Source organism: Scardinius erythrophthalmus (assembly GCF_964197995.2).
Source record: "Scardinius erythrophthalmus genome assembly, chromosome: 1".
In the NCBI taxonomy this organism is placed as follows: domain Eukaryota; kingdom Metazoa; phylum Chordata; class Actinopteri; order Cypriniformes; family Leuciscidae; genus Scardinius; species Scardinius erythrophthalmus.
In genome coordinates, this window is record NC_138221.1 from 55,494,647 (window position 1) to 55,638,825 (window position 144,179).

Here is a 144,179-nt window from a genome sequence, read left to right on the forward strand (position 1 = left end):
GAGCAATAGCCTGTTTTATGTAGTTAAAGGGGTGGTTGATTGCTATTTCACTTTTTTCATTTTAAATACTGTGTAATGTTGCTGTTGGTGCATGAACAGTATCTGCAAAGTTGCTGCGCTTAAAGTTCAACATAAGCGGAGATATTGTCTTTTAAAAATCAGGAAGTTTAATGCCTACAAAAACGTCTCGAATGGGACTACAACGAGATACTTCCCGGGTTTTATACGTAACTAACCCATACATTTACATCCACCCTCCCTCCGGAACATCTTCTGCTGTCGAAGAGGAGGAGTTATAGTGGAGAGCTGTAGCTGTCAGGTCTTCTGTGTTCAGGCTTCCTACAGACGCTGTAGTTCGTCAACAATGGTTAAAATTTAAGTTTGGTTATGTTCCTGACAATTACAATCGTAGTTTAGCTCTCTGTGCTGCACATTTTATGGAAGACAGCTTCCAGAATCTACACGAGTTCAATGCCGGATTCAACAAGAAACTATTACTACAACATGAAGCAGTTACAGCTTTAAAACCAGAGGCCACAACCTGCAAGTAAGGTTTAATCATTTTAAATGTATTTGCCTGTATAATTTAAGACGTAATGTTTTAGTTTTATCAAGGATGTAAAAAAATGCCAGCGCTGGCTTTAGTATATGACAAACGCGTACAAACATTTTGGACCCGAATTTGTAATATGTACAAATTTTGTAAACGTATTTTCCATGTATACTTTATGACGTAATTTTTTGATTTGATCAAGAACGCAAACCAATGCCAAAGCTGTTTGTTTATAGTAGCTAGTTAGTTCGATGCTATTTTGTGTGTATAAGACAAACGTGTACAAACTTCAAAAAATTATCGCAACAGCAAACTTCAGCTGTTATCACATGTACACCTAAAGAAAACGACAAACTGAGTAAACTAAGCTTTGTGAATAGTTAAACGGTTGTTCATTCTATCAATAAAACAATATCTTTAAAAAACGGTATTACTCAGTCATGTATTCAGTTATATTAAATGTTTAATCAGGGGGAAAGCGTATCTTAAAAGCTAACAAACAGCAGTAGCATTTTCAAGTAACAGCGTATGGAAATTCTTTGAGAGAATAATAATAAAATAAAATAAATTACCATTCAGAAACGTTTAGTGAGAGCCGTGTTTGCGGAGGTTCTGCTTGACTCTCTTCATCACCGCTCTCTGGGTCTGATTCTGGCTCAAACTGATGAGGCAATATTGACACCATTACATTTGACCGGAGCACATGCAACTGTCGCCCGTAAAGGTAATGGGCGTGAAGATTCCGGACGCAGTTTAGCCAATTACAACACACCGGCCGAACTAACCAATCTGAGCTCATTGCCTCTTTCTGAGGGAGTGGTTTCATAGACTCAGGAAGTCAACCGGTCGTTCAAATGACAGAGGAGGAAGCGGCTTACAATAAAGGTGAAATTTATGAAAAATAAGGCGTTTTTTAACAAACGAAACACGAAGACATGTTATATTGCAGCCCATAAACACAATCAAGCAAAGAAAAAAGGCAGTAAACCACCCCTTTAAAAGAGTTGCTGCTATGCAAGCCAAAAAAGAGAAAGGAATTAAAGGATGTAGTTCAGCAAAGTGGAAATAACCCTGATAAATGCAACATTCTCCTCAAAAAAAAGATGCAAAAACACAAAGAAGCATGGTGGAGTAATGCTCTTGCTGTGGACGAATTAGAGAGAGCTGAGATGGAAAGAAAAACTCAAAAAGAAAATTATGCTGATGAAATTGCAACTTTACAAAAGAAAAAAGCTCCAGTTAAAAAGAGTAGTTATATCTACAAACTGGATCCTTGTAGAAGGAGTGTTGAAAGTAGGAAGTAGATTGAATAAATCTGATCTGACGGAAGAGGCCAAACATCCAGTTATTTTGTCTAAAGACTTACACATTACCAATTTGATTCTCCACCATAGGAACTTGGCCATAGTCCAAAATCTAACTCAGCAATTAGAAAGGTCATATCACAGTGCTCAAAATGTAAATGTTTGCATGCCAAACCTGTAATACAGAAAATGGCAGATGGATGTGGAGGATCGTGTCATAGCAGACAAACTGCCTTTTACTAATGTGGGGGTTAATTTTTTTAGACCCTTGGAAATCAAACGAGGCCGCAGTCTAGTAAAAAGATATGGGGTTATTTTTACTTGTCTGACAGTTAAAGCAATACATACTGAAGTGGCTCATTCGTTAGACACAGATTCTTGTATAAACGCCTAACGTCGCTTTATTTGTAGGAGAGGACAAGTTGCTATTATGTGTTCAGACCAAGGAACCAACTTTATCAGTGCTGACAAGCAATTGTGAGAAGCAATAAAAGCCTTAAATCAAAACAAAATACAAGATGCCATGAGCCAGAGGGGCATCCAGTGGATTTTTAACCCACCTGCAGCATCCCACCATGGAGGTGTGTGCATGGGAAAGGCAAATTCGTACTGTAAGGAAAGTACTGGTGTCGGTGTTAAAGTAGCAAAACTTGGATGATGAAGGTCTTCAAATAATTTTATGTTAAGTTGAAGCCATTGTTAATGCCAGTTCAATGCTGATCAAAAAGACATCAGATGATCCCAATGATCTTGATGCGTTGTCACCTAATCACTTATTGTTGTTAAAAACAAAGGCAATACTGACACCACCTGGCATATTCCAACGCATTCTCATTCTCATCCTTGGGCGTCATAAACGCTTTTGACATTTCGTCGACATCGAACGCATATGGCACCCTTTAAGGCCAATTTATACTTCTGCGTCGGGTGCGCGTAGAAGGTACGGCTTAGCATAAACATTGACATGTACCATACGTCGTACCCTTCGCCGTACCCTGACGCGCACCTCCTCAAAAATGTAACTACGCGTCGCGGCGACGCGGACCGCAAGATCTGTGATTGGTCGGCTGGATAGCATCGCGTTTCCTCCTACGCATTTCCGGAATGATCTTCTGCACTCTGCACCGCCCGCCCGCCATTTTTAAATTCCGAAGATCAGTGAAGAGCCATGGAAATAGACCAAGTGACCGAGAGATTGCTTAAAGAAGTGCGGAAATACAGCCATCTGTATGACTCCTTCAGTCCGCCATTGCTCGTAGAAACCTAAACTCAAAACAGCCGCGAGGAATGTAAACACAGTGGAACATTAAAACCCACCCGCGCCAACTAGCGTTTCGGCGGTGTAACTGCAGAGCAACACAGACATTCGCAGAAGTATAAATGCTCACGACGGCGTCGCCTACGTGCGTAGCCTACGACGTACACTACGGCGTACACTCGACGCAGAAGTATAAATTGGCCTTTAGTGTCAATATGACACGCACAGAGCTTTGTTCGGTTATGGGTAGGTTTAGGTCTAGTGTAGGGTTAGGGTTAGACCGCTAGGAGGCGCCTTCTGGCCCATTTCTATCTCCGTCTCATATTGACGCTAAAGGGTGCCACGTGCGTTCGATGTCGACGAAATGTCAAAAGCGTCAATATATGACGCCCTAGGATGAGAACGGGCTGCATATTCAGACATGATCATCAATACGCACGCAGACGTTGGAACCAAGTGCAGTATCTTGAAGATTTATTGACTGCCGAATACTTGCCTCAATTACAAGAACGTCAAAAATGGTCTAAGACCCACAGAAACTTACAGATAGGAGATGTGGTTCTCGTAGTGGATCATTGTGCACCAAGAAACTCGTGTGATGGGCAGGATCACTAAGACTATGCCAGACTCGAACGTAACAGTAAGATGTGTGATGGTACTCTAGAATGACCTATAACTAAGCTTTGTTTGTTAGGAACGATTGTTTAAACTGGTAACAAAATAAAAACGAAATAATTATTTTCAGTGTTTATGGCTCCACCTAAATGACTGATAATTGATATAGTGCCCCCCCCCCCCCTATACAATTAGGGGCCGGAATGTTAGAGCCATAATATACATTGTGCAAATTTGATAATTTTGAAGTGTTGTTAGATTATTACTTATACTTGTATTTTTTATAAAGACTAAGAATGTTTATTCTATGATTATTTGTTACACTGTTCTTTTGAACTTTCTAAAAATACTTATTATTATTAATGTCTAATTATAAAAGTATTAACATTGATGATAAGAAATGTGTCTTGAGCATCAAATCATCATATTAGTGTCACGGGTGGTTGCATGAAGGCAGATGAAGACGAAGATTATAGTTCCAAGAAAAAGTTTATAAATAATATAAATAATAATAAAATGACATATATAAATATAAATAATAATAAATAATAAAACAAAAGTTTATTAAATAATCTATAAATAGGCAAACAAGACACACGTAAAGTACCAGACAGAGAATAAACGTATATATACACCTCAGCTGTGCAGGAGGGTTGATGGTCATGCGCCCCTCTGTTATAAAGATTGCTACAGACCTGCAAGAACATTCAAGTCATTTCATGAAAGAAGCACAATCTGCAATCATAACATTTTATCACACACAATAAACACAGATTTTGAAAGCCCATTACATTCCTGCATTTTTCTCTTGGATTCCTGTGACAGAACGACAAACAACAAGACGGATACAGAAGCACATTTATTGCTCTTGCCCAGGAGGGACTTTATTTGTTGACTTATTCTTAGTGTTGGCACAGCACTCCTTTCTGGACGATGCCACACTAAATATTTATTTACTGGATGGGAGTGAGCTATTATAACCAACTGAGCTGCCAGAATTAAATAACCTGCCCGGAACATTTCTACCCATTGTTGTCGTCGCCCACACTGCTGAGTTCCAGTTCCCAGCCTGCCATCAGCAACGCCACCTACGGACTTCAAGCCAGAGCTCCCCACAGACCCAGAGCTAAAGCCTACTTAGTCTGACCTGGTCCCTGAGCCAGCACCAATGTCCGTCCCAGAAGGCGTGTTAGTGGAGTACGAAGGCATGGAGAGAAGTACCGCCCACACTCCCGCCGCTGAAGGTGAACTGCATCAGGCATCTGTTAATTATTTTGAGGATTTGGAAGAGGATTTTCCCTGAAATCTCCCATCCCCGCTTGACCCGCCCAGCCTCATTCTCCCATCTCCTCTACCAAAGACAGCCAGTTCTCTGGCCCCGCCTCCGCTGTTTCCCTTCAGTTCCTCGGCTCCTCTTCTCTTTGCTCCACTCTGCTCCGTGGATCTGCCTCGGGATTTCCGATCTCCAGCTCCGTCTTGGCAAGCGGATCCCCTGGCTCCGCCTCGGGCCACCGATCCTGTCACTCCACCTTGGCCTGTCGACCAGTCGGCTCCACCTTGGCTCCTCCCTCCCTCAGCTCCACCTGGGACCGTCATCCTTACGGCTCTCAACAGGGCTCTCTTGTCCCACTGGCTCTGCTTTGGTCAGTTGTCGCTTTGCCTGCACCATGGACCTCCAGGCCATCAGCTGCACATCATCCCTCCACCCCTTCGACTCCGTCTGGCTCCGCCTTCCCTCCGGCTCCACCTTGGTCCTCGGTCCCATCGGTTGCACCTCAGTCCTTCAGCAGCCTGACTCCACCTCGGCCCACATAGGCCTCCAGGACCTATGGTGTTGTCCAGTTTTGTCGTCTCCATCACTGATGGAGCCAGGCATCGCTTTTAATCTTTGACTCCACCCTGGCTTCTCCCACCATCGGTTCTGCCTTGACCCTTTGTCCTGGCTGTGGTCCAAGTCTTTCTCCTCCCTCCATAATCTCTCCCTGGCTCCTTCCTCCGTCATCTCTGCCATGGGGTTTCCACCTGCTGGCTCCTCCCAGTTTCCTTCTGTCTCAGACTACTTGTCTGGACTTTCTTTATAGTTGTTGGTTTGGCCCTTATGGGAGGGGGATGTAATGAGTCATGTTCAGGTCTTTTAGTTCATTTGTGTTTTAGTTTTGTTTTCCAAAACATTTAATGCAATGCAATACAATGATGATAGAGAGACGGACAAATAAACATGATCATATTTAATATTTTAATCACAATTAAAAACACAAGTTTTTAATATATTTTATAATGTAATAATTTCACAATTAATCTCCAAATTAATGTAGAAGCAACATAAAGACACTATATTTTAAATACTTGTTTACTGGCAAATGTTTATGAATGAAGGCCAGTATCACTGATACTAATACATGCAGCTACTCATGTCTCGATGATGTCTCCCTAATTTACAACATTAATTATAGCCATTCAACATTACAGTGTATTGAAAGCTATACATTTTTAAACCTTTATTAGGCTTCAAAAATATAACAACTTTTAATTTAAATGAAATTAAAACAATCCTCACATAGGCCTAAACCCATAATAAATATCATATTTAGGCTAGTGCCCTGTGAAATATACAGAAATTGAATAAAGTTATCAAACAGTCTGTACTGCATACATTATAAATTAAATATTTAGTCAAGAGCAGTGAGTAATTTTCACTGTTACCTTTGTTCTTCGATCGACATTACTGACAGATTGAATTAGGCTAGTGGCTGCTGACAGAGACACGGATCTCACGCGCGTCTTATTCTCTCACAACTCTTTACGTTCATTTAAGACTTTATTTGACTCATTTAAGACTACTATTATGAGGATACTCGACAGAACTGACATTTTGGCATAAATGTGTGTGTTACTGTTCGTTCAAGCGCGAAAGAGAATCGATTCTGGTGAGCTGTCTGAGCGCACACCTGGCGCGCCGTGTGTGTATGTGTGTGTGTGTGTGTGTAGGACATTCACAGACAGCGCGTTCTCTTTTGTCTTGCCGCTCTTTAAAAGCGTGTGCGTGAATAAGAGCGTGATCATATAGTGTAACACTAGCCAAAGGATGGCAGAAAAAACGTCTCGGTTACGGATGTAACCCTCGTTCCCTGAGTGGGAACGGAGACGTTACGTCGGATGACGACGATTGGGGTTTCGCTTAGAAGCCTATCACCTTCGAGTATATAAAACGAGCCAATGGCAATGAAATGCCATGGGTCTGCGGAATTTGCATAGCGTATCTCCGCCCACCGCAGGGGGTATATAAGGAAGTACGCTGCAATATGCAGATATGTCTTCGCTGAGGAGCCAAGACTGAACTCAGGCGTTTTTCAGCGGTACAGCGGAAGTGGCAGGAAGACGTAACGTCTCCGTTCCCACTCAGGGAACGAGGGTTACATCCGTAACCGAGACGTTCCCTTTCGTGGTCACTCCGAGTTACGTCGGATGACGACGATTGGGGTTCCAGTCTAATCACGCCACCTCGGCTGTCTTCCAGTGCCCTGCGTAAGTCTGAGCTCCCTGTTGTGAGACTAGCACGAACGAAGGAGTCCTACTTAACACAGGGATACCAAGGTACACTGGGAAGCATATCTCCAGAGAGAAATATGCAATCATGCCCAGCCATTGATGGGGGGGACTTAGAATACACATATGGCCAGAGGCTGCATATGGAAGATCACTGAGGTGTCCAGCCGCAGGTGGAATTTTAAACCCCAGGGGTGGCAAGGTGGCTTGCCAAGGGAAAGACACACGCTCACAAGGAGACTTACAGCGGATACACATGTGGGGGTCGCCCAGAGGGGGGACCATGCACATGGTGGCACCTAGTCAAGCGCAAAAGCTGAGTATGGAATTTTGGCATAACTCAGGCGTTGACATAAGCAGTGCTGGAGGAACTCAGAGCTTATCAGACTCACCTGAGGAAAATATCGCACGTATCCCGTCCGTGGAGGGGAATGGCGAGCAAGCGAAGACACCTGAGCAGAATCTAGCACCGGCTGGTTGAAGCGAGTACATGAGAAGAAACTGGCTCTACTCGGAGATTATAAAATCTCGCGAATGTGTTGGGTGTCGCCCAGCCTGCAGCTCTACAAATGTCTGTTAGCGAGGCGCCATGCGCTAGAGCCCAAGAGGAAGCCACACTACGTGTGGAGTGGGCTTTCACACCAAGGGGGCACGGACGACCTTGCTGCTGGTATGCCAACGCAATGGTATCCACTATCCAGTGTGATAACCTTTGCTTTGAGAGAGCCTTTCCCTTCAGCTTCCCACCATGACAGACAAAGAGCTGGTCTGAGGTCCTGAAACACCGCGTTCTGTCTACATAAGCACGAAAGGCGCGTACTGGACAGAGCAGTGCCAAGGCTGGGTCTGCCTCCTCCAAGGGCAGCGCTTGCAGGTTCACTACCTGGTCTCGAAAGGGTGTGGTAGGAACCTTGGGCACATATCCAAGCCGGGGTCTCAGGATCACGTGAGAGTCAGCCGGCCCGAATTCCAGGCACGCTTCGTCAACCGAAAATGCCTGCAGGTCCCCTACCCTCTTGCTGGAGGCCAATGCAACCAGGAGCGCTGTCTACATAGACAGGAACTTAAGCTCCACTGATTGCAAAGGCTCAAATGGAGCACTCTGCAGGGCAGTTAGAACCACTGAGAGGTCCCAAGAGGGTACGAGGGGCGGACGAGGAGGATTTAGTCTCCTGGCTCCCCTCAGGAACCTGACGATCAGGTCGTGCTTTCCCAGAGACTTACCATCGACTGCTTCGTGATGGGCGGCAATGGCGGCCACATACACTTTCAGGGTGGAGGGAGACAGCCTTCGCTCCAACCCTTCTTGCAGGAAGGAAAGCACGACACTGATGGGGCATCTCGTGGGTTCTTGATGTTTAGAAGAACACCAGTTGACGAAGAGGTTCCACTTCAACGCATAGGCATGTCTCGTGGACGATGCTCTAGCGGAAGTGAAGGTAGCCACCACCGCAGGTGGTAGGGTACTCAAACCTGCCTCGTCCCGTCCAGGAGCCACACGTGAAGGTTCCAAAGATCGGGACGAGGGTGCCATAAGGTGCCCCGTCCCTGAGAAAGGAGGTCCTTCCTCAGAGGAATTGGCCAGGGAGGTGCTGTCGCGAGGAGTACTAGTTCGGAGAACCAGGTCCGGTTGGGCCAATACGGGGCAACCAAAGTGACCTGCTCCTCGTCCTCCCTGATCTTGCGCAAGGTCTGCGCAAGGAGGCTCACTGGGGGAAACGCATATTTGCGTAGGCCCCGCGGCCAGCTGTGCGCCAGTGCATCCGTGCCGAGCGTGCCCTCGGTCAGGGAATAAAACAGGTCGCAGTGGGACGAGTCGTGGGAGGCAAACAGGTCTACCTGTGCGTCGCCGAACTGATCCCAAATCAGCTGAACCGTCCGGGGATGGAGTCGCCATTCTCCAGCGAGAGGCCGAACTCGAGACAGCTCGTCGGCCGCCTGGTTCAGGTGTCCCGGGATATAAATGGCTCGAAGCGACCTCAGATGCTTCTGACTCCATATGAGGAGGTGGCGAGCGAGTTGCGACATACGGCGGGAGCGTAGACCACCTTGATGGTTGATGTACGCTACTGTTGCGGTATTGTCTGATCGGACTAGTACGTGCTGACCCCTGAGCAACGCCCGGAAGCGGTGCAGGGCGAGACGTACAGCCAGCAACTCGAGGCAATAGACATGCCAAAGGCGCTGGGGTCCTGTCCAGGAGCCCGCGGCAGCATGACCATTGCACATGGCGCCCCAGCCCGTGTTGGAGGCATCTGTTGATACAACAACATGCCGGGAAACTCGTTCTAAGGGCACTCCGGCCCGTAGAAAATTGAGGTTCGCCCACGGGGTGAAGGTCTGACGGCAGGCTGGAGTCACTGGGACTTGGAGCGTGCCGTGTTGCCATGCCCACCTCGGGACTCGATCGCGAAGCCAAAGCTGAAGCGGTCTCATATGAAGCAATCCCAGCGTCGTTACTGCGGCTGCGGATGCCATATGCCCCAGGAGCCTCTGAAAAAGTTTCAGTGGAACCGCACTCTTGCCCTCAAACTGACGAAGACAAGTCAGCAGTGACTGCGCGCGCTCGCTCGTAAGCTGCGCGCACATGGCGACCGAGTCGATCTCCATACCGAGAAAAGAGATCCTCTGCACGGGGCAGAGTTTGCTCTTCTCCCAGTTGACCCGAAGGCCCAGACGAGCTAGGTGCCGGAGCACTAAGTCCCTGTGTTCGCAAACCTGGTCTCGAGAGTGAGCTAGGATTAGCCAGTCGTCGAGATAGTTCAGGATGCGAACCCCGTGTTCCCGGAGGGGAACAAGGGCTGCCTCGACGACCTTCGTAAAGACGCGAGGAGACAGGGCTAGCCCGAAAGGGAGAACCGCGTACTGGTATGCCTGCCCCTCGAAAGCAAACCGTAGAAACGGTCTGTGTCGCGGTAAAATGGAGACATGGAAGTAGGCGTCCTTCAGGTCGATCGCTGCAAACCAATCCTGCGGCCGTACACACTGGAGGATGTGTTTGGCCGTTAACATCTTGAACGGCAGCCTGTGAAGGGAGCGGTTCAAGACGCGCAGGTCGAGGATTGGCCGTAACCCACCGGACTTCTTGGGTACAATGAAGTAGGGGCTGTAGAAGCCGGACTTCATCTCGGCTGGAGGGACAATCTCGATCGCACCCTTCGCCAGTAGGGTGGCGACCTCCGCTCTCATGACAGGGGCATTGCCCCCGACCATAGTGAAGCGGACTCCCCTGAAGCGGGGAGGAGATATCGCGAACTGAATCGCGTAGCCGAATCTAATGGTTCTCGCGACCCAGCGGGACAGTCTGGGAAGCTCTAGCCAGGCCTCCAGAAAGTGCACCAGCGGGGTCATACGAACCACAGACGTACCGTCGGTGGGGCAGCGAGGCGGAATGACCGGCACCGGCGAGGGTGGCATAGCGGCCCTGTGCGGGGGCACGGTCATAAACCGCATCCTGCCAGAGGAGGCCAGGGGAGGGCGCGCGTCCCACGGGGGCGTGCTCTGGCAGGGGTCTGGCGACAGAGGGGGGATGAGAGGAGCGTGGCCCGTGGGCGGCGCGTGCTGTCATCCACTGCCTCTTAAAGCTCAGAGAAAGAGCATCAGTTCTTTAGAACAAGATTCTCCCCCAGCCCTCCACTGGGGGAAGGAGTGGTCCTGCTCCCAACTCCCCGAAGAACTGAGCCCTAACTCCAAGCTGCCCATCTCAGGAGTGCTGCTTAGCCAGGTGTTAGCCGGCTAAGGGGCAGAGACAGGCAGTGCCAGCCTCCAGCGACCTCCTCGTGCTCGGACCGGTGAAGGCTCGAGGGAAGGAGCCGCATGGAGGTGGCGTCGGCGGGAAGCGGACTAAGCAGACCACACCAACGGATGACCGTCAGTGCATAGCCTCAGTCCGCTTCTGGAGTGATCGAAGACTGTTGGGCGCAGTCCTCAACCACACCGCCGACCAGGCTGCCCGCCTCAAGGGTGCTGCTTAGACTGACGTGGCAGTCTAAGGGGCGGAGACGGGCAGCGCCACCCTCCTGCGACTTCCTCCTACTCAGAGCTGGTGAAGGCCCGAGGGGAGCAGCCGCATGGAGGGGGCCTTGGCGGGAAGAAGACTAAGGAGACCGCACGGATGGATGACCATCGGTACAGAACCTGAGTCTGCTTCAGGTGGCCGAAGCCACCCGCCAAAGAGCTCAGCCTGGGACATGGGGGAGCTGAGAAAATTAATTCTCAGACCCTACCACATCAACCTGACTAAGCCCATGTCTGGACCACATAGTGGACATCACCTGACCCAGGATCACGCAGGTACCAATGTCGCCCGAGAGCGAGGTCAGTAGTGTGCGTGGCGGAACAACCAGGCCGGGCATGGGAGGCATAGCGTCCCAGCATAGGGGCGTGGTTAAAATTTTCCGCGTTCTGCCAGGGTTGGCCAGGGAAGGACTAGCGTTCCACTGCGGCCGGTTCGACAGAACTCCCGGGACAGCACTGCATCGAAGGCTTAGGCGACACACAGTACTGCATGACCGTGCCACGATAGTGACGGGGAACATACAGACCATGATCACCATGCGATCGAAAGCAGCGAAGGCGGAGGACACCCGCGAGCCGCGAAAGTCACGTGGAGTCTCGCGCAGCGCAGGCGTCCTGATGCACGTCCGGGAGAAGCTTACAGCGCTCGGGGGGAGGGCGGGGCCACTCCAGCCGATGCTTTCAGCTGCCCGGGAAAGCATGGCTGACAGCTCTGGATCGGTCCCGGCAACGATGGCACTCCCGTGGGAGGCAACGCAGTCGAAACTTCATTTCCAGAGGAATCAAGCCCACCTTGTGATGCTGTGAGTGCATGGTCTGCGATGTGGAGGGGGGTGTGGCCCGAGGAATTGACTCGTCGGTTGTTGTGCCACACCAAACCCTCAGATCACCCTGGCCACCAGCCAAAGTATCTCTTCTCGAGGAAGAGATAAATTGGGGTGTGGCAGAGGGGACTCTACTCACATGGAGATCATTGAGTCTTGATCTATAAACATCGCGATGGTCATGTTCCCTTCTTTTTCTTTTTTTTTTTTTTTAGTTTATTTTTTTTGCAATGAAAACATGACTCATCAACGAGCGCTGCCAAGCGTGATTAAGCCCAACACGCAAAACAGCGCTCGCGACCGTTAGGCAGATGACCGCACAGTGCGCACACACATCCAGAAAATACACGGGCGAACCGTCTTGAAAAAGACGTGCCGCGTGCAGCTCTTTTAGAGAGTGGAAAAGCTCAGCAGAGTGCTGAAGCGCCCAGGGAGAAACACACTCACTGTCGGCAGATTACTGCACAAATCAGCAGCAGGAAATGCGATCTCGCTGGAAAGCGCCGTCACACAAACACACTGAAGAGCCGCTCGTCTCGAAGAGATTTGAGATGACACTCAAAAGGCTTGTGGAGTGAAGTACTGAACTTGGCTCCGAAGCGAAAACATATCTGCATATTGCAGCGTACTTCCTTATATACCCCCTGCGGTGGGCGGAGATACGCTATGCAAATTCCGCAGACCCATGGCATTTCATTGCCATTGGCTCGTTTTATATACTCGAAGGTGATAGGCTTCTAAGCGAAACCCCAATCGTCGTCATCCGACGTAACTCGGAGTGACCACGAAAGGGAACGGATACTGCGTTAATTGCGTTAAATATTTTATCGCGTTAAACTGGACAAAAATTAATCGCATGCGCAACGCGTTAATTGACAGCACTGGTTTTTAAATGTAATAATTAGGTTTCTTAGTTTCCAAGTGTACTTTTCTTATCAGTGTAGCCTACTAGCCTACTTTAGAGTTTTATGTTCTACATTAGGTTTTATGTTTTATCTTTTGTTGTTTAATGAATGTTTCAGTCTCGTTTGTTACATGATGGTGTTGGTGTTGTGCAGCTTCTATATATTTACCTCAGCTAGTGTAAAAGTTGTGATGAACTTTGATTCATCATGTGGTTTTCTCTTTACCTCCTGTTGTCAAATAGATTTTAGTGGCATTGTGGCCTTTGCTAATTCAGCAGAAAAGGGATGTTGGATTTACAGGTTTAATTATTATTATTTTTTGGTAAATTACAGTTTTAAATTGTAAAATTTACAGGTTGTTTTGTAAATATGTTTACATTTTTACTGTATTTTTTAACAGAATTATTCTGGCAACCACAGCTACCAGTTTATTCTGTAAAAACCTAATAATCTATTGCCATGACTCTTGTCTGCGAATGCCGCTAGACTGTTTTCAGCTTGAGCGCTTCCCTTCCTCTGAGGAATCGATTAGTGCTTTTTATGTCAAGTCACACTCAATCATAAGACAATGTGATGTGAACCTTCAGGATCAGTTTTGGGTCAACATGGTTACACAAGCTTGGAGGTCTTGATCTTGAAATCTGTCAAATACAACAATAATTTTGTGGCCATATTTAATGCATCATTATTGCTGTCTTAGGTCTGTTTTATGGAATAAGAACATTTGGGATTCGGCAAAGCCTGGGCAGGTTTGATTGAAGAAAGACTGAACGTTGTTTTTCAACAAAACATTTTAACATCAAATCACTTGCCTGACAACAATGATAAGTGTTACTTTTCAGCTCAAATCAAAGAATAAAAACTGCATTTTTCAGCCAGGATCATTCAGACAAGGATAACAAGAAATGGGAACCTTAAGCAAATTCTGAAGCAAAGTCCAAGGTGTGGAAATTATAGAACAACCATCTCTGGATTTATAGATTTAATGAGACACCTAATAAGTCTCAAAGTGATACTAAACATTCTCTACGGTCATAATCTGATTCTGTTTGCATTCTGCCCTTGACCAAAGCACTGAGCTCCAGGAGGCTTCTCCTTGAATTACGTGCGTTTTTTTCTTCCAAAAATCGAAAGAAAACCCCCCCAGCTCAAATAGAAGGAGAATTAATAAGATAGATATAATATATATTTTATGTAATGGATCACTGTTTACACCACACAGTTTGTCCTGGCCTCTTTACAACTCCTGTCAATCACCCACAATCTTTTTCAAGAATATTCCAGTCAGCAGAAGAACTGTAAAGATCCTGTAGAATGATAATTCATATATATATATATATATATATATATATATATATATATATATATATATATATATATATATATATATATATATATATATGTATATTTTGACACCTAAATCACACTTGACTTAAAATATATGAATGTCATATATTAGATCAATATCAAAATCCAATTAGATTTTTAAATATCATTTGCATATATAATTACAATACAGTTTATTCAGTTGGGTAGAGAAATACAGTTTATTCTAAAGAAGTATAGCACACTTTTCAAGCTAAACTTTTCACAAAAGATATAAGTAGGAAAAGAAAAAAAGAAAATCCTACTGGCCCCAAACTTTTGAAAGATAGTTTATGAATACAAAAACTGACATTAAGATTAGTTGGTGAAAAGTTAGCTCAATTGTTTGCAGATACCATGTGGTTTAATATTTTGTAATCTTATGAAATAAAATGCAATGAAATTCAGATATTTTAAGTAGCCTACGACTAAACTTCATCCGAATGCATGTCTGAATAAGTATGTACCAAGGGAGAAAGACAGTAATTGAAACAGTTCTCTGACCTGTCATGAATGAACTCAATTAGGCTACCTGGAACAGGAAGAGCTGGGAATATTTCCCACAACATTTTACAACAGCTTCATGTTCTCATATGGGAATTCAGTTCTTAACATGAAGTGGATGCCCTCATCACTCTTCCTTTGTTTCTATTCAGCATTGTTGCTGTGATAAGTGTTCCCTCTTCAAAGAAACTTGATGCAGAGTAAAAAAACTTTTCTGCTCAAGGGCTTTAACTCCTCCAACAGGAGGATTATAATAATCTCTTATTGAAGAATTTATTCTTTCTTCTTTCAAGCTGTGGATGTCCTCGTACTATTTTCCACACACTTCAGTGGTTTGATAAAACCTAGATTAAAAATGAATCCCGTTCAAACTTACATTGGATCACGCAGGTACAACGATGAAAATGAAAGGTCCCATAATGACAGTTTAAATTGCTTTGATTTGAAAACGACAGTCACAACAGGGTCTCTACTTCTACCTTTAGCACAAAAATGAATGTGGAATTTTGTCTACGGAATACATAATATTGAACAACCCTGTAATGAAAGGAAATCAAGTCAGCTGTCTATCCATCAATGTTTCCATACAACAACGTTCATGGTGACAACGTGTTTAAAAAGCTTAAAAAAGGACCAAAAACTTCAGAAGACTTGGATAGGCTGTTAAGGATTACTTTTATGGTCACTATAAACGTCATTGTATGGAGGAGATCTCTGAAAGAAAAAAGAAAAAGAACAAGCATGATTTAAATAGGGGTTGTTGCTGTCTGAGAACCTTAACTGGTCCGGGTTTATATGGCCATATCTCACCCAAAATCAGACCAGCCTTTATGGTCCGTAATCGGGCCGAATGTGGCTAAATGTGCAGTGTCTCAGCACAAATCGGGCCAAATCCGCACATCCAAAGTCTAGCCAAATCGGGCAACCATTACTGGGCCAGAGCTGGCTAACTTTTGGTGAGCCGCTGCCAGAACACGGCCAAGTGAGCCGACACTCAGCCGCAATTGGCCCGATCGCGATGGCTAACTGGGCTCAAGGCCTGGGCAGCCACGATATGCAGCCTAGGATGCAGTCTTCTGTTTGAGAAGCACCCTTAATGATGGCTAAACGAAGCATCAAGGCTTTCTTCTCAACTGTATACCAAAAGGGTTATTCGAAGCTTTTCAAAACGATGTACAGTGTGCCAATCTAGTGGTCATACAAATGCATCGGATGTACCAAACTGCTGCTTCGTTACACCTGCCGGTTCAGTTTTGGTTATGCAATCTTTTAATTTCTTGAATGAAGATAACAGACATCGTCAAAAGTGATTATTTTTATTGTACTTTATTACTAATAGCCTACATCGTTAATGAAACATAAATTAACAAATTAAATCTGCGATCTGTTTATTTTACTGCCTATAACTATATTTCATATACAAAGTTAATTTGGGCTTCCATGAAAAATTATGATGTATAAAACAAACATGTGGCCAATTGAAGCAAGGAAAATCACTCTGGGATTTGCTCCTTATGAACCAGATATAGGCAGTCATGCGGTTTTCAGCTGAACGAAGCGTCGGACGTTACAAATCGCTTGCTTTAGGCAAGAACAAATCATTCCCCCACACTGTTACGGAACACAAACTCGGACATATTACTCAGCAAAATTACTTTTTCTGTCTAACTAGCTTATGTAACCAGACAGACTGTTTGTAGCATAATAATGTATTTAAAACAAAAACAAACGTAATATCACTCACTTTAATGGTTTTACTGTACAGTTGTGCAGTTTTAGGGGATTCATGACAGGCTATATTTTTTTTTTGCCTCAATTTATATAGGCTACATTTAAATAAAATAGCAATTAGATCTACTGTACATTTCTGAATTTCATTCATGGTGATAATATGAAGAATGTGCCATGATTTAGTGGAAGATAGCTGCCATCTAATGGAAAACAAACACTTTTAAAATTAAATTTTCAACTACAGCTACTAGATGGCAGCAGAGGATTACTCAGTATCTCATGTAGGCTACCGTTCCCATTTTTTTTTCATTTAGATTTGTATATTCACCTTATTCCGCCCCGCCCACTTTTACTTCTGTCCAGTACTTCCGTTGTAAACCAACTTCCGGTTTAGCGGACCCTCATTCAATTTCGAGGAGAACTGCAGAGAAGTCTCACTGATAAAATGTCACATAAGATAAGCTAATTTGTGCCAAATGTGTACGTGTGTACCAACAGCACAGCAATGCACTGTTTCTCGGGGTAATTTTTAAACGACTTTTAGGTGTTTATATGACCCGTCTGCCTGTCTGATCGCAGCCCGGCCGATGTGTAGTGTTTAGCCTACATTAGCCACAAACATCTAATGTTGTAATGGTCTCACTACAGGACACATACACATGCTATACCTTGTTTGAAAGCTATGGTCCTCTAGAATTCAGTCGCTGGATTTATTTTACAGCCATTACTTGTGTTAGAGATCAAACCATAAGAAATTGCAGCTAGCAGTTAGCTAAGCTAACGTTACCCTCTTGTTCATCTAGTTGAGGATCTTTCTTTCTACACCAGTTCGTGGCTATTTTTTTCTCATCTGTTGGCTATAGGCCTAGAGCTGGTAAGTCCCGCCCCTTCCGTAAAACCCCGCTGGACCTCAAAGTTGAAAAACCGTCAATGCAAGTGAATGGGAGAAAATAATTATTTTCTGGTCCCGTTTGAATTGTGCCATGAATGTGAACATATGTTGTCTGTGAATTTTTTATATAACTTTTAATGTTACAAGTTTGACAGTATATGGTATGATTCTTCGGCTAGCAGTTGTGGAAAAGACATAACGAGAAAGACTACATGTCGCCTATGTGACGTCACCCCATAAAGTTGACTTACCCGTGGTTTTCGCCAACCTCAACGATTTTGTCCTCTGCCTGAAAGAAGGCGGTGAAGTGCACCAAAGACACAGCCATGTTTAGCGGGATCCGTGAGCTAGTGTCCGTGTGCTAGTGGTGGTGACGTTTCAAACGCGTTGAAAGCAGCGAGGAGTTGTAGTCCACAAAGTGCTCTCACACAAAGTCTAACCGTATCAAACTTCTACCCGCTAAATTGTAGCATCTTTACACGAAAAATTAGATAAAAAATTCACAGACAACATATGTTCACATTCATGGCAAAATTCAAACGGGACCAGAAAATAATTATTTTCTCCCATTCACTTGCATTGACGGTTTTTCAACCTAGAGGTCCAGGGGGGTTAGCGGAAGGGGCGGGACTTACCAGCTATATACACTGCAAATGTATCTGGTGGTAAGCAAACAAACTGTGGTGTAATAATGTTTCAAACTTTACATGTAGTAGTGTTTGTGCACATCTTCATAACTAAGTAATAGCTATTAGAAAGACACAGCTATTAAATAATTTGATTGTGGCATTGTTTCAAAAGCTTCAAGTGAAATGTACTTTAGTACGTTGAAGCAGTTGTTAATAACCATATGCCAACGCATTTGGCTATAATATTATAGTCTATCTACTTATATCAAGACAGATAACAGATTGGACCAGGGCAAACAAAGCGCTAAGTAGCTAAACCAGGAAGTGAGATTACGCGGATGGCGCCACCCAGTGCTACTTCCGGAATAAGGTGAATAGAGAGCCTAAGTCCCTCCCCTCCGCTTCCGGCTCATGGGACCTTATTTTGGAAAAAATATGTATGGTAGACAATGGCGAGAGACAACTTATATTTTTATTCCGTCTGAACTGTGCCCTGAATTACACATTATGTTTGTCAATTTAAAAGGGAATTATGAAAGTCAAGAAAGTCAGTTTGCCATAAAACAGAAGAGTAACATTTAGTTTTATGTGAAAATTGCTCAATGAACTACATCTCTCGTCTCGCACTATGTACGTCGAAGCGAAACAACGAGCAAGATCCGTTGCTCGTATGTGTGCATTCTGGCTCAAAACTTTCAGGCATGACGGCGTAACGTTACGATTCTAACGTAAGACTATATAAAAAATGACAGACGTTAGCTTCAGTAAAGTTAGAATCATTCATTGAGAGAAAAGGTATGACGTCACGTGCGCCTTTTGGGTTTGTAGTCTTTGTAATTACGTATTTTCACAGTGTTATACCTCAACAGTTTTACATCAAACTGCGACTTTCTTGACTTTAAAATCTTTTAACTTGACAAACATCATATGTGTAATTCAGGGCACAATTCAAACGAGATTTGTTGTCTCTCGCCATTGACTACCATACAATATTTTTCCGAAATAAGGTCTCATGGTGGTCCACCGAGGGGAGGGACTTAGGCGCTCTTTACTCATTATCATAACAATTATTTCACATTTTAGCATTTCTTTGTATTAAAGTATATTTTTTTGCAATTATGTCAACATTTAAGTCAAACCTGAACATGGTGTTGAAAGGGTGGTTCACCCAGGGCGCCAAATGAGCTAGAACCGCCACTGCCCGGAAACAGTGAGATATGATGACAGGTTGCTTATTTTGCAGCACAGAGCAGAATGATTGGTAACAGGTAAGTGAATAGAGCAATGAGAGATATAGATGACTTGATATGGATGATAATGGAAATCTGTCCTACAGGTGCAGCCTGAGATCATGGATGAGTGAAGCAGGATGGCAGATGGAGACACACCTCGCTGGATTGGAAACTAGGAGAGGAATGATGTTGGGAAATGATCGTTGGAGAATGAATAGGAGTCAGATAGAGATTATGGAGAATGTAGTGCAGATACAGTGACTAGTGACAGAGCTGTTGACCGCGACACATACAGTGCTGACATGTATTATTATTTTTTGACAGAAGCTTCGGAATCGAATGTAACATCACTACATTTTTTCATTTTATTTTAAATGGAATATTTAAGCATATAGGCCTACTTATGGCTAGCAACCACCACTAATCATGAGGCCAGGTTATTGAGAATGTACATGCCGAGTTGTGGCGTGCCATGCCTCAATGTGTTGCATTGTTCAGTAAGAAGTTAAAAATTACAATTTTAAAACAGGTCAGGCCAGAACAATAAATATTATAACTTCAAAATTGAAACATGCAGTCATGTTTAAAACACAACAGTCTAGCAGTTTTGATGGGTCTCCACTCCATAGGCATAATCTCTTCATTACACTAGAGTTTTTTTTTAATGATAACGACATTCGGTTGCTTCCAGTTTTGGGGAGGCTGGAGAAGCTGATGAGCTGCTGGGATACTTCGAATATGATTCCAACTCTGCTGATCCAGTGGTTTTATGATGCTCTGTTCACAATCCTTTCATGATGTGATGCATTATTAATGCATCAAATCTAAATGCATGGAGTCATAAACAACAGCATGAAATCAATGGTTTGGGAACGGTACTAACTGTGCTTGAAAACAAAGATCCTAACCAAAAACGTACCAAATAGACATGATTTCATAATGCATTTTCTCTTAGCCTATATAAAGGATTAGAGCAATGCAGTGAAGATGTATTTTTGTAGGCAAACCCATAAGTTAGCATCAAACTGGTTCCCTTTACAGAAACCCCAAGTGATTTTTCCATTGGCTTTAATTATTCTTTTTCATCACGATAATCTTCACAAAGGAACACAACTTTAATTCCGAAGCCTAAATACAATCGGCAGAAGTAAAAAGCTAAACGAAGGCTATGAACGAACTAGCTACAGCACGTTCGCAAGACTTCAACATCACCACCATTAAGCTTCCAACAACAGCAAGTCTTTATTGGGAGGGGGAATTAAATGGGACATATTTGAATAAAACGGTCCAATAGCTGGGTGTTAATCCTGTGGCAGGGCTAAATGACTCATACTGAGGAGGAGGAAACGTCTGAATCAATATCTCAGAATCCTTCAAATTAATTCAGCTAAGTCATGCAGTTCGATGTCTGCAGGACATGGTGGATAATCAAAGCCAACTAAGACTGTCTTGTTAAATTTCTCTGCTTTCAATTCTGAGACACAGAGTTCTTGTCTTACTGTAATTAAAAAAGAAAAAAGTCAGTCTGGTCAAGATTTTCCTGCTATCAGGAGAAAAGAAAGCTGAAATGTTCATGATTTGCACATTGTGATGATGTATGTGTAAAATAAACTTCAACAGGTGAACTTCTGTTATATATATACAGACACACACACACACACACACACACACACACCTGTATATTTAATGGTATTTACAATTTTCAAAATGTTTTCAAATGATCTTCACATTTAGATTAAAATGTAACCCTTTAATTAAAAAAGACAGCATGACTTTGTGGTAATATGCATAAATGTTGTCAAGACAAACTTGGATGTTATAGAGGAGAAAACAGCAATGTCTAAAGCACAATAATACTGCTCATGCACACTAACAACTACGTTGGCCACAATGGTTTATTAATATCTGCCATTTCACAGCATACATTGGTATTGACATTTAGACTGTATTGCGTCATCGCATGAACGGTTAAGAATGGCAATCTTAGAGGCAGTGAAAGGTTTACTGATCGAGCTGCAAATGCATCTGTTTCTAAAAACGTATTAAAAACATCTTTAGAAAACTTGTGACAGCGTTTTAATTTACTAGTGTGATATGTTCAAAGGAAGAAGGACGAAAAAGTCAGGGGTGGCGAGTAATCCAAGCTTTTTATTACTCAAAGAAAAAATGAACAAAATAAATACTGTCAGGCTCTCTGCCTCCACAGTCACATACACAGCAAAATAACAGTCTCTGTGAGTAACCAGTCTCTCCCTCTCCCTGCCCCAGGTCTGTGGGGCGCTATATCTTTTCTCTACGCCAATCACTGGAATTAGAGACAGGTGGTAGTTATCATTCACTTGACCTTTTTATTACCGCTCATCTCCGCACTCGTTCCCCCGCTACAGACCTAGCTTTACCATGCCCACCACACAACATATCCCCCACCTCCCGACTCAGGCTGGGGAGCCATCCGGCCTGCAGCCCCCCCCACATTTCTAGAGAGGAAGTCGGCTACAGCCATCTGCACCCCTAGCCTGTGGACAACCTTGAATTTAAAAGGCTGTAAAGCTAAATACCAACGGGTGATCCACGCGTTGGTATCCTTCATATGGTGGAGCCACTGGAGGGGTGGAGAGTACAGAGAGTAACTCCCATCCCATGAGGTAATAACGGAGGGTGAGGATGGCCCACCAAATGGCAAAACACTCTTTTTCAATGGTGCTGTACCTGGTCTCTCTGTTTGAGAGCTTACGACTCAGATACAGAACCGGCCGCTCCTACCCTCCGACCACCTGGGACAGGACTGCACCCCCCGTCCGACACGTCGGTCTGCAACAAAAAAGGCAGATCAAAGCTAGTAGAGTTTAAGAGCAGCCCGCCGCACAGGGCAGCCGAATTAGCTCTGAATAATTAGGAATAAACCTTCTATAATATCCCGCCAGCCCCAGGAACTGTCTCACTACCAATTTGGGGACGCACCTGCCCATATCCCAAGTGAAAGCCCAGTTACTGTACCTCCACACACCCAATTGCACACTTTTACGGGTTTGCCGTGAATCCAGCCACCCTCAGCGATCTCAGGACAGTGTGCAGATGTTCCAGATGCCTCTGCCAATCAGTATATAATGTCGTTGAGAATACGTGTTAGTATGTGGCCGGAGGATTTTGTCCATGAGACGCTGAAAGGTGGCGGGAATCCCAAACAACCCAAACGGAAGAGGAATAAATTGGTGTAATCCAAACGACATTGCATTCACCTTCCTGTAATCGACACAGAAACAGACAGAGCCGTCTGTTTTAGGTACTAAGACTTTAGGGCTCGTCCAGTCTCTATGTGAATCTTCTATTACGCCCCAGCATGGCCTTCAGTTCACCCTGTACCACTTTTTTCTTGTGTTCAGGTAAACAATAGTAGACTGTGTGCGCCACCTCCCCGGGATCGTTTTGATATGGTGCTGTATAAGATCTGTGCGTCCAGGCAGGGGTGAAAACACATCTGCAAAACCTCCCGCACTCGTTTGTTTACCCACTGCAGACCTAGCTTTACCACGCCCCCCCTTGCCACAACTAGCCTAAAGATAAACTAGGTGCAATGTGTTAGCACAAAGTGTATAATGGCTTGCTTTATCTTGTTAACAAGCATCTCAGCATATATTTAATTACACATAATACATCCGATTAAAAAGTGTGGTACAAAAACTTAAAAACTCGCCCAGGAGCACAGGAGAAAATGCTCTTTCAGAATAAATGTCCTCCTCAGTAACAATTACACTCAACAACATTTATCATAATACATTGCTTTTTAAGTAGCCTGTTACATAAGCACGGCTCTTCAGGTTTAGTGCACATTAACAATAACATGGGGAGTCTAATTTCAGGTGAACAGTTCACATACAGCATTATCATATTCAGATTGGTTAGTGATATGAGGGCACAAACTCACTCCAGAGGTCTGGAAAGTGCATTGGGATTATTATTTCATTAATTATTTAAAGTGTAAGTGGTGTAACAGAGTTAAGTAATATTACATGTCTTGCTTACCAATTAGACCCAATTAAGTTGCGGTCATATTTGTTCAGCAAATTTTGAGGCGTCCATGTGAGCTCAGCCATTTGTAACTTGAATGTGCAAGTGTGGTAATTGAATGTGTTTTGAGTGTCTTGAAGTCTGCGCCATTGCTAGGTGATTTCTCACTGAGAAAAAAGTCATAAGTCCAACTGGTTAGAAAAGTCAACAAGCCATGCAATTTGAGGTATCATTCGTTTGCATAACAAAAAAAGACTATGCATGAGAAAAACAATCCAAAACCATTATGTTCCGATTATATTTCCAAATGTAAGAATATGACATGCATCAGTATTATCAAAACTTCTCAGACAACTGCTTCCTCTAATTATTTTATATTTTTATTCGTGTTAAATATTGTTCTAGATCCTGCCTTTTTTATGCCTTAATTTATCTCCACTTACAGATCTTCATTCATACAATATGAATATTTCTTTTAAAATGAAATTCAGCACCTTGATCCTTTTTGCAATTAGTGCTCAATCTCCAGCACGACATGCACATGTCTGATTGAGCTTGCATAGTCCATTCCTGTCAGAAAACAAGTGAATCCAGCAGAGCAAGGTACACAATGAAACATTTAGTGTCATTTGGAAACTGTGTAGGAGTGAGATAAGTAAATGTTTAGGCTGTTTGTGGATTTATTTTATCTGTGGTGAGGGGTGTGCATGTATATTCATGAGAAAAAAACTAAATCAATACACAGCCATTCTGTTCCTGCGAATATCACTCTCCTGAGATCATTACAAAAAGGCACTTGCAGAAATAAACATGAAAGTTCCATTTAAAGCATAAAGCAGACTTCAATTCTGACATTTAAGCAGGTCCTACTGTATCTGTACTGCTAATCAGGTAATTATTCCAGCAACTAGCGTGTGATGCTACATATCTGAAGGTATAAATGGAGATTTAAGAACAGGCTTTGAGATATGCAAGTTCAATATTGCTCATACCGACAATAGACTGATACAGAAAGACAGATTTGAGAGGGGAAACAAGCTCTGTTTCAAAACCTAGTGAGCTTAGCCAAGTTAACCTTACTCCCTAGACCCAACATAGCTATCTTCTAAGGCAGCATCCTTATTGTATTAGAAACAATTTGGATGCTCTACATTGGCTGAAACTGTCATACAAATGGGAGACTCAACTCGCAATTGATTTCAATACATGTGACGTGAGAGGAACATACTGCCCCATTTCCAATCAAGCTGTAACTAAGTGGCGCAACTGTGAATTACCTTGAATTTGGCAAAAACAAGGTGCACACAATGCTTACTAGGTTTAGGAAAAGAGCAATAGTACAGCAATAGTGTGTAGTTTTTAAACGTTGCCAGATGCATAAAACATATATACAAACACCATTTCCCATAGTGAAGGAGACACCAGTCAGAAGCAGGACTCGGGCACAGGTCTCTGTCTGCCAAGTGAAGTGCTGCTGTATCTGATTCTCTGGAGTGTTGCATAGGAGGATTTATCAACCGTAAGTCCTTTATGGGGGGCCGGCACCAACATACTATTTCTTTGGAGAGACGACGTCCTTTTCAAAGTCATATCTAGCCTGTTCTGAATACTGGATGAGCTGTAGGCGCGTTTTATATTAGCTGTGCTTGAACAAACCTGGTTTTCTCTGCTACTAGCCATTTTATTGGCACTCTTGTGAGAAGTAGTGGATTTCCTCGCCTCGACTCCCTTCCCATTTAGAGTGCCGTTGGATAGAGAGAGTTTGGTCAAGCTCTTACTGGAAAGCGTTTTTCCGTGACCCATCTCCTTGCTGATGGTGGGAAGGACGCCATCTTTACTCCTGCTTTCCCCAGTGGCCGTTTGCGTCTGGCTGGTGTGAATCCTGTTAGCGGCAGCCGCCTGGTTCCGGAGCCGTTTTAACGTAGAGTCTCTGGAATGAGATGCACTGTTGCTAGTGCCATTGGGGAGTGCAGTAGGGGAACCTTGAAGCGACTTGCTTCCTTGAGTCCTTTCGTGCTCCTGCCTGGTTGATGTTGAGCTGCTTTTGGCCCATGAACCATCGCAACTGATACCATTAAGGTCTGATGCTGGTCTGCTCTGGCCTTCGGGTAGCCTGGGCGAATCCGGACCTTGATAGCTACTTCGCTCCACACCGTTGAGACTACTGCTACAGCTGGGGGAACTCAGGGAATCGTCCTCGCGAAGCTGGGCTTTGACCTGTGAAGGACTAGCCACGATGCTGACTATGGGCTCCTTGGTACATCGAGGCCGCCGGCCAGACTCAAGGTACTCCACCAGCTCATCGTTTGCCGATTGTGGAGCTACGCTGGAGGGCTTTCTGCGTTCCTTGGAAGCAAATGACCAGCGCAGTGGAAGAACTTTGCTTGGGCCAGTCTTGGATTTTGAGTGGTAGCGCATACTCATGCTGTGACCCCGGACGCTCCGTACAAATGGTGTCGGCTCAACTACACCTAAAAGCAAAAAAATGAGGGCTAGTAAAAAAACAGTTTGAGGAGAAAAGTGATATGCAGAATCTTTTTTTGTGTGTGTTTGTGTTTATTTTACTGTAATTTTTGATCAAACAAAGTCTCAGCTTACAAATTAATTTTCCTGCATATTTCAAATTGTATTTGCGAAATTTGCTAATGTTGTTTTGATGTATCGTAAAATCATAAATGTACATTTATTTATTTAGCAGATGCTTTTATATAAAGCGACTTACAAATGAGAACAATAGAAGCAGTTAAACCAGGGTTTCTCAAATTCGGTCCTGGAGGGCCACTGTCCTGCACAGTTTAGCTCTAACAGTTTAGCTCTAGCTGTGAGTTTCTAGTGATCCTGAAGACATTGATTAGCTTGCTCAGGTGTGTTTGATCAGGGTTGGAGCTAAACTGTGCAGGACAGTGGCCCTCCAGGACCGAGTTTGAGAAACCCTGAGTTAATAAGACAACAATATGCAAGTGCTATGACCCTTCCCAGTTTAATAAATACTGTTAAAGGGGTCTTATTATTCTCTTTTACGAAGTCTTGATTTTGTTTTTAGGGTGTACTAAAATATGTTTTCATTCTTGATTGTTCAAAAGACTGTAAAAAAAACAACAACAACAAAAAAAAAAAACATATTTTACATTATTACAGCACCTCTCTCCCCAGTCTGGCTCGAACACGCCAATTTTGATGAAGCCCATCCTTCTGAAATACGAAATGTGCTGTGATTGGTTAGCTGGCCCAGTGTGTTGTGATTGGCAGCGCTTAGCGCGTGTTTGGGGAATGTCCCGCCCCTTCATAGTTCTTCTCTAGTGTAAATATTGAGGATGGTGTCAATTTCAAATCAATTTGAACCCGATTCAGACCCTGACAATGTTAACGAACAAGAGGATCGTGCAGAACGGATTTCACAGGACGTTTCAGAGTGGTTTGTTTTTTGTAATTTTCTTATACATTATATATACAATTTTATCCACCATTTAATTGTGATATTTGTCAGAAAACTAAGGTAATACAAACAGTAATCGATCACAAAACCATGGTTAATTTTCCTAAGGAGCGGTGCACAGTCTTACAAAAGGAAGAGCTTACTAAAGTAACAGAAAACAAGCTGTTGTTCTACATAAAATGTGCAGCGCACAGATAAACGTTGGGGTTATAATGTTCATGAACAGTGTTTAAAATAAGTTAGGTCAAACAAATGAGTTTTGGAAATGTTGTGGAAAAAAACAGTGTCTCTTCAACAAAGCGACATCACTGTCTTCTCTAATGCATAATAAATGCTTTTTCATTGTTAGTTCATGTTAACTAAGGTAGTTAACTAACAAGTGGAACCTTATTGTAACGCGTTATTAATTTTCCTTAACCTGTTAAGTGATTATTTAATGTATATTTGAATAAATCTCCTAAAGTCCGAAAATGGTCAAAACAACTTATGACAGTCACCATTTAATTGAAATGAAACTATCTGTATTGTATAAAGCGCTATATAAATAAACGGGACTTGTATTGATTTGATTACATCTAAAATTATAATAATTATTATCAGAAAGCCAGAGACTTTCCTTTAAAAACGACTCAAAAACAATGGAGCAGGTCACTGTACATATGACTTCATTAAATTGTAAAAGAAATACCACTAATTGTTTTAAAAGGAGTAGTAGACATAAATCAAGAGTTTACTGACCATTATCTTCATTTAGAGGCTCATGGATGACAGGAACGTGTGGTGTTTGGGGCTCAGGAGCTGAAGATGAATTGGACAGCTTGCTAGTTGAATTGGAAATTCGGTTGTCTGCATTCAATCGGATGAGCCAGTGATCTGATATAGAGACGCTGGAGGAACCTGTGGGTCAAAAGTAGCCTAGTCAACATTAGGGACTTTAAGCAACAGCTGCTGATGGAATGGCAACGGCAGCCGGAAATAAACGCTTAACTGCCGTAGCTAAAGAACGCAAGAATCACTAAGCAACAGTAAAGAGTACGGTGTAGGGGATAATTTAATCATTTGACAAAATACAAATAAAGAAAGTGATTTTAAAAAGAAGGAGAGGGTTGTTTTGGGCATTTAATGATATACATTAACAATTACAATGCCACATAAGCTAAAACATAATATTAACTTTCTTAATCTTTCACGTAGTAACGACTACGGCAAATCAGCTGTTCTCACGTAGTAGACGGTTACAGTAGAACGTTGCGAAGTAGCAGTTAAAGTTGCGCATGCGCAATAGAACGTCAGAATGCCGTTGCCGTTCCACCAGAGGCTGTTGCTTAAAGTCCCTATTACCCATTTTATGCAAGTCAGAATGCTGTTTGTTTTCTGATAATAAACTGAAATGCACATTAAGCTGAATCCTAGCATTGTGGAATTGAGTAAACAGAATTATGGTCAAGCATTTTCGTTTAAGGTTCCTGAAAATAGCAGGAACCCTGTTCTCATTTTGCTCTAGCCTTTGTATGTGTGAGTCTCATTTCTATTAAACACCCATGAAGATGAGATGGAATGGGTCCAAACAAGTATTATGCTATGCATACAAATGATTGTGAGATGCAGGTGGACTGCTGGTGCAATAACCTTTCAAAAATGAGTAACAGAACATGGGAAACATGCAGCATATAACAAATGTCTCAGACGGGATGACAGAATCAATGCATGTTTTTATGTGGGAAGGATGGTATTTAGCCTAATGTTTTTGAAAGAAGTCATGCATACCAAGGCAGCATCTATTTAATCAAATACATTCATTCATTTATTTAATCAAATATTTTCAACCTCTTATGCTTACCAAGGCTGCATGTATTTAATCAATATAGTAAAAACAGTAATATTGTGACATTTTCAGCATCATTACTTCACTCATCAGTGTCACATGATCCTTCAGAAATCATTCTAATATGATGATTTGATGCTCAAGAAACATTTATTATTATCATCAATGTTGAAAACAGTTGTGCTGCTTAATTCTTTTTTTTTTCTTTGCTGTCCAGAAAGTTCAAAAGAACAGCAATTATTTGAAAATAGTTTTCACATTCTTGGGTGAACGATCCCTTTAAGTCAGCTATGGAAAGTAGGAACAACGTGTTCTCTGGATCAGACATGCAGAGAAAAAGAGCTCTCATATTTATGTGCAGGTTAAGCTGCAAAGTTTCATATTATAAGGATTGACAAATCACAAAGAAAGGAGAACTATTTGATGAAGTACATCACAAGCCTCAAATACGTATTTGAGAGTTTATAAAGTTTATGCATAAATGTGGCACGTTAGTGTGGAGATGAATCATATAACTTTGATCTGAGCACAACAGCCAACACTGAAGGTGATCACTTTAACTCCACAAACGTGAACCTGACAGATCAGTTTATTTATTTTGAAGTGTAGCTTGAAGCGCTTCACAACAGTTTAACTCAGTCGAGCTCAGACTCCACAGAACTTGTTTCTACTGTGAATCAATGGGAGCTACTGATAACAGATCCATTTTAATTACTACCACGATGGAGTAGCCTAAGGCCTCTGCATCACATTTCATGACTAATTACAGCACCTAATGTAAGATTCATTATTGAAGAGCAGCTCACTGAAACATTGTTCTTATCCCATCCTCTTGAAATATAAAAAATTTACGTTTAAATGTGCCTTGCAGCACTATGGAAAATATGTTAACATACCTTAAAGGTACACTATGCACCTTTTTTTTCTTCAAAATGTACAATATTGATATAATGAGTGAGTACAGCATGAATCCATCTTTTTGTCTTATCCTGAATCACTATGCTACGCCTATAATAATATTCAGACTATTTTAGACCAGGCGTACAATGTTCTTCTGCAAGACGCATGCAGTTTTGATTATTAACCTCTGGTGACCTTCACGTGGCGGTCAAAAATGACTTTTTTTACTTCAATTTTAGTTCGATAATGTATTTTCATTTAATATTTGTATTTTTACAGGATTTGATGGTACTAAATTAAATTTACGTAGTTGTTATTATCCATTTATTCAACTTTTGAGCATAGACCTGAAAATGAAATTTCCAGCTGTCATAAATCTTGAATGCTTTGAAACAGAATTGGTCTTTTAAAGAAGACACTTGCCAGATTTTTCCTGAAGTGAAGAATTTTGTTAATTATGAAAAATGCACAAAAATACCATTTTCAACTTTTATATGAAATATATATTTTCCAAAACACATTTTACTCTAAAAATCAAAGCCATAAATCTGAACGGAGTTGAGCTTGATACATCAAACAATTAGCTTTCAGTAACATTTTGTTTGAGGCGCAGTACAAAAACTTTTAGTTTCCAATTTATTTCCAATGCAGTAATTTTTCACTGTGAGGAGTACATGTGTGACTATTTTTTTCAGGACCATTTCACCCCGAATTACGTCCGGTTTTTTTTTTGTGTGTTAAAAAAAAAAAAAAAAAAACTAAAACCTTTACCAAGTTTCGTACTATTCCAATAAAGAAAAAAAACCTAAAATTTTCTGTAAAAAATGAACTAAGAGCACCAGAGTGTTAACACTACAATTTTAGCACTCATTTAGAAAACATTGCCATAAAATGTGGAATGTGTACAGTGTTCAGACACATTTTAAAAGTAAAGATTTTGTTAGAGTAATGGCTAAATATCTCAATTACCTGTGAAATTCAGACTTCATACTATAACTATACTACATTAGTCTTTTAATATGGATTTAAATTCAAACCCATTTTAATTGCATTTACTTACTGATAAGCACTTGATTCATGCAACCAAAGCTGATGTTCTTAACTTACACTACTGTTCAAAAAATTGTGCTCAGTAAGGTTTTTTTTTAAAAGAAAGAAATTAATACTTTTATTCAGCAAGGATGCATTAATTTTTACAGTAAAGATTTATATTGCTACAAATGATTTCTATCTCAAATAAATACTGTTCTTTTGAACTTTCCATTCAAAGAATCAAAAATACATTGATAATAATAAGAATGTGCAGCAAATCAGTGTATTAGAATGATTTCTGAAGAATCATGTGACACTGAAGACTGAAGCAATGATGCTGAAAATTCAGCTTTGCCATCACCGGACTAAATGACATCTTAAAAATATATCACAATAAAAAATAAAAAAAAACAGCTATTTTAAATTATAATAATATTTCACAATATAATAATTTTTAACGTCTTTTCTTTCATAAACATTTTTAAAAATCTCACCGATCCCAAACTTGAGAACTCTCCTTGAGAGTGGTCTGTGATTGTAATAAACATAGCTACAAAGAAAGCACGCAAAATGCTTTCAAATCTGAATCTAAATCTAATGATATGCAAGAATGCCATTTAACCACAGAATCCACCAGCACTACAGGCAGATTTAAAAAAAGCTTAGACAGACGTTACTGCATTCATCTCATATCAGTTTGCTTTCACACTGTGTTTTTTACCTCTTATTTGCATAAAGTTGCATGAACACTGCTCGACTTTTGATGTGCGAGCCTTCACCCCCCATAGAGAATAAAATGAAAACGCCCGCTCAGCTTGCTTCAGTGGAGATATGCGGTTGTCATAATACATTTTTAGGTTATATAACTTTGATACTTTTACATGTCATTTCATTGTGTAGATTTGATTTGTTGAAGAATCATACAGCATAACTTTAGAGGACTGGAGAGGAAAGGAAAACAGTTGCAGAGACATTTGGGCAGATAAAGAAAGTGACAAAATTTTGTCAGTGTATGTGTGTGAACATGTACGAGACAAGCAACTCGTCTGTTCCCAGTGAGGCTAATCAGCAGCTCGTCCTTCCGGCAAGTGTTTTGTTCCTATTCCTTCACCAAGGTTATTGTTGTGGCAGCACAGGGATCAAGTACACTCTGGAGTGGTTATTGAATTCATTTGTGTCATTTCTGTGTTTATATTTGGATTCTGAAGATGTGGTTCTCAAGATGTTGAGAGAGAAAGATGTTGAGAACTGTGTAGAAAAGCCTTTGTAGTCAGAAAGAGGATGGTTGTGCCTTTTTTCTCATCATTGTAATGCAAAACATTGCCGGATATACTCTATGGCTCAACGGTTTTGAACAGTTTTGTGTTTTGTTTATTTTGATAAATGAAAGTGTTTAATCTTTTTGTCATGGAATGTATTTTTGTTGTGTTTATTGGATTGTTGTTTTTGTGGCATTTCGTGTTGCATTACCATGAAAAGAGAATAAATAAATAAATGAAATGAAATTAAATGAAATCTTGCCGATTCCCGCCTCCTATCTTCCCTCTTCCACATACATTGCTACACAAACTCAATAATAATCATACATTTCTTAGTGTAAAGTTACATTTCATGAAGAGATAGCACATCGGACAGGCTGAAATGAAATGCTTAACAAAACTACACTACTACTTTTAAAGAATATTCTTGTACTCTCTTGATAATGCACTCTTTAGTATGTTTTCTGTTTGTTTGCCCTTGGTATGAGGATGTACAGCAATGCAGGTACGAGTGTTCACCTTGTAGCGAGCAGTTAGCTGACCAGGATGGAATGGCATCACGTCTCTGATAGAACAGGATATAAGCACCACGAGTGCACACTTCTCCCTCAGGCACCGGCTCAACAGTGCTGTCATCGTAGGCGTACCACTGACCGTCCACTGAGTTCCTGCAGTATGCTGTTCAAAACAGAGATTCATTATATTCAGAATGCAGTTTACTTCATGCTCAAGTATAGCCTTGCACGGGGGCCAGAATTACTTGGACCGTGGTATTGTTTTAATTTTAAACATTTACATACACATGCATACAAGTACTTACACTGCAAAACATTAATAAAATGTACAAATTTATACATACGTATATAAATCTAACAAAATGAAGTACATGCACACTACTGTTCAAAAGTTTGGGTTCTCTTACGCTCACCAAGGCTTGATCAAAAATACAGTAAAAACAGTAATACTGTTAAATATTATTGCATTTAATACATTTTAAAATTACATTTATTCATGTGATGCAAAGCTTAATTTTCAGCATCATTACTCTAGTTTTCAGTGTCAAATGATCCTTTAAAAAACATTCTAACATGCTGATTGTTGGAAACGGTGACAGATTCATTCAGGATCCTTTAATGAATAGAAAGTTCAAAAGAACAGCATTTATTTGAAATATACTTTTTATGCAACAAAGTAAAAGTCTTTACTGACACTTTTGATCAATTTAATGCATCCTTGCTAAATAAAAGTATTCATTTCTTTCAAAGATAATCATTCTAACCCCAAACTTTTGAACACTAGTGTGCATTTAATCTAGATTTAAAATTATACAAAGTGACTTACAAATGAGGAATATCACAAGTAATTAATAACAAGCCAATGATATTCACAGTATCACAATGCAGGGTTATAAGAGTAAACTAGTTCGAAAAACAACTTAGTATGCTTCTGAAATGCTTTAAAGTTTATGATATTCTAAAACAAGAATAAAAACGGTTTACAAAAAACAGAATTACAAACAGAATTACAAAAAAAAAAAAAATTTCCCCCATCTCGATTAATCTCGATCCATTATTAAGAAAGGGGGTTTGCAGTGTAAATTAATTACCACAAAATTCTCAGATAAAATATTTAGTATTTTGGCTTGTACGTTGAAGTATCCAAATGATTTCAGCTTCAGCAAAGTTTCTTCTCTGACAGCTACTATACTTGGCAATTTCTGCCAGTTCTATCTAGCAGCTCGTGCAGAAATGAGGCTGGAATATTTTTCCCATTCCTCCTGGGTGAACATCAGGAGCCATCTTGTGTCGCCTTTTTCCATGGTCTTTTAACTATGTGCTTTAGTTGCAGTCAGATGGACGGAAGTGACCCGACCCATCACCTTGCATAATCTGAATCAAGCACCCTGCCCTAAATTGCTGGTGCTGAGATTTGTTTGGGGTCAATATCTCAATGAAATGTGAATCCTCTCCCCAGGACCCTGGATCTAGAAGATGTGGCGAATTTTCAAGTGTTCTTCCCTAATAATGATTCCATAAATCCGACTGTGATCTCACAATGTGCAACACTGCTAAACAACCCCACCATTTTGGACACATGTGATCTGTGGACGTGCTTAAAGGGATAGTTCGCCCAAAAATGATATTTAACCCATGATTTACTCACCCTCAAGCCGTTCGAGATGCATATGTCAATCTTTTTTCAGACGAACACATTTTCAGTTATTTTAGAAAATGTCTTAGATCTTTTAGTGGTTATAATGTGAAGCAATGGGGTCCACCTGCTTCAAGTCCGAAAATGTGCATGCATCCTTCACAAAAGTAATCCATCCGGCTCCAGGGGGATAAACAAAGGCCTTCTGAGGGTAATCCGTGCGGTTTTGTTGTAAAATTATACATATTTAAAACTTTATAAACGAAAATAACTGGCTTCCGGTAGCGGTCGACGCGCGTTCACGGAGATGGATGCTGGCGTATGACGTAGGACGTAGCGTAGGAAGCGTCGTGACGTAGAACGAACGTAGAGTTTTGTTTTGCTCTGCTCTCTGGCTGCGCTGTCACGTTCGTTCTACGTCATGACGCTTCCTGCGCTACGTTCTACGTCATACCTACCGGAAGCCAGTTATTTTCGTTTATAAAGTTTTAAATATGTCATTGTGTCAGTTCCACCTTGCATACAGGTAAGAAAGCTGTTGTCATAGTTTTTAATTTTTACCACAATGATGTTTAAAGAGTAGATGAAGTACGATACAATTTTCAGTGATAAACCTACCCTTACAATAACTTTTCTGTTAACTCAGTCTATCCGACTGTCTGTGGGTGGGGATACAAAAAGTGCAGAAGTATAATCTGTAGTTTTCACGAAAGCCCTGAAGCTGTCAAAACATTTGCTGACAAAATAAATCGGAATTTCTTAGTCCAGGTAACACGGAGAACGAGTAGATTAATTTACATATACTACCGACATTGTAACAAAGCAAAGCGAAGTTGAAAATCAGTTACAATAAAATAAAAGTTACAGTTTAAGTACAAATTTTGTCTCATCAGGTTTTACTAAAAGGCACATTTTAAATCATTGTTGACATATTTCTCTTTTGCTCACACACCTGTGTAGTGGCCTCCATGCATGCCTCCATGATGGTTACACACAGCGTACAGGTCGTATAGGAAGTCGAGTGAGTGTCGGCTGGCTTCAGGCCTGTGATGGGCCTGTTGTTTCCAGCCATGCGGTGGACGGACACAGTTGCTCCTCTTGACCACATGGCGGCCCATAGCAAGGCCCATGAGGGGGAAGTGGACCAGCGTAGAGAGCTTGTTACGCCGCTCTCCCACCTGTCGGAAGCGTTTGAGGTGAAGGATGAGGATGTCTGGGAGGGTCCACAAGCTCATCTGCACTGTGCCCTGCTGCAGCTGCTTACAGTGAGGGCACTTCCATGCATCGTCAGGGGCCAGCTAAGTAACATGGATGAAAAATGATATTAGGTACATCTCAAGGAAAGATTATTTGAGTGCTTTTTTGGACTAAATTAATGGTCCTGACAGATTGAAATGATGGTGACTATTTTAGAACTTTCTAAAACTTATTTTATGAAATTAATTTCAATTTAAATTTTTAAAAAAAAATAAAGTATATAAATGCTAATATGATCCAATTCTCATTTGCATTTACACTACCATTGTAAGTTTGGTGTCGGTAAGATATTTTATGATACAAGACGTTTTATAATATTTAAGAAAATAATAATTCTCTTCTGCTCACCAAGGCTGAATTTATTTGCACAAAAAAACAGTAATATTGTGAAATATTATTACAATTTAAAATGTTTTATTTTTAATATATTTAAAAATTTTCAGCATCATTACTCCAGTCTTCAGTGTCACAATCCCTCAGAAATCAGTCTAATCTGATGAATTGATGCTCAAGAAAATTTTTTTTGCTAAGTTTTGCTAAGAATCTGCTCCTGAAAAAAGGATCAGTACCAACTATTCGTGTTCCTGCTGCACCTCCAGAAGAAGTGAGTGTAACGTTTCATTAACCTTTATATTAATCTTTGCAAATCGCTTGCACGCTTCACGATGAATGCGGCTAAGGTTTACACTCAGGGTACATTACGGCATGGTTTCTATGTACAACGTTCTCAATATAATTCATAATGCCAAGTTTATAATAAACAACGCGTTATGGTTATTGTGTTATTACAAACTGTGTACGCAGTATGCACAGAACAGAGGGGCGGGGTGAGCAAAGCTCATTATCATTTAAAGACACATGCACTTAAACGGCGTGCTGAAAACAGAGCTGTTTTTGACCAGGTAAAATGACTGTTTTCTTACAATACTAATGAGAATTTTTAATTAAAGTGTATTACAAACTTTTCATTTAGACCCTAAAGAATCATAATAACTTGTACAAAAATGGCATTATATGACCCCTTTAAATAGCAATAAAAATAGCAATAAAAACCTTGCTGACCCCAAACTTTTAAACAGTAGGCTAATGTACATATATTCAAACTTGCATTTTTAATGTCAATGACAAATGAGTGCAAATTAAATTTGACCACTTTTATGGTGCTTGACAGCCAGTGGTCACTATGTTTTCAAGATATGGAAAAGAGCAAGACAGTGCCTCCATTTGTGTTCCACAGAAGAAAGTTATGCTGGTTCAGTCCTCTAGAACCACATGAATGTAATTCTTACGTGTTGATTATATTCTATTGTACTATAAATAGCACAATACTTTTGCCATTGTTATACTTTTCCTGTTTTTGTTCTCTTTCAAAAAGAAAGAAACACCTGCTGCACAAGAGCAAATGTTACTGTTATAGTTGCTCAGAATCAAAGAATAACATCCCAATCATGTGTTTCAGAAAATGTCCAGGTCTCAGCTGTTATGCATTTTTATCTGAAATAATGAAAGTTACTTGAAGAGAGAGAACGGTGCTTGTATTTCCAGAATAAAAAAAATACAAAATAATAAAAATCATCCAATCATAATTTTACAAACATTTCAAAATTACAAATTACAAACGGCTAAAACTTATCTGTCTGGCCAAGCGGCATTTTGACATTTTGTACAACAGCAATTTGCTTCACTTTTTTAATTGGTGGAAAAAAAAATATACCAACTAACTGGCTAAATTTAGTCTTAAATTTAAACTTTGTTGTGATTTTCCATTGCATTCTGCTGCTAATATTCAGTATAATGTGTGTTTTTGTGTTGTTTACTTGTTCTTCTTTGGTGTACAGCTCAAAGCACTCATCCAGGGTGCAGCTGTGCTGCTGAACGTGGTGTTGTTGTTGAGCACGGACGCTTTCCGAGTCCTTCACCACCTCCTCCTGGATATTACCAAACAGACTGCAAACAAACGATGTGCAGATACAATTCTCTGTATTTTCGCACGTACTCAGAAGGAAATAAAGGATTACATTACCAGTCTTTGATTCTGTGCTCCCACTCAACAATGAGCTTCACATGTGGAGGTCCACCTGAGCCGCACAGCTTTAGAGCTCTGAGGAGATCAAAAACAAGCCAAAGGGATTGCAGACATACACAGTTTTTTTTTTTATGTTATAAAAGAACTCTGTATCATGAGTTCATTCTCACTTCAATCTTACTCTATTTTTGCTTGCTTTTTGATTTCTGGTATCCAAATAAAAGTTACAAAGCCACTGCATATAGGCATAACCATGTTTGAATAATATTTGACCTCATATACTAACCACGCAGCATCAGAGCATGATGAAAATGCGAGCTAGATAAATAGTGATCTGCTTTAATAATACTGTTTCATAATCAAACACTAAAGATAATCTAACAAAGAAAAGTAAATGTGACTTATTATTATTATTATTATTGCTATACGATTATACAAAGATGTTCTGAGTTATTGCTATAGGGTGTTGCTATCTGAATCTTTCCCATTCATTTTTTTCTTAGGGATTTTAAATTAGTCTTTGTAAATGAGTTGTAAGCCATGAACCAAACTAACCAGCAAAAAACTATTAGAAAATCGATAAAAAAACAAAAACAAAAAAAACAAAGGTGCAAGACTAAATACTTTAATGAGGGAAAGAACTATAATAACAAGAAGCATTGAGAATAACATTAAAAAAGATGGAGAAATATAAAACTATTGATTGCTGATTGAAAAGCAAAAGGGTATACACAAAGTGTCTAGGGTGCGTTTACATGCCTGTTCTTAACTGATGGTCATGTAAATGCTTTAACCCGTTTTCCTTTATTGTAGTAAGGTCATAAACAGCTTAAGTATAAACCAACCGAAACAACAAAAATTTTCCCTCTTCCCCATTTTTGCACAGCATGTGAACACATTAACTTGCATTCTGTTGGCTTATTGAAATGCAGATGTGTGATATGGAACATGTTCTTAGTGTGGATTTAAGCACATCCAGATAGAGAAAGAGTTTTGTGGTAGGGCAGGAGGAAATATATTTCAAACTCTGTCTCTTTCTCGACCCAAGAAATTGTAAGGGTGCTTTCACGCTTGGTTAGATTGCTTGGTCAGAGCCAGACCTACTGCTTCTCTCTCCTCCTTCCCCTCCTGGTCTCTGTTCACATTGTATAATTTGAATCGCTAGTTAACAACTATGAAAGAGAAGGTGCCAAAATGAATAGGCCCTGTCCCAAATGGCACCCTAAACACTCACGGTCTTCCTCTGAGTCCGGACTTTCGTGACATAACGCAGGTTTGACTGACGGGAAGAAGTCTGCTACGGGAAGAAGTCTGCTGTCACCAGTGCAGGCTCAGCAAAAGTGTACATCAAGGGGTGCATATCGACCGCAAAAAAATTACTAAATGGGACACCCTACGGTCTCATGGGGTTAACGGACACATGCATGATGTGTAAAAAAAGTTTATATGAAGTGTGCCATTTTGGACAGGGCCACAGATATGTTCCAATGCAACATGACAGTCGCATTGGAACATATCTGATTTATATCTGATTTATTTCCACATATGAATGAGGCCTGAAACCGATCTCGAAATATCCGAATGCATGCGTTTTTTTCCTGTTTACACGGTCATAGAACACATCTGATCTGTGTCACATATGAGCAAAAAATCTGAATTGGGTCACATTTCACTGACAGTGTGAACAAGGCCTTAAGTGCTCACTTTTCAGCACTTTTCATGTGCTGTTTTATCATCAAAATGTTTTATCATGTTTATCATCAAACAATGATAAAAGTGAGGAGTTAAGAGTCTGAGTTAAGGGGGGGGGGGGCATTGGGTAAGTTGTGTCAAAAGGGAGGCCCCCTGTCTTAGACTTTGAAAACCCCTGTTCTAAAGAACCCTAGAGTCTGTTTCTGCTGAAGGCGCGAAGAAGAAGAAAAGTGAGTGAGAACATACAAACACGCATACATACTTTTGCATTCATAGCAGCAGCGAACCATCCCAGAGTTTACATCAACCGTACCTCGGATCACCCTTTTTATGCCGACTCGGGTTCAGTTTGCAGGTTTGCACACAAGTTTGGAAAACAGTGTTTGCATCATCCATACGATCCGAACTCTGACATCAATCAAACTTATGTGGGTTCGCACCAAAAGTACTAGTGTGAAAGCACACTTAAAAGGTATTCTTATCTCGTACAGAAGCGGTACAGTCAAAATGCTGCTCATTTATTTAACATCACATCTCACATGACAATCCCACAGAATAAAAAACTGTGGCTGTCACCCCTGTTTTAAAGAAACCCGACCTGACATGGCTAATTATAGATCAATTTCACATCTCGCATGTCTCTCAGAGCTGCTTGAGAAAGTGGTGGCTGCTCAACTTCACAACTATTTGTCATCACAAAACCTTTATGAATACTTCCAATCAGGTTTTCTCCACAGAACTGAGACAGCACTCCTCAGGATTGTAAATGATCTTCTTATGGCCATCGACTGAGACTCCATCTGCACTTTAATTTTCCTCTGCATTTGACACCATTTCTCACAGAATTCTCACTTCATGACTCTCTGCTCTTGGTATTTCTGGAACTGCCGTGGTTCATATCCTACATGTCTGACCGTTAGTATTACATTTCTAACCGTCAGGCTAAAGGCTGGGCCACACTAAAAAATCTTATAAGATTTTCAAAATGTGAGAGACCACAAAAATGTTGATAAGAAATCATTGGGTTAACCATTTTGCTCCGCGTGGAGTGCCGCAAAGTGGCCTGGAAAGCACACCACACTAACCGATTCCATTCACAAACAACCAGAGTCCCGTCTGTGAACAAGGGAAATCTCGTAAAATCTCTTCTTCTTCTTCTAGGGTTGATTGGCGGCTGGCAAACAACATATTGGTGCATTACCGCCACCAACTTATATGGACTGTGGACCAGAATGTCTACTATTTACATTGTAAAAATAACAATAAACTATATCCTCTCACTTAAATTAGTTTCTCTAAGATATTGAAACAATAAATCATAACACATATCTTTTGACTCTATTCACAAAAGGTCTATTAAATCTCTCGCAAAATATCTCGCATCAAATGTGACTTTAGAGTAAACAAACATGGCAAGAAGAAATGGCACTTATAGTGTATGGAATGCTTTTTACAGAAAATTTAAGGGGGAATAAAAAGAAAATAGGTAGTGGAGACGGTGTGAACATGGACTTTACATGTTACAGCGCAAGCTGGAGGTGAGTCTTCCGTCAGCTCGCTGTCTGATTGGGTATCGTTTCATTTCATGAGATAATCTCCAGAGCGTGCACGTGTTTGTCCTCAGGGGTTCCCCCCACACATCTGATGTTCTTCCAAGCAGATTCAGTCAATCTTAACACACCTCACAACACAGGAAAATATGATTAGATGATCTGTAGAAGCATCAAGATAATCAGGATTTTAAACTGGGACCTGCCCGTAGTCTTAGGTCCTCTGAATCTGGCCTATTGCTGGTCCCGCACCACAAACTAGCATCGTTTGGGGCAGGGGTTTCTGCATCGCTGCCCCCATACTCTGCAATTCTATTCCCCAACATATTCGCAACCTCACATCATTATAAGAGTTCAAAGCCCACCTTAAAACATATCATTTGACCTTACGTTTCTCTGATCCCTAGTCTAATGATCTGGTTCATGTTATGTATGTTATGTTTCTCAGTTATATTTATCTACATTCAGTGTACTACATTCAGTTCTTACTATGTGGAGCATCGTATCAAATGAATAAAAGTATAAATCCTTTAGTTTAAACATGCTCAAGTGAATAGTCTTTATATCGTTCTGTTACGTTTGTTTTATGTTTGTTCTGAGAATAGTCACAACATTATTTTTCTCCCTGGAATTCCTCCATAATCTTGTAATATTCAAAAAAAACAAAAAACAAAAAAAAAACAGAGGCAATAAGTACTACATTAAGCCAATTCTAAGATAGCATTATATATTTGTCACGTGTAATAAAGTCTGACCATCAATATTAGAGCGCCACCCTCTGGTTGAATAACGCAACCTCTGCAAAAAGTGTGTATGCATGTGTTTATCATTTAGAATATAAATCTTACAAAATGGGTATCATAAACAAGAGCCAAGACCCAGAAACTGCTCTACCTATATTTACGGTCAGGAACCGTTACTGATCATCAAGAGAATTTCAGCAGGAATATGTATAAGACGACGTTAAGATGATTATGAGATTAGTGTCATCTTTAAAAACATAGCTGACAGTATTTTATGGTTTCGAGGGCTGATGTCATAATTTAACCCAGTGTGATTTAACAAACTCCTTAAGGTCTGTATATACGTTATGAGTGTGAAAAAATATTAGCAGCAGCTCAGAGGTTTTCTTTGATGTTTAGGATATATATATATTTTTTTTTTATAAACTCAATATGACTATATCTGTAAATACTGTACAGTACTATGCATTATGAAATGGTGCTAACAATAAATAATGAATAAAGCTGAACTGAATGTTTGTTTAATTTGATATATTAAGCGTGATCAAAAATTAAATGCTTATGTCAGAACCTGGAAAACTGTTTCAATACGTCCTCTGAACTGAATTGCTGTCATTGGCAACTCAGAAAGATGAAATTCGCTTACATTCTTTTCTGATCCATGTATTTGAGCACACACGCAATATTACCTGTCCACTGCAGGGTGATAAAGCGGCCGTCCGTCTTGAGGATTTAAGTAGCTATAAGATGCAGATCCTCCAACAACACGAATCTTGAACAGCACCCTGAAATTCTAATGAAAAAGATTTGGAGACAATATCGATTTCTGCCATTGTCATGAAGGTGCAACTACACTAATGCTTCAATATGGGCATTGTGATATTGTAAAATATATACAGTTGTATATATATATATATATATATATATATATATATATATATATATATATATATATATATATATATACACGTACAGTATATATCGCCATTACTCCAGTCTTCAATTTCACATGATTCTTCAGAAATCAATCTAATATGATGTTTGCTGCTCAAGAAGCATTTCTTATTATATCAATGTTGAAAACAGTTGTGCTGCTTAAAGGGTTAGTTCACACAAAAATGACAATTATCCTATAATTTACTCACCCTCAAGCCATCCTAGGTGTATATGATTTTCTTCTTTCAGCCAAACACAGTTGGAGTTATATTAAAAAATGTCCTGGCTCTTCCAAGCTTTATAATGGGAGTGAATGGTGCCTGAATGGTAAGGCTCCAAAGAGCTCATCCATCCATCATAAAAGTAATCCACACGACTCCAGAGGTTAATAAAGGCCTTCTGAAGTGTTTTGTAAGAAAAATATCCATATTTATAACTTTATAAACTGTAATCACTATCTTCCGGTAACAACCGTCCACACATTCACAAGAGAGTTGAGTTCTGGCATATGATGGCATATTCCCTCCCATTATAAAGTTTGGAAGAGCCAGGATATTTTTTAATATAACTCAGATTGTTTGTCTGAAAGAAGATAGTCATTGGATAGTAATTGGGATAATTTTCGTTTTTGAGTGAACTAACCTTTTAATATTTTTGTGAAAACCATGATACATTCTTTTCTATTTAAAATAGAATAGAAAGTCAAGAAGAACAGCATTTCAGGTCAGCTATTGTCATCCTTTATGAATAAAATAATTAATTTATTTCCCCAAAAAAAACATTTGCACTGCAGTTTGTGTATAAATCTGTACGCAGATCCCCTGTAGTACCTTCACTGACCCCCAGGGGTCCGTAGACACCTATTAAAAGGCCCTGGATGTGGACTGACACTGTTTTATTCTGGCTGGTGTGTCTGAAAGCACCCAGCAGGGGGCACCAAACAACTGCTGAAGAGCAATAGGGACGATCACAAGAAAGTGACAGGAAGATGTTTTAGAGCAGGGGTGCCCAACCCTGCTCCTGCCATCGACTGTCCTGCACAGTTCATCTTCAACCCTAATCAAACACACCTGCCTTTAATTTTCAAGTGATCCTGAAGACCTTAATTGGTTGCTTCAGGTGTGTTTGATTAGGGTTGGAGATGAACTGTGCAGGATAGTCGACCAGTAGGAGCGGGATTGGGCACCCCTGTTTTAGAGGAAGTGATGGAATCTTGTGAGAGACTTTACTCCGTCATCAGCCTCCAACTAACTAATTCTCTGAAACCTAAAGATCTTGAATTGTGATTGTCTTTTTTGGGACTGGCTGTTTAAAGTTTGCACATATTTTGTATTTTCTTGCATCCATAATTTATCTAGAGTTTAAACTCTTATACTCCATTAGTTAAATTAGTATACTGAATGAAAACCTCGATGAAGTATGGTAGTCATAAAGTTCTTCTCACATGTGCCTGTGATCCGTTGATCATTAGATAGTAGAGTTTACTGAGGATGCTCTGCTGTAGCTGGTCCCACGACACTGATCTGTCCTCTCTCATCAGAAATGGAGGGCCAAATCTGCAGATAAACAGACATGAGATTAATGTGTTTATACTGTTAGTGAGTTTAAACTCAAATAGATGCAATTACTTTGTAAAAGTTAGCTAAGTAACACATTCATCATCTCTAAAAAGTATGAATGTTTTAGCTAATACACTCATGTTGCTTGTTTAAGATACAATGGTAAAATACCTGCGTATGGTGCAGGGAGAACGGGGCTAGTTGTCACACATTTTTACTTCAGTGAATCTTTAGGTTTCACACAGGTTTATTTTTTACAGTCAATTTCTATACACATACAGTACATTTTTGCAACAAAAAGCTATTGAACATTTCCATTACTGCCTACGAAAAAATATACAGTTCATTGATTACGGTGACTTAAAATGAAAATTAATTTATGGTTTTAGTATAATAATCCTGTAATGAGATAACTTCATCAATTAATATTAACAAGCTAAAGTTCAGCTAAATGTTTCATTGACATCCCACATTAAAATGTTTAAATTACGTTAAATAATGCAACGTTAGCATCATGAAGTACCCAGATACATGTTATTATTATAGGCAAGGCCTAAACTGTACCAATTAATTATATAGAACAATGTAACATGGGTCTTGTACCATCTCTCTATCCACCAAGGGGTCCATATTTAAAATATTAAATATGTACTACTGCAAATGTCTTATAAATCTCACTTAATTTCAGGTAGTGACTATGTAAACATTGTCACATTTTCAGGAGCAAGTTTGTCAGATAAATTACAGTTTAATTTTGGACACTATGTTCCAGTGTCCTTGAAATCCACCCCACCCTTTTTAGTTTTAGTTTTAGCAGCAGGAGGCTAGTGATTAAATTTCCAGCCAGATTTCTGCCACAGGACCTGTACAGCATAAATAAAGGAGACAAAACAAACACAAGAGAGCTGAGGGAAAGAGAGTTTTCAGAATGTGATAAACACGTAATTGTGTTGGGTTTCGCCTCAGCCAAAAACAACTGCGGAGTTTTCCCTGACAGGAGGCAGAGAGAGAGAACTGAGATCTGAACAAACATGCTTTGATGCTCGTAACATAACAGTTCGCCCCGGGCAACGACATGGTGAGATTTGGGTCTGTCTGTACATCAAGCCAACTAAATATCCATCCATTGCTTGATGCTGCAGACACTAAATAAATATCCTAAAACAGCATTTTACCTCAGTAATGTGGTGATGACAATTTTGGGGAGGTCAAATTCACCCTTGAGAGCATCTTGACATATTGCAATGATCTATTTGCTATTATCACATTAATGGCATCTATTATTAAATTACTGCATTACCTATTGGCAAGATTTTAATAGCCTAAATCAATGACTCAATTGCTATTTTGCTCTTGTTGAACATTATTTATTTGGCCAATGTGAAGTCAGCTGGAAAGGAAAGAGGGGAGAAAGTTATTGCATATTAAACAAAGATAACAAAGAAATAATCATGCACAATAAGGAAATGTATTTGCGTCAATTTAATAGGGTACATTTTTAATTTCACTTTGACTTCAAAGCAAAAACTTGCTGAAATCACTATAAGCCTACAACCTGCAACTAGCCACACACTAAATAAGTGTGGACACAAATGAGAAACTCGTTGCTGACTTTTTGAACTTTTCCACTATGTTTGATGTTGCACACTCTGAACATCAAAAGAACGTTCTCCTGCAATATACCTGCTTCTGTGATGAACAGCAACGTCCTTTTGGGTAGAAAACTCAATAGGGAACCTAATGCAAACTCTAATCTAACTCGCAAGTGCCCAAATGTCAATGCCATTAATTAGAAATAGTTTATCTTAATAATCTTAATGCTTCACATTGTTTTTTAGTATTATTTAAATTTATTTGAGTATTTTAGTTTAGTTTTTTTTAGGTTTTTCCATCTAATATTTATATTTCATATTATTTCAGCTTTATTGCTGAAATTTGTAAGCTGGAGAAACTGGAAGAACTGGTTGAGGAACGACCACCCCTATATGTCACATTCACCGCCTTCTTCCTCGTCTGTGTCTGCACTACACTTCCAAGAACCCTCCGTCATCATCACCTTCACCTGCACATCGTCATCATCATCCTCATCACCTGTGTTCACTCATCATCATCTCCCTCACCTGTTGTCTTGTCATTATCTTCTGTGTATTTAAGTTTCCCTGTTCACTTGGCTGGTGTTGGTTATTGTTTGTGCACTAGCACACTGTTTTGAGTTTGTTTGGATTTTCCCTATGGAAATAAATATTGAGTATTTTGTATCTTCGTTTGACCTTCGTCTTCTTCTTCAACCCACTGACGTTACACTATGAGAGAACTTCACTCTTGTGAAGTTAGCATCACCATTTGAGAAGCAAAGTCTCACCTCAGAATACATCTCTTCCCCTACTCCCTGTCTCTCAAGCTGAGATCACCAAAATTCACCCAAGAATCTATAATGTGAATAATTATCAATCATACAGTATTACACTTGTGTGGTATCGTTTGAAATGTCTCAGTGTGACTGGTACAAAGGTCTCATTCCCAAATAAGTAAAACAAAAGGTAATAAGGTTTTTAAGAGTTTAGAGATAACTGGCACACAAAAGAAGGTGGTCTCTAGGCAAATAGTCTCCTACTCCCAAAAGGTGTCAACTCTGAATGTAAATTCCCATTGTTAGCAGATGTTTCCATGTGAAAGAAGTTACAGTCTATTTAATAAAATGCAACTAGAGGATCAGCGCAATTCTGTACCTCAGATCAGCCCGTGAATGCTGAGAGCCTCCGGGACTCTCAGCATCATGTATTTCCTAATGTCGGGTTCGCATCTCTCCTCTTTATTCCAGAGCATTTGATGTTTTGTATTGATTATTTTTGAATCATGTAATTGGCATGATACATTTACCTGACATTATAAATTGTAAACATTTGATTTTATTCTAACGGACTCATTATTTGCAGTAAAGAGATAAAAGGAATAGTCAAACATTCGCTCAAATTTAATGATACACATATCATTAAAACCTTTTCATTTATGGAGTCAGATGAAATAACGAGAAAATACATATGATAAAATGTATTTGATTTAATCAAAAATACGTTGCCATGCGGAAAGACAGTAACACGCATAGACCTTCCCCGCTGGTCGGATGCCTACATTGGGCTTACACTATTAATGAAAACAATAGATAATACAGTTTTAGTTATGGTTAACACAAAAACACTGTTCACAAAGTGAAATAATGGGTTATTTAGGAAACCTCAGCAGATACCCCTTATGGCATCTGCCTGTTATGGAAGTTTCTACATTTAAACATTCCCGGTTAATGAACCTTTCCAGACTCTAACTTTACAGCGATAGGAATTATCACTTGTATCAGAATCTGGAGGGGGAAAAAAATCAATCAAAATATCACTGCTGGACATCTACTCATCAGTAAGAGACAACTATCTGTTCTAAGCTATCTCTCTATCACTTCCATTAAAGTGTGGGAGAAACTCACATCACAAAAGGCCATGGAACAAAATTTGATTTCTGGAGGCATTCACACCTAAGAGAGTACTGATCTCTGAGCGACTGTCTCTGTCAAAAGTGTGTCTGAAGGGTCTCTCTGATGTGACACATGTCAAAAAATCTTTGAGAAGCTTTTAGAGCAAAAGAGAAAGGGTGAGGTAAAGTTGTCACAATTGATATTTATCCAAGCCAGCTTTATGTGGCATAAAGTGGCCATATTTTACACTTGTAGCACTTGTAGTTTTTGTCCTCTGAAGTTCACTTAATGTGCTAGTTCAGACTTTTTCCACCCTATGTGACCCATGGAATTAAACATATCTTTAAGATTCATTTTTGTAAATGAACTTTGATATGATTGGCTAACCTCTAAATACCAGCATAGTGTTAATATAGTCAACAAAATTACTGGAGAAAATGTTTGTTAATGAATTTTTATCAACATTAAAAATGTGCGTGAGCGTGAAAAATAATTTGTTTATTACAGTTGTAAACTATTTTAATATAACTTAATATACACTACTATTCAAAAGTTTGAGGTCAGTAAGTTTTTTTTTTTTGTAGAAATGAAAACGTATTCAGTATTCAGCGAGGATGCATTAAATTGATCAAGAGTGACATTAAAGGATTTGACATTGTTACAAAAGATTTCTATTTGAATAAATCCTGTTATTTGGAACAGCCTATTCAAAGAATATTGAAAAAACATCAATGTTTACACAAAAATATTTAGCAGTTTTCAGTTTTAATTAACTGTTTTCAACATTGAAAATAATAATAAATGTTTTTTTGAGCAGCAAATTAGCACATCAGAATGATTTCTAAAGGATCATGTGACACTGGGGTAATGATGCTGAAAAAACCCAGGAATAAATACATTTGAAAAATTTGAAAAAAAACAGATATTTTAAATTGTAATACTATTTTATAAGAGTGAGCATAAGAGACTTCTTTCAAAAACATTTAAAACTTTTGAACGGTATAGTTTATGTTAAGAATATAAAACATACTGTTGACGAAAATATGACAAGAAAAAAATAAATTACACCACAAGATACAGAACTGTCAGTAACCCATGTTTCTGAGGAAGAAAATTATAGAAATCATGTGACAGTTAAATAATCTGGTCATAGTTAACAATGCTGCAGCCATGCAACTTAAAATGTTATTTCCATTGACTATAATTAGATGGCATTTTAGTCAGAGTAAATTGACAAAAATGAATGAATATGTCAAAATATTGACTATATTTAAAGGATTTTTTCTTCAAAAGACAAAAAATATGTCTAAAGAAATATGTAAGCTTTAACAAGTTTACACAGGGTGGGCCGAACTGATGAATACTGAACGTTATAACTGTAAAGACTTTTGTATGTGGTTCAAACCTACATCCGTTTGGTTACAAGTCCAGATCTGCAATTAAAAAAAGTTGGGATTTTGTGGGTTACCTCACTGCCTGCTGTCCTGCTCCGGCTGCATTACACACCAACAGCAAGATCTTCACCATCCCATCGGCCTGGTTCAGGAACTCCGAGGACAGCGCTCCGGACGCAGCCAGTCTGTGACCCGCCAGCCCAGACGAGGTGTACAGAGAGGACGGAAGACTGTGGTGGAACCCTGCGATGAGAGGGGGAGCCAAGGAGAGGTAGAGGTCACCTCCTAACACTGATCTGCGGGCAGATTTACTGTCTGCGGCTCCATCTAGCCGAATAATGTCAAACTTTATTGTGCTACAAAACAAGGTGACACGCACAGATAGAGAGGAAGAGAGTGACAGATGGAGACATGCAAATAGAGCACAGCAGACAGCAGACTGAACACAGTGGGGTGTATGACTTGACCCACACACATACACATACACACTAAATATACATCAAGCTTTCAGACGTTTTCTTCCTAATAAAGTACGACCGGGCAGCGGCCATTAAGACACATGAAATTAAGTACCCAGAACAAACTAATAAAAAAGACAGAGACTAGTATATTAGATATTTTCCAGAAGTCACCCAGTTAAATTGATCAAGGACAAAACAGACACATAGTTCAAAGGTGACATTGTTAAAAGCAGAAGTGTGTTATTTCTGCGCCTTGAACATCACAGAACAGAACTGGAACTTTAAAATGGTTTTTAAGACGCCCCTCATTGGACAAACAGATAGTTCCACATCAAACTCATGCTATTGGTAAAGTCAATATTATTGTGTCAGGCTGGCCTGGTTGTGCAAAAAGAGTCATGGTACTTTTCAGGAGAAATAACTTCTCTCAGCACATTAAATCGAGACGGTCTAACTTTGTTAATTTAGCACTTTAACACTTTACAGCTTTAATAATTAAAATTAAATCTAGCAAACAGAACACAGAATCAGTATCAGTATCGGGATACACTATACACTGCAATTCAAATGTTTAGGGTCTGATTTTTTTTTAAAGAAATTAACAGATTTGTGCAGCAACGATGCATTAACTTGATCAAAAGTGACAGTAAAGGCATTTATAATTTTACAAAATATTTCTATTTCAAATAAATGCTGTTCTTTTGAACTTTATATTCATCAACTTTATTCATCAAAAATTATCTCACGATTTCCACAAAAATATGAAGCAGTTTTGTGTGTTTTCAACTTAATTGTTTTTGTCAACTGTTTTCAGCATTGATAATAATCAGAAATATTTTCTACTAAAATACTTTCTGACCAAGACCCTTTCAACAATTCACTTTGATTTGCATTTATGCTGGCCTATGACTCAGCTTTGCGATTTATGGGAAATCAACTTGACAATGTCGATCAGCAAGACCATTACACTTTATGAACACATTACACTTTACAACAGGAAGGTCACATGTGCCATCATGGACAGATGGAGGCCTGGCTGGCTTTTTAATCAAGAAGGGAGGTTTCTATGGCTAAACATCAGGATGACTGTATTACCCAGCATCCTGTCTCAAGGTCTTTTCATATCAGGTTTTCAAAATGAAGAATGGGAAGGTCTTGGAATGACCTGGGCTGACTTTAAGTGGGTGCAATTGCTCTTCTTTCTTCTCATTCTACAAACCTTACTGAGTGCGTTTGAGGTTATCACTCAAGGGTAACACTGTGAGATTGTTAATTAAACACCTCTGCTCTCCACAGATCACACACCAAACCACCTGAACCCAACAGATTAATTACCTAAAGAGAACCTAATGAGACAGAACCTGGTTTCACAAATGCATTTATATTTGATATGCCCTGTTGAAGTTTTGATTTATATACTGTAAGGAGTGTGTTTTCAAAGCTGTAGTGCTGCCTGTATTGTAGACTTCAGGGTTGTTGTGCTTCATTCAGAATTAAAGGGGTATTTCAAATAAAACATGGCTGCCTATACAGTAGAAAGGTGTTTACATCGGTGCTAACTCACTACAGAAAGCAGAAAAAATGGCTGTTGTCTTCCCTTTTGCCAAATAGGTAGGACAACTTCAACACCCATAATGCACTGGACATGTTGCTGTCCAAGGCCACTCCCACCAGTCTACTATAGATACGCTTACCAGAGTCAAATACTTCCTTGCTTTAGTAGGAAATACTTCTTAGCAAACTTTTAGTCATAAAGTCGACTTGTATTGTTCCCAGGAGCAAGAATTCAAAGAGTAAATGTTTAGCGGGAGTGACTTACTTTTGGATTCTAGTGAAAGAAGCAGCGCATTGTAGGTAGTGATGGGAGAAACTAAGCTTTTCAAAGCTTCAAATCATTTGCACCAATTGCTTTGCAAAATGATTCACTGTTTCGAGCGTTCGAAACGACACGTGCTGGTGACCCCCTGCTGGTCAGAACAGTGTAACTGCAACAAAAACTCAGGCCAAACATGCATTAAAACAGCTTTTACAAACCCATTGCAAATGCTTTATTTAAGGCGAGACACGGCAGGCAAAAACATACATTTATTAATCAGTGGTCAGTTTTGAGATTTTGGGTTAGTTTACTCCAATATGTGTTCTTTCAAGCTGCTATAAAGAAAACGTTAAAAATATACATTAAGATTTTTATTTTATTACCTTTTGTTTACATGCGACAGTAAGTTTCTCCCGAACTTAACAGGAAGTTTGCATTCAAACGCGACACGCCGAGGTCCGTCTGTTTACTGAAGTCTGTCATGACCGGTATCATTGTGAAGCTCTGAGTCTCCTGCACAACGCTATGTAACCCAAATATGGGCATTTCCTTTCTATCAGTAACCAATCGTGAATGTCCAAAGGGGGATTTAAAGTTACGATTTCTCATTTAGAGCTATTTAAATCTTTAACTGCCGTTTTCTCAAAATGATTTTTTTGCGTTTTTTTTTTTCATTCTCCAGTAGGCCTATGTAGCACCTATGTACACCAAACTTTTTAGTTATACACTTAGCAGTATTCTGAAGATATTTTGAGAGGGATTTGTTAATAAATCATTCCTGGCCTGATTTATGTGACATTTTAATAAAAAAAAATATGGCAAAAATCTATTTTTTAAGGCTATGGACAGTATATTTTGATTTCCTAGGTAATGAAAGCATATATCCTGAAATCCCTCTGAGTTTTTATTTTCATCTTGTGTGTAAACAAAATGAAAAAAAGAATTTTACACCTGGCTTTATCATATGTTCAAATCTATCTACCGAAATTATATGCAAAATCGTGCATATTTAATTAGATAATGCCTAATTTGCATAATTAAACATACAAATTTCTAAAACTTGTAATACATTTTTTTTATATACTTGTGTAAGTAATCAACTGAGGAAGTTTCATGGTGATATCTATTATTTTAAAATTGTACCCTATTCACCTGTAGTGTCTCGCCTTAAATGAACATTTATCAAATGCAACTAATAATCTAATAAGATTAAATATCAAGTGTCTGTATAATATGGGTTTAGTATGTGTTCTTTTATACATTTTCAGGACTTGTTTTGTTTGTTCAATGGATGGCTCAGCCAATAAGAGACTATGAACTACTATTATTACTTTTAATTATACACCTCATTAAACATCTACAAATGTATTAAACTGACCAGAGATCAGGTAAAGATCATGGGCACTTGGTTTCATTGTGAATCTACATGATTCGTTGGCCCCCCAGCGGTGAACCATTGAAATTTTTAAACATTTCAAAACAGTTATGATTTAACAAAGCCTTGTTTATTGAAGTCACGTGACTTTGGCAGTTTTATATTTGCTCCGAACCACTGATTCGAAACAGAAGACTCATAAATGTTTTTAAGCTTCAGATTTTATTTAACTAATTTATTAATTTCCCAATACTGGACCAAAAACTAAATCACAGCGGAACTTATACAGCAATTTAATCCAATTTAAATCTAAATATCAATATACACGTATAATTTCAGTCAGAAAACAACTCTTATATTTAGATGTGGTTGATATATATAATATCCTAATAATCTTCAAAAAAAGCATCCTAAAAGGTAATATTTACCTGAGATTCGTGCAGATCCACCCCTGATGTAAAGAGGCGGGGCTTGGAAGGCATAGATGATGTCACTCTCTGCGATGCTGGTCAAGTCATCGTCATCAAAGAACGAGCGCTTGAAACCTGTTGTGTAGATCTCTGTCAATATTACCTAGTACAACAGAGAATTAAAAATTGAAAACTGAATAAAATTACTCAATTGTTGCAGGATATTATCATTAGATAAAGATACAACTAAATATTCAGAATTGAAGCACATTGTTTAATTTGATTATTTAAATAAATCACATTTATTAATACCCAATAAGTTAATAATAACACATTTAATGAGTAAAACAATAAAATAATCATCTTATAAAGCATAGTTGTAACAAAATCACAAACAAGTACCATTGTATTCTTAGTACTGGTATTGGAGTACCATGCAAATACCATAATACTGTATGTATATAATCATCAGTTTCAGTATCATGGTATATAGTATTACCATCTGACAACCACTGTAGCAGTGGGGAAGGGAAGGTGGTTTGGTCAGGTGATATATTGTTTGCAGGCATGAGGTCTGTCTGCGTGATGCTGTGTGTGCACCTGTCACCTGATCAGGAGAGATCTTGCCCTCATCCGCCACCATCCTGCGCAGGCACGCCAAAGAGCCGAAGAGAGGCACAGCGAGACCCACTCTCAGATACCGCTGCCCTTTACTGCTGAACACCAAAGTCACACACACTGGTCTGCAGAGAGACAAGAAAACACATCCTCTATGATCAAAAAGCAGCTTTCAAATTTTACTGATACCAATGAAGGGCATGTCAAATCTCAAATAACCTCTTTCAAAGGCTACAAAAGCTAGCAGGTGGGTGTGGCTTCAGCAGGCTGGTGTGGCTAAAGGATTCATCTGATTGGCCACTCGGTTAGGCACTGCTGGTAAATGTTAACTACACAGATATCCTGGCAATCAAAAGTAGCTGTGTATACCTTTTAAAGGTTTGGGGTCTGTACGATTTTTGAAGGTTTTTGTAATAAGAAATAATACTGTTTTCTAACTGTTTTCTATTGTAACATATTTTAAAATGTAAATTATTCAGCATCATTACTCCAGTCTTCAGTGTCATTTTACAACAGTGTCACTTCAGAAATCATTCTAATATGATTTGATGCTCAAGAAACATTTCTGATATTTTTTTATGGAAACCATGACATTTTTTCAGGAGTCTTTGACTGAAGTTCAAACAAACAGCATTTATTTGAAATAGAAATATTTTATAACAATATAAATATCTTTACTGTCACTTTTGATAATTTTAATGCATCCTTGCTGAATAAAAGTATGAATTTCTTTTTAAAATTATTAGTGACCCCAAACTCTTGAACTGTATAGCTCCAGCTGAAGTAACATCATCTACTACGCCATTATTTATACTGTGATCTGGTTTTCATCTACTCTTCAGAAACAGTGTGAAACTTTAGTGAGAGAGCTACACAACCCTAACCCTGCTGAGATTTGACCTACAGCCTGAAAACGCCTTCAACAGACATAAACTACTGTGAATACGTGTGGCGTTAGATGCTGAATGAATTGCCGGAAGGAGTAAGGCAATCGGCCATGTAGAAAGTGCCACACCTCAAACAGTTACCCAAATTTTTTAACTGTAAAAATGTTTACATTTTTTTAAAATTTAATCGCAAGCCTGGTTTTTATGAACATGTATATATAGAAATATCTGATGAGACATCATACTGTATGTGGGACAATAGTTTTGCCTTTGTGATATAAAAGTAACAGCAGTTTCTCCAAAAAAAAACAACAACAGGCTATCCATCAGGCTATCTGGCTATCCATCTGTTGCTGCTGGTTTGAGTGCTTTATTGTTTTTACTTACTCTTGTCTGTGTTAGTCATTCATCTGTTATTTTGCTTGGTGATTTTAATATACATGAAAACACTGCACAATGCAAAGAATTGATGTCTGTGCTGGACTGTTTAAACTTAACTCAGCATGTAACTTTTGCTTCTCACTCCAGGGGTCATATACTGGATCTGGATGTACATCTGGCTTATATAATATTCTTGTTAGTGGCTCTAATTTTGCTTTCTCAGATCACAAACTCATAAACTTCAATATCTATGTCACCACTGAAAATGCTCACCTATCGTAAAATCAATTCTGTGAATCCATCTTCTTTCTCTGTTTCAATAAGAGCTTCAACCTTGTCAGAATGTTTACTAGGCATGCTCCTGTTAAAACTAGACTGGTTCCATCTACTCGTGCCTCACCCTGGATCACTCCTGAACTACGAACGATAAAACTGAGGGTCGCCGCTTAGAAAGACTACACAGGAAAACTGGACTCATTGTGCACTTTATGGCTTTTAAAGAACATTTGCTCAACTACCGTACAGCCCTCAACGATGCAAGATCCTCATATTTCTCCTCTACTATTGTGTTGTAGAGTCTACTACAAACTCACTTATGCACCACAACATGTTAATTTGGGCTCTGGGGTGCTTGTGAATAGCTTTTCCCAATTCTTTTCAGACAAATTGAAGTCAATCACTGAATCCATCACCAAAGACACCCCTCATACAAGTGACTCAAATGTTCATTTTATGTAATCTGATTCAGCTCACTCAACAAACACTCTCTCTGCTTTTACTCTGACTATTCCTGTTGCCATAAGTGATATAATTGTGAAGTATAATTCCACATCCTGCCAGCTTGATCCTACACCTACTGTTTTGCTTAAGTGTGGCTTCGCAATTGCGATCATTTTTAGATGTAAAAGTGATACTCCACTTTTTTTGGAAATAGGCTCATTTTACAACTCCCCCAGAGTTAAACAGTTGAGTTTTACCGTTTTCGAATCCATTCAGCCGATCTCCGGGTCTGGGAGTCCCACTTTTAGCATAGCTTAGCATAATGAATTGAACCGGACAAGACCATTAGCATCTCTCTCAAAAAAATTAACAAAGAGTTTTGATATTTTTCCTATTTAAAACTTGACTCTTCTGTAGTTACATCGTGTACTAAGACCGACGGAAAATGAAAAGTTGCGATATTCTAGGCTGATATGGCTAGGAAAATACTCTCATTCCTGCGTAATGATCAAGAAACTTTACTGCCGTACCATGGGTGAAGCAGGCGTAATGATATGACGCAGCGCCTGATAATAGTCCCCAGCTCAGTAGCCTATTATCAGGCGGCATGCGCTGCGTCATATCATTACGCCTGCTGCACTCATGGTACGGCAGCAAAGTTTCTTGATTATTACGCAGGAATGAGAGTATAGTTCCTAGCCATATCAGCCTAGAAAATCGCAATTTTTCATTTTCCGTCGGTCTTAGTACACGATGTAACTACAGAAGAGTCAAGTTTTAAATAGGAAAAATATCGAAACTCTTTGTTCATTTTTTTGAGAGAGATGCTAATGGTCCTGTCCGGTTCAATTCATTATGCTAAGCTATGCTAAAAGTGGGACCCCCAGACCCGGAGATCGGCTGAATGGATTCGAAAACGGTAAAACTCAACTGTTTAACTCTGGGGGAGATGTAAAATGTGAAAAAAAATTCCAAAAAAAGTGGAGTATCCCTTTAATGGTCTTTTTGAACCTTTTTAGTCAGGATTTCGCCCATCTCATAGCACTGAAACTGCTCTTCTTCGGGTGGTTAACGACATTCTTTAGTCCATGGATTCAGGGTTAATAAACATCTTGATGCTTCTCGATCTAAGCGCTGCATTTGACACAGTCTGCCATGAAATACTGATCTCTCAGCTTTCTAAAATCGGCATCACTGGTTAAGCTCTTTCCTGGCTCATTTCCTACATCAGCGACAGAAAGTACTATATCACCATACAAGGGAATAGATCTGCCACTGCTCTGCTTACACAGGGTGATCCTCAAGGTTCAGTTCTTGGCCCACTATTGTTTATCATCTATATATATATATCCACTTGGTGACATCCCACGCAGGCATGGACTTCAATTTCATTGCTATGCTGATGACATTCAAATTTATCTTACCACCAGCTCCGATAGGCCATCCCTGCCGGACTCACTCACTGCATGTATCCGGGACATCAAGCATTGGATGTCCCTGAATTTCCTCAAATTAAAATAATAAAAAATGAGATATTGGTGATTGGCTTTGCTGCCTCAGTCAAAAGGATGGACCTGTCCTTTGATATTGATGGAGTTCATGTTAAGCCTTCGTCATCTATTCCTAACCTTGGTGTCTTAATCGACTCAACTCTATCTTTTGGCTCTCATATTTCTTCTCTTGTTAAAAACTTTTTTCCATCTTCGTAATATTGCACGTCTTCGATCTTTTCTCACTCTAGCTGATGCTGAAACCTTAATTCATGCATTAATCACATCACGTCTGGATTATTGCAATGCTCTATTTCTTTGTCTGCCCAAAAAACTTATTGTAAGTGTCACATGCCTGTCCTGTCTTGTGTAGCACATGTGGTGTTTGTGTTCCTGTCACTGTTTGACCCCACCCTCCTTGTTATCTCATTATTGGTTTCATTTGCCCCACCTGTTGTTCCTTATTACCTGCCTGATTTGTCCCTTTTATAAGTTCCTTTGTGTTTGCAGTCTGTGTCGGATCGTTGTCTTGTACACGTCTCCTGTTCTCCCGTGACCCCTTTTGGTATGTTCGTTTTTGAAGATGTTTTGTATTTAGTTATGTTTTCCCCCTCGTGGGTTTTGTTTTGTGTTTAGTGTTTCTTTTGTAAATAAATTCTTTTTCCCTTTGCATTTGAGTCCTCCCTTTGTTTTCTGTAATTCACGTGACAGAACGATCCGACCATGTCAAGGACTCAGCAAAGGGTCTCTTCCCCAGCCACCGAGCGGGAGAGGAGGCAAAGTTTTGAGGGGACCCGGTTGGTCATATTTCGCGGGACCCGTGGAGGCCGCAGTAGAGGAGGTGGGCGAGAGGAATTTCAAGACCACTCTCCACTCTGGCCCCTCCTCGACCCAGTTCCGGTGGTCCCAGTTCCGGTGGTTCCGAAACGGAGGAGGAGAGGAAAGAACCCCTCCATGGCTATGTCGGTGGTCTCTGTTCCGGTGGTCTCTGTTCCAGCGATCCCTGTTCCGGTGGTCCCTGTTCTGGTGGTCCCGAGTCTGGTGGTCCCGAGTCTAGTGGCCCAACCCGAGACTGTTCACGTTCCGTCTGCCCAGTCAGAGACTGTTCAGGTCACATCTGCCCAGCCAGAGATGGCTCAAGCCACGTCTGCCCAGTCGGAGACAGATCGGGAGATGCCCATTCTCATGGCCGGGGGGGCACTGATCGGCTATTTAGAGCGTTTAGCTCGGATCCTGGAGACGCCCTTCAAACCTTCAGTGTCTGTTCCTGAGCCGGAGCCAGTGTCTGTTCCTGAGCCGGAGCCAGTGTCTGTTCCTGAGCCGGAGCCAGTGTCTGTTCCTGAGCCGGAGCCAGTGTCTGTTCCTGAGCCGGAGCCAGTGTCTGTTCCTGAGCCGGAGCCAGTGTCTGTTCCTGAGCCGGAGCCAGTGTCTGTTCCTGAGCCGGAGCCAGTGTCTGTTCCTGAGCCGGAGCCAGTGTCTGTTCCTGAGCCGGAGCCAGTGTCCGTGTCTGTTCCAGTTCCAGTTCCTGAGCCGGAGCCAGTGTCTGTGTCTGTTCCAGTTCCTGAGCCAGTGTCTGTTCCTGAGTCTGTGCCTGTGCTTGTGTCTGTTTCTGTGTCTGTTTCTGAGCCGGTGGTGTCTGTTCCTGAACCGGAGGCGTCTGTTCCTGAGCCCTCAGTGACCGCATCACTGGCCATTATGACCACAGCGATGTGGTGTGTGTGGGCTACGCACACACTTGGACCGGTGGTGTCTGTTCCTGGGCCGGTGGTGTCTGTTCCTGGGCCGGTGGTGTCTGTTCCTGAACCGGTGGTGCCAGTTCCCGAGCCGGTGGTGCCAGTTCCAGTGCCCGAGCCGGTGGTGCGAGTCCCAGTACCCGAGCCGGTGGTGCCAGTTCCAGTTCCAGTGCCAGTTCCGGTGGTGCCAGTTCCAGTGCCCGAGCCGGTGGTGCGAGTTCCAGTACCCGAGCCGGTGGTGCGAGTCCCAGTACCCGAGCCGGTGGTGCCAGTTCCAGTGCCCGAGCCGGTGGTGCCAGTTCCAGTGCCCGAGCCAGTTCCAGTGCCCGAGCCGGTGGTGCCAGTTCCAGTGCCCGAGCCAGTTCCAGTGCCCGAGCCGGTGGTGCCAGTTCCAGTGTCCGAGCCAGTTCCAGTGCCCGAGCCGGTGGTGCCAGTTCCTGAGCCGGAGCCGTCTGTTCCTGCGCCCTCAGTGACCGCGACACTGGCCATTATGGCCACAGCCATGTGGTGTGTGTGGGCTACGCACACACTTGGACCGGTGGTGTCTGTTCCTGGGCCGGTGGTGTCTGTTCCTGAACCGGTGGTGCCAGTTCCCGAGCCGGTGGTGCCAGTTCCAGTGCCCGAGCCGGTGGTGTCTGTTCCAGTGCCTGAGCCGGTGGTGCCAGTTCCAGTGCCCGAGCCAGTTCCAGTGCCCGAGCCAGTGGTGCGAGTTCCGGTGCCCAAGCCGGTGGTGCCAGTTCCAGTGCCCGAGCCGGTGGTGCCAGTTCCAGTGCCCGAGCCGGTGGTGCCAGTTCCAGTGCCCGAGACGGTGGTGCCAGTTCCAGTGCCCGAGCCGGTGATGTCTGTTCCTGAGCCGGTGCCTGTTCCCTGGCCGCCCGAGGGAGAGTCTCCGCCCTGGCCGCCCGAGGGAGAGTCTCCGCCCTGGCCGCCCGAGGGAGAGTCTCCGCCCTGGCCGCCCGAGGGAAGGTCTCCGCCCTGGCCGCCCGAGGGAAGGTCTCCGCCCTGGCCGCCCGAGGGAAGGTCTCCGCCCTGGCCGCCCGAGGGAGGGTCTCCGCCCTGGCCGCCCGAGGGAGAGTCTCCGCCCTGGCCGCCCGAGGGAGAGTCTCCGCCCTGGCCGCCCGAGGGAGAGTCTCCGCCCTGGCCGCCCGAGGGAGAGTCTCCGCCCTGGCCGCCCGAGGGAGAGTCTCCGCCCTGGCCGCCCGAGGGAGAGTCTCCGCCCTGGCCGCCCGAGGGAGTGTCTCCGCCCTGGCCGCCCGAGGGAAGGTCCCTGCCCTGGCCGCCCGAGGGGTCGTCTCCGCCCTGGCCGCCCGAGGGGTCTTCTCCGCCCTGGCCGCCCGAGGGAAAGTCTCCGCCCTGGCCGCCCGAGGGAAAGTCTCCGCCCTGGCCGCCCGAGGGAAAGTCTCCGCCCTGGCCGCCCGAGGGAAAGTCTCCGCCCTGGCCGCCCGAGGGAAAGTCTCCGCCCTGGCCGCCCGAGGGAAAGTCTCCGCCCTGGCCGCCCGAGGGAAAGTCTCCGCCCTGGCCGCCCGAGGGAAAGTCTCCGCCCTGGCCGCCCGAGGGAAAGTCTCCGCCCTGGCCGCCCGAGGGAAAGTCTCCGCCCTGGCCGCCCGATGGACTCTCTGTTCCACCCTGGCCGTCCGATGGACTCTCGGCTCCACCCTGGCCTCCAGAACTGTTAATTTTTCCTGCCCCACCCTGGTCTGTCTCTCTTGTTCCCCCTGTCCCACCCTGGTCTGTCTTTCCTGTTCCCCCTGTCCCCCCTGGTCTGTCTTTCCTGTTTCCCCTGTCCCACCCTGGTCTGTCTTTCCTGTTCCCCCTGTCCCGCCCTGGTCTGTCCCTCCCTGGTCTGTCCCTCCCGTCCCTCCCTGGTCTGTTCCTCCCGTCCCTCCCTGGTTTGTTCCTCCCGTCCCGCCCTGGTCTGTTCCTCCCGTCCCGCCCTGGTCTGTCCCTCCCGTCCCGCCCTGGTCTGTCCCTCCCGTTCCCCCTGTCCCGCCCCGCCCTGGTCTGTCCCTCCCGTTCCGCCCTGGTCTGTCCCTCCCGTTCCGCCCTGGTCTGTCCCTCCCGTCCCGCCCTGGTCTGTCCCTCCCGTCCCTTGTGGAGCGTCTGGTAGCCGCTCCTTAAGGAGGGGGTAATGTCACATGCCTGTCCTGTCTTGTGTAGCACATGTGGTGTTTGTGTTCCTGTCACTGTTTGACCCCACCCTCCTTGTTATCTCATTATTGGTTTCATTTTCCCCACCTGTTGTTCCTTATTACCTGCCTGATTTGTCCCTTTTATAAGTTCCTTTGTGTTTGCAGTCTGTGTCGGATCGTTGTCTTGTACACGTCTCCTGTTCTCCCGTGACCCCTTTTGGTATGTTCGTTTTTGAAGATGTTTTGTATTTAGTTATGTTTTCCCCCTCGTGGGTTTTGTTTTGTGTTTAGTGTTTCTTTTGTAAATAAATTCTTTTTCCCTTTGCATTTGAGTCCTCCCTTTGTTTTCTGTAATTCACGTGACAGTAAGTACGTTCAAAACTCAGCAGCAAGAGTTCTCACCTCCACAAGGCGTTCTGCTCACATTACTCCTCTGCTTCATGACCTTCACTGGCTGCCCGTGGCATCACGTATTCACTTTAAGGTACTACTTCTAACGTTTAAGGCATTAAATGGTCTTGCACCTCCATATCTGTCTGATCTACTTTAATCTTACCGCCCTGCCGGTCCCTTAGATCATCTGAACTTGGTTTATTCCGGTTGTCTACTGTAGGTGGAAGGTCATTTAGTGTTAATGCTCCTAAATTATGGAATTCACTACCCCTTACACTTCGTAATATCTCATCTGTGGCTACATTCAAGACTCAGCTAAAAACATATCTATTTAACATGTATTTTGGATAATGTGACTATATGTGTCCTTATGTGATTGTAATGTGTGTGCGGGTTTGTAAATGTATTGTAATGTACAAATGTAAAGCGACCTTGAGCTACGGAAAGGCGATATTTAAATAAACTTCTTCTTTTGATCACAGAGTAAAAAGCTCACAATACTGTACAACAAGTAAGACAAGTAAAACAATTACGTTTCTGCATGATTCAGAGACTTCAAATAACTTTTGTTGGGTAGAATTTACTCACCTCGTCTGTCTTAGAGGAATGGGAAGAGAAATGCACAGAAAAGGATCAAACGTGTTGCTCTGCTTTAGACAATGTGGGCATGTCAGAGATGACCTAGAAAAAAGCAACAACTAAGATTAATAAACACACATATACAAATATTATATAATAAACACACAAATCTATTGGCCATTGTATTGCTTGAATAAGCCTAAATGAAAGTTCATTGGAAGAGGAAGTGATGTCACAGAGAAGAGGAAGCACAAAACGTCTCTTGGGAAGACTTATTGTTGTAGCTACGGAAACTGGTGCTCACAAAATCACAATTGCAGCTTTTTGCATCATCCTTGCCAGACATTTACAGCATGATTTCAAAAGCAGTACATATTCAGATCCTGTATGACTTTGACGATGAAGTCTGTCTGTCTGCCTGTCTGTCTGTCACTAAGTGAAAATAGTATATTTTCTTAGCAACAAGTGTAAATACTATAGTTAGATGCCATTTATACTTAAAATAGTGTCAGATGCTATTTGCACCTCAGTATTGTTGTACATTAAACGGTATGGAGTAATAACAGAGTGTAAATGATCATATTTATTAAAAGTATTAAATGGATGCCGCCTTATTGGGACAATAATGCCCTCCCCGCACCTACCCTTAACCCTAACCGATAAACACTTTATTATTAAACACACGTTAGACACGTTATTTGTACTTTTCGAATATTTTCTTCATTTTTATTGAAATAAATGCCTTCCGATCTGATATGTGAGGGAAAAGGGAGTAGAGCGAGTTCGGCAAAAGGCGGATTCGGACTCACGTCGATTTGCACCTTACACTATTGCTAATGTTGATAATTCGGCATCTTCCGTAATTGTATCTGGTCCAACCAGACGCCAGAGGGAGGAGTTTGTGTAAATAGCCTCTGCCAACAAGGAGGGCTATTTGCACTTAGTGTAAATAGACACTCCGGTTTATTATTATTATACTACATTTTAATTAAATATTATGAACACAATGTTTTATTTTGAATGACATGCACCAATAAACTGTGCAAAATCAGATCAGGAACCTTCACTAAGAAAGTAATGGAAATTAATTTCGATTTATAGTTTAACTTAAAATCTATTCTTCTTAGAATACCTCCAACTGTCACGTGTCAGCGTTTGTTTGGACTTTCAGTTTGAGTTTTGATTGATTCCTGTTTGCCTTTGTTCTTTTCCCGCCACTCCTTTGTTTCTATGGTTACCGTCATTATCAGTTCAGTTGTATCACCTGTTTAGTCATCATAAGGCAAGTTTCCATTACAGATTTGCGCAAAACTTCGATATTTTCTAAATGTCGACAAAAAACTATTACGAAATGACAGCGTTTTCATTACTAAAACAAAATTTTTTCCTCTCGCGATAAGTCATTCCAAAAACCATGGCAACGGACGTTGGTTTATGTAGCCTACTAATCCCAGCCACTACACTAGCCATTATTATTAATCGAAGGAGATGTATGTGTGTTTTCCAAGCATTAATGGTAAGAAACGACCCTTATACTTGTGAGCGGCACATAGGCCTATGAGGTGTTTCTGAGTGTATCTCCCTCCTATCTGACTCGAGGTCTTGATTGTGGCATTTATTTGAGGTTTAGAATCCATTATTCCTGTAATTATTTTCTCTTATATGAATTTAATAAAGAACTCTGTCTCGTATTCTGTCCAAACACACCGCGTCATCTAGGCTACGTCAGGTGACCTATAAATGCGCAAAAACTTTTCCCATTGCAGTTTTGCTAAATATTTCTTTTTTGAATTGCCTGAAAAACCACCTCATGCGAGCATACATTTATTTTTGTGATAAATGGGAGTTTTTGCGAAAATTACGTGTTTCCATTAAGCGTATTTTCAATTCGCAATTTCAATTTGCGCAATTTGAAGGGTAATGGAAACGCGGCTATAGTCATCTGTCTCACCTGTGTTCTGTTAATCAGTGTAATCTGTGTTTGTATTTAAGTTCTGTCTGTTCTGTCAGTCCTGGTCTGATCTCCGTCGTATTTAGTGTGTGTACCTTCTGCCTGTCTTTGCTGTACCTGTTAGAATTATATCGCAAGTAAAAGTTTGCATTTGAACTTCGTCTTCTTCTGCCTGCACCACGCCCTCACACCAACACTCTTTACTATATTAATGCCTTTTTAATTTAAACAATTCTCCACATCTTCTCCCTACTGGCACTTGTCAGTTGGAAAGACAAACAGAGTGAGGTGAAGAGAGAGATTTTTAGAGAGTTAAGGAAAGCCCTGTTCATCTCCAGCAGCTGTCAGGGTGCTATGTGGTGACTTCAGGTTTTAACACTGAGCTTTACGGGTGCCGTTCACCCACGTATGTAAAACACACATCAGCTGTCCTTACTGCTGAATACAAACAATAGAGCAGCAGTGCTGCGTTTACACCATGATCCAAGAACATGTGGATAGTAAAATGACAGGTATAATAATCCAAATGATCTCAGTCTATAATTAAAATCTTTTGTTGTTCTGGAAACAGACTACACTGGTCGCTCATGTTTCTGATTCACTAAAAATCAAACGGGACTTGGACTATACTGGTCACTCTGTATGTTTCTCAAACAGAAGGCTGCATCCTAGTGAGTCTGTGTCCTTCCTAGTCCAGTCCTTCTGAGGCTTGTAAGCTTGAGTCCTCCTCAGCATTAAATGCTAGAATAAGACGGTCTAGTAAGTGCACATTACTACGTTACACATGTTCCCGCCCAAATGGTCACGGAATGAAAATACTATTTAAACTTAATTTTGGAAAAATACTTTGTATTAAAAATCTTTATAAGCTGGCTTTTTATTAATGTAGATAATCGTCTGTGGTCTCCCACTGGCTCACGTTATTGGCAGTTTAGTGTTAAGTGATTAATTTACACCAAAACAAAAGATAACATGTACGCCTTCATGTCCGAAAAAACATGCATTACATTTCATAATGAACTCAGACAAGCTCAGCTGAGACTCTTTCTGTCAGTTATTTTATGCGAAAAGAAATGTGTGCAAAAGATTGTTGGTAATTGAAGGACGTGAAGGATACACTTGAAACGAGCTGAATGAAGGGAGCCTTCCAAGGATTCTTCGAATTGAGATGGCCTTCAGTGGCTGAATAAGAACCTGTTCTTGGTTCTCTGATGCTAGCTGTCATTATATTTACCATATCTTCTATGCAGAACTTAACATACCAGTTCATAACACAGTTTTCCTTGAACGAGAGAGATGTCTCAAAATAACTGAGAGCTCCATTAAGGATGGAGGATATGCAAATCTGTTTAATTCATATAAAGTGGCCTATGATAATAAACGTCTGAGACAAAAAGAGGTGATCTAACAAGGGATTGTTCATCTCAAGACACCATTCACACATATAGACAAACAAAGAAAATTTCCCATGTGCATCTACCATTATCACATTCAGAAAAAGGGAAGAATTTGTGATGTTTATATCCAATGGTGTGGTGTGGTCTCTCTTGAAGTCCAAGTTCTAATTTGTTTTTAAATAAAAATTTTAAACACATTTTTTGAATTGTGGGTTCCGATGCGTTGCGTCACTGGCATTGCTTGCGGCAGAAGTTGAAAAATGTTCAACTTTTCAACCGCCAGCTTAGGCGTCAGCCAATCAGAACACCTATGCAAACACCCTAGCGCAGACGCTAGCCAATTGCATTCAGACATGCCCTCCATCAAAATGATGACGCCCCGTGTGAATGCAGTAGACTTGTTTGAGATGAGCGAAATCCGCACAGAACCGATCACGGCGAGATGCATTCCGGTTAGAAATGTGTCCGGGTGTGGTCCGACATGGGCCTTGTCCAGACTAATACATTTTCGTTTGAAAATGCATCTTTTTCTCTCCGTTTTGGCTTTCCGTCCACACTGAAACGACGTTTTATTAATGAAAACAAAGCTTTTTGAAAACGCTCTTCAAAGTAGATAAATTTGAAAAATCCGTTTTCGCGGTGTAGTGTGACTGTCAAAACAGAGATATTTAAAAAACGATAATGTAAATTTAGTCATGTGAAGCATATTGTACCAATAGATATTCATGTTTATACCGGTATTGTGCCTGTTATGTGCTATTCACTTTCACACTGCTGCTAAAATATGTCACTTTGCACACTCTTCATATCACAGTCCTGCAAAGATGACAGAAAATGTACTCACATTTGCTGTCCTGCAGCAATACATGAGAGCAGTTTTAGACCAAACATATGGTGAGTGCGACCTGGACACATCATTGAATGGTGAGATATTTTGTTGTGAAATTATCCTGTAAGAAGAATTGCGCGATAACTTTATTATTTATTTTTCCGTCTGTATCATCTCAGTGAGCTTTTGTGAGGTTTTCCGCATGCGCAGTTAAGGTGAATTTAGTCTTTTCATGCATTTTCCAAAAGTTTCTCATCCACACTGAAACGTAGGGAACTGCCTAAAAACACTAGTGTGGACTAGGACCAGGATTAATGTAGACGTAGCCTTGCTATGATGTCATGCTGACGTACAGTATGTCAAAAAACTCTTGCGACGTGTCGGATTCTGCAGTATCAAAAGCACAATGGGAAACGACTTGCTAACGACAGCTTAATGCTCATTGGTTGAACAACTCTGATGTATTGTTCTCTTTTAAAATGTTTGATTTTAAAACTCTAATATCATGTTTTTATGTGTATAAATTCTGTGTGAATATTCCCAAACTCTCTGACAGTGCAATCTCTATGTGATTGTTGTCATGTTTATAAAAACATGTCTGTAATTAAAGTAAAAATTATCGATAAACACGTCTTTTGAATGGAAATAAATAAGTACTTTGGGTGTCTTTAATTATATTTATTTTCATATAAAAGCAACAGAACTTAAAAAATTGCATCCATTTTATCAGCAACACAGTGCATGAGTGTAAATCCTGCGATATCCACCATTGATATCGTAGGTGTCTAAACCACTACGAGAAGAGAGAACTGTCCATTTTGCTCGCACATTAAACGAGCCTAATGTTACAGATCTCATGACCTCGTGTTTAGCATAGGTTGTCACGTGACCTCATTACGTGTAGGTGTATTCTAGTTGTCGTCTTGGAAATAAAATGTTTTAAATTAAATGTTAAATATTTTTTACGGTTTATTTTATTATATTATTTTACAATATATTTTATTTTATAGCACAAAAAATGGTATGTTTTTTTTTACAAAATGACGATATGAATTAAAAACACTTTTTCTTTGCACTTTTTTGGCCTGTAAATAAAGTTATTTTTGTAAAAAAAACCCACACATCTTGTTTTATTTTTGTTTTTTTTTAGCGTATGCACCAAAGTAATTCTTATTAGGATCTTCAGTATTTGATGCGGACGTTTTACAGTTTTTTTGTTGTATATATATATATATGTATATATGCATATATAATAAAAAATCATGCTTGATATGGTTTCCTGCCATACTGGTTATAAAAAAGGGTTGAGTCAGTTGCATTGTGGGATGCAATATCTAGTGCCATGTGCTGTTGTATGCTGGCAAATCTTAGTATCTTAAATCTTAATATCATATCATACTGTAATTTATTTTGTATTGACAAATTAGGATCATATTATTAGTGCAAACAAATAAGCAAATATAAGCTCAATATTTACTGGTCTCCAGACAACAGAAGGAGCTAGCTAAATATTTGGAAGGCGTTGATGTGAATAACATCCGTGCCATGATCTGCATTAGTATGAAGGCCACTTGAGTGGGAGTCATTTAAATTCCACACAGGGCCTGTCGTTGTATACAGCGCAATGAATCTGACTTTTAAACCTTCTCTCCTGCTGTGCTGCAACTGAAGCTCTTTCAACAGTTTCTTCCACAAACGATCAACCTCTGGGCCTCGGGATAAAAGCGACTATGAGATGACACTGTACCACCTAACTAACATTAGAAAGAGATGGTTTGGCCTGAACTTTCTTGTAATTACTGGAAATCTCTGGTGCTTTGTGGTGTTGTGTTCAGTCCGACCTTCGTGGGAAGTATGCGTCCCTTCGAAGGAGGCCTCCTCTGAATTGGGACACAGCTCTTAATTGTGCAGTGCTGGAGGTACTTCCAGGATCAGGGATGGGAATGCTGTGGACCTAGTGCAACAGTGCATGCTTATTTTTTTTACACTGGCCTTGATTCTGGAAATTTTTTTTCCCCAAAAAAATTATAAGATTATAAGACAGCTACGAGGTGAATTAGAATATTACAAACTATTATTTGAAGAAAAAAGAAAATGACATAAGCGAAATATAATTGATGGAGAAATATAAAACTTTTCATCTAATGATGTTTAATATATATACTGTATATATAATTTAGAATTTGATTGTCATTTTCAATGCTTCATGGGATTAGTTCTGTCCCTCATTAAAGCCACTAATTACACAGTATATTTATATATATATATATATATATATATATACACACACACACATACATATATACAGTATATATATATATATATATATATATATATATATATATACATTTTTTTATTCTTTTATTTTTATTATTTTTATTTTATATTTGTATTATGCATACAAATATTTAGATAATCTGAGTATGTTCATTCGCAGACAGTGCCGAGTTGTGATCTTTGGGTGTGTTTTGCTTGTCACTATTCTCTGATTGCAGGATATTTATGTGCAGAATCATGGGAAATAGTTTTTATTTATTTTATTATTTATTTTTTTACTAAGAATTATGCTGTTAAACATGATGTATGATTAACAATGTTGCAGTTCACAGTAGGTCTCTTTTTACAGGTTATCGCTAAAAATCAGATCCACAATATATTTTTCATTTTTAAATGGGCATTGAACAACACTATGATGAAATGGCAGATATTTCACGATTTATTTTTAAAAGTACAGTAGTTACTTCCTTTAGGAGCAAATGTCTAGTATGCTGTTATTTTCAAAACTAATTACAGTTCTCATGAACGGGAGGTTTAGACTACGTCACACATTTAATCAGTGTTTTTATGTCTGTCTGTGTAGATATTGGCGTGTTGATGTGCTCAGGCTTGCTGATGTCTGGACTGCAGGCCAGGTGTTTGTGCAGAGCATTTTTTTGTCAGTAGTTGGGTGATGATAAACAGTAATTTCACATCACATGTCAGTGATTCATCATAAAATTTATGTAAAATAAACAAATTAACCAGCTAGCAGCAGATGGAGGGTGGGAAAAAAGAGATGTGGATGCCAAAAGAGAAGGATAAAGTAATGTAATGATGTCTCAAAATGACAGTGAGAACACAGGTAACAGCTTAAGCGAGGCTGGATGAGTGACATAAACTGTTCAGACGAGTGTCAGAGGAGAACTGCAGTGAAGGCACAGGGCAAAACTGTCTCTGCTAACTGCATTTCACCACTAGAGCGAGAAGAAGATTGAGAGGTAATATAAGATCTGAACTCTCTAGGTTTTAGAATGTGATTCAAACTCTCACAATATATTATATTATACATAAAGGGTATAAAAAGACTGAATCTTCATATTTAAAGGTGATGTTTTTGTATTTTTTACATTTTAAAATAATTTCCTTTATCTCAGTTTAACATGCGGAAATAATATTAAACTCTACTGTTTGTTTAAGCATCTCAACACAGTAATGTCTCAACCAGTGGTGTGAGTTTGAGGCGGGACTATTGCTGTGTTCCGTTTACCTTGGAGGAGGGATGTCGAATGTTCTAGTACACAAGTCAGAAAACTAAGATGGACACGTCCAGGCAAACCTTTGTTGTGCTTGCTCTTTCAGAATACAAGTATCATGTCGACAAATAGAGGTTGGATAGTACTGTGTGCACCACTGAGTTTGAGACACAGACCAACAGAAGTGTTAATAAACAATCTATTACTACTGTTTCACTGTTGATGCACTGAGCAGACATATTAGATTCTGAAGTCGGGGTTGTTGCGGTTCCCCCCCAGTTTCCCTTATATTAGAGATGATTAGGAACAGCTTAGAGCTTATCAAATATAGCAGTTCTGTGAAATAAATAATAAAAATAAAAAAAACAGAAGTCTTTATCAATATAAAGTAATCAAATGTAAAACAACACTGCACAGTCTTCACTGTATGAATTAAATATAGATGAATCCTGCTAGATTTAGTAGTACTCGAGCAGTGAGTGATTTTCTCTTTGTCTTTTGCTGTTTGATTAACATTAATGACACAGATGGCAGCAGGAATTAGGGCTGTCACTTTTGTGAAAAAATCCTGTTCGATTTTTTAGACATATGTGTTCATTGAATCTATTGTAAAATCGATTTTCCATGTCTAAAGACGTTTCCATTTTAAACGCCAAATATGGGCAAATCCACGGACAACCAACAGGCATTAGGACGAACGTAAAGAGGGCGCTTGAGACGCGTACAAGTCAGCAATATTCCTGTTGATTTATTGGCGTGAAGTTTCGTGCACAATGACAAACAGGAGTGCTACATTCTCGAAAAGCAATAAGCAGAGTGGACTGCCATAGCATAAATGAAAAACATTACCTCAGTCTTCAACATGCCTGTGTTTACGGTTAGGAAAGTCAAACAAATGTTGCCTACGTAGGCGACTGTTGACCGTAGCCTGAATCTGTATCTGTATGCATGAGACTGTCTGAATACCGGCAGAATTCACATTTTTGTAGTAAAAATAGAAACATTATGCAGAAGTATAATGTGTGTTTGTCAGAGTTGCTGTGTGATGCGCGTTCGCTGCGGGCGTATCGTGACGAGCTGGACGCGTTCCGAGAAAAGACCGTTAAAATCGATTCCCTATTTTCGTTTTCGAAACTTGTGTTGGTTGGTCCGATCGATTGTGCAATCGATTTTCGAACGTAAAGTGACAGCCCTAGCAGGAATATTAGGCTGCTGTCACTTCAAGATCGAATGCACAGATCCAATAGACTGTTACACATGCAACTTATTTCCCAACTGTGTATGTTCACTTAAGACATAACCGGCAGTGTTTAAGGGAATAATCACCAAGCCATGCATTTACGGAAGACAATAATGTCTTTTTTTCCCCAGCTCAAGTAATTTCCTGTTGATTCAACTGTGTAAAGTTCATCAATTATGAAATTTGCTCATTTCAGCTATAAGCAGCACAACAGAAGACACCGGAGTCATTGTTTAGCTGACGTCAGCTCAGTGTTGATTCAGTTTGGTTCAATAACTGTGCAAAGTTCAGTCAATGTTGTGTCTGGCTGGTTGGTTTAGCAATATTTTAAAAGCATCTTCAATATATTGTATAGTGCAACCCTGTAGCCAAGGTACCAATGCCAAGGTAATGGGTTTTGATTCAAAAGGAATGCATGAACTGATTAAATGTATACCTTGAATGCAATTTTAGTCACTTTGAGACTAAAGAGTCTGCCAAGTGCTTAAATGTAAATATACTGAACAGACCATTTAGTGGCTTGGTAGACTGTATAAATAAAATCTGCACTATATATTTTAGTCACATGTTGAGTCTGCTTCAGTATATGAGGCCGCCTCTGCCTATTAGACAAGCCTCTTCACTGTCTTTTTTAAATCGCTTCTAAAAACTCACTTTTTCTTCTTGGCCTTTGACACCTGACGTTGACATTTTGTTCATTTATTTTATTGTTTTTTATGGTATGGCTATTTTTCTTATGTTTTATGTCTCTTGATTCGTTTTATTTGTATTACATGCTTTGTATAAAGTATGTATTTTATGTCTTTTATTTATTTTTCTGTACAGCATTTTGGTCCACTTTGGTGGTTTTAAATTTCTATTTAAATTTAAATTCTTTATAAATAAAGATTGATTGATTGATTGATCGATATAGTATGGTGTCCTACATAGTGTTGTTTTTCTATAAAGTGTGTTACTACATAAAAAAAAACATAGCTTGAGTTGTCTGTGCAGTCAGTTTGAATGTGAAGTTTGTTTTATTTGAAACCGACTGGAGGTATTTGTTTTAGAACTTTAAATGGACCACTAAATTAAAGAATTTGCTTTTTTGATGGAGACTTCAAATGGAGATCCCTTGTGGACAACCAAACCATCTGGCCTGATTGGAGTTGATTGATGGTGATGGTTTGTTTGGATCTTCTGTCTAAGAACAGCTTGCTGCAGTTGGACATATGCTGCATCCCAAATCTGTTGGCTTTATCAATATCCGTTAACACAGATGATTAGCTGAACTGGGGGAAAAGAGGGGACCGTATCCCTGGAGTTAACATAAACTGATTCATCTCATTTCATAGCATTTCAAGTGGAGGGGGGCAGATTTGGGAAGTTGGTCCTGGGAATTTTTTGTCTTTCATAAGTCATCATTCTCTCAAAACTCACAGAAAGAAAATTAGCAAAAATTGTACCTTTAAGGGTTACAACAGCTTGTCACTGGGACATAATAATATATAAAATGGACTTGGTATGCTTTGAAAACAGTGTCCAAAACACAAATACCTGTTGGTTTCAATATGCTTTTTAAACAAAATAGTGTAGATACATTAACTATCTACTGTATAGTGAAGATCTGTGATAGAAGAAAATTTATTCCAGTGGAAATTACTAGTAGTACACATTTGTACATGTATGCTATTTGCTACTAATATGCTTTCAAATGTCATAGTAGGATAAGTTGGCTCTTAAGTCATAATAAATTAGGTTGTGAAAAATCCAAATGTATATATAACTTTGATATAATTTATATACATTTAACAATAACATATACAAGTTTGAAGTCAGTAAGGCTTTTTTTCTTAATAAATGTATTTATTTATTCAGCAACGATGCATAAAAGTGACAGTTAAGACATTTACGTTGTTACAAAAGATTTCTATCTCAAATAAATGCTGTTCTTTTGAAATTTCTAGTCATCAAAGAATCCTAAGAAAAAGTTCACGGTTTACACAAAGATATATACCGGTAATAAGAAGGACAGCTGTTTTAAACATTGATGATAATAAGAAATGTTTCTTGAGCATCAAATCATCATATTAGAATGATTTCTGGAGGATCATGTGACACTGAAGAACGATGCTGAAAATTCAGCTTTGACATCACAGGAATAAATTACATTTTAAAACATATTCAAATAGAAAAGTTATTTAAAATTGTAATACTTCACAATAGTACAGTCAGTTTTTACTCGTTTTTGTTTTTGTTTTTGTTTTCTTCTTCGATCAAATAAATGCAGCCTTGGTGAGCATATGAGACTTCTTTCAAAAACATACAAAAAAAATCTTACAACCCCAAATGTTGTGTGTTGCGTGCTGGCAGTGCACTTACTTGTATTGTGCCTGGAAGTGCTCCTGTACAAAGCTGTGACATACATCAGGCTGCGCCTGTGGTGGGGTCAGGGTATCAGAGATGGGCTTTTCATCACCTCCTTCTTGACCCTGCGAAAAAAAAACATAAAAGGTCATACACACATTTATACACTGTCACCAAGAACGCCCCATGCATCTTTCCAGGAGGTGCTGGTGAGAATATCGATCGACCTGGCTTCTGCCTCACCCAGTGAGCCAATATTGTGTTCTCATTTTAACAGTTTGTATTGAAGTTTTATACTGGCAGCAGTGAACTTGAAAACAGCTAAAAGAAAGACGAGAGGATAAAAACCACAGGGAGGACTGATTCACTTCTCAAGGTCACAAAACAAGATAGAGGTCGTAGAGACTGTTTCCCTTACCAAAAAGATTTTATGTCAGACAAAATGGCAGGTGTAGAGGCTACAACTAGTAGAAAGTGTTTAAACTGGTTTCACCATGAGATGAAAGCAGAGTGGTGGCGTCTGAGACCTAAACGAATGAACAATTACCTTCTATCACCTGTTTTAGAGCATGATAATCCATTATAACCAAGATCTGAGGATTTTTAACCACAGTCAAACAACATTTTGTTTTATATCCATATAGGTTTAGCTTTTTATATTACATTTGGTTTATATAAACAAGTAGGTCAAGGCTTTGTCAAATTTAAATCTGTAAATGTTCAGAAAGTCAGACTTTTACTAACATCTTAAGTAAAACAAAAACCTTGGAAGCATATTGTCCTTATCAAAGCTTTGCAGTTGGATTCAGTCAGTTGGTTCCTTTCAAAGATGTCTGGCAAGGCAAAATGTTTGAGAAAGACACTCCCCACAATTCCTTGCTGTCAGCTGAGTCATGTCTGCCCCCTCACTGACAATCTGAAAGCGTTGGAATTTATGCTTGAAAAGAGGTTTTTCATGCAAGAAACTAGAGACACAGCAAAGTCCTGATGAGAATGTCTACTTTTGCAAGTGTATGATTGAAACTTTCCCTTTACCACCCAAGAGTTTGAGTAATAGGGAGAGTTCATTCACCTCCTTTCTTTGACCCTCCAGAAGAAAATGTGGTCTTTATCACCCCACATTTAAAACCCCCATTTTTTCTCTTTCGCTCTTTTTCTGCACTAATACTCCTTAGCTATAATTAGGGCCTTGAGTTTCATGCAGAATGGTACTCCAGAGCACATAGAGGAACAAATACTCTTGTCTCTTTCTAAGGCTTGGGGTTCATTGACGTAATTACTGTTCATTGGGTCTAGTACTTTATTTGTGCTGAAAAAAGAGCAGTGTTGAGGAGTAACTAATTAAAACTGGTGCTGCTAATTTTTCAGTAACAAGCTACATTTTTAGCTACTGTGTTGCTTGTTTTAGATATTGTATTGCAGCTGTAGCTTTACATATGAGCAAACTAAAATAATATCCTAAACTGTCCTCTCTCTCAGTGGAACTAATTAATTCTAGTGAATTGATCAATCTTAAATGATCTGATTAATTCTATTTTGATTAATTATAGTGAATTGGTATATCCTTAAAGGCACACTGTGGAGAAATTGTGTTTTTGTCAAACAGCGACCCCTAGAGTCGCTTTGGAATACTTGCACTGTTGTAAATACCCCTCAAAAACATATGCACGAAAGCCGAAAACAAACGCTGGTTGGCCTCTCACGTCCAAATTTGAGGAAGTGGTGGGGGAAGTGACGTATGCCGTAAAGCAGTCGAATTTTGTAGATCTTTTTGTGCTCGGGTTACAACCCGAACCCCGAAGTTACGCAGTGCCAGTAAAAGCGATACAGACCCCGTCAGGCTATGGCAGACGTGTCATTCAACCTATTGTAAGTCGATGTACCATCACAAGGGTCTTGGAAATATATTATGAAGGTTGAAAAGATACATAGTGTTCCTTTAATGGTCTGATTCATTATGATTCATTATAGTATATCAGTTCATCCTAAATTTTCTGATTCATTCTAGAGAATCAGTTCAACCTAAACAGTTTGAATCATTCTAGTTTGATTCATTCAAGTGAATCTGTGTACTAAACATCCCTCTCTTTCATATGTAGCATTGGAAAATCAGATGTGTTCCAGTGAATCAGTTTGTTGGAAGTGTACTCGTTTTTGAATTGATTAAAAAATTATTCCCAGATGTTGCGGTTCATTACTATATTTTTTTGACTGTTTATACTGTACCATTTTTTTAAAGTTTAATTGAAAGTATATTTATTTGTTCAGTGCATAATTAAGATTCTAACTGAGTTAACACATTCAAATACCCTCAATGTTTCTATGGCAGAACATTAGGCGCTTGAATTACATGTATTATATCTTGTGGTAGATATTTTATTGTTAATATCTTTTATAGTAGCGTAAGTACTGTAGCTTGTTGCCAAGCTACATGCCTCTCAAAAGAGAAATCATCATAATAATATTGCAGTACAGCGGGTCTCTAATGGAAATGTAATTTTGCAGAATCAATTTCAATCCTCTAGGGCTGCTGTCTAAGAAGTTTTTCCCCCAGTGACGTGTTTGGCCTTGTGATTTCTACTGAGAGCTGAGTACTAAGTCCCACAGGCACAACACTATGAAATGAATTGCTGTACGAATACACATTCCATTGTTATCTGTGTAGGGCAGAAAGGAGGAAAAGACTTCAGGCCGTTATTCAACAAGTGGGCTTATCACTTCCCTAAATTCTTCTGCCTGCCCCAGCCTGGTTAATGAGTGTTAAGGTCCCAGAAGATAAATGGTCCCAGACCCTTAGTAGGGAATGTATCTCTTGATAGTAACTTGAGTACCATTCCATACTGCTGGAATGAGAGAACCTATTGTTCATGAATGAATCGGTTTAACTGAATTATAACACTTTCAAATTAAATCGCAAATAGCCTAATCACTGAAAAGGCCCCCAGTTGAAGATAATTCAATGATGTGGCAGATAAAAAAAAAAAAAAAAACATTGCGAAAAAAAAAAACTTGTGGAACCTTTGTTTTTAAGAGTGTGAGTGTCACTTTCTCTAAGCATTGCTTTTTTTCCTCTAGATCCTTGCAACGTTGAAACCTGTGGAATCACTGCTTTCTCTTCGCTGCATTTTAACAAACCTACCACTGAGGCTGCTCTGTGAGTTATAGTGGTTTTTATTATTTTATTTACTAACAAACATTAGTCTCGATTGTGCAGACAAACACACTGTTGTTAAATTAAAGGACATTATGGATAAATTAAATGGTTTAGCTTCGTCTCACCAGTACTATATTGTTCATGCTTCATGAAGAATGAGACAGACATCAAAGGGTTTGGATGACCCACAATGTGATCCTTGTTTTGAATAGAGGTGGTAGTGGATGAGTGAACTGGTGCAATCGGAGTAGGAGAGCACAAGCTGCTTGAAACACGGCCAAATGTACCCGGTGCCAAAGGTGTCGTTTGAAAATGGCAGGTTGGGCAGCACTTTGATGTGTTGCATCTGGAGCCTGTAAGTGAGTGTTTAAGACAGCCTCATCTTTAACCGTGTCCTGACCAGGAAGAGGATCACATCTCCAAACCACTTAAAGACACCATGAAATAAAAATGGACAATTAAGAACTTCCACCGATCCAAAGAATTCCTGATGGACAAATCTGTTTTTTTTTTTCATTCAAGAAGTCGTTTCACTCGGAAATAGGGAAGACAATACCGCAACTTCTTCCATTTCATGCTGACAAAATTGTCACAATTGATTTTAAGAATTTAGATGATTCTGCTTTGCAACAATTGATATACAAGTAGCTCAAGTTCAAAAACAACATGCAATCCATTTCGGCAATGGTCACCTGTAGACTTTTCTAATTTATGTATTTAATTGTTCCCTTACAAATTAAAATAATGTAAATTTACTTCCAACAAACTTAAAAATTAAATTGGGGCTGTTAAGCTTCAAAACAAAAACACATCATAAAAGTACCATAATCCATCTCAAGGCTTATTAAAAATGGGGTGCCACCGATTATGTCAAACTTCTTTGATTTTGTAACAGAAGGCACGGTAACATTCAGTGTTTTTTGGTGAGTTTTCACAAGTGATTTTGTTGACCAACAGAAAGCTGAAAGGGATTTCACGAGGTGACCGCACCTTACTTGGCATTGATTGTCAAACTTAGTTTCATTTTCTCCCATTTCTGTTTCAGTTTCCCTTTGGATTGGAATATAGCGTAAAAGTCATATGGACTACTTTCGTGTTGCTTTTTGAGCTCAACAGCACCATGAAAAATGGCACATGTTCATTTTTGAGTGAACTATCTCTTTAAAGTTTTTTTTTTTGCAAGGGAGATGCAGTTAACGGAACATGTGAGCTGGTCTGAGAAATTGAAATAAGGCCATATGTAGATTTGTTCTGCAATCATTAGCATATAGAGAACATGTGTTTCTGCAAGCTTGCACGGATCTCCTTTTAATTAAAGCACTGCGACATTAAAAATGAATAGGAGAAATTATGTTTTAAATTAGCAAATAGGTGAAGCAGGCAGTTTTTACTCTCATCATTTGTTCTCATAATCACTACTTTCTATCCTCTGCCAGGGTAATTTTGGCTGAGCTTCCTAAATCATTATCAGTGGTGTTTATGTCCAGTCTTTCATCATTCTTCAGTCTTAAGTGTCATCAGTCAAAACCATCAAATATATGTAGAAGAAACTGCACTTTGCTGTGAAGATATATGTTTGAAAAGTATAGTCGGGCAATACATGCTGTCACAGTAATGGCATTTAGATGAATAATTCACAACCCTGATCAGACAGATGGATGCGTATACCTTGTGGAGGGATAGATTCAGTGCATCTGTTGTAGTGGCCGCAACACAGCATGGCCCAGATAAGCAAAAAGAGCCTTTTAAACCGCTTAAACATAGAAACACACACATACACCGGATACATTAATATATAATGGACATCCCACTTCCTCAGAGAAAGACTACCTGCTGGGCTCCAAACTAAAAATATCCCCCCTTTTAAAAGATGGAGAGGAAAGAAAGGGATGAAGAATGGCACCTCTACTTATGGCCTACAGGAGATCTCTGAAGAATCAAAAATACAAAACAGGTGTGCACATCCCAAACACCCAGACTGGGTTCAGGCGCAGGACAACAAAGTAACAGAAACCAAAAAAAGAAGACGCGTGAAGTCCGCACACTGAAATTGTATTAATAGCACAACGTCTCGACCATCAGTTCTTTATCAGGCACAATACCAATTTCGAGTAAAGTCAACTTTAAATAGAAACAGGTAATCACTTTAATTGGGCCCACACACAAAAAAACATGTGACAAATAATACAAGTCATGTGACCTAAAAAACAAAAAAAAACAAGGGTCGTACTATTGTGAGCAGTATTTGTAGCCTCACTGAGAATATTTCTGGATATTCTCAGTGGATTTTTATATCAAACCATATGTACCCATGTTGTCATCTTATGCAAGAGATTCTATGGATTTTATTGAATCATTATATGGTGTTGACTTTTCTGTTGATGATGTGCTTCTTGCTACTTTTGCTACTACTGAAGGTTTACTTGCTTTTAGAACAATTTCTAACACAAAGATCTGTGGATGTAAAACCTAGTACAGCACGTTTATTCGATTTAGCAAGCATTGTCTTGACTAAAAAGGTTTTCAGGATGATTTTTATTAACAAGTGAAAAGTACTGCAATGGGTAGCAAAATGGCACCTAATCGTGCTTGTTTGTATATGGGAGTTTTTGAAAATGACTTTATTCTGAATGAATTTTGCTTTACAAACTGTATTGCTTTAAATTCAGACATTTTTGTGTGTAGTTTAAGTGTCCAAATAAAGGGGGCACTGCATGTGCCCTATCAATGTTGTTTGCATTTCTTCCACATTTCTTCCAAAAGTTTTCTGCGCAATTCCACGAGGAGGAAATTAAGCATTAACTATGTAAATATACTGTGGTAAAACAGGGCAGGCATTTAATTAAAAATAATTATGTCCCGTCAGTCTGTGAGAGACAGTTGTTAAATGATGTGTCTGGAGCTGTGGATGTTTGCCTTGCTAATGTTAGCGTTGTTCAGTCAGAATGTAAGCAAGAGAATGATGGAAAGACTAGTGTCAGAGAAGAAATGCTGATTGAGGAGAGTCAGTGTTTATACTAATTCAAAAGTGTTTTCATGTGCGCCTCGAATGTAATTACAAGACCTAAACACTATTTAAATCATAGATGGTATCCACCTCCTTCCTCCGGTAAAGAACTAGTCTTTTTGCTTGAAGGATGATGCTGTTTCACTCTACATATAGTTCAAGACTTGCAAGACAATGTTCAAAGAGAGATTGGCCTTTTATGATTGTGAAGGGTCTTTATATTAATGATTAAAAGATGTGTTTGTTGTCTTCCCTTATACTGTATGCATGTATAGTTTCTTACTTGGGCAACCAGATAAGTTTCAGGACAATATACAGTAAATCTTAGATATCTATAAGAATAGTTGAGAAGTTTCCTGATGCTGTAGTGGAAATTTTAAAGACTAACCATGAACTAACATTTCTTTCTCTTTACAGGCCTAACATTTAATATTTGAGAATAATAATGTATCAGCAGTTTTTTTTAGCAAGGTTGTTGTTCAAAAGAGTGGAAACTCTAAATATATAGACAGTTATTCTAAATTGAATAGTCCCATGACAGATTGAGTAATCAACGATGAAATAACATTGAACCACCAACCCCATGACTCTGATGATTCGAATATCTAAATAGGTGGGTGCTGTTTTGCACAAATTGAACCAATCATATACGACAAAAATGATACAATGATCACGAGTAGTATATTATGCTATTTTGCTGTGTTCTGTATTTCTATCCTTTATAAACTGTTGTATTTTTGATGGAGCTGGGATTCTCTCTGAAATTTGTCTGAGGTCCTCTGGCCGATATTAAAGCATGTTCGAAAGATTGTCTGGAGTCTGTGTTTGATTATTGCTGCGCAGTAGGTTAGACACTTGAGATCTTACTTCTATTCTCAAGTGATAGTGTTTAATGGAGCGACTTATTCCCAAGTGATGGTGTTCAAAAAGGTTGAGACGTTGGCCAACTCGAACAGGTATTAAAGTATGCTTAGTAGAGTATAAATTCATAGGTGTCTGGGACAGCCAGTTTAACTCAAGTCAGGTGCAGGGAAAAATATACCACAATACTTTCTTTAAAAAAAAAAAAAAAAAAAAAAAAATCCCAGTTTTGTGCAAAACTCGTCTTGTGGGACCAGACTTTTGACTCTATTATCATAAAGCAGGGTTTTTATTTTATTTTTTTATTATGTGTTTTCCATTTTCATTTTTCTGGATTTAATCCTTTCTGGAATCTGTTTAATAAAATTGTAATAATTAAAAAGCATTGATTACATTTTAATCAATATATATATATTTTTTTTTTTAAGTTCGACACAATAGTGTTTTTTAAACAGATATATCACAATTCAAGTTGAACCAAACTTTTATTTTGGCGGTTTGTAGTAAAGACTTAGAGTGAATGAGTAACTAATACTCAGAGGTGCCGTTTGTCACGATACACACACAGGGAAATAGGCAAGTTCCAAGAGCAGTATTTATTGGGTAATCCGTACTCACAACTAGTCCAGGCAAGGGTCAAATATCCAGTAAGGCAATCCAAAACACAAGAAACAAACAAGAACAGGGCAGATGCAAACGTCAGAAGTGCTGTGACATAAAACAAGGTCTCCATGACAAACACTGAAACAGACAGGGTATAAATAGACAGATACAAACAAGGTAATGGGGAACAGCTGAGTGCAATAATCAAATGAGTCCAGGTAGGCATTATGGGATATGTAGTTCATGACGCAAGGATGACAGAATAGGGAAGAGAGACCTCTAGGGGAAAACCAGGGAACACCAACCAGACACTGTGACATAACCCCCCCTCTACGGAGCGGCTACCAGACGCACCAAGACCCGAAAAAAAACAAAAACAAAACAAAGAGTTCAGGAGGGAGGTGAAACAACGAAGGATCAGGGGGAGGGACGGGGGGCCAGGTCCATGGAGGGGAACAGGAAAAGAGGGTGATGGCTTAGCCGGCAGCCAGGGCGAAGCAGACGACCCCTCGGACAGCCATGGCGGAGACGAACCGTCGGGCGGCCAAAACGAAACAGGCTGTGCAGATGGCCCGGCCAGAAACATCAGTCCATCGGGTGGCCAGGGCAGAGACTTTTCCTCAGGTGGCCAGGGCGAAGCAAGCTGTGCAGACGGCCAGGGCAGAAACGTCAGTCCATCGGGCGGCTAGGGCAGAGACTTTTCCTCAGGTGGCCAGGGCGAAGACTCTCCCTCGGGCGGCCAGGGCGGAGACTCTCCCTCGGGCGGCCAGGGCGGAGACTCTCCCTCGGGCGGCCAGGGCGGAGACTCTCCCTCGGGCGGCCAGGGCGGAGACTCTCCCTCGGGCGGCCAGGGCGGAGACTCTCCCTCGGGCGGCCAGGGCGGAGACTCTCCCTCGGGCGGCCAGGGCGGAGACTCTCCCTCGGGCGGCCAGGGCGGAGACTCTCCCTCGGGCGGCCAGGGCGGAGACTCTCCCTCGGGCGGCCAGGGCGGAGACTCTCCCTCGGGCGGCCAGGGCGGAGACTCTCCCTCGGGCGGCCAGGGCGGAGACTCTCCCTCGGGCGGCCAGGGCGGAGACTCTCCCTCGGGCGGCCAGGGCGGAGACTCTCCCTCGGGCGGCCAGGGCGGAGACTCTCCCTCGGGCGGCCACGGCGGAGAAGACCCCTCGGGTGGCCAAGGCTCAGGAACTGGAACAGACACCACCAGTTCAGGAACTGGAACTGGCACCAACGGCTCAGGCACTGGAACTGGCACCACCGGCTCAGGCACTGGAACTGGCACCACCAGCTTAGGCACTGGAACTGGCACCACCGGCTCAGGCACTGGAACTGGCACCACCGGAACTGGCACCACCGGCTCAGGCACTGGAACTGGCACCACCGGAACTGGCACTGGAACTGGAACTGGCACTGGAACTGGCACCACCGGCTCAGGCACCAACGGCTCAGGCACTGGAACTGGCACCACCGGCTCAGGCACTGGAACTGGCACCACCGGAACTGGCACTGGAACTGGCACCACCGGAACTGGCACTGGAACTGGCACCACCGGAACTGGCACTGGAACTGGCACCACCGACTCAGGCACTGGAACTGGCACCACCGACTCAGGCACTGGAACTGGCACCACCGACTCAGGCACTGGAACTGGCACCACCGGAACTGGCACTGGAACTGGAACTGGCACCACCGGCTCGGGAACTGGAACTGGCACCACCGGTTCAGGAACAGACACCACCGGTTCAAGTGTGTGCATAGCCCACACACACCACATGGCTGTGGTCATAATGGCCAGTGTCGCGGTCACTGAGGGCTCAGGAACAGACACCACCGACTCAGAAACAGACACAGAAACAGACACAAGCACAGGCACAGACTCAGGAACAGACACTGGCTCCGGAACTGGAACAGACACAGACACAGGCTCCGGAACTGGAACAGACACAGACACAGGAACAGGCTCCGGCTCCGGCTCCGGCTCAGGAACAGACACCGGCTCCGGCTCAGGAACAGACACCGGCTCCGGCTCAGGAACAGACACCGGCTCCGGCTCAGGAACAGACACCGGCTCCGGCTCAGGAACAGACACCGGCTCCGGCTCAGGAACAGACACTGGCTCGACGGCGGCCATCTTGTCAGGGGACACAGGCTCGGCAGACGTGACGTGAACAGGCTCGGCGGCGGCCTTCTTGTCCGAAGACACAGGCTCGGCAGGCGTGACGTGAACAGGCTCGGCGGCGGCCATCTTGTCCGAAGACACAGGCTCGGCAGGCGTGACGTGAACAGGCTCGGCGGCGGCCATCTTGTCCGAAGACAAAGGCTCGGCAGGGGTGACGTGAACAGGCTCGGCGGCGGCCATCTTGTCCGAAGACACAGGCTCAGCAGGCGTGAGGTGAACAGGCTCGGCGGGCTGTTCGGGCACGGCCTCCAGGATGACAGCGTGCTGTTCGGGAACGGCTTCTGGTACATTGGGGAGGCAGGAAGTCCTCCTTCTCCTCCGCCTTCTTTGATGGCGAATAGCAGGCTCTGGGCTGAACAGAACCTGTGGTGAAGGGAGCTCTGGGTTGGGCATCATCAGCCCAGGGTCGAAGAGAGACTGAAGTGGAGAGTGGTGCCGGGGCTCACATCTAGCACCTCCCCTCCCACGACCTCCACGGGTCCCAGAAAACCTGGCCAGATGAGTTCCCTCAAATGATTGTCCGTGTCTGATGGAAGGGGACTCGGGGGAATTGACTGTCATGGCCTCCTCAGTCTGACTGGCCCAAAGCGCGAAACACTGAAAAATGTTCAAACGCGGTTCCGTCTCTCCGGCTCGAGAAACTCCACCATGCTGGGTTCCTCTCCTCCCAGTAGGGGGAAGGATACGGAAACCCGTACTGCTGGATCTTGACATTTGGATGGAGTCCTTCTGTCACGATACACACACACAGGGAAATAGGCAAGTTCCAAGAGCAGTATTTATTGGGTAATCCGTACTCACAACTAGTCCAGGCAAGGGTCAAATATCCAGTAAGGCAATCCAAAACACAAGAAACAAACAAGAACAGGGCAGATGCAAACGTCAGAAGTGCTGTGACATAAAACAAGGACTCCATGACAAACACTGAAACAGACAGGGTATAAATAGACAGATACAAACAAGGTAATGGGGAACAGCTGAGTGCAATAATCAAATGAGTCCAGGTAGGCATTATGGGATATGTAGTTCATGACGCAAGGATGACAGAATAGGGAAGAGAGACCTCTAGGGGAAAACCAGGGAACACCAACCAGACACTGTGACACCGTTTACACGACACTGTTTTCAACGAAAAAAACCTGTACTTTTTTTGCGTTTTGGCCGTTCATGTAATCATATTTGTGTAAACTACAAAAACATGAATTTGTGAAAACGGTGACGTCATGTGCATGCGTATTATGTGTTCAGTTTATAGGCAGGGTTGCCAGGTCTATCCAACAAAACTAGCCCAATGACTTTAGCAACCTTTAACCCGTGGGAAAGAAAAGAAAAATCAACCTGCAGCAACAATTTTAGAGAAGCCCTACTTTGATTAATCCAAAAATCTGAGAAATCTGTGAAATTCCGGATAGAAAAATAGTTTTTAGTAGTTTACAACTAGTTTTTATGACTGGATTCCACAATATCTGTCTATGTTTTCCTTTGCAGCTTATCAGGCCAAGAGCCTCCAAATTAGACAGGAAGAGACTGGCTACAACATGTAAAGTGAACGACTACAATTTGTTTTGTTTACGTCATTAAAGGGTGGATTTATCTGGAAAACGTTGATACTGCAATAATAGGTGTAAAAAATCATTCAAATAATTGTACAGCAGAATACTTTAGTGATTACTCAAATGTGTGTGTACTTGCCATGAGAATTTCGGCTGAAAACCCAGACCCATATGTTAGAGCAATCCTGCGTCTGTTTGTTTGGTTTGTGTTCATATGAAATGATTCAGATGAATATTTTAGGTGTTTAGATGCAGGGGAGATCTCATTAGTGTGACTGATCAATAACATTGTGCAAACAGACAATCTCCCCATCTGTTTAGGAAGAGGAAGTGAAGCTCCGCTAAGCGAGAGCTAAGAATAGAAAGTCCAATAAGGACGTGCACAAAACAAAAAAAAAAAAAGTGTCTTTCAATGTTCCCTCTCTCCCTCTGTGTCTTTCCCTAGAGGTGGGCAACAATTCATCCAGCAATGCTGTGAGACCCTGGCTTCATACCTTGTGCTGGTTTCTATGGAGATGCCAGTGGGCAAATACACAAAGAGAGACAGAGAGACCGAGATGAAGAGAGAAGGGGAAAGAAAAGCTAGTCCTCCGCGGAGAAGAGCTCTTGGCAAGCTTTCAGAACTGGATGCAGAGCAGCGTTTATTTCCTTTCAGACATCGTCAGGGAGAACCGAGAGTATGTGAAATGAATAATAATGAGGGGCGCTTCATGTAGCGTATTTACCTTTGCGAGGCACCTGTGACGGAATGAAAGGGAAACGAACTCCGATGGAAGGAAGGATGTGATGTCGCTTCTCAGTATCACTTGTCACAAGAGTATTCTGAGAGTAGTACAAAGCATTTTTTAATTAGACAAAATGCTCTATATTTTTTCAATATTATTAGTTCTATATTTGAATAACTAACAACATGATGTATAATATATACAATCAATTCAGTACTATTAACTCTGTTATTTTTATAAATATAGAGATATAAGTTTTTAAGAGATTGGTTGGTACACTTTACTTGCATAAAAAAAAATCAAACATAAATATTAATTAATTTATATTATATTTATATATATATATACAGTATATACTGTATATATACAATTTTAATCATAATAATAAAATACTATAATAATCAATACAATAACAATCAGTATTATTTTAATCATATATATATATATATATTTATATATATAAATGAAAAATAATAATAATAATAATAAGAATAATAATAATAATAATGAAATACTAAAATAATAGTGAGAAAAATATAATGCAGAAGATTTTTTTATTTTTTTTCTCATAACTTTCTAAATCTGTATACCTAGTTATCAGATCACATTAATGGAATCTCCTGAGCTGGTCTTGCTCTCCAAACTGACAGAAGAACACCTGCGCCACTAGCAGAACATCTCTGCTGCTGCCAGAAGTTGAAAAGCCCACCTCATACAGTACAGCCCGCGCCAACCTTTCTCTGGTCAGCCCAGTTTGCTGCTCAGGTTTGGATTGCTCCCCATGCTCCCCATGGGCAGTTCCAGAAATTCCCTGATATCCCAGATGTCCAACACAGCCCCTTTGTCTTGCAGATGTTCAACAGTAGGTGGTTTCCTCCACACCAGAAGACTTCCAGCAGCTTTCTGTACTTTGACTCATGGACATTACTGATGTTATGTATATTGGAAAAAAGGAAGTCAACAGAAAACATCTGCAGGTGGTGTGACCTACTGTTATATTGATAGAGTGAGACTGAAAAAAAGTCCCATGGGCCAGTCCCATGGCCTCACAAACTGCTGCAGAGATGATCATGGTCTGGCGTTCAAAAGCTAGACAAACTTCTTTAGACATTATATACAGGTTTGCAGTTATGCAAGAAATAACTTAATTTTTATTTTTTATTTTATTTTATTCTGACCCTATGCGAAAGGCAGTTAAGAAAATGGATGGATGTGTTTTTTAGTCCATAGTACTGCGTATTGTGTGGTCCATCGATGACAAAATACCGACAGATGGCACTATCTCTAGAGTTACTGTAATAACAAGATTAATTAAAAAGAATGTGTAATGATGTAAGAATTTTGGACACAGTCATAATGACATCACTGTAAATTAATTTAAACCCTCTATGAGGGCTGCAGGAAGGGGTTTGCACCTCTCTCTCTATCGCTCTCCTTCAGTCCATATGTCCTGAACAAGCGTCTCTTTCATCCACTCGTTCACAAAAGCTTCCTTTCATTCCATTGAGAGATGGCTTCACACCAGTTCTGTTTCCAGAGTGATACCCAGTAAACATAGTGAAGGGAATGCCAAAAATCAGTGGCCTCGGGGTCAGTGTGTGTGTGTGTGAGAGAGAGAGAGAGAGAGAGAGAGAGAGAGAAGGAGAGATGGATCTAGCTGTTTGTTTACAGGCATGCACTTGTCAACCTCCATTAGAACACACATGTATAATACATTTATAATGAATGTCTTCAAGAGTGAGTCTGAAAATGTCTGCTGGGATCTGGCTATGTCTTCATACTTGGTATGAAGGAGGGTCATGCTCCTTTTAGGATGTGTACTGACTCATAAATGAGGCATTTTGAGGCACTTATCCTTATTGGGATACACTGAATCCGAGGTAAAAAAATATTTTTTAATTATAAAAAAATATATAAAATGGATTTTTGAATTAAAGATGAATTAAATAAATCATTTTAACTGTTTATTTGTTTGTCATTTTGAAAAGTGACTAATTTAGAATTTTTTCATTAATAAGTTGCTTTTTGATTATCTGTTCATCACTGCATGAGCTAAAAGGCCTACCTTTGAATGGAAAGTCTGCCCCAGCTTTTAAGAACCAGTGAAGTCAGTATAGTCTGGTTTGGTCTTCAGGACGTTTCTGAGGTTTTTGAACCTGGATAGAAATGGGTTTGAGAGGTTCCCTCACATAAAAAAAAAAGAGGCACTTCACAACAGTACATTTTGTGAAGGCTATCTCATTGTTGTTCAGATGTTTGACTGCAGGTGAAAAGCAGATCTCTAGCAACTTGACACATAGCATGCATCAACACTGACTATCAATCTGAATACTGCTGTTTTTTTTACTGACCTTGTAATGGCTTTTAAAACTACTATATCCCATGTTCCTATAGCGTTATACCACAAGCCTTTATCTGTGCGCCTACATAGGCACGTATCTTAAAAAGAAAAAAAAGTGGGCTTTTAATAATGGATCAAGTTCAGTCAAAAGGGGCATCAACAGAGAGTAGATGAAAGAACTGCTCAGAGATAATAAGCCAGGCTGTAGCCACAGGCGTAGCCAGAGGAACTGAACCGGCTCGTGACACAAACGCACACATACACACAAAGATCATCAATTAAAGACAGTGTGCCGCTGTGCTACCAGACTGTAGATTAAATGAGTTGTTTTACAGAAAATCAAAGACTCAAATCTTGGTTCATCACTAAGCAGCGGTTCAAATTTGTGTCACTAAACAAATTATTAATTAGCGAACAAAACCAACTACATCAAACCACATCTGATAACCATTCAGGCACTGTTGAGTTCAAAAAGAGACAATTAGCATGGTGCAAACGGAAGAAAATCGTAGGCGTATTATGGTGTTTGTGCGCTAAAAGCCATTTAAAGCTAGTAAAAGTGGGCCGTCACACTTCTGAGCTAGTGTTAAGCTAGTGTGCGCACAATGTGTATCACCAGCATTTCAATATGAATTCTGTAATGTCATTTATAAAACATGTCAATAAAACATGTCATGTCAATAATTATGTTTGAAAACTGTGGGTGGCATTTTTTCCCATCCCTTTCCCCGAAATTCAATGAGAAAGTAATAACGTCTCTTATTAAACGATGCAGTTTGAATGTATTAATGAATGTAGTTCATTAGTCCGTTAGCATTCAGGGCCAGTGATCAAAAAGCAGGGGACGATTTTAAAGGCCTTAAGGGGGCCTTTTAATAAAATATTGGCAGTTACATTTGCTCCATCAGCGCAAATAGTTAAAGTCCCCATGAAATCAAAATTGACCCTATTTACTTTGTTAGCACATATTACTAGTCTTGTGGTGAACAATTAATCCGTGCAAGTAAATATAAAAAAAAAAAAATTTTTTACCATGGTAATCTTTAATCAAAATCTGAAAAGTTACTTCCGGTCTGGAATGACGTCATTTTCTGATGACGTAGGTTTGGTTTGAAAACGCTTAACCACTCCCCTCAAACAGTGAGTCTGCTATGAGCAGAGATGGAGAGGAGGAGCGCTAAAGTAAAACCCTGCCCTCTGTTCAATATTCAGTTTCACTTGGAAATACGTCACAACACTGGAGAAAAGTCGTTTGCAACTTCCGGTTCACGGGGACTTTAAACTAAGGACTACGTCAAACTAGTCAAATTAATGATACGTCTACACGACAACAATGTAGGCTACTAAAAATGGAAAATTCTTACCTTTGCGTTCCTCGCGTACAGACGACAACACGATCAAAACGATCCCCGTTCACACGGATCCGGTAAAACCACTAAAAACGCTGCCAGGCCAGTAGTTGGCGATGCCACTTTTTAAAGAAACACTACGCGCCTATAGACTGAACACGTAATACTCATGCACATGATATCACCGTTTTCATAAATTCGTGTTTTTGTAGTTTACAAAGATACAATAATGGTATCGTTTTCAAAAACTCGCACATTGAAACCAGTTTTAAAAATTTCACTTTTTCAGGCCCCCAAAACGCTGTCGTCTTGTAAATGAATGGCCAAAACGCATATTAAAATTATCATTGCACATCTCTGAGCAACACACAGTGGTGGTGTTTTGCCCATGAGCAAATTTCCATTTTTCTTAATAAACCAATTCAGTAAATGAATCAGTGATTCACTCACCAAGAAGCGGGTGACTTGTTTTGTTCCTGAAAGTATCTGTATTTTTGAATAAATCATTTGAGTGAGTGAATCCACTCATAAACATGGTCACTTGTTTTGTTCCAGAGCCTATCAGTGTTTTTGAATCAGTCGTTTGAGATTCAGTGACTCAATGATATTGAACGAATCAATTAAGTTAACAGTTTAAATGATCATTAAGACACTTGTCGCCACCTAAATAATGCTTTTTGACTAATTAATATGAATTAATATTAGACTTTGGATTTAAATAATTATAAATATAAATATATGAATATATAAAGTTTTTTTAAAGTTTTAAAACGGATTGCATGTCTTTTAGGCTTGTGCCGCATATAAATGTAAAAACTGTAAATTCAAGTAATACACTTAATTTGTTCATATTTTCAGCCCTCTTGACATTTTCGCAGCTGCAGAATTGTTCTTCTGGCTGTATACTGTTTAAAATTCTTACTTTTTTCGTCAAAATGATCTCTTGATTTTAATTTCAAAAGACCCCATCTGACCAAAAAAGCAGTCTACAATCAAAGCTCCTGTAATGTTCAGTGAACTTCAGCTACTCATATTTGTGACTTTTAAAAATAGCATAGGCTTTCTTCCGACATGAGCAGCTTTGATAGTTTGAAAGTAGATTTTTGGAAATGTTTGGCCTCTATATGGAGAAAAATATACTTGCGTCCTCTAGTTGTTTGAAAATTGTTTCTAAATAAGACAGTGGCTTTATTTAAAAAAGTCTTCTCCATTTTCAGTGCTATGCTTTCTTTAAACACTAATAGTGGAGATATGGTGCAGTGATAATGGCTATAATAATGTTTGAAAACTAATTTTCCCTAATTTCAGAGATCTGTAGTAAATAAACTTGAATGCAGTTTAACATTAATGTTATAAAAAACAAGTAGGCCTACATATTGCATGTTTCTTCTCGAGTGGCAATAATTGCGGAAGGTTATGCAACTTGCTGCCATGGTGATGTGACTTCATTTGAGGTCCAAGATGAGTGGAAACCATTGCACACATGTAGACCTTCAAAATGCAATGGGTTTCAAATCAATTTCAGTCCCCATGAATATCGCCTTGTGAAAATCACAGCCACTGTGAAAAGCTATTCATCTGGGTAATGCCAAGGTTACGTACAAGAAGACCACTCTATCTCAATGCACACTGTGGCGCTTGGCACAAATCTCCATATTTCATAAACAGATGTGTTGTTTACGGGTGGCAGGGGTGTGTAGACAAGACTCTCTCACCTTGTCAAGTCATGGTAATGGTGAAGGTAACAGCTGTTTGGCCATATGGGGTTTTAGAAGAGTCATTGGTAACACCTACTAACTTATTGATCTGTAAAATAATTATGAGTTCTCATATTGTAGATTTTTCAGGTGATGATTTGTAGTTTGAGGCATAATAATATAATGAGGGGAAGAGAAAAAATTCCAGAGCCAATTTTTGAGATTGAATGTTGCATCATTTCACTTCTTTCATGCTGTTTCATGCCCTAGGAAGGTTCTGAGACACGCGCTTACTTTGCCAGTTGATTTGCTTCTGTTATTTCCATTGGGTACGGTTGAAGATGAGTTGACGTCCTCATGGAGGCGGTCCAGAAGCCAGAGCAGGAATTCCAAAGCGTCATGCTGGGAATTCCCCCGGAACTGTGCACCATATTTAGATACGGTCATCTGGAGACAAGAAACAAGATAAAGGTCACACAAATACTAGTGTCAGATTGTCTATTAATATAGACATTACACAAAAAAGGTATTGAACATGATCCCTTTATTCAGTCGAAACACTCCATATATAAAATCCTGAGTTGTCTATTGAAAGTCGAGAGAAACAAATCCTGGAGTCATTGAATAACATGATCAGTGGATCTGACTCAGAACAGGCAGTTTGTTAGATACTGAGATACAGTGGAGACCAGATGGAGGGTGTAAATTGCATTCTGCTATACAGTGAATAATGCTTCGCACTGCAGATCATGACAACAACGGTGTAAATGAATAACTGAAGAATCCTCATCACATCTGTGATAACAAAAAAAGTTCTGATGAAATGCATTGGCAGATAACAGCAGCAGTTTTTTGTGATTGTTTTGTTCGTTTGTTTTTTGCTTTACATTAATGTTAAAGATTTCTATTTAAAAAGAATGCTGATCTTTAGAAATTTCTATTCATCAAAGAATAAAAAAAAAATAAAATAAAATAAATCACAGTTTTAAAGCGGGGGTGAGTTTTTTACACTGTTAAACAGTTGGATTCCCATGCTAAACATGGACAAAGTTTCAAAAATTTAATTGTACGTTTGAAGGAGTATTTCTGTGGCAAAAATACTCCTTCTGGTTTGTCACAAGTTTCGGAAAGTTTTTTTCGAGTATGGGCCTGTGTGACATCAGATGGGGCGTAATTTCCTTATACGGGTCCTAAGGGCACTTCTCCCGGAAGGGCGCGCGCGCACTCGTAGACCAGAGCAAGAGAGCGAAAGCAGTACGCCCATCAAAGCGATGTGCTCGGCTTTAGGGAAGTCATCGGCTGCACAGATTCCCAAAGAACCCAGCGTTAAGGGACCAGTGGATGGAGTTTGTTTTTCCAGAGCATCAACGGAGTTGTGCAAGTGTTCTTGTTTGTTCACTGCATTTCGACGATGATTGTTTTATAAACAAGGCCCAGTTCGACGCCGGATTTGCAAATCGTCTAATGCTAAAGGATGGAGCAGTCCCAACGATAAAGGTTCACGGTCGTGTGTTGGAACCAAAAAGCGGTGAGTAAAACTGCTTGTCTGCTTCAAACGTCTGAGTGTTGTTAGCTATCGGCGCGTAAGCACAGCTTTAGCTCCGCCCACACGGCACGCCTCCAGCCACTCGGTACAGCCTATCTTTCTTTTATAAATATAATAAAACTAAAGACTTTTTGGAGATATGAAGGATGCAATACTACTCTATAGGTACTCAAGATTAACATGAGATTGACTGAAACTGAGTGTTTCACCCCCCCTTTAACAAAAACGTCTAGTTTAGGTAACCCTCTTTCCCTCGAAGGAAGTAACAGAGACGTAACGTCGAAAGTGACCGACTGAAAGGGAACCCTAAATAGCACTACAAATGTTTTCAACATTGATTATAATCAATGTGTGGAAGCTTGTTTCTACCAGAGAATAAAACATTTTAAAAGATATTTGCTTCTTTTGATCTCACAATTGCCAGTTTACATCTCGTGATATAAAGTCACAATTGCAAGATATAAACTCACAAGTGCGAGTTATAAAGTCCAATTCTGAGGAATTCTGACTTTATAACTCGAAATTATGACTTTATATCACGCAATTCTGAATTCATGAAGTCAGAATTGTGAGATAAAAAGTCGCAATTAACTTTTTTATTTTTTATTCTGTGGCGGAAACAAGCTTCCATAGAAATGTTTCTTGCGCATCAAATCTTCACATTAGAATGATTTCTGAAGGATCATGTGACACTGAAGACTGGTGTAATGATGCTGAAAATTCTGCTTTGTCATCACAGATATAAATTTCATTTTAAAAGTATATAATAATAATAAAAAACAGTTTTTACTGTATTTTTGATTAAATAAATGCAACCATGGTGAGCATAAGAGACTTCCTTCAAAAGAATTGAATGCAGTATATATATATATATATATATATATATATATATAGTAAGGTACTATATTATACTGAATATGATGTCTCATAAACTGCTTACTTTTAGCTTAGTCTTTTTTCTTTAAAAGTCAAAAATAAAATAAAAAATAATGTTTATGTGCGCTAGTCTAGTAAAAAAAAATCATAATTCCAAAGTAACTTGAAGGCAACATAAGTCTTACTAGTCCACATCATATTCTCAATTCAGTTAAAAGTAGTCTTGATTGTCAGGTACATTTAAAATAATAATTTTAATGCTGAGTGACATAAGGATTAATTACAGCAGCATTAACCATTCGAACTCAATCTAGAAGCTGGAAGCAAATTGCAGATAATAATATGAAGCCGTAGGCCTAAGGACTGAGATAACATAATAATATTAACATTAGTCATATAGTGAGAAAGTGGGTCATGTGGTCACAGAGTTTAAACCCATGTTCAAAAGAATGAAAGTCTAGATGCCCAAATGCCTTGTCCTCAAAGGAGTTATTCAGAGGAACAACAATTCATTCAAAGCGCCTTCTATTTAAAAGAACGTGACAGAGAAACTGCTAGATATATTTATATATAAACAAAGGCCAAAAGTCACAAGGCTTGTGTTGGGAGGATAAAAATGTAGCCTAATATTTAATTATATAACATATAGTCATTATTTACTGTAGACTATTTAAATTCTGGTCCTGTGAAATTTCTTTGGCGTATGTGAAAGCTTTGAGAAATGTAGGCCTCCACTTATAGTGGTATTAAAAGATAGGATCCCTGTCAGTTTTAAACTGTAGGAAAAGAAAAGCTTTCATTTCGTCAATGAGTGCTCAGCCTGAAGAGGTTTGACTTGCACTTGAATGAGAGTTTTGTACGCAAAACTAGTATTAGTATGGAAGCAGAACCTTTAATGACAATGTGGCCATGCATTTTATTGGTGTATTTTTTGGTTTTTGATCCTCTTGTGAAAAACTGGTTTATAGACATTCACAGACTCTTTTGATTTTTCATTCATAGCCATATTCCAACAACAACAAAAAAAGGTTCTGTACTGCATATGGAGAAACATTTCAGTGGTGTTATATATTTCAAGACAAGAAGGAAAAGTACCCAGAACCATCCATTAAATCGTCAAAATTTTTAAAATAGTATTGGACAGTTTAAACATCAAAGCTTTGGTCTTCAAAGGCTCCTTTTTGCTTAAAATCCTGAGAGTGAACCCAAATATAAGGATAAAATTATTGTGTAAGATCTCATTAAATTATTTGTCAATGCAATTTTCTTTCCGGTGTTCCTGTTCAAATTGAAACATGGATTTCCATGAAAGTTTATTAAGACTGGATAAGGCTTTTTAAAAATCTTTTTGAAGACATTGCGTGCACCATGAGGTATTTCTAACTGATAAGCATAACTAAATTTAATTTAATATAGATATGTGACCTTTTAACATTTCATTCATTATCAGGACTTTCATTTAATTTTTTATTTTATTCCATGACAACTTTCTGTTGCTAGTTGTTTGCAGGTAGTACATATACATTCTTATCTCAGACAACATTTCATTTTTTTAGATTTCGATACAGCATACATTTTTGGTTTGCTGTAAAAGAAACCATCCAGAATCCATATTTCTGCTAGTTTCATCAACTTTTAGGAGTAGGCTACTGTACACAGATTATGTCAGAGCCAACAGACATAGGGCCAGATTTACTAAACAGGGCAAATTAGCATGATAGCACAATCCCATTAAAGCACTGATGGTAGTGGAAAGTTCTGCGCGTGATCTACTGACGACGCGCAAATTAAAGAACACAGACGCAGCCGGATCATTTCCATAATGACCAACACAATCTGGCAAGAGCAGCACAAATTAGCGTCTGGTTTAAAACATGCTTTTTTTGGGCGGTAAATAACGGCACAAATACCAGTAAATTGATGAGCGCAAACCTTAGTAAATCACCTTGCGTGACTCATTCAAATACTCTCCTCCCATAAATTTTGCGTAACTCTGTCTGACGCACCCACCGCTAGCCTAGCTTAGCACAAAGACTGGAGGTAAATGGCTCCAGCTAGCATACTGCTCCCAATAAGTGACAAAACAACACCAACATTTTCCTATTTACATGTTGTGATTTGTATAGTCACAGCGTGTACAAATAACAAGGTCACATGAGACACAGCCATCTTCTAACCATATACATACTGGGAACTATATTCTCTGAAGGCGAAGCACTACTACTTCTGCGGAGTGATTTACTCCAACTCGGAGCGAACTCTCTTCTCCTCACCACGGGGCTTCTCAGGTGCTGCGAGCAAATCACTCCGCCCAAGTAGCAGTGCTTCGCCTTCAGAGAATATAGTTCCCAGTATGTATACGGTTAGAAGATGGCTGTGTCTCATGTGACCTTGTTATTTGTACACGCTGTACATTCCTTTACATTTGTACATTTCTTTAAAAGAGAGAAAAAAATTCACAGACTGTAGTAGGAGAAACATTCAATTCAACACGCATAATATGCACATACTACACAGAATATTATACACATGAATAGACATATTGCACAAATAAATGGCAACACAACAGTAAAAAAAATGTTTTAATTAGCCTATCCTTTAACTAGCCTATAATTAGCCTGTGAATTCAATGCTCTTATAACTGAAAGTACAAAACTTTTCCCTAGGCGTGATTTTTGTTATGGGATAGCTGTCTGTATCTACAGCCGGAGTGGGAAGACCAAATATAATTCTTCACTGCGTGTCTTTAGTAAATCCTTTTTACCGCCAAAAGAGGGTTTGTGCTAGCGCAAACTGTTAGTAAATCTGGCCCATAGAGCACAAATTTGATTCCAGTAATTTTTATTCCCAATACTAACTTGAGCAGACTTGATGACTCAATGTAGACTCACATCAACTATTAACTCTGCTACGCTCCGCTCTGAGTGGGATAGTTGGACATCAGTCAGGAACAGTACAACATGACCTTGTGATCTGTGAAATACCATCCTGTCATCCATCAACCACATACCATCTCTATCAACAGCCTTTTTTCCCTTTAACAACTCATTGGTTTGAGCTCCAACTAGGGTTGTCAAACGTACTGGTACTATTGGTTCCAGTCGGTACAAAAAAAAAGGTCAACCAGCATTTCTGAAGCAAGCATAGAATATAAATCTGATAGGTTGCATTATTCAACAGAACACCGGGTGTGTTTAGTACACGCTGATAGACGCTGCTTTCAGATGCTCTTGTTTATGTTTGTTTGAGCGCTCTCTGAGCATCAAAGGTTTCTATTTACAGCGTGTTTTAAGGTTGAGCATTGTAGCAAATCACAATTATATTTGCTGATTGCGTGAACACAATGGCCTATCAGAGGTGCTGGCCAGTAACGATTTATTATAGTCCTTTTACCACAGTTGCTTGTCAGACTGTGCGAACATGACCATGTCCAGTGTTGGGGGTAACGAGTTACAAAGTAACGGATTACAGTTACGATATTACTTTTTTGGGTAACGAAATAAAGTAACGCATTACACTAAAAATATCGGTAACTACACTACTTTACTAGACTATAGGAACGCGCTTTCCTGCATTACCCAAGCCGTGTTTGCCTACGTGTAAAGCTCTGATCTGTTTGTGGTGCGTGCATGTCTGTGTGTGTGTGTGTGCGCAAAAAAGGACGCATGCAAGAAAGACTCGTCCGGAGATTTACATCAATCCGTGACATGTGCGGTGACAGTGAGCTGCATTTACATGCAGGACTGAAATGGTGACTAGCAAACAAAAACAATCTCTAGCATTAATATTGATCATGGCTTGTCTTGAAAACTGAAAAAAAGAAGAAAAAATGAACACGTCTATGTGGAGCAAGTGTTGCTTTGTTGTTGTCTCGCTAATTGTGTCACCAGGTTCTGCGCTCCAATTGGTTTTATATTTGACAGTTGTTGTTGTATGGACTTATCTAACTCTGGGGGATAAGAGGAAGTCAAGACTGAATTTTGCAGAATTTCGTTGGGGGTACAATTTTATCGCAACAATCATTAATCGGCTCTCAGTAAACCATAAGCGGAGTTTGGGGGGCCAATGATTATGTCTGATCAACGAATAATTTTTTTAATTCTTTATTTTAGATTTTTTTTTATAGACTTGCTTGTTGCTAGGATGACAAAAAAAAATTAAACGTACATTTTTCAGACTGCTCTTCCTCAGCAGTCTAACAGCACTCATCAATGTCAAAATGATCGAGACGGCCATTCAAGTCAAAGAAGGCGGGTCTTACTGACACAACACAAAAACTTTATGGAAAGATGTAAGTATTAGACAACTGTTTTATGATGGAAATGTTCAGCGACCTGCAGTAATAGACTATCTAGTGATGTAAACTATTCAACTTGAAATTTCACAGTTTTTAATTTTGAGTATGCGATCATGATTCATGTAATTCATAAATGAATGTTACGAGACAAGAAATGTTTGCGTTTTCGACTTATGAATAAGAGTGAATGTGCGCACATTTTAAAATAAATTCTTCCTAGAACCAAGAATTTACCATTCTTATTCATTCATTCCCTTATATCCCTTCTAATCATTTCATTATTTAATTCCTTTATTATTATTTATAAAATAATAAATTCAGCCTTGTGTGGTGAAAATGTCAAACTAGTGATCAAAGACTTCAGATTTTGGCAAATCGTGGCCAAAATCATACAGTGTAAACCCAGCTTTAGTCAGAATCTGCTTAAGTTTTTGTTTTGTACAACGTGAGCCGCATGCTTGCAGACCCTTTCATTATAACCAACAAAGTGTTAACAAGTGATTCATTGTACAATTAAGACAGGGTTTTCTTAAAGCAGCATTCAGTAGTTTCGGGATTTCTTCGCTGTATTCTCGCTTTTTGCTCGCAGGTTTCTCTCTAGAGCTCCCCCCACAGCTTCGGAATAGATATTTGACAACACTGTTGTAATTCTGAAACTGGCGATTCTCAGACACCAGAGGCTAGTAGATCAATGACATCAAAGCAGATGGGACATTCTTTAAAACGTCTTCTTCATTCGGGTTTGAACAGCGTGAGGGAGCGCAATAATGACAGCATTTTAGCAGATTTCTTTTGGCCGTAAAGCAATTGTTTACATCGCGAGACCTGATATCACGCGAGACTTCCTGACGCGGCGGCCGGAGGCCCGCCGCCCCAAAGTTGCAAGTGCGGATTTTCCGCTCTCGGGCACCAGGGGGGTGCGAAACCACCACCATTCAACCCGAAATAAGTAATATAACCATTCCAATGACTCCGAAGCTGTTCAGTTAAGGTAAAAAAGTTACTTAGTTCACCTTTAATTATAACACGAGTTTTCGCGAGAGTGTAGAATTCCGTGAGCTTGCGCTTTAGAGATTGACAGCCTTAGTGATTATAAAGGGCGGGCTCTTCTCTTGCTTTCTGTTTACTACCCATTCACAATCTGAAGTTTAGTTTTTCATGCTGCTAAGTAGGCCTAATCTGCAAAGTTTCTGGGTTGACAACCATAGGCCTATTTAAATGCGCAATCTAATTAGAAGCTGCGATGATTGACAGTGCTAACCAACGGATAAGACAAAAGCGGGCCAAATTTTTCTTGAAGTACGTAATTCAACAGTTTTTGCTCTGGTACCGAAATTGTTACCGACTACCGAGAACCACGAAATTTTACTGGTATTGGTACCGACTACTAGCCTGGCTAACGTCAGACCTCTTTCTCATTGAGGTCTGGGAACCACATGTTCATTTTCTCGTATTTGAGGCGTGGTTTACGAATGCAGTTTATTGGGCGCTACGAATGTCTATCAAATGCGCCTGTACGTAGCTCATAGCCAATTGTTTCAATTATACCAGATGACGTATGTAGAGCGACAGAAATTCGACGACGAAGAAGACGAAATAAACTTGCGTTCTAAACTACTTAGAACACTATCTAAGGCTGCATCGAAAGGTAACTTCGCGTCTGATGCCATGTTGGATCCATAGATATAAACAAACTGCTTCGGTGTGTCGCATAGACGTCGTCATCGTCTTGCTGCTCCCTCCCCGTTCTGTGTTTGGTTCCCTTTTTGAGGGGAAAATCTGGTCCATGGTGTCCAGGCTGCCTAGCAGCGTGAATAAAATCGCGCTGCGCTCAAGGCAGCATGGGGAAACCCAGGCTAACCGACTACTGTAACTTTGGTACCGTGACAACCCTGGTTCGAACTCACACATTCCACAAGATTTTGCTCTTGCAAAAATTGCACAAGTTGAACCAGTCGCCACTTGTAATGCTGTCACTGTATAACTCAGGTCCTTTTTAGTCTAATTAGAAATAGATTGCACTTGACGCCGATATTAGGCAAATGAAGTTAAGCGCAGTGGGAGCCTTAAATTATACTGTAGAGCTCTTGATTGTTTATAGATGGCTCCCAATTTCTTCAGTTACAAACTCATTAACTCTCGCAGACGTCTGAGAAGCAGAGCGAGTTTATTTATGCTGTCTCTAGACAAGATACTCTGGGCTCTGTCAACACAGGAAAAAGCAAATGACGTCTCAGAGAGCCTCATGTAAATTTACGACATGCAACTCAGACTCTGAATCAGATGAGGCTGTTAATGTTGTCTTGTGGCCCAATATAGGCTACAGTATTGTTTCACATTTATCCATAAATGTGTTGGGTTTTTTTTCCCCCATTGAGTGTACATTTTACCTTGAGTGATCTTGTAATTCTCCATTCGTCTAACAGTCAGCCCAGACTGGAGTCCTTCAAGGCAATACCGGTAATTTCAGACTTTTGATAGTAGGGTGTGAATAGAAATGGGGCTCTGTTTCTCATACCTTATGGCTACACTCCCACCTCTTCTCGATGACGCTTTTCCACAGAAATCTTTTCTGGATTTCTCACGTTTCTTAGTTTCCTCCTCCAACCTCAAGATAAATGGTTTGCTAAATGTGTTTTATTGAACATGTTATTCTAAAAGTCTTAAAGAGTTAGTAGATATTCTGTCATCATTTACTCACCCTCATGTCATTCCAAATCTGACATTCATGGAGATTAATTATTGATCAAGAAGATATTTTGCAAAATTGAATCTGCTCTTCCAAAAAATTACTGTAAATGTTTTACTTTTGTGTGTGTGCGTGCATGTGTGTACTATTCCTTTAAGGTTTTTTTTAGTACAGGTCAAATCAGGGACACAGCAACTAGAAATTTCAAGGTTGCTGAGTGATTTTGTTAGCAATATTATTAAAGATGACAAAGGCTGGACTAATTAGGCAACATAACAGTCATCGTGAAGAAATTTGTACTTCTACCATATTAAACCATTAGCTTTCTGCCATCTACCCTGTCTGTCTTTAAGACTGTAGTGTCAAGTTCTTTTGTCATCATTTCTCAAGCAAATGTATTACTCTAGTAGTAGATTTCTAAGAAAGCAGCGTTACATAAGACTTGCGTTCCAGATTGTACTCGTCTTTGTGGACAGTTTCCAGTATGGTGATGTCTTATCTGAGGGTGCACTCTAGTTTTTACATTTACTCTCTGGTGGTGATAATGCTATCTGTGGGAAGTTTCTTATCCTGATCTATTTTTTGCTTAAGAGAGATCTTCCTGTGGGAAAGCATTTGCTCGCATACTGAACAAAACGGTCACATCAGAGAAAGATTCATCAGCTGATTTGAAGTTATATGGGAAGTTGAAAAGCGTCCAAGAGATTTTAAGTTAAATAGATATATTAATGCAAAAGGAAATTTAAAATTCAAATTCAAAATTTCTTTGGAGACAGACATTAAAAAGCTTCTTCTGAAGTGGGCTATCAGGCTGTAAAACCTTTTTTAATTGGAACTCACAACACTTATTGTTTTCTCCAGTTATGCAAAGCACATTTGAGCAGCTATGAGGAACTTTCACGGGATGCCTGTATAGGTGGATAAAAGCATCAGAAAAGTGAAGAAACAGTAAACTTGAATGAGTTGAGTTTACCTTAAACTCAGCCGAGAGTTGTGGTGTGTATTGAAAAGTCCAAAGCGCTCGGACTAAAGACGCGAGCCGTTCCGTAACTTCTCCTCTCTCGTGCTGACCGTTCTCATTCATGATAAATCCATTCATTCCCCTGTGACACAGATCCAGTTTATATCGCTCCAAACCCAGATATTCTGTGAGCATGTCCGTGTTGCTCAAGCACTGCACGACGGCGTTCATGAAGCAGGTGTTCCCGTGGTTCTTCAGACCCAACGCGCCTGGCGTTTTGTCCCCGTACAGCGAGAACAGTCGCTCTTTCGCGGAGGAACGGCAGGGAAGCGAGGAACTTTTCCTCACTTGGCTGCCGTTATCCTCTTTTTTCACATGTCCCGAGTTTCCAGCGCAAGGTGCGCTTTCTCCAAACCCACCATCATCATCCTCAGCATCGGACCGTTCGGTTGTTTCCCCACCGCTAGCCAAGCTTCCCAAACTTTTCAAGATCTTACTCACCAAACTTTCCACAGATTTAAACGATTTCCTCCGGAACAGTTTCCCTGTGCGTTTAGTAGACTTCCCCGAATCTTTTTTCGCGTTCTTGTCGCGTTTATCCATGCTTCTTGTTTATTTCCCTCCGTGTTACTAAAACGTTCAAGCACATAGAGCGTTGTTATCCTCACCTGATGCTACGTCGATACACCGCATTGTGGACAGCAGTCGTTTCACGCGCACATCAGCGCTGAGATTTTTTCTTACGCTCCCCGTGAAGGAATGATTGACAGGTAGAGCGGTCAGTACGGAGACTCCTGTGACGTCACGCTGCCGGACGGTTAGGAGCGAATGAATGATTGACAGCTCTCAATAGTGGTAAGCACGAGCGCTCCTGGAACTTCATACTGTGGCGGGGAAGCTGCCTTCGAGTGCGAGCGAAGATTGACAGGTGGAGCTGTCAGTAGGCTACGGCAAGCCTAGTGACCAGTGTGCGAAGTATAATGACTTTCAAAGGGTCGACTATTTGAAAATAATTTTAAGGTGCTGTTTTATTAAATGCTGACGGTCACTGTCAATAGAGGTCACATATCAAACCTCCAATAAATCATATTTTCCCACCTCAGGCATTAAAGACCTTTTATTATTTTCAATGTTGCATTCATTGGCTCCCATTCCTAGTAAAGAAGCTAGTAGGCTATTTAAGTCGTGTGATGTGATGTTTACCTGTGATGTGATGTAATGTATATAGCCTATGTTTGAACCTTTAGTATCAGTAAAGCTTACCTGATGGCATTTGTTGGTTGTTTGCTAGTTAATTCACAACAAACACCTTTTATTCTCAACCCTGTAATGGACTAAATGGAATTGGTTTAAAAGGGGTTTCACACAAAACTTGTTACATCTGCTCATGTGTCCCTCATAACAACAATAAATGTAAATATTTATGATATTTTTCACATTTTTATGGGACTGAAGTTAAAAGACCAATTGTGTGTCTGTGGTCCCTTTATTTTTATTTAAAAAAGAAGAAAAAAAGAAAAATATATTTTCAATTTAAATGTTTAACTAAAACCACAATTTTATTGTGCTATTCCTTAACAGTTCAGGTGGTAATCAGCAAGAAATGCCTTCATTTTTAATCGTCTTCCCTATTTGTTTATTTATTTTTCAAAAATATCAGTGTGGCAAGGTTGAGAATGGTGAAGACTAAGGTGGGGCCAATTGCCTTCAATTTTATATTTTTAATTTGGTCTCCTTCTCATATTGTGCGCTTCTTTCGGTCAACATCTGCGTTTCTGCTGACCTGATGCTTGTCAATGTTTAAGTGGACACATTACTTCAAAAATTCTATTTATAACAAAATGATGAGTTGTCATGATTTTGGTAAGTATATATTTACTGAAACCATAACTATTTATTCATAAATGATGAGAAAAACTCAACCCTGTCACAAGTGTTCAACCCTGAAACAACGAGAAACTGATAGACAGATAGCTGAGTGTGATGGGGTTGAGTTTTTTTGCTCAAAATGGACACTGCTCCTCATTTAGTGTAGGATACCATGTACTGTATGGCATCAATGAAATAAGTATGTGTATATACTTATGAATTAAAATAACATTTTGAAAACAAATCATTTTCCATCTTAATTTTATGTGATGTGGTTGAGTTGTTTATCTCGACAGTACCCTCCCTGACTATAATATGCCTTAAAAATATGAATAAAACGTATGATACTACTTGAATGATGTCATTTCTGGTAAATTACGTCACATATGGGAAGAATCTAAATTATTATAAGCGGAAAATGGTTGGCGTGACAAGGTTGAGTTCAGACTGAGGGACGTAACTCTTTTTTTAAATTAAATAGCTTGCATTTCTTTAGAAAAATATTTTCAAAAGAAAGTTACACAAATAAATACTTACAATATTGGCACAAATTTTAGACACTGTGCATATTTTGTTAAATATTTTCTAAGTATAAATTCAGGGAAAGAGGATATTTTGAAGAATGTTGGTAACCACCCACACTAAAAAAAGGTACCAAAGCTGTCACTGGGACAGTACACTTCAAAAGGGTTCTATATGTACCATTTAGGTACTAATATGTACACGTTTGCTACCAATATGTACCTTTGAGGGACTTATATGCACTCTTTAGGTACCTTTTGTAAAGGTACCACCACAGTGACAGCTGTGAGTTGACGGGAGCCATTGACTTCCATAGTAGGAAAAAAATAATAATACTATGTAAGTCAATGGCTACCGTCAACAATCTGATTACCAACATTCTTTCTATTTATATATTTGTCTGTCTATCTATCTATCTATCTATCTATCTATCTATCTATCTATCTATCTATCTATCTATCTATCTATCTATCTATCTATCTATCTATCTATCTATCTATCTATCTATCTATCTATCTATCTATCTGATTTTATCTATTGTTCTGTCTATACTGTAAGATCAGGCTTTTTGCACGGAGATTAACAATGCTGCAGTTTAAATGTCAAAGGTGTCAATGTCATTTTTATGTTAATGCTCATATAGGTCCAGTGACCAGCCATTGACCTGATATAATGAATAGACTGCAAAGATAAAAAAAAATATGAGGAAAAAAACTCAGGCGGTTGTGCTTTGTTAAAGTTTTTCTCAGTCGCTTTGGTACATTTCTTGAATCATCCTTTTGCTAACCTGTATGTGCATTTCTCAAAACAAATGGATTACCTGCAAAAGCCAACTTACTCAAAATCCTTAGTTCATCACTCAAAAGTAAGTATTTGTGTCAATGAACATATCAGTGCCATCAGAATGACAAGTCCTTGTGTCATAGTTCACAATATAACAAGATAGTTATATATTATTATAAGTTAATACGATTATATTTATATTGTTACAAGATAGTTATAAGATGTAAACGATGGCTATCATTTTTATGACAATGATTGAAAATGCACTTTATCTGTCAGGGTTCTGCCCTGGCAGCCTTGTCTGTGTTGTCTTTGTTTCATGTCTCTATGATTGTATTGTGTGAAAGGACATGGCTTTGTCTTTGTTTGTGTTTGCCATGTGCTTTTCTTGTTCCGCCTCCTTGTTTCCCGTTACTACGCCCCCCTGTCCTTTAGTCCTCTTTTGCTGGATTGTTTTCACCTGATCTTCATGTGCTGTCCCCTTTATATTGTGCCATTTTCCCCTCATGCCTTTGCTGGTTCGTTGTGTGCTTGGTTCATTGTGTGTATGTGGTTCTTACAGATATTGTCAGTCAGTGCTAGATTTAGATTTCCTTGTTTGATTATTTCCTTTTTGTTAAATTCTAGTTTTTCTTTGTTCCTGTGTTTTTAGTCTAGTTCTAGTCTTTATTTATATTTATTGTAGTTCTCTCAATCCTTGTTTTTTGGTTTCTCTTGATTAAATTTTTTTGCTAAGTAATCTTTTATTTCTTTATATATATATATATATAGCCGCTTTTGAGAAAACCGCTATGTCATCGTCCAACTTAGTTCAGTTCTCATATAATGGTGTCAATGCAGGCAGATCAATATTATTGTTGAATGTCCCCAACTAAGCAAGCCTAAAGTCATATGAGGGTGTATGATGTTTCGGGTCTCGCAACATCATACACCCTCGCCCAGGCGAGACCCGAAACACCCATTGATCCCAGGATACATCACTGAAGATGTGTCCTAGTGCATCCATGAGATGTTTCTTGCATAGTTGAATGTCCCCAACTAAGCAAGCCTAAAGCCAATGGCAACAATGAAAAAAGCGACAAATGCGACAAGGAACCAAAACGCCATATGGTGGCAGAATGGAGAAATGCTTACGTTTATCAAGCGACGAGAATACTTTTTGTGCGCAAAAAGTAAACAAAAATAACGACTTTATTCCACTATTCATTTCCTTCTCTCTGGGTCTCGAGCTATTTCACGTAGTGTAACTGCGTAGCGCGTCTGTGTTGTACGTCACACGTAGGCTCACTATTGGCCGACACTGGTCATGTGTGATGCGTGTGACATACAACACAGACGCGCTACGCAGTTATACTACGTGAAATAGCTTGAGGCCCAGAGAGAAGGAAATGAATAGTGGAATAAAGTCGTTGTTTTTGTTTACTTTTTGCGCACAAAAAGTATTCGCGTCGCTCGATAAACTTAAGATTGAGCCACTGATGTCACATGGACTACTTTGATGATGTCTGTATTGCCTTTCTGGACGTGAACAGTATGCCGTCCATTGACTTTCAATGGAGGAACAGAAAGCTCTCGGATTAAATCTAAAATATCTTAAACTGTGTTCCGAAGATGAACGGAGGTCTTACGGGCTTGGAACGACATGAGGGTGAGTCATTAATGACATAATTTTCATTTTTGGGTGAACTAACCCTTTAATAAATATCACTGAATCCTGACATTATCTGTATGGCATATACATTTCAACATGTACATATTCCTCAATGTGGGATATTGATTGCAAGAGACTGGACAGGATTCACATTACACATTTTACTGTTGGTCTGTCAACAAATTACAGTACAATGTCAACATATAAAGAAAAAGACAAGACACATACTGTATATAGTGTGTGTGTTTGTGTGTTACATTATGTCTCTAAGGTATATTTACTGTATAATGTTAAATGCAAGCGGACTACTGTAATAGTATTACAGTAAGTATACAGTTTTACAGTATAGTATAGTGAACATTGTCTGATTACATACTTGTTCTGTCTACAAACGTTTGAATGATTGAGGACACGGTTGTTCTCCCAGCATCCAGCTGTACCTTTCGACCCGCCTCGGCTAAAAGGTCATGACTGAAAACATGGTCCACACAACAGTGGCCCTTATTTAATCAGAAATATCTATACAATCTTGGCCTCTTACCTCTTCCTCTGTTTTACCTCCATACCCCTTCACCACACATCTTTACTCCTCTGACCATGTTTGTTTCCTTGTTGTTCTTTCATTGTCAGAATTTGTAGCACTGTGTTATGCTCTGTCTTACCAAATGAAGCTCTGTACCTCTCAACTCTTTTAGAGAACTGGTTGATCATTGGTTGATAGGCCTTTACATTTCCCTTACATTTACATGTGTGGAATTCAAAATTCACCTCTGCAATTCATCAATTCAGGACACGTTTACAAAATTGCAATTGATAATGTAGGTAAGAGCAGACACTTGTACATAATCAATTGCATGAATGTACCAAAGCATTTGCAATTTGTTCAAAACAATGAGAAATTGCTTTTATGACGTGCACAAGTGACCAGATGATGTGAAGGTTGAACTAGTAGTTTTGAAAAATTCAGTTGTGACCCGAGAAACGCACCAAAGCGAGAAATGAGAAAAACTGTAATATTAATACTCTGCTCTCCTCACACTGAATTGGTGTGAATGTTGTTATCACCTCTGACTATTTAATTCCACTCCATTACTCCCATGATGTTTGCACTGTGTCCCTGTTGCCGTGTGTCTTTTACTGGACTTTGAGTAACCCCACACCTTCACTGGTTTATCATCACCTCTTGTGGACAGAGAACAGACGCTCAGTCAGAGTGAAAGCCACATCAACACTGTTCCCCGGTTATCTCTTGACTGCCACGGTGATGGAATTTTGTCTCAAAACCAGACCACCTACAGTTTTCCATTTCTACTGCATTCAAAGCACTGAGGTGGTTTTAAACTCATTCTGTCTCATTCATGTCCTCTTTACATCTGAACAATCAGAGGAGATGAATGTCTAGGATAATGGCCAAAATGGTCTTATTTTTAGATTTCCGGTTCTTTGTACTTCTTTTTTTCTACTGAGTTCTTATATGCAAATGACTTCAAAGTACAGAACATGCAGAGCTTAAAGACTTTTTGTGTGTATAAATGTCTCTAGGTTGGCAGCTATCGCTTTCAGTGTGGCAGCCCTTTGCAAAAGACCAGATTCGCAGTTATTTTTATATTCGGAGGTACATTTACTTCCTTTCTTTTCTTTTTTTTCTGTGTGATCACAGACACAGAACAATGCAGAAAAGAATGACATTAGCTCTAGTTGGACTGTATACACAGTTTGCATGTGGACTGGACTGGAAAATGAGAAGAGAAGCTACAAGTCTGGTTTTAATTTATCTAACCCATTCAGTCTAGTCTGGTTTGCCAAGCCGCAGCATCATGGTTCTCTAGGGTTTTTCATAAAGTCTTAATTTTGAACCTTACCATGCTTACATTCTTCTTTGGGATCAATAATCAACATGATGACGGGGTCTGTTGTCTCTAAAAACAGTCATTATCTCTAATGATAATATGCTGTTAACACAGCCTTGTGGTCCCCATACTTTGCTAGCAAGCTGTGTAGACCAAATAGATTCACACCAAGTTATAAAATACTGATAATAAAAAAAAGAGCTTTACTTTGAGTTTGGACTAGAAGGAATAGACCTTATTCAGAGCAGTGCCATGACAGGTATGAAAGTGAGGCTGTGAGGGACTAGCTGTGTTTCCAATGGCATCCGCTGCAAAAAGCTGTATAAAGCTCCTAGATCACTTACAATTTTCCACAGCTTATATTGTCTGGAGTTTTTTGTCAACTGAAATTTCTTGGAAAGATATTTTTCCAGTGTTTCATGAGCAGAACAATCCAAAAACACATTAAATAACAGTACAGCCCATTGAAGAGATGCATGTCTGTCCCTCACAGCCTCGCTTTCATTCCCATTAAAAATCAAAGATGTCACCGCTGTGAATAAGATAACTGTGAATTGTCCCTTTACACTCATTTAACATTTACATTTTATCATTTAGCATTTATCAGTTAAACTAGCAATAGGACAACATGTAAGTGATGTGACCCTTCCCAGTTTAGTCTAATGCAGCATATTTAAACAAATAAAATAAAATAGATATAGAGTAGCCTAGAAGAGAAGAGAAAAGAAAGTAAAAAATAAAGGTTCTTTAATAAAGGTTATTTATTGGCATAGGATTCCATGAAGAAGCTTTCAAATGCACAACATTTTCTTTATTGTGAAAATGGTTATTTTAAGAAATGTTGACTGAAGGGTTCTTTGGGGAAACAAAAATGGTGGCATCGCTTCTGGAACCTATAGGCTATACGTGTTTAAAAATAGGCATGTTCTTTCTTTTACAGAAACTGTTCATGTTTTATTTTTCATTTACAGAGAGAAATTCAATCTGAATCCACCGACAACAAGAAGAAAAAGAGCTGAAAATTTTTTTGTTTTAGAATATTTTATAAATATTATATTAAAATCCACAATCATTTCTATCAAGATTACAGGTTAATGCTTGGATTCTAAAAAAAATGTTCATGACATTTCTGATTATACAAGCTCCAGTAGGCTACAGCTTGATCTTATATGTTTGACGTTGCCGCAGACCAATGCTTTGGTCTCTGTTATGGTCTTGGATCATTGGTTCTGGCAATGATGCCTGTCGAGTCGCCGACCCATGATGTGAATGTTTAATATCAGTATCAGCATATTTCACTGGTGAAGACTGTAATCCTTTTTCCAGGCTGACAGATCTGAACGCTTCTAAATCCCACCACACAGATTGTCATGACATCCATATCACCAATTTTAGATTACAGATATCGCTTTCATTGAACCGTTTGCAGATTAAAAAATGATTATTGCTCTCATATGCTGCTGAATTCTGTGTTAAATTCTTGACTGAGAAAGTCCTCCGATCAGACTCTGCCTCAAACTCCAGGTAAACTGGGACTAGGCCTAAATGTTTGACTAAACCAACGCAGACAGGGTAAGTGCTTCAGAAACCAGTTTGAATACTGTCATTATTTTTGCAGCTCGAATTGGTACCGATATCACTATCAAAATCGCTTACAGAAGCTTTTATTTAATCAAAATTGATCTAAAGACCATGATGAGTGAGGTGCACTTGAGTATTGGTTAGCCTGGGGCGCCATCTAACGGTAAACAAGAAAAATACAGTGCTAATCTTTTTTTTAATGACTGCTCTCTTGTGGCTAACACTAATTGAGTACACCTGAAGAGCAAGTATCATCTCTCTTCCCTTGATGGCCTTAAAAGCCCTTGTAGAAAGAAATCTGAATGCATAATGCCCTTTCAGGTCGAAAGTGAAAATGGCTTGAAATTTGTAATTTTGCTGAAAGAAGAACATTGCAGACTGAACTTATATGGTTACGTATGGTTGACAAATATAGTTCACCCAAAAATGAAAATTCTGTCATCATTTACTCACCCTCATGTCGTTCCAAACCTGTAAGACTTTCGTTCATCTTCGGAACACAAATGGAGATGTTTTTGATGAAATCTGAGAGATTTCTGTCCCTCCATTGAGTTTATTCAACTACCACTTTGATGCTTCAAAATGTTCATAAAGAGAGTGTAAAACTAATCCATTTGAATTGAACAATTTAGTCCACATTCTCTGAAGAGACATGATTGCTCTATATGATGAACAGAATTTAGGCTTTTATTCACATATAAACATTGACCATGTACAGAAAGCTCTCAATTTAGATCTTCATTTGTGTTCCAGAGATGAACGAAAGTCTTATGGGTTTGGAATAACATGAGGGAGAGTCATCGATGGCTGAATTTTCATTTTAGAGTGTACTAACGCAGTGTGTACTACTATTAAAAATCGTTTGTGAATTGAAATGAAGCAAAGAAATATATAAACATTAGATGGAAACCCTAAACTTAAAAAAAAAAAAAAACTTTAGGCAGTTAGGCAACATTTACATTTTTAAGTACTAATATTGTTAAAGCTGAAATATAATATATAATATATACTATTATTGTATATTATTAACTATTAAAATGACAAAAGCACCCCAAAATTACTCAAATTTAAACTAAAATTTAAATGATAACCGAAAATATGAAAACAAAAGCTTATGAAAAATACTAAAACCAAGAACAAAGCAATTGATTCAAAAAATATTTTAACTGAATCTTACTATATTTCTTTTTTTTATCACTTTTTGTGCCATTTAAGAAGTTTGAAATAGCTGTATACTTCTACAAAGTGTTGAAAAAGTATAGAAATTGCAAAGCTAGTTTATCTACATTTTGGAGTAGAAAAGTCATTTTTAAATCATAGTTCAGTGTCTAAACTTTCTTTATTTTTTATTATCAAGTAGCGGTGAAGAGTTGACAAAGTTAGAGCTTAGCTGTTGCAAGCCACGTTTGCCATGTACCTTATAGTGTAGCTATACTTTCTCAAAATGACCAAGCTTAGTTCATATTTCTGCACCGTAAGGCTTAGCTATTTCTTGAATACCTTACACTGCTTCTAAAGAAGAAAATAACAAAAACAAATGAAAAAAATTCAAATCTGATTTGAAAGGAGTACCTCTGTTGTAATTGAAATAGTTATGTTTACAATAATTCAGAATATACAGTCTAAGAGGCGTGTTATAGAGGAGTCTACTGTATACACAATGGAGAGTTATGCATAATGTTCACTGACCATTTGCCCTCTGACACCTCTGTCCAGTTTAAAGTTCAAATTGCTTAGAAACGGGCAATTTAAGGGTCAAACCGGGGTCATATCCGGCACAGACCACCCATCCGTATGCAGAAAATCCATTTCAAGTCAACATGTGGTTGAAAGAAGACCCCAATATGCATGTGTGATAGATGGCCATAAAAAGAGTCACAAAACAGACTCAAACAAAGCAAGCGCTTTGCTGTCCTGTTGAAAGAAGGATTTTTTTTGTCGCTGACCTTTTCCAGCGTAGGAATCAGTTTAACAGTAAATGGCTCTTGTACACAAAGAATCACTTTCAGCCGAGAGAGACCTTATGTTTCAAGATTCCCCTGTGAGTGGGAGAGCAAAGGACGAGCCAGACTATTAGACTTCATCAAACAGATCTCTGTTCAACTGTGTCTCACTCATAACTGGAATGCTCTGACCCCAATAAATCATGTGGAAATATTTGTTCTTCTCTGTGCATTTCAAAAAGGCTTGATTTAAAGGTGTAGATCACAGTCGATTCATTGTGAGTAAAAGGAGATTATTTTGATCAAATTAGAACGCCAACCAAAGATATGATTTTGCAGTGATCTAAATGAGTTGCAAATTGCATTTTCACCAAAAGAGGGCACTATTCTGAAAGAAATTGATTACTTTAGGATTAGCAACTTTGGGATCATTTATAGTGTAGAATTTATAAATATTTTTTGTAGGTTTTTAGATTTCGTTTTAATTTTAGTTTAAGTTTTAGCATGTTGTTTTTGCTTTTGCCATTTTTATTATTCTTTTTATATTTCTATATAGCTTTATCTTCTGTTTTAGTCATTTTAGTAATTCAACTTAAAGGCCAGGGCAACATTTCTAATCTATATTGTTTTTTAACATTTTTAAGCTTCACCTAAATTTTTGTATTATATGTCAGCTTTATTTCAATTAAATAAGTTGTAATAGTTTTAGTTAACAAAACAATCCTGGTCAATCTTATCATATCAGATTTGACAGTTGTTTTAATAACTTTGTTGCAGCATTGGAACCATTTGTATTGTGAATAGCACTATACAAATCAACAGAAGTGAAATTCAATTATGGCTCCTAATTAAACCGTTCAAACAAAGAAAACAAACAAATATGTTTATTTCATCCTGTGCATTTTACTGGAGCGGCTAAGTGCTTATGTTTGGCAGAATCGTTCAGTTTATGATACAAGCGTGAAAATTGGCATGAGCAGTCTCCATGGGTCACTTGACAAGAAAATTGTCCAAGCCACTTGAAATTTCAAGATGGCGGCCATTTTTCAAGATGGCCGACACCTTAGTAGAGCAGTTAAGTGATATAGTGGTTTATTTGGTGATACAAGCATGAAAATTGGCATGAGCAGTCTCTGTGGGTCACTTGACAATAAGCCACCTACAGCTACTTGAAATTTCAAGATGGCGGCCATTTTTCAAGATGGCCACCACCTTAGTGGAGCAATTAGGCTCATGGCAATTTTCATGCTTGTATCACCAACTAAATGATTTCTTAAGCCTAATTGCTCCACTAAGGTGGTGGCCATCTTGAAAAATGGCCGCCATCTTGAAATTTCAAGTAGCTGTAGTGTTTAAACTGAACCATTTGAACAGAACTGTTTGCAAATGTATAAGCCAAGAGATAAAAGAATATTGAATTGGACTTCCCCATTGGCTTCTTTCCTGCAACTCTATTGTAAAAGGCCAAAGTAAGCCGGACCTATTCAGATGGTGTTAGTGGAGGCTCAGATGCACTTGATTGGTTCAGTGAATATCCACAGGTACCACATTTTTAAATTAGCATTCGGTTTATATAACATGGGAACAGAGGGTCAATGTGAAGTCAAATAGATCTGTAAGTGTGGAATAGGTGGTTGTTAGTGTATGGGTGTATTGTGCTATTGTATAAGGCAGGTCTTTGGGTTTAGACAATACGTGGAACCATAATCATTGGTATTTTAATAACCACATAAGCTCTTGCAGCTAAAAACGTCATTACAAGACTTTTGTGTAATGTGTATGTGTGATTTCCACTAGTCTTCAAAGACACATGAGTGCAGCACATGTGAAAATGACCCACGCTGCAGAGACATATGTTAATGTAGCAAATTAACAGTTCCAATCATTCCATCATTTTAGCATTAGGTCATTGTAATATCATTCTTAAACGGCGCCCAGATGTTCCGTGTTGGCCTTAAGAATCCCATGAGGAGAGATAATGCATACAGGTTTGCTGTTTGGCACGCAGTGTAGCAGTGCTCTCTAACGGAAAATTTGTCTGTACAGATTTGTCTGTTATATAATTTAAAGATCAGCAAATAATCCCATCAATTGTAAAGATTTATGCTTTTCCTGTGGACCTTTTGTTTTACTATGCATTTTTTTGTTGCATTGTAAAATAAAACTTGTAGCTAGTTTGCCAAATAATTTTGTCAGATTATCACCTTAACCAATTATAGTGTTTTGTTCTTCCCTCATATTATTCATCATATTTTAATGGTTTAATCGAACTTGTTGGGTCATTTAAAAGCAAATGTCCCCTCCAGGCATAACTTTTGGCAACTACTGTATGTGTGTATATATACTTTTATTATTAAAAGTGACAGTAAAGACCGTTATAACGTTACAAAGGTTTCTATTACAAGTAAATACTGTTCTTTATTAACTTTTATTTTGTTACCTCTTCCAATAACCTGTCATATAGTGACCACTTTTACAATCAGATCAATTCCTGATGGATAAAATCATCTACAATTTTCTCTATACTTCATTTAAAAATGCATCACATTATATTATATATTGCCCTTTTCACAAGATGTAAAATAAGTGTCTGATGTCCCCAGAGTGTGTATGTGAAGTTTTAGCTCAAAACACCCCACAGATATTTTTATATAGCATGTTAAAATGGTCACTTTTTGAGGATAAGCAAAAACACACCGTTTTTGTGTCTGTCTCTTTAAATGCAAATGAGCTGCTGCTCCCAGCACAGAGGGCGGAGCTTCAACAGCTTTAGTCCTTTTACCTCACACAGACATGCACTGAAAATTTCTAAACTTTTAGCCTTTTATGTTCAAACCGAAGTCAGACAAACAAAGATGGAGAGACTCAAGAAGAAGTGACAACATGTAGAATGCAACAGGACATTTCTGAATGGTTAGTTGATGAATTTATGTAGCTTAAGTTATCTTCTAGTCATTGATTAGCATATTCTGTCATGATAATCTATAAATCGTGTTCCGGGGGCGGGGTTTATGTAAATTTCAGGGTTGGTGATGACACTAACCCGGGAGGAATGTCTTGTAGTCCCTAAAGCGTTTGTTGTAGTCCTTACAAAGCGATTTCTGTAAAAGAAAATATCTCCCTTTGCTTTGAACTTTGAGCGTTGTAACTTTGCAGATGTTGTTTATGCTCAAACAGCAACATTACACACTAACTAAAGTTAGAAAAGTGAAATCATAATCAACCACTCCTTAATCATCATTTAGTCTTTAATGCTCTTTCACTTTCACACTTTTTTTAATCTTTCATTATTATATTTTTATTAGTAATAATGAGTCTGACTCTGCCATCTTTTTTCTAGCACAGACAACTCTATCAAACATATTCGGAATGCGATTTGAAATGTATATAGATTATACGAATAAACAATTTGTGAACATATACAGTGTTAGGATTATTTTTTAAGGTCCCTAGACATGTAGCAATTGTACCTGGTTTAAAAAAAAAAAAACACAAACCTTAGAAACAGAAAAATGTAGGAAATGTAATCAGTCATAGAGCGTAATTAGACCAGTGCAGTGAGGTCAGGGTAATTTGGCTAAAATAGGCTGACAGTGATACGACCCAGACTACTGCAAGTATCATTTTCAACACATTTCTTCACCCTTTACCCTCCAGAAAACTTTACAAAAGAGTAAAGTAAGCGCGAGAGTCTTTACATATGATGTGAGCTTTGACTTTATAAAGCGGGCTTTAAAGGAAGTGAAAATTATGATTCACACAGGGCATAGACATTATATAAATGAAATATATTTTATTGTTCTTCAGTATGCTCTTTCATTAATGTGTTTTGAATCACATTTTCTAGTATAATTTGAACCTCATTTAGGTGAATAATGGAGGGCACCACTCAGACCCAGCTGAGCAAAACATTATGTTCTCAAGAGGACTAATTCAAACACTGTCCAAAATATAAATACTGATTTGCTTAGCTTAAATAAATGTGTGCTATTGTGAGTACAAATTTGACAAGCTAAATGACAACTAACCATTAAGGCTGTTTTCCAATTTGTGCTAGCATAAATTATAATTTTTTTTTTCATGGCATTGCAACTGACTGGAAATGAGAAATGTATGCAACAATATCTATTTGTGATTCTCCCCTTAATAAAGCTCCTCTCTTTTTGCGATTACAAAATAAAGTTTACAAAAGTGATTGGAAGGAGATGAACAATCCAGTTTTTAAGGCATAAGATTTATTGTCTACTTCTGGCAGAGTATGTCTGCCAGAGCAAGGTAGATTCGAAGAACAAGTTATTGCATTAGTCTGTTGTAGTCTAGTTTTTCATTTCATTAACAATGTTGTTAGCAATCATTTCAACACAATATCCCACCTCAATGTATTTTGTAATCCTATTTTCATATTATTGAGCCTGAAGAAGTGCATTCATGTTGGGTAGAAACTCTTTTTTCTCGAAGTCATACTGTGGCCTGTGCAATATAGCATGTTCAAAGCAAGGATGGAGCAGCTTTGCCTTACTCTTGACCTTAAAAAGCCACTTCAGCAATGTCAATGAGCTCTTATATTCTTCTGAGACAGGTCTCAAAGCCATGATGTATCCCAGAATACATCTCTTCGGCTGCTCATGGACTCCAATTATGGAGTGATGTAACTAGGATGTCCAATACAAGCCTGGTTATTCTCTGTCACACTCACTCCAGATTTGAAGCAGGTCTACAAGTACTTCAAGGTCTTCAAGTAGTAGTCATCCTAGTGACGAGAGGACTTTTGTAAATAGTTTGCAAGGTGATGGTATCCTAATCATAGTTCACACTTCTTGTATTCTGTTGGTGTGCCACTAGCTTTAAATCCCAGGGAGAAGCTTCAAGAAGGAGATTGATTGTGGACATCAAAATCCTGTCTTATAAATCTTATAAAGTAACGGATTCTTCAGGATACTGCATTGGTTGTAGTTGAATTTATCATTCACTAGTTCACATGCAAGTTTTAAATATTATTTGATCATGTTTTCAGTTTCTAACAGGAGTGTAGTGAAGTCAATTGAACATAGTTTGCTGTGTTTTAGAGCATTCCGCGGGATTCCAGTGCAGAAGATGTGGAAAAAGTCTGCAGATTCTGCTCATGAGTAACCGCAAAAAGGAATACAGTTATATTATTAAATAACTAGTTGCTGAAGGAAATACTGGAAGAAACATATTTCTTTTCACGGAGATAGGGTCACATGATCAGATTCTCTTACGCTTATGCAGGGAAAATGTCTGGGTGTGTGTCAGGGACTAACATTCCAGTCAGCATGAGCCAAACTCCTCTATAAGAGCACTTATTACTGTTAAAGGGATAGTTCACTTTGAAATTAAATTTTGGTATGTTTTAGCTTACCTCAAGGGCATCCAAGATGTAGGTGTCTTTGTTTCCGCAGTAGTTTCAATGTTGATATTTTTAGGTCAAACCGTTCTTGTCTGTCAGTCGTATAATGCAGGTCTATGGTCACTGTCTCAAAGAGCATGCACAGAGTCCAAATTAAAACAATTCCCCATTGTCCAAATTAAACAATTCCCCATCGTAAGTACACATTGATGTATACGCATAGATATATAGGCGCGCGCCCTCAGATCACTTGGACGTGGCTGTGTACAAGAGGTAAAAACGATATAAATACTGTTCGTTTTCTCACACAAACCGCTCGTTTCGTGTCTTAGGCCATCAATGTGTACTTATGATGGGGAATTGTTTAATTTGGACGATGGGAAATTGTTTTAATTTGGACTCTGTGCATGCTCTTTGAGACCGTGACCACAGACCTGCATTATATGACTGACAGACAAGAACGGTTTGACCTAAAAATATCAAAATTGAAACTACTGCGGAAAAAAAGACACCTACATTTTGGATGCCCTTGAGGTAAGCTAAAACATACCAATATTTAATTTCAAAGTGAACTATACCTTTAACAGCAATATAAAAATATATTTTACTTTTAAATTTTATTTTCATGCATTCTCGAAGCTAATACATTAAAAAGCTCTATTACTATTTATTTAAGAAGTTATTTTAGCTGGAATCACAAGAAAAAAAAATCTAGAACAAAACCATGTCTGAAAGTTTTAAATAATTTTAAAATATTGAAGGTTTTACAGGACGTAGATACAGTCAGACAGAATACTATAAAGAAAGACCACAAGATAAGTATAAATGATTAAATAGATCTTGCCAAGGCATTGCTAGGGTGCTCTGGATGTTGCTAAGGCTTTGCTATAGTGTCTTCTGGGTGGTTTCTAGGGCATTACTTTGAGGTGCTAATGTTTTCTGGGTGATTGCCAGGGCATTGCTCAGGTGTTCTGGGTGGTTGCCAGTGTCAGGCCCGGCCGTTTGCTTTTCCATCCATGTGAGTTGTTTTGTGTTTGTCAGAGCGTGGTGTTCGGAACCCGGCTCTTTGTTCTAGTTTGGTTTCGGTTCTGTCAGGGTTTTGGCTGTTCATTTACACGACAACAGAATTTTGGGGACCCGAAAAGGCAAGCTTTTGAAATCGGGTTTCAAAGTGCAAGTTTTTGAAAATGTTATAGTCTCCATGTAAACAACAAAAACATGAATTTGTGAAAACGGTAACGTCATGCACATGAGAAGTACGTGTTCAGTCTATAGGCGCACAGTGTTTCTTTACAAAAAAAACATCGCCTACTACTGGCCTGGCATGAATAATACAGTGTTTTTAGTCGTTTTTGCAGATCCGAACGGGGATAATTTTTATCAACGTTGTTGTCTGTACGCAAAAAAAAAAAAAGTTTCCGTTTTTAGTAAATCCTAGTTGCTATGCTTTCAGTTTCTACTCAGTTGCTAGGGTGTTTCTACAGTGATAGTTTTGGAAATTATTTACACTCTAGAACAAAGCTTTCTCTGAATTTTACAAGATTTAAGTAGGAAAGTTTTACAGAGTGTAATGTCAGTCAAAAAGTAGTCAGAAAAACCATGAGATGTATGAATAGATTCTGCCAAAGCGTTACACAGTTGCAAATGGGTTCTGGGTAGTTACCAGGGTGTTCTATGTGGTTGCTATGGCATTCTAAATGATTGCTACATGATTTTCAGTGTACGTCTAGTCTGTTTCTATGGTTGTTTTAGATAGATGCTTTAGATAGACAAGCCAACAAATAATTCACATTATTCTATACATTCATAACTCTGACTTTGTATTCACTATAATGGATGACTGCAGTCACGGTTGTGCAATGCCTCTTTCTAGTGCTTAGATGATGCTTAATGTTGCTCTTTACCCTGCCTTTAAGTTATTCTGAGAATGGATGAGAAGTAAGAACAAAGAGTTGAGTGAAAAAAGGGCAGAAAGTAGGTGACAGGGGAAAGAAATGGCTATGTGTGAGAATGATTCAATACGTCAGCTCCTGGCGGGAGTACAAACCCAAGCGGCGATTGGCTCCAGGAGAAGTCTGTACACCACGCTCATGCATATTCCATCAAGGTCTGTCAACTCCACGTGTCTCCTTTTGGGTGTCGATGTAGAGCGGGAGAGTTGGAACGCCACATTCCACCTGGGTGATCCACTGCTGTTGTTTGTACATCCGTGAGGTTGTGTAAATCAATGGGCACCCCTTTGCAGGGACACACCAGTCCAACCTGAGTCTGCAGGACATTCACACTCCATCTGTCTGTCGGCTGATGCATTAGTGCTCAGCAAGACAGTTAACACTGAACGAGTCAGTTATCATTTTACTAAGTAGTTAGCTCATACTTTTTATCCAAAGTGACTTACACTACACTTATTAAAAGTAACAACAGTTGTTCATGGCTCACATCAGATGGAGATCAAACCAGCCACCTTCTTTTTATACAGAAGTTTGTTTATATGGAAGTTTTGTACAGTAACATGTTGCTCCAAACCTGTATAATTTATTTTTTTCATTTATTTGATTTTTTTATTGATTTTTAATTGATACACTCTTTTTAATTTAAATGTTTTAATTGATACACTTTTTAATTGGTACACTCCTCTTTTCCATAGGAAAATTATACAATTATTCAGTTCATTTTTATTGTAAAATTCAGTTACTTTTTATAGCTTTGTGTGAGGAACCTACAGTACTGAAATTGAAGTCGTTATTTACTTCAAATGAGCTCTTGAGTCTCATTTGTGACCCATAGAGAGACACCATCATTCCTATTCACAAAATAAAAAAATAATACATTTTATGAAAACGAGGTGTGTATACTTTTTCCGTAAAATCTCCTTTTGTGTTCCATGAAAAAAATAACAGCATACGGGCTTGAAGAATGAGGTTCATTTTTCTGTGTTATGCAGCACATTTGAGTTTCCACAAGAACCAACGATGTTCATTCTTGAATTACGCAGTACATTTGAGCTTCAGCAAGACTCAATGAGGTTCATTCTCGTGTGTTATGCAGCACGTTTGAGCTTCAGCAAGAACCAATCAGGATCATTCTTGTGTTACACAGCACGTTTGAGCTTCAGCAAGAACCAATGAGGTTCATTCTCGTGTTACGCAGCACGTTTGAGCTTCAGTAAGAACCAATTAGGTTCATTCTTGTGTTACGCAGCACGTTTGAGCTTCAGCAAGAACCAATGAGGTTAATTCTCGTGTTATGCAGCACGTTTGAGCTTCAGCAAGAACCAATTAGGTTCATTCTTGTGTTACGCAGCACGTTTGAGCTTCAGCAAGAACCTGTTTTATTAACCTTTTTTACCAAGAAATGTTTAATTTCATAATCTATAGCTTTGGTTCTATACTAGTATATGAAACATATAAGTTAAAAGACATTGATGGTCGTTATAACGTAGTTCAAACGACTTATATAATATACAGTGATATCTGATTTGTAACCAGGCACTAAAGCGATTACCCATAAAATGTGCTTTCAACCAATCGGATTGCTTGGGTCCTAAGCTGGGACTTCGCTGGGACTCATCTCTTCACCTCACCGGACACCATTATTTAACAGCTTTGCGACATCCAGTGAGAAGCGTTTCAATTCGACACACCTCTCTGTTACAAACCACAAATCACTCAATGATTTAACTAGTTTAAATCGGATGAAACAGCCTCAACATTCCCAACATGACTGATGAGGAAAACAACAGAAACATTGTGCCATGAACGAAGTTAGAAGACTTTAAATTCCCTAATCACCAAACATTTACCATGAATACTGTAGTAATTTACCACGGTTTGGGCAGAAATGTGGAATATTTATATTGAATACTATGTTATAGTAATCTATACTGCATTAGGTGGGTAGAGGAATATATAATACTTTTTTGTTATGAAATTATGGCAGTTTCTTTGTGAGGTTGACAGGGTGTATGTATAGTACCTGTGTTAAGGCATTTTTTATACAGTGGTAGTGAGTGAGTATCCATGCATGGTTTTACCTGTTACCAAGTCTCACTGTCAGAATATTTTTATTTAAGCCTATAATTATAAATAAAATAATTCTTACCAATAGCTATGAGCTTTTAAAATTCATATATTTGTTCCAAGGAAAATTGTACACAGCTGTAAATAAGTTATTTATTATGGTCTTATTCAACTCATCAGCTCATTAACCCATGTGATAATGAGCTGATGAATTGAATCAGGTGTGTTTGATTAGGGAGACAAAGAAAGCGTGCAGTGTTGGGGGTCCTTCAGGAGCAGGGTTGAAGAACACTGCTTTAAACTTTGTAATAAGTGATACACATGTACATAAATGTATTGCAAGGCAGAAGTGAATTGCATACTGGCAACAGTGAACAACACTAAAACAGGCATTCCCTTGGTTGCAGACACATTTGGTTGAGGATTACCTTAGTTGTTCCTATGCTTTCATCATTCTATGTATAATGTTCTCCCAGGGAGATGATGTTTGCTGTTTGATCACTCAGTGTACCCACAAACCAGAAGCTGCCAAAACACATTGTGGTTTGTCATGTCATTCTGTGGTGTACAGTCCATCTCTGTTTGCTTCACGTCTGTAGTATGCAAGGTTTCAAATACCGGTAAGTATCTGTCAGCCCCTAGCAGCCAAAGTGAATGATGTAACTAAAGAGGTTATACTTTATTATATATATATATTTTTTAAAGTTTTCTTTATGTCAGGGTTAGTTTAAATATTTCTAAAATAACAAAAACTTAAATAAAAAATATTAAATAATTTGTAAAAAGTCAATGGAATGTCCCAATTTTGATAGTTACTGTACGTAAATGTGTGTGCTTGTGAATGTTATAAAAGTGAATGACTAGAGTTTAAATTGTTCTAACAGACATTGTACTCAGAAAATCAGAAATGATCAATCAGTTGACCACAACAGACACAATGAACAATGATCAGTGACCAAGATCATATTTCCTTATTACTGCCATTTTATGCCCAATGCATACACACAATATTGGAAATATGGCTTGGAAATCTGCCCTGTGAATTTAATGAACTATTAAATGACAGTGATGATTTTGAACATGGACCTTTGTGAGAGCTGGCTTCCTGTAAACACACAGATGTATTTCTGGGTGGCCGTGTGTGATAGAGGGTCAGCGCTTCTGCGCTTGCGTGTATGTTGGTGTGTCTTGCGGTAAGACCTTGGTTTCCTCTGTTGACTGAGGGCTTTATTGCAGAGCTATTGTACCCAAACATTTTCTTTGGCCTCTGATTTCAGATCCACCACAAACAGGCTCTCATTGCCAACCTTTGTGTTTCCTCAGCTGGGGACTAACCTCTATTAAACTCCCTTCTATTATAAAGAATCTTTCGCTCTCCCTCTCTCAGTTCTTTTCCCTTGATCATTCGGTAAAATGCACATTTCTGTCTCCATATTTCACACAAAATGGCTTTCTCTCTGCTGTAAAAATACAATGTCTACTCTTGCGTGTCTGAGACCGATTTGGTCGAAGGCTTTATTCTTAAAGGAAACTTTATGCTCGTAATGCCTGAGTAATGTGGTTCAGGGATCCAGACTAAAAATAACTATAAAAAAATACTATGGGCCACTGGCTCCTAAAATTAAAGCATTTAAGAGCCAAATTACTTTTTGAGATGCCAAATTACAGAATCACTCAGTATAGATGGTTATGAAGCAAATGTTCTTCATTTGGACATAACTGCAAAATGACTCACAATTCAGTGAGTCAGTTGTCAGCTCAGTATCTGCTTGAACAGTGAGCAAGTGGTTAAAGTTATTTAAAACTGTCGAGTTCAGGACTAATATGTGAGTCTTTTTGCCTGATTCATCTATGAGTAATTTGTTAGTTACAGGTTGCACTGCGTTTGCTGTTATGTGCAACAAACCAGGGGGGGAGTAGACGCAGTCGTGGGTACCCCCCGGCCTGCAAGGGGTGATGGGGGTATGTGGCAAGCATGAAGCCTTGAATTGCACCGTGCAGCTCGGATCAAAATCAATGTGGATACTATAGATGTGAAACTGAATGTGTCTGCTTAATAAATAGTGAGCTGAACGAGAGTCGCAGCACAGATCAGCAATCAGATCAGATTTAATTTATCACGAGAGTAAAGAGCTGACTGACAAGATGATAGAGCAATATTTGGTGTCAAAGCGAAATGTAAAAGCGCCTATTTAAGCGAATTTGTCATTGTACTATTTTGTTGGTGTTTTTCATTAAGAATAATAACTCAACATTCAAGCAATCAGCCCCCAAATTGGCGCTAATTTGAAAGCGAAACTAAAATACGCATGTCTGCACGGGCATTCATAGCGGTGCGTGTTCGCTGGCGCGAAGCAAGCAGAATAGAGCACCTATGAACCTATGGTAGGAATTAATTGAAAACGCTTGCTCTGCTCCGCACCATTATGAAACTCCGTGCGGACGTGCACATTTTAGTTTTGCTTTCAAATGAGCAATTTAAAAGCCCCCATCATTGATACTTGATACCTGGTATTACTGGTGTTGTCACACTTTGATTAACCGGTGGGAAAATATCCTTACTGCCATATCCCTACCAACCTTCTGAACGTATGACTTACAGAAGGTATACTTAACTAAGAATGTTTCGGGAAACACGTATTAACGATAAGGTTCAGCTTAAGGTATAACTTAAGAACGACGTAGCGTTAAGAAGGTTTCGGGAAATCCAGCCCTTATCGTTAATACGTGTTTCCTGAAACATTCTTAGTGTTGCGCTTTTATTGAGCAGGTCATCCATTAACAGAAATTAGTTATTTACACCAATAATGCGATGCGGCTGCTGGGCAGTCTGGTGAGTTTTGGAGGCGGAGTATTGAAGAGAGGGCGTGTGTTTGTTTGGGTTGATTCCAAATATCAACAATGTCCTTCAGCGTTTTTGAAATATTGCTTACCCCACCTTAATATCTGACAGTTTTGTGTGTCCATCTATAGTTGCCATCATCTGAAGTCTTTGTGAGTGTTTGCATCATCTGAAGTCTGAGGCTGGATCAAAACTGGAGCTGCTGTAATCTCTAGTAAACTTGCTGAGCATACTGAGAAACAGGGAAGCAACAGGAGAAAGATTAGCATAGCTGCTGTCATATTATTTCAGACAAAAGATGATCATGTGCACTTTTTACCATTTCATCACATATTAACTGTAGAACAAGATTATGAGATGTGTTAATTGAATGCTTGGCTAAAGAGATGTGTCTTTCTTTAATCTAGATTTAAATTGGGAGAGTGTGTCTGAGCCCCGAACACTATCAGGAAGGTTATTTATGAAGGTAAAAGAGTAGCAAAACTCGAGAGCATATAGATGTGAATTTGAGAACTTGTCCAATAAATATTCAAACTTGTACGCTAAAATTTACACTCACAGCTCCAATGTGAAAGCTTGTAAAATACAAGTCTAAAGTTGAATTTTGAGTTTTACAACACGTGTCCTCAGGGAAGTTCTGAAACGCTAACGTGACTCAACACGGCTTAACACATTAGACAGTGATATTAAAATAAATAAATAATAACTCAGTAAACACCATACTAATTAAAAATAGCCTACTATGTACAGAAAAGCAAATGAGCCCAGAATATATACGCAGGGCGTTTAATTACGTTAAGAGTTTTCCTCCGATAGAAAACTGGTAGAAAACGCTGAACTAGCTTAATGCTAAAATTAAGACAGTGGTATTAAAAGACCAAACTCAGTAAAACACCATTCTATGTACAGAAAAGCAGATGAGCCCAGAATGGCGAAAGAAAGCAAATTTGTGTTCAGGGTGTAACTTAATTGACCCTTCGCAGAGAGTTTGATTGACAGGCGATCTGACCGATCATAATCCGCCATCCACCAAATCTGCCATTTTTGTCCGACAAAGCAGTCAGGAGAGTTAGTAGATTAACGTTGGAGGTACTGACGTCTTTCCGCAGTTAAAACAACATTCCTTCTTATGTTTGTTCATGTTTATTTGATGTCATAAATTAACTAGAAGGAAGAGATGATCGGTTCACAAGAAGCTTTCACTGAGGCTCTACAGCAATCTGTCAGACACATTAAAGAGCCACAAAACGGTATTTATTGTTTAAATTTCTTTAAAAATCGACCAAATTTGAAAGTTGAGACTTTGTTTCATATTAAAAGTAACGTGGTCTGTCCTGTCTGTCAGTGCGTTGTCAGTGTCCTCTCTGCTCTGCAATGTATTTTTCACTGTATGAGAACTTGGTGTGGTGTGAGAGCGGCGTGGCTTGTCGGACATAGCAACAGTAACTAAAGGGGGCGGGTCTTTGGGAACAGTCAATTAAGGTTGCGAGAGACGCCTTTTTGGAATAGTTCTCCCTCTGTGTTTAGGACAATCTGTGAGTACAAATTTAGTTTTTGTAAATCACCAAACCTGCTGCCTGTGCTTTAGTGATAATGTATAACAAATTTTGTGTTTTTTTATAACTGTTGGTTATTAAGCCTTAAGTGTTTAGTTGGTTTTCTATGGGAGGCAAACGCTAAATGTATAATTAAACACGTTACTATGGAAGTAAAATAATGTCAAATGTTTTTGAAACAAAAAGCCTGTTGAATTGCACTACTTGAAAAAAATAGGCATTGCATTAATCATGCTTGCATTTTAATGCATTGTATTTTTAGGGCTTGCATTTTTATGGGCTGAAATTCAGCATGGTTGAATATTTAAGCTGTGAATATTTCAATTAAAAACATTTCAAACACATTTTCATTATTAAAAATTCAATAATCCATATTCACCTTTCATATTTCACTTCCAAAATATTCAAACTGTTTAAAAATACAACCTATAATATTCAACAGGCAATTTTCGGTCCATTTTATTTCGCTTTGCAAAATTCGCTTCCACAAATTCAGTGGTTCAAATTCGACAGTAAATTCAACGGAACTGCAGGAAAAGCAATAGACTACCGAGATACTCTCCATCTGCTGTTAGTCGACCTCACCAGCAGGTGGTGCAAAAGCGCTTGTTGTTGACGAAGACCAGCAACAGTTAGAGCAAGCCATTCATTCATAAAACTCATTTAACAGCAATGCAAGTGTATTTGTGATTATTATGACGGCGGTTTTATGTTAAATTCAGTGTCTTCACGGTTACTCTCCCTGTGTAGCCTACAAGCATCTTTCTCTACCGTGAACAAGATTATAATGTTATTCCCCGATGCGGATATACAGATCCAATATTACATTTTTGAGATTGACATATATTTGTCTTGGTTGTTTAGTTGCCTTAACTTTATATTGTGGCGATGTGCTGCATGCAAGCTATTAGGGTTTCCCTCAATACTTAAGGATTCCCCTGCTGGACATATAAAACGCTTAACGTATAGCTTAATGGACTAATTACAGTGATACAACTCGCAGGCAAGCAGGCAAGAAGATTGACTCAGAATAACGCGCAAAGTTTAATGCTGAGCGTTTCCCCAGTGATAGACTGGCATTGACGTTGGACATTCGCACATTTAGGGACCGTCTCTAAAGTGTATACTACTTTGGTATGTACGTTTCTAACTTCAATAGCATTTGAATAGAACGATTTACAGTAATAAAACCAACTGTAAAGTGTTCATGTAGTGTCAGGCATAATGCGCACCCTTTGGATTTTTGATATTTATTCAAATAAATTAAAGTTTGCTATTGAAGTTAGAAACGTGTATGCCAATGTTTTATGCAACTTTTGAGACGGTCCCTAAATGTGCGAATGTCCAATGTTAAGCCAATTTTACATTTATTAGGCTACATTTGGTCATTTATTTAGCAGACGCTTTTATCCAAAGCGATTTACAGTTAAACTAACAATAGGAGGACAACAATATGCAAGTGCTATGACTCTTCCCAGTTTAAGCTAATGCAATACACGTAGGCATAGCCTATTATATATATATATACTGTAGAGAGAGAGAGAGAGAGAGAGAGAGAGAAAAGAGAAGAGAAAGTGTTAGTATTGATCAAGTGTTGATTTTATGCCAGTATATCACGAAACGCTCAGCATGAAACTTTGCACGTTACGTTCATATTCTTAGTCCATCTAGCCTATATAGTAGCCTACAGCCTACATCCCCAATAAGGTGCAAGTTTGGTCTTTTATATCTCTGTATTAGTCCATAAACTACGTAGCGTTTTGTCCCGACAGAAGGGGAATCCTCGAGTGTGAGGTATATTGAGGGAAACCGATTATAATCCTGTTCATGTAGAGAAAGCTGATGACATGCTACACAGGGAAAGTAACAAGTTATTGAATGAAACATAAACACAGCTTTTGTGTCTTTATCATCTTTTCCACATATATACTGACACCCACATATATACTGACACAGCTCATTTTCATTTTATGAATGAATGGCTTGCTCTAACTGTTGCTCTGTCTTCGTCAACAACAAGCGCTTTTGCACCACCTGCTGGTGAGGTCGACTAACAGCAGATGGAGAGTATCTCGGTAGTCTATTGCTTTTCCTGCAGTTCCGTTAAATTTACTGTCGAATTTGAACCACTGAATTTGTGGAAGCGAATTTTGCAAAGCGAAATAAAATGGACGAAAATTGCCTGTTGAATATTATAGGTTGTATTTTTAAACAGTTTGAATATTTTGAAGTGAAATATGAAAGGTGAATATGGGTTATTGAATTTTTAATAATGAAACTGTGTTTGAAATGTTTTTAATTGAAATATTCACAGCTTAAATATTCAACTATGTTGAATTTCAGCCCATAAAAATGCAAGCCCTAAAAAATACAATGCATTAAAATGCAAGCATGATTAATGCAATGCCTATTTTTTTTCAAGTAGTGCAATTCAACAGGCTTTTTATTTCAAAAACATTTGACATTATTTTACTTCCATACGTTGCGTTCATATTCTGTGCTCGTTTGCTTTTCTGTATGCTTTATGGTGTTTGAGTTTGATAATATCATTTGTTTCTTTTAGCATCACTATCTAATGCATTTAGCCACGTTAACGTTTCAGAACGTCCCCGAGGATCTGGGTTTCGTGACATCATCGCGTACAACCGAAGTCCCATTTAGTTTTGCATCTAATATATCGCGTAAAAACAGTTGCAAAAGTCAAGGCGTGAAATTTTAAATAGCAGTGACAGATTTGAGAAGTTGTACTGCGAACGTGAAAGAAAGAATAAGTGCAACCATGTTCTTCAAGTTTGTGTCTGTCATTGTATTTTTGTGAATGACATTTTACACATTTGTGACTACAGTATTTGTCTGCAGCTTCAAATTTAGAATACAGGTTTGTGACTATTCTCTGCGAGTGCAAATCTCAATATTCAACTTCAGATTTTTATTTTACAGGTTTTCTACAGTTTTCTCTTTTTTATAGTCTATGGTTTTCACATTGGAACTGTGTGTACATTTTAGCGTACAAGTATGAGTATTTATTGTACAAATTCCCTATTCATATCTACATGCTCTCAAGTTTTGCTACTCTTTTACCTTCTTAGTTATTCTAGAGTTTAGGAGTAAAATGCGAGAAATCTCCTTTAGTGAACTTTGATATGCTGGGCATTAATCACTGATCTATATAAATGACTTGCTTGCTTATGACATCATTTAAAGTGAAGCCACAGCGCCGCCATATTGGTATTCCCTCACATTCTATTGAATTAATAGGAAATCGTCTGGTTTAATGAGAAAACAGTTTTTATATTTGAATACTATATGTTCTTACAATGCAAACATCCTCCAGGATTCATTGTTAAATTATTTATTTATTTATTATAGACCCCAAACATATAAACTGTAGTTTACACTACTGGGGTCAATAAGATTAAAACAAGAAAAGAAAAGAAATTCATATTTTTATTCAGTGTGGTAAATTTTTCCCATACGCACCTGACTTAGGTTGAACCAGGTGTCCTTGACACCTGAAAATATTATACTCAGTTGAGTAACCTCTGAACGCATGAGTTGACACCTAAGCCACAATCTAACCCCGCCTAAGAGTCTCACAAAGAGTCAAACGATATCTCGCCCCCTATCGAACACTATCACTTGGGAATAAGGTCTCTAGTGTTCTTAACGCGATCCACATTATCACTTGGTAGTAAGGTCTCTAGTGTTTCACTAAATAACTTGTTCCACTAACTAACTTGCTGTGCAGCATTAATGACAGAAAGACTCCAGCAAATGTCCTTTAAATGCTTCACGCTAATCACGGCCGGGAGATCTCAGACCAGTTCTCCAGAGAATCTCCCCCAGAAGCACGGCCGGAGGATCTCAGACAAATTCCATTGAGAATCCCACCAGCAAACACAAATACAACAGTTTTTATAGAATAGGAGAATGGGCGAAAATGACATGATACATTACATAATTTCCCTATTTCCCTAATTTGATTGATAGACAAACCCTCTTATTACTTCATAATCTCTTGTTACTTCATAATCTGAAGGTTTCAAGGTCAGACAACTGTCTAGTTTCATTTCCCATATTTGTTAGTTTTACACTCACACAACCAAAGTCACAAGTTTTCGTCAAAGGGGACACATACATTTAACAGTGTTAGGGGTTAACAGATTAGGACCCAAGGACCAGATGTTTGAAAGAAGACCCGGAGTCAGAATTATAAAAAAATGAAGAAAAGTTTTACTGAAGATATTTTGCAGTTTCATCAGCAGAAGTTCAGCTTCAAGACTCACACAGGAGTTCGTAGGCCGCCCCACTTAGATCACAGCAGTTATACCATTTCCAAGGTCTAAGCTACGTCATTGCTTACAGGTTGAATGATTCTGATTGGCTAAGAAATTGATAAACATAGTCATTTTCCACACATATACAGATAGACTGAAGCATATCTCCATCGATTAGGCAGCTGACACTCGGACCCTGAAGTTAGGCACGTCGTGACCTTCCAGGTCGCAGATTTGGGTTGCTGGGTGCCAGCATGTCCCGAACAACAACTCCGTCGATCTCCAATAATTCCAGTGGTTCCTTAACCTGTAAGCAAGAAGACTAACACACACACCGACACACAGCTTTTCCAAGGTTGGATTTGGCCAGGCTCTAACTATAAACAGGAGTCTCATCTCAAAACATCAAGATAATGCGTTCTTTCTCAAGGAAGGCTACATTTTAGTCTAACTGGAAAGTAAGGCTTTAACTGAGAAATGGTCCCTTAAACTATAGACTTCAATGACCCCTATGTGTTTTAACATGTTGAAGACCTTTCTCAAACACAAAACATGTCCCTATTTCATTTCTGGAAGCCGGGATAAATAGGCAAGCAATGTTACTGCATTCAGATATCAAATACTGACATTAAAGAATACATGAAAAGAATATAATACATATATTCATATAGAAAACAGTTATTATTTATACAGTTAGTAATATTATTTCACAATATTATTGTTTTTAATGCTGTCTTGGTGAACATAAGAGACTTCTTTCAAAACATAAAAATGTTTACCAACACCATTAGTGTATGTTTGACATTATTGTATGAGATGGGCATAAATACATGGAAATGTATTTAAAATACAAATACAAAATACTGTGTGAAAAAAAAAAAGTATTTAAATACAAATACAATATTTAGTATTTTGAAAATACACAAAATAAATGTGAAATTGCCCATCCAGTGCAGGTTAAGGTCACAGTGAATGAAGAAACTACATTAGGCCTACTGACTTTTCATTCCTAACCTTCTTTCTTTCTTTCTTTCTTTCTTTCTTTCTTTCTTTCTTTCTTTCTTTCTTTCTTTCTTTCTTTCTTTCTTTCTTTCTTTCTTTCTTTCTTTCTTTCTTTATGGCAATTACAAATAAACTTATGTAAAATAGCTGCCATTTGTAGTATATTACTTGTGGTGAACACTATTAAAAAATCCATACTGTACTTAAAACTGTGGGAACCTTTTCTGCTATCTAGCAAAGAATATGGATGGGCGATATGACCAAAATCTCAATTTTACTTCAAAGTAACAATATCATGGTTTCACAATTCTCAATATCAGTTTTGATTCCACAGCATAAACTGAATTTCAAACTCTTTTGAGTTGACACTATTTACCCCTTTTTGATTATAATTTTTTATGTACAATAAAACTAAAAGCTGAAGATTTTTTGTGGTGTATCATTCATCAGTGCTTCTTTTTCCACTCCAACGTTCCAATAATTCCTGCCCACTAAAAGCTGCACGGATAAATTTGCTTACCCCACAAATAGGCCTATCTATGTAAACGATTTAGAAAAAGTTCCATCAATTCAAACTTTATATCATCATTATGATATGTAGTGTCATATCACCCAGCCCTAACATGCAGTAATGATTTAAACACATTTTTGACAAGCTACTTGATAAAAATCAACAACTGGTCAAGACTGATTGGCTAACGCTATTTTCCCACTTGTCTGTGCTCTTTTATTCTTTCATGTTAACTGAAGTGAATAATGCGCTATTTTAACTTTAATCAACAAGTAGAATTGATCATGACATTCTCACCTTATAAAAAAAAAATAAAAAAAAAATGCTGAGCGAGTGTAACGGAGGCCAGCTAGTAGTTGCTGTGTTAGTAAACCTCACTCCTCTGATCTCAATATGCGCTCTAGCGACAGATGCTAGAGGCTGCAATCTTTAGCCTTCTTGTTAGAGCGCCTGACTCTCATGCCGGAGACCCGGGTTCGAAACCCGCAAGGAGCGGGGTGTGAAGGACCCAGTGAAGAGGGGTTACACTAGTGAATGTCTGAACTAGTTGATGCACAAAATCAGTACCCTGATAAAGAGGTTGACTGGCAAGAAGTATTTTATGTATTTTGAAAATACACAAATACTTCATGAATCTTAAATGTATTTAAATACAAATTACATTTGATTTTTTCCAAAGCTTTAAAATACAAAATACAAAATATTATTTTGTATTTCAATTACGTATTTTAAATGCATCTATCTGAAATACTGCCCATCTCTGAGTGTATGTTTGAAGTTTTACTTACTAATCATATGGTTGGTAGCGCCTTAGAGATGATGATCAGGGGTGCGTTCTCCGAAACTACCTTAACGCTACGTCGTTCTTAAGTTGTACCTTAAGAAGTACCTTTTCGTTAATACGTGGTTTCCGAAACCTTCTTAGTTAAGTATACCTTCTGTAAGTCATACGTTCGTAAGGTTGGTCTGGACCACTCTTAGCTTTACCTTATCACTGTTGCAGGTCTATATGAATATAATTCAGAAGTTTTAATACACCCAGACAGTGTTCAGTTAGGCTAATTCAAGTGTTTTCATGCAAAGAATAAAATTGTCATTACAATGATTGTTGTTAGAATTTTAATTATATTATTATACAATACAATTTTATAAATTTATTTTAATTAAAGAGCGCTTTTAAAGGCCAGTGAAAGCATAGGCTACTGTTAAGTCCTATTCGGACGCTAATATTGTTTCTCATGGGCTCGTCCGGTATTTTAAACATTTACAGGGGTAAGTCGGTTATTTTAGTGCCATCCGAATCCATAATATCAGTGTTTTTTCTCACCCAACCTGTGTAAAAATCCCTGTCCAAATTAGTACCTACTGTTTTTTGACAAACAGGTCGTGTGGTAATTTAATTGCCGTCTGAATCCACATCTCCGAGTTTACAAAAAGAGATTCAAAATCCACTGTTTAAATCCTTTTTGATCACTGCCGAGCACCGTACGTGACGTACACTTTTATTTACTGAAATGCTGGAAAATATTTACAAGAACAATATTTAATCGCAGCTCCACCTCAGCGAACAAAAATGGGAAAGAGAAGAAAGCACATAAAAAATTAAAATGGTTATTATGGCAGCAATATATGATAGCCTATAATTTTAAAATATGTAGGCAAGTATATTAAATAATGATTTTTTTTTTGAAGTTCTATAACCCGTTCATAGGTGCAAAGGCCCTTGTCCACACATAATATAACAAATTATTCAGTCACAATAATGATAAAAATAAAGTAAAAACTTTTGACCGCATTAGTTATTTTTGCTAGCCCTATAGGCTCCCATGGTAAGTGTTTTTTTATTATTATTATTTTTTCCCCGGCTTAAGTAAAAAGATGTCTGTGAAAATAGTAGTAGGCTATAATTTAATTAAATGCATTTATGGTGAGATTACTACATTTTCATGTCAATCTGTGTTCATTTTGACCACGAACCATGCGCTGTCACTTTAATTCAGTGCGTGCAGCACAGCAGAGCCGGCGCCGTCCCTTTAAAAACAAACTGGAGAGTTTTAAATTGTGCAACATACAGCTCTAATAGGCTACATGTCTAAAAAGACATGCCATTTCTCATATTTTTATCACATTATTTATCAAAATGGTTAATTATAAAACACATTTCGTTATTATAGCTGGAAAATAGAGTAGGCTACAGACTAACAAAATATGCCTGGCCGATGCCTCTTCGATGTTAGGGAGGGAGGCCGACGTTCGATGTTGGGCCGATGTCGGCCAGACGTACGTGTGTTATCTGGGATAATTATCATGGTGCTACAGTGTTCAGACTGCCAGCAAAAATCAGATTTTTTGCATATCCAGATTTTATCCAGATGGGTTTTTGAAAGTCTAGACTGATTTAAACCACGAATGGAGGTGGTTTGAAATGCGATTCCAATCAGATTTTTACAGATGCGTCTCAGTCTAGACGCTCTGACTGCTCAAACTGGATTTCAAACTATGTCACTCTTAGCGCGACACACAACTACAGGCCCGGCTGAAGGATGAAATGACTGAGGGGGCATGTAAAATTGTTAAGGGGGCTTAACTTTATACCATAATTGAACAATACACACTGATAACTTGCTTAGTAAAAAAGATAAGCCAGCGTCATTTATTATGCATATATTAACCCTTTCACGCTTAATTTTAATATTCTAACTGACTCCCATAGTGAGTTTTTTTCAAGGCGAATGTTATTTTAGAACGTTCCCCCTTAATGTTTCCATGGCGACGCGTCATATTTGTCACGTGACACACCGCAGCCACAATAACACTGACAGATGTATCGCTTTTATTTCCTTTTCCCTTTTTTATTCAAAATATTCACAAACTTGCTTACCATGTCATCAATTATCTGATATTCAGATTCTCAAAAATGTGTATGTGAGTGTGTTTGGTCATTTAAAAACTTTTATAAATAATCTTGATCTTGATAACGTGAGATTGCGCCGCAGTTCAGAGAATCCTGTGGCTGAGTCATTTCTCCCGAACAATAAATGCAAGAAAGTGGCCGGTGAACTGAGAAGAATAGAGTCAACTTTATAGTTAACTTACTTCCACTGTTTGTCTGATATGAATAACACACGTCGGTAAATTATATTTGAATAGATCATTATTGCTGCTTCCACAGACATCAGTGTGTATTTTACAAACTCCAAATGTATTGTTTTACTCGTGCTTATGTGTATTTAAATGTCTGAAACCTAAAATAAACATTGTGAAGTTGAAAACACTGCATAGTTGTGATATATGACAGCGCTGAGCTCGTCTGTCTCTGGCTCAGCGCCAGTCAGCGCGCGAAAGCACAGTTTGAATCTGGCAGTTATGTCGTCACTGAACATCCTAAATCCATACCTGTCAACCCTCCCGTTTTTCCCGGGATTCTCCCGTATTTTACATTGCTATCCCGCTATCATCCCGTTTAAATATTTTCCCGTATTTCTCCCGTATTTTTAATCTTTCTATAATTTTTTTTAAAAAATCCCAAAGGGCGCAAACCAGTTAAGCGGAAATCCCGCCCTGCAGCTAATTTCATTGGTTAAGGTTACAATGACGGGTAGGTTTAGGGGTCAGTGTTTGGTGTAGGCAATCAGTACTGTGATTCACATGACCAATAAAATCTTTAGAATCGGCTGCAGGGCGGGATTTCCACTGAAGTAGTTTGGGGGGGAAAATCGCGCAAAGAACAGCAGCATCCGAGGATGAACATGAGAGAGATGGCATTAACACACGCAATTATGTCAAAATGTCCGTTTTGTCGAGTATCCTCATAAGAACAGTCTGAACAGTCTATTAGTTAAAAAAAAAAAAGTCGTAAATGAAAGTAAAGAGTTGTGAGAGAATGAGACGCGTGTGAGATCCGTCAGCGGCTGTTTTTAAAGAGACAGTAGCCAATAAAGCTTTCTGTCAGTAAAGTTAATCAAAGAACAACGGTAACAGAGAAAAGCACTCACTGCTCTTGACTAAAGATATTTTTTTACTTTAATAAGGATTAATCTATGTACAATTTAAATTGTATGCAGTGCAAACTGTTTGATAACTTCAATTTCTGTATATTTTTCCTACCTGTTAGACAAATATTTAAAATATACTGTTTTATGTTTTTCTACATTAATTTGGAGATTAATTGTGAAATGATTACATTATAAAATGTAAGTTTTTTTTAATGGCAATTAATCGTGATTAATTAATGTAGTTAATTGTTGCAATTGATAAAAATAAATAGAGAAACATGAATAAGTCTTATGTTTATTTTAATTGAATAGTATGTATGTATTTATTTATGTTAATATCTGCGCAATTAATGTCTATTTAGCCTGCCTCTGCCACCCCCCCCCCCGCCATTCCCTCCACCCCCCCCCCCCCCCGCGTTCAGATTTCCCGTATTTTGGTATCCAAGTGTTGACAGGTATGCCTAAATCACATATGTGGGACCGTACTTTCAGCACTGAAATAAAAATCCCATATACCTCTCAAAAGGTTAAACATTTAATTTGTAACCATGAATACAAAAATTAAACTGAGGGGGCACAAATCAGATCTGAGGGGGCAATGCCCCCTTTTGCCCCCTCGTGGCGCCGGGCCTGCACAACTATAACTCCAAAACTGGTGACGAAAATGCCAGAAGTATTCAAATGGTATTTCCAAATATTTCTGCATTTTCCTGTGTGACAGTGGAGTTCTGAGTTCTGGAGGGCGCTTATTTGGAGAGCGAGTTGATGCACCTCCATCTTTCCTGCATCTGTTTTGAAAGCCTCGTCGTCAGTCACATAACGCTACGTCGTTGCAGGTTGGTTATGTCTGTGTGCACAAATCTTATTTGATCACAGAGTAGTGCGGACAGTCCGCCTAAAAAGAGCTGATTTGCCTGCCGTCTTAGCCTAAATAATCTGTGAAGTCATCTAATTAAAAAAATACTGTGCCAGTGTTAAAAAAAATCATTAATTAATTTTAAATTATTTGCAGTTGTGGTAATTTTCTTCTCTTGACCCATCTACTTGATGATTGCCGCTTGGTTATTTATTGTTGTAATAAATAAGGTCTTATGAGGCTTTGCTTTTGAGTAAGGGTTGATTTGTATAAATCACATGAATGTTTCTTAGTCTGAAAGCTGGGAAAAGTCTGGATTTATATCAAAGTTTATAGAAAAGGTCAAGGTCACAAGCACTTAACCTCTCTCATATAGTGGGGAAGTGCACATCTGTACTGCAGCTTTCCAGCTGCACTCGTCTCCTAACCTTTCCTTCTTCCCTTTCTCCACGTTTGGAAATTTACAGGTGTCAGCTGCTTTATGTTGTTATGATATTGTTGAAAGGGAGTTTTGAATTTCCCATGACTTTTTCAAAGAGTATCATCATGAAAGCACTTTATGACGCTTGACAGTATGTTCTCTTAATATTGTTTTAACAGACGTTATGAGAAAAACATTCTTAAAATTCCCTTCTGCTTTTTGGGAATTTGTATAAAACTCAGATTTACAAACCAACAGAATTTTTATATTTCACCAAGCTACTTGTAACAGTAGGTGGTTTTAATATAAACGCTCTCATATATTCTTGAGCACGATCTTCAACTCTGAGCAAGGTTCAATGTGTCTAACTTTTGAACTGAAGGAGGAGGATTAATTTACTTTTGGCTATAGGTATGAAATGGGGCATGGGAGTGTGGAATCGGAATGAGATGTTGCCTGGGGGAAACTTTAAAGTTGTAGAAGTGGCAAAGATTTTAAAAGCTCCCGTTGTGAGTCATGTGGAGAAATATGAGGGTGTGAAGATGGATTAAACAAGGCGTTTAGTCAAAAGCATGACATTTTGAATAAAATATGAGCTCAAGCTTGTCCAAATTAAGCTGCTTTGGATATAGATTTATAAGGATTGAAAAGAAAGTAAAAACAGGATTTGTTTCAGAGATAAAGATGACATGATGACAATAATCATCAAAGTTATATTATCTGATTATTTTATTTTATTAAATTTTTTATATTTTTTATTTATTTATTTATATTTTGGACTTTTTATATCAGGACTTATTAACTGGTTTTGCATCAAGACTAAAATTTCACATTAAACATCAAGTGGTGATTGCTAAAATATTATTTATTATTAATTAAATAAATGAATTCAATTATTTAGTTTCATGCTTTCGGTCGCAAATAATTCACAGCACAAAACACATTGTGGTCGACACAATGTTTATTGTGTTGACTATGTTAAACAAATATGTTTCATATAGTAGGCCATATATTCTTTTATGCTGTTTTATTTAGGATGAAGACATTTCATGTTGGCATCTGCCTAATTTGATATTTTGTCAAGTTTATTAAAAATGTATATATATATATATATATATATATATATATATATAAATAAATTTATTTAAATTCTACTTTAGTGTAGAATACTTTGACTGGACCCATGGCCTTTAACAGTAACAATAAAAGATATGAAAAGCTTATCATTCCCTATTTTTTGTCATCCTAATTATGCACAATTATATGATTAGCTGCATTTTATTATTTTTCTGTAGCATAATTTTAATCGGAATAGGTCTTCAACTCATTTTTATGTTGCGATCCACTATTTGAAATGAAGCTCATGTCATTATCAAGTCTATAAACAAAAATAGATTAGAGATGATCTGTGTTGGGCATAACGCATTACAAGTAACATGCATAATGTAATCAGATTACTTTTTTGATGTAAAGATTAAAGTAAAGTAACTTTATAAATGTTCACATTAATATTTGAGTTACTTTATTAAAAAGTAATGCACGTTACTTTTCAGTTTAATTAATTTAAAATTCCATTTGAATTCTCTCTTCTCCATAACGTAATCACTTAGAGATGCACAATCATGCGTGTGCAGGAACAGACAAAAAGTACAAAAGTAACAAAACATATTTCAACTTTCAATAAAGAGTTTTAGGTAATTTAAGAGGTATTTTGTATAGCATACATAGCTCCAGGGGTCAGGAAATATTTTTTTTTTTTAAATAAAATGAAGGTGTATGTTATTTATGTTGATGAATTACATTACTGTGTTAAACTTTTAAGCAAAAAAATTACAAAAAACTAAAAAAAAAACCTGCAAGGCTTGAAAGAGAGCAAGTAGCGCAAAAGTAATGCAACACATTACTTTCCATAAAAAGTTACTAAGTAATGTAATTAGTTACTTTTTAAGGGAGTAACACGATATTAGCCCCTTTTACACATACAGTCTTTACTGGTAAATTACCGGTAACAGATCATGTGTGAACAGGACCATTTCAAATATATCGGTAAATTGGTTCCGGCAATTTACCAGTAAGGGAAGTTGTAACATTACCAGTAAATTATCGGTATATGCTCTGTGTAACGCGAAATTAAGATTACCGGTATTTTGCACGTACAAGGTCAGAACGCACTGACATAAGAAATGATTTGGGCCAATCAGAAGCCGTTGAAAAAGCCATTCATAAAATTGTGACGCAGACGAGTTTAACTCAGAACTGTTTACAGATGTCTTTTGTATACCGAAACTAAAACGCTTCTCCTTGTCCGGGCGGATGAAGAGATTTGTAAACAACTTTAGAGGTCACTTCCGGTTAATGACATCATCACAGAGTTTACCGGTATTTTGAATCTGATGTGTGAATGGTATATTACATTTTTCAATTTACCAGTAAAGCCGTTCTCTCAATTTTACGGTAATTTACCGGAATTGCTGTGTGAAAGGGGCTATTGTAACGCATTACTTTTGAAAGTAACTTTCCCCAACACTGGAGATTTAAATAGTAAAATTTTAGCAAGACAACTTCCAAGAAAATGCATTATAAAGAGTAGTTCCCTTCTGAGAGTAGCCTACTCTCTTTAGTTCAAAGAATATTGTGTAATTTGCTGGTGTAAAGTGAGCTATTTGTCCATGAAGTGACTGATGGATGAAGTGCTTGTGGTAAAGCTCAGCAGATCCTGGCCCTCTTCCCGGTCACACCCTCACATCCAACTTTCCTCTAGCTAACATCCCGTTTCCTGCTCTAACACCTCACCAACTCCTTCCCCCTTTTCTCCCACACATTCCCTCACTCTCACTTGTCATTCCTCTTTTTTTCCCCTCTGACTATCTCTCTTGCTTCCCTCAAGGTCAGTCGAGACGCCACAGCAATAACGCAGAGGGTGACACACGGAGCTTTGAAGTGGTTTTTCAGGGACAGAATCACCTGGAGTTGTGAAGTTGTACGTAAGGACTAAGGTATTTGTTCTGGTGCTGCTGTGGTTATGGGTCTCTTGGGTGGCCCCCACGGGCCCTTGAAGATTCCGGAGAGAGGGAGCAAACGGACAGGATTAGGGCCAGGTCCAGCCAGAAGTGGAACTAATGGGTCCATGTGTGCACAGACACTTCTGAAGACCAGATGCTGAGGGGAGAGGGGGGTCTCGTTCTCTCACACCATTGTTCCTCAATAGAGACAGGAAGTGAGAAGGAGAGTAAAAATCATTTGAAGTAGTGTGTAGTTTAATAATATTGTGATGTTTGATATCACCTAGTGATCACATATATATATATATATATATATATATATATATATATATATATATACTACCAGTCAAAAGTTTGAAATATTATGATTTTTTTTAAATGTTTTTGAAAGAACTTTCTTATGCTACGTAGTAACAGTAGTAAACCGTACTATTGTGAAATATTATTACAATTTAAAACATCACTTTTCTATTTTAATATATTCATTCATTCATTCATTCATTCATTCTCCAAACCGTTTTTATCCTCTGGAGAGTCACAGGGATGCTGGAGCCTATTATTTAATTTTAAATGTTATTAGCTGAATTTTGTCAGCATCATTACTCCAGTCTTCAGTGTCACATGATCCTTCAGAAATCATTCTGATATGATGATGCTGAAAATTCAGCTTTGACATCACAGTAATAAATTGCATTTTAAAACATATTCAAATAGAAAACAGTTATTTTAAATTGTAATAATATTTCACAATATTACTGTTTTTACTGTATTTTCGATCAAATACATGTAGCTTTGGTGAGCAGAGGAGACTTTCAAAAACATCTAAAAAATAATAATTATTCCAAACTTTTGACCAGTTGTGTATTTTATACATTTTAATGGGCATGAAATGTAAATTAATGGTTGCATGAATGTATGAATGTTTATTAATTTTACAACTGCACTATCCAGCTTATTTGTAACGCAAAAGCGGATGTGGCCATTGAATGTGTCTGGCTTCCGGTGTCATTCGCTTCCAGTTATTTTTAGCTGTACAAACAAAACAGCTTGTTATGCTGCTTGATATTGCAATCTGGTATTTCTTACCATACTTGGCTAGAAATGTCAGTTTGCAGTACAAATAGTTTTACCGTTTACACTAAAAAAAATGAAACCTTGACTTTAATTAATTTTTTCTTGTCAACATGTTCCACTTAATTTAATTATGAAAGCTGAAAACAAATAATTAAGTTTATCTAACTTAATGTGGTTGTTTTAGGGATAAATAATATTTTGGACTCGAGCCAACTATTATCAATCATTTTTGCTCAACAAGAGACGTTTGAGTTTAACTATCTAAAGTCAGTTAAGTTATATGTACTAACAAAATTTGTGAATCCAACTTATTTAATATTCCATTAATTTAAGTGATTAATTCATTTAAATCATAATTAAATTGATAGACTATAGATAGCTATCAGTTAGCAGTAACACATATTAGCATCTTAAATGGTAAGATTTACATGTTCCTTTAACCAAAACATTTGAAAGTTTCTGAATCAGTCCACAGCCAAACAAAATGCTCCACTCTTCTCCACAATGGTAACCCACTGTAATTTAAATGGATCTAATAATTCCAATGTAATTGAACATTAAACACAACTTACACACAATCAAGTTTTCCCCTTTTCTCATTTTCTCAAAAACATAAAATAACACTTAATTTTAACATTTATTCTCTCTTAATTCAAACATATGCAAAGCATGCTGGGAACTAACAAGCACTGCCAAGTTTCAGTTAATGCTACATAAATCATTCAAGTAATGACAACACAAACGGATTAAGTAAACTTACATTTTTCATATATAAGCAGATTGAACACAATCAAATTAAGTTAGGGGAAAATGGCAGTTGGCGTCGCACTATACTGCCACCATCTGGATGTAAAAATTATTTAGTTAACATAAATGGTTTGTGTTTAGACAACGCATTAGGATTTTGAACTGTTAAGTTGAGACATAATTGCGTGGACCTTAATAGAAAAAAAACATTTCAAGTCAACAAACACAATTATTATAAGTAAACTAAATATAAATATATTATGTAAAGTGCACAACCTTCCTCATTATTTGTTATTCTTTGTTATTTCCCTAAGTTTCCCTAGTTTTCCCTAGTTAAATTCACGGAAAATAGCTTACTTCACCGTTTAAAAATAAGGTGGATAAAGCTAAAAAAAAAAAAAAAAATTGAATGCGAGATAAAATCCACAGTAGGAGGAACAGTAAACATTCACACAAGTCACAAGTGACCTTCCTCTGTGCCTTGATTATTGAAATGAATTTGTGTATATTACATTTTAAAATATGATACCGTATTGATTTAGAACAGATGATGGATCGTATTTTCCTGTGAGTGAGTCAGGTCTTGGCTGGGACGGGGATTGGGAGGTGGTGTTTTTTGGCTGAAGGGTTCTTCTTTCAATTGGATTAATCTCTCTCACCTTTTTGAGGTCCTCAAAAGGTCCTGATAATGGTTTCTGACGTAATGGCCTAGAATAAAAAAAAAAAAAAAAAAAAAAATATGTATTTTCTTGAGTGCAGCCCAACAGATTTAACATTTGTAATCTACCAGCTGTTGGAGCGTCTTGAACGTGCAGCTTCAGACTAACAGAGGGCAGCGTCTTCCTGTGGTAAAAGTACTAAGTGTTAGTCATTCGAATGATCATCTTTGATTATATAAAAACACTGATGAACTTTCTCAGTGAATATCATATTAATACAAAATGTTTGAGGCCAGATTTCTTTAATTGATGTGGTAAAAGGTCCTTTTGCGGGACTTAATCTACCTCGTGTACTTTGTTGGCAAGGAACTTGATCAGAATCCATCTGATTTTTATGCACTTCTATGCGGTCATCATTTTCCCATAATACTTGTCTTAACACTTTGTTTTAGATCATAGTTCAGGCTTGACATCAAATCCTGAAAATCTGGGAGCTTTTAAGCAGAATTGGGATCAATCAAAAGGTTTCTACATTCTGGCTTGCAATGATCAATGCCTGACTTGTAACACTTTACAAGTGCAGACTTTGGCAAAACAGGCCCGAAATCTTCTCTTAAAGCACTGTAGTAGCTAGTAACAGTTTTAAATTGACATTTAAGGCATTTTGCTGGTGATCTTATCCAATATTTTGCTTGCTCTTATCCAGAGAAAATTACAAACATCTTTTAGTGTTTTCATGTTAAATCTGGCATTGAAGGAGAGAGAAACTCTGACACATTTCAAACAGGTGTCTTATGATTATGTTTTCATGCATCTTGGCACTTAATGTGATTTTAGCAAGTAGGACATGTTCCTGGATCAATGTCCTGGTCCCGGAACAAAGTTTCTCTCAACCAATCAGATTTTCGGGATAAGGAAGGAGTTAGACCTGGGATTAGGAACTTTAGGAACATGTTATTATCAATTATTTCCCAATAGGTTTAAGGGAGGAGAATCTTGTTATATTCAGTCCTTTCAGTTCTTTCATCATCTACAGGTCGATATCATAATTTGATTATGAAGCATTCAGGAAAACGCTGCTAAATATGCAGTGTTTGTTTCAAAGTCATGTCATGCATATCTCAAGCTCTTTGTTTAGGAGGGATGTGAATGGGATGGTGATATTTGTCAGGCACCAAATGGAGATGCGAGCGCTCTGTTCATCGTCAGCTAGCAGAGGACATCGCCTCCCGTATGTGTTTATCAGAGTCTATCCTCCGTTACGCTAACAGAGAAAAAACTGAGGCAAGGCCAGATGGGAACTATTACTATCCCTCTCAGTGTTTCAGTGCTTTATTGGCATTACAAGATACGCTACATGTGTATTGCTTAAGCAGTTGCGGGTTAGCTGAAGACAATAAAAAGCATAACCTGTAAACAAAGCAAGAAAAAAATATTAGTAGTAAATCGAGGTTACAATAAGAAGTCAGAAAAGTAGTCCACAGTACATTCAGAAACATATTAAATCATTTAGGCACTGTCAGAACGTATTTATTAAAAAAATTGTTCATCCAATAATGTATATTCATCATTTACTCGCCTTCAACCTGTTTAAATTTTTTTGTGTGAACAAAAATGTATATTTAATAATAAGTATAAAACTGAATACAAAATTGTAAACAATTATGCAACAAATGTAAAATATGTATAGAAAATGATAAACAATATATAAAAAGGACAAAAAACTAAATTTTAGTAATTAACTATCAGTTTGTAATTAACTATCAATTAACTAACCCTAACCCTAACCCTAGCCCTAACCCTAACCCAGCTTTTCCATACTGGCATGTTATTATTTTTCTCTCTAATTGGTCTCTGTTTCTTTTATTTTTGTACTTTTAAATTGATCTGATTGCTATTTTTAATGGGTTTAATGGCTAGTTCTATGATACAATGTTTTTATGGGAGAATTTTTTCTTAAAACGTCAGGAAATGGGTCAACAATATCAAAAAATATATAAATGACTAAATTATTATGCTATTTTGAATTGGATAACTCAAATTCAAGATCATACACTCTTAAAAATAAAGGTTCTTTATTGGCATTGATTGTACAAAATGTTCTTTATAGTGGTAAAGGTTCTTTAGATTTTTAAAAATGTTCTTCACACTAAGAAAAATGGTTCTTTTAAGAAAGGTTCTTTGTGGAGCCAAGAATGGTTCTTATACGGCATCGCTGTTTTGGAACCTTTATTTTTTTAAGAGATGACTGAGAGCGAAATGTTCTGACAGGTTTGTGTTAATGCTAACAAGTTTGCATGTGCTTCTTCTAAATGCTAGCTATAGGATGAAAGAGGTTGATAAGGATGAAAGTTTAAGTAGGTGTTGAATTTCGAACCTAAATTCGTTCTGCAAGGCGTCCAGAGGTCTCTCGTGCTGATTTGGTATTCATCGTTTGAGATGTCAGTCCCGCTGAGAGAATATAGTGTGAGTTCTGATGTGATGGCCAACATCAGGTGAAAAGAAGCATGATGCAATATGACTCACCCTCAGAGTTGCCCGAAATGAATTCAACAGCAACAAGCCAGCCTTCATCTAGTGTTACACTCCCTCCATCATCCAGAAGCGCTGGCAGAGAAGAAGAAAGAATGATGTAGGAATGTCAGAGTGAAATCCTTTGGGAGAACTGGGTCTTGTTTGCACAGTAAACCTCACAGTCTTGTGTAGCGCCATGAAGGGAAATGCCCACATTGTTGAGTTGGGAGACCCTGGTTACGGTGGAGCGAGGGGCCTCCACCAGGCAAGTTTGGAGAAACAACAGGATGAAGGTCAGCTAATATAGCAGTTAATTCCACTTCCCTGTCCCCATGGCTCCCAGCTGGGGTTTATTTGAAGATCCCAGACGTCAAAGTCACCGAGTACTTTGTTCGGCTGGTGAGTGCCGCAGGCCAGTGCCAATAC

At 39.0% G+C, this 144,179-nt stretch overlaps 1 protein-coding gene across 1 annotated transcript; it reads right to left on the minus strand.

Moving 5' to 3' along the window:
• Window positions 1-21,504: 21,504 nt before the first annotated feature.
• On the minus strand, window positions 21,505-101,650 carry usp43b (ubiquitin specific peptidase 43b). The gene is made up of 15 exons (XM_081372422.1): window positions 100,724-101,650; window positions 90,637-90,789; window positions 72,892-73,001; window positions 61,611-61,703; window positions 53,279-53,414; window positions 52,690-52,834; window positions 48,684-48,852; window positions 43,635-43,746; window positions 41,944-42,047; window positions 37,267-37,344; window positions 37,061-37,190; window positions 34,939-35,284; window positions 32,355-32,513; window positions 27,558-27,716; window positions 21,505-25,854 (listed from the first exon to the last, which is right to left on the minus strand). The coding sequence occupies exons 1-15, from the start codon at window positions 101,312-101,314 to the stop codon at window positions 24,809-24,811; spliced, it is 3,531 nt and encodes a 1,176-aa protein (XP_081228548.1). The 5' UTR covers window positions 101,315-101,650; the 3' UTR covers window positions 21,505-24,808.
• Window positions 101,651-144,179: the final 42,529 nt, after the last annotated feature.

Bases quoted from the DNA above. Each gene is read 5' to 3' on its own strand.
- usp43b (XM_081372422.1), bottom strand. From the start codon at position 101,314: ATGGATAAACGCGACAAGAACGCGAAAAAAGATTCGGGGAAGTCTACT. The intron at 53,415-61,610 runs GTGAGTAAATTC...GTCTCTCTGCAG, and splicing joins ATTCCTCTAAGACAGACGAG to ACCAGTGTGTGTGACTTTGG. The intron at 32,514-34,938 runs GTGTGTGAGCAA...TGTTTTGAACAG, and splicing joins GCATGGAGGCCACTACACAG to CATACTGCAGGAACTCAGTG.